The sequence below is a fragment of the Lacerta agilis genome, chromosome 1 (genome assembly GCF_009819535.1).
Source record: "Lacerta agilis isolate rLacAgi1 chromosome 1, rLacAgi1.pri, whole genome shotgun sequence".
NCBI lineage: Eukaryota > Metazoa > Chordata > Lepidosauria > Squamata > Lacertidae > Lacerta > Lacerta agilis.
The window spans coordinates 14,301,706-14,430,023 of NC_046312.1; the positions used below are offsets into that span (position 1 = coordinate 14,301,706).

The following is a 128,318-nucleotide window of genomic DNA, read 5'->3' on the forward strand; positions in this document are numbered from 1 at the left end:
GCGACCAAAGGTGGACAAACAACCTCAGAAGGAGCACCATGTGTCCCCCACCAGAGGTACTTGTCAGGAAACATCCTACTCACAAGTAGGACCTTGGGAGAGACACATGCCTGACTAGCATGTTCCCTCCCTCCCTCCTGGGTGATCGTTCGGGAGCTTCTCAAGCATTCTTCAGCCTGAATATCACCGCGACTAATGCCAGAAGACATCAGCACACTCTTATGGATCCACAGAGGTTTGCGCAGTTGCATAACAGACCACAGTAACTCAGCATGTTGGCTAATCTACTTTATTTACATATAAACACACATGGAGCACTTCAACACGGCTCCCTCTCTCTCTACCATCAGACAGCAAAGAGAAAGAACAAAGGACAATAGTCCCACTTCAGGAAACACAGTAACACAAACAGCCTGTCTACATCACTTCCCACTCTGTGGAATGAAAACACCATCATTTCTTGTCAGGAATGTTTGATGGTGTTTCCTGCTTGGCGGGGGGTTGGACTGGATGGCCCTTGTGGTCTCTTCCAACTCTATGAGTCTATGATCATGTGATAGACAACAATCCCATGGCTGCACACGGGGAATCAATCTCCCAACAGTACTATCCCATACCACCGAGAAGTACATCTAATGTGCATTAGATCTTCATGTGCTGCATGTGTCTGTGATGGATGAATGAATGATAAAGAGAGCAAGACTTTCTCTTGTGTCTCTAAAATGTCAGGGAAGAATTGACATTGCTAGCATAAACACTTGGGTAAAAATATGAAAGGGGAGAAAACTTTAAAAGAGATGCAAGGAAACAAATAGCAAAAAAAGTTAGTACCCTTTTCAGCACATATTTGACTTCACAGTTGGTCCCAGGATCTTGCTGTTAGACTGCAATCCAAAATTCACTTACTCCAAAGTAGCATTATTCACCTTAATGGAACTGCTCCTCAGGAAATGGGATTGTACGTTAGGACTATGAGAGCCCAGTTCTGAAACCGATTTGGAAGATATCTTTGAGCCTTAATTAATTGGATTTTATTCCCTGCTTGCACAATGGTAACATTCTATATAACTGCAGCCCTTTATCCAATTCTGCTCATTCCTTCTCTGAAATGCTTGTTATCTCATAATTACTAATAATAGTGCCAAATGGCACTCTCTCTTTTTCCTAATTAATGCTCTCAAAAGAAAGGAACTAGCAGAAATGGCTTCACATTGTCCTTTGGACAGTGGGTGGTTTTTCATTCTTATCCGACGGACTCAGTTGTGGCTCCTTTTCTAACCCCACATATGAGACGTCAAGGCAGAGATGGGTCAAAGAATGAGTGAATGGAGAAGGAAGAGAACCATGTGTATGTTTGTAGTCCCACCCCCCTCTCCCTGGAGGCAAAATTAGGACAGAGTCTCAGAAGCAAAATTTGTAACACTTTCCCTGATCTCTCAACGCTTTACTGATACCGCCAATTTTCTGCAAGAGTGCTTACCCTCTGCATCTCCTGGTTATATAAAATAGAGATTTCATAACAGAAATCTCTATTGCTTGGATAAACCATTTCAGTGGTACCTCGGAAGTTGAACGGAATCCGGAACGGAATCCGGAACGGAAGCTGTGGAAGTCATGTTGGATGTTTGGGTTCCAAAGAACATTCGCAAACCGGAACACTCACTTCCAGGTTTGCAGCGTTTGGGAGCCAAAACATTCGACTCACAAGGTGTTCGGGATCCAAAGTATGACTATATTTATTATTATTATTATTATTATTATTATTATTATTATTATTATACAAAATACAAAATACAAAATGAGAACACAAAATATATAATAAATCAAGAACAAACCCATAACCCTCCTCCCACAAACACATTTAAAAGGGCAAAGAATGTTATTCAGCCAAAGGCCAGGTTATAGAGAAACGTTTTCACCTGGCACTAAAGATATGTAATGAAGGCACCAGGTGTGCCTCCTTGGAAGAGAGCATTCCGCAAACAGGGAGCCACCCCAGGGGCAAGAGTCCCGAGCGCAAGTGGTTGCCTTGAGCAATCCAAGCACCTTGTCCACATCCTCAAGCCTTATGAACTGAAACTCATCCAACACAACAGGACTAGATGGTGCTCTGGACACCCCTTGAGATTCATCTGCTGTAACAATGGAATCCAGATCCCGGTTGGGGCAAGTTATTTTGTCCTTGAAATGCTTTGCAAACAAGTCACAGTGAGCTACAGTCAGCTCTGCCACCTCCTTTGGGCCAGATTGCAAGAGGTCCTGTAAAACTCTGCCAGATGGCACAATGCGGATGCAATGGAGGCAGCAAAGTATGTCTTCTTTGCTGCCTTCACCACCACTAGTTAGGTTCCATGATGTGCCCTCAGCAGTGTTTGACTGCATTCAACTGGAAAGAGAGCCTGGAAAGAAAGATGGAGGGAGGGAGGGATGAATCTCTATAGACCACTGCAACACTCCCTTCCCAACCCTAAAGTCTGCCCTGATGCTGCACCGAGTACCCAGGGGCACATCTGGGTGAGACCAACTCCACCCTGCTCACCCCCCCCCCCAGGTCTCAGAGATACAGACCACCAGATCAGCCTACTCAGCCTCCAGATGAGGGAGGTCTTACTCAGAGTTGACCTGGCATTCAGCAACAGCAGCCGCAGACCAGAGAGCCGGCTGATAGGTCAACTACAATTCCCCAAGTTGGAGGAGGGGCTGGCACAGGGCACAGCCATGTTCCTCTCAAGCCTGGAGGACAGTCAAAATGAAGAATATTCATAACACCACCCCAGTCCTTCCAGACATGGCTTTGCTGGAATACTCTTTCCCAGAACAGCTTCCATCTTCCCCACACCATAGGAGTCACTGGCAGCAGACCAAGGCAATGGTCTTTCGCATTCCTCTGTCCAGGGTCCTGAAAGGTTTTGCGTTGCCTCCCCTTGCCTGATTGTAGCTGTGCCTCACCTGAACATGGCTCCGAAGCATCCGTTACCTCTCTGCTAAGAGGTACCACAAACATAACCTGTTCTCTGCGATGCTTGGAGCCCAGCTGGGGGAGACCAGGACAAGTGCATCTGCTTTCAGCTTCTATTTCTAAAAAGCTAAAATATACAGAGGGACCATTAAGAATAATAATCGCTATTCCAGATCAAAGCAGTTTCTTATGGAGGTTGCGCCAGTTTGCCATCTAGCTAGAGGCTAAATTCACGAGGAATCAGGCTTCCACATGTGTCTCGCTAGGAAACCAAAGGCACAAATGTTGGCTTAATGAGCAGTGCTTCTCTCTGTTCCTTCTGCCAGCGCTGTGCACATGAAGACATCTTTTAAAAATAAGTAGCCACACACACACCAGTTCTTTGCAAAGGGTACAAGGATACAGAAGAATAATTACTCCTTCCAGCATGACTACTGGTTCCCAAAGAGGGTTTCACATTTGAAGCCGCAGCTACAGAGTGCATATATAGCTGGACAGCAGCCTGCGTCTATTTCTGCACAGTCATGTTGATCCCTTTTTCTTGTTGACTGTGAAAAGGATGTATAAATACAGCCAAAGTGGTGTTCTGAGAATAGGGATGGGCAGACGTGCCAATTTCAGTTCCTATTTGTCCAGTCTTAAATGTGGTCCTCCACATTTCTGCAGCAATTTACATTTTCTTTAATTAAAACAAACAAACCAAAAACCCTCAAGAAAAATCTCCAGCCTATTAGTGTGAATTTCTCCTAATAAACAGTTTTGACCGATGTACACATTTTTTTTTTTTGCAAGAAACTTCTTCTAATACTATGCACTTGTACGTTATTTTCACCGATATATTCATTTTTTTGCACCTATTCCCCTAACATATGCACTTTTGCGAATGGGCCTTTTCCGCAGTGGTCTCCTGTTTGTGAAATATTCTCTCCAGGGAGGAGCCATACTCCCCACAGAAGCATTGGTTTTAAAAATGGATTAGACAAACCTAGGGAGGACAAGGCTATCCATGGTTACTAGCTACAATGGCCATGTAGCTTCACTTTCGAAGGCAGTTTGCCTCCGAATATCAGTTGCTGGAAATTGCAAGTGAGCAGAGTGCTGTAGCACTAAGGTCCTACTTGTGGGCTTCCCATGGGCACCTGGTTGACTTCTGTGAGAACAGGATGCCACATTAGATGGGCCATCGGCGTCACCCAGCAGACATTTTGAATTGTATTCAGCAACCAGTGCAGCTGTTTAAGCAACAGGAATATATGTTATGTATGACCCAGCTTGCCGACAAAGGTCCATATAGTTAAAGCTATGGTTTTCCCAGTAGTAATGTATGGAAGTGAGAGCTGGACCATAAAGAAGACTGATCGCCGAAGAATTGATGCTTTTGAATTGTGGTGCTGGAGGAGACTCTTGAGAGTCCCATGGACTGCAAAAAGATCAAACTTATCCATCCTTAAGGAAATCAGCCCTGAGTGCTCACTGGAAGGACAGATCCTGAAGTTGAGGCTCCAGTACTTTGGCCACCTCATGAGAAGAGAAGACTCCCTAGAAAAGACTATGATGTTGGGAAAGATGGAGGGCACAAGGAGAAGGGGACGACAGAGGATGAGATGGTTGGACAGTGTTCTTGAAGCGACTAGCATGAGTTTGGCCAAACTGCAGGAGGCAGTGGAGGATAGGGGTGCCTGGCATGCTCTGGTCCATAGGGTCACGAAGAGTCGGACACGACTGAACAACTGAACAAGACAAGACATGACCCAGCTTGCTCCAGCAGCCACGCTGCAGTAATTTTGGACCAACTGAAGTTTTCAAGACATCTCCAAACTGATCCCATGCATATATCTCTTCCAGAGGAAGAGAGGGGAACCTGCCCCGTTGTATATCGGGGGGGGGGGGCTGTGTGGAGAAAGTCTCCTCCTTTAAATTCCTGGGAGTTTACCTTAGTGAGGACCTCACTTGGAAAATCAACATAACTCAGGTGGTCAGAAAGGCCCAACAGAGACTCCATTTCCTCAGGGTCTTGCGAAATAATAATGTTAAACAACAAATTGATGAGCTCCTTTTACCAGTCCATAATAGAAAGTGTCCTTTCATATTGTATCACAGTGTGGTATGCTGGCCTGACAGCCACAGACAGAAAGTCTCTACAGAGGGTGGTGAATACAGCACATGATATCATGGGCTGTCCCTTGAATCCACTAGATGACATTGCAAGGGCTCGTTGCCTTAGGCAAGCAAGAAAAATTCTCGGGATGACTCACATCCCGGCCATCACCTCTTTAATCTTCTACCCTCGGGCAGGAGATATAGAAGTATAATCAGCCTTACCAACAGGCTAAAAAATAGCTTCTATCCATGGGCTGTTAGGCTGTTGAACAGAAAATAACATAGTGAAATTGACTTGCAAGGTGGTGTGTTGTTTAATAAGAGATTGAGTGTTTGGGGGGGAGGGACGCTCGTTTAATTTCATTGTACACAGGTTGTACAATGACAATAAAGGTATCATCATCATCAACATCATCAATAGTCTAGCCTGAAAAGACAACAGCAGCAAGTCTATCGCTGTTTTTTTTAAAGTTTTTTTAAAGTTTATACATTTCATTAACTTTACAATCAATTTAACATTTCAAAATTTGACTTCCTTCCCCCTCTTTCTGCGGTTCCTTAATTATTATTTTTAATATCTTCTGCATATCCAAATTCATTTAATTTGCTCATTTAATTATCTACTTTAAATATGTACTCTTATGAAACTGCAGGTTATTACAATAATCCTGCTGATGTTTTTATCTGTTTGCAATTTATCTGTAAATATTCAATAAACCATTTCCATTCTTTTATAAAAAGTTTGTTTATCTTGCTTTCTTATTCTTCCAGTAAGTTTTGCCATTTCTGCATATTCCATAAGTTTTTGTATCCATTCTTCCTTTACTGGGACTTTTGCTTCTTTCCACTTTGGGGCAAGTAGCATTCTTGCTGCTGTAGTAGCATACATAAATAATTTTCTATATAATTTAGGTAGTTCCCAAAAGAAAAGCTTCTGGGTTGTTGTTGTTTTTCTAAAGAAAAGTTAATTTGAACACCCTTTTCAATTCATTGTATATCATTTCCCAGTATGCTTTAACCTTACTACAATACCACCACATATGATAAAAAGAATCTTCTTTCTCTTAACATTTCCAACACTTATTTGATTTAAAACAAAATAAAAAATAAAAAATTCCTTCCAGCAGCACCTTAGAGACCAACTAAGTTTGTTCTTGGTATGTGCTTTGGTGTGCATGCACACTTCTAATTTGATTTAGATTTATACATTTTTGCCAGTTTACTCGGTGTTAGATACCAACGATATATCATTTTGATATCATTTTCTCTTAACATGCTGTAACTTTTATATACATAAACAAGTCTATCACTGTTAATGAGAAGCCACAGCTGTTACACAATGCTTAGGCAGTAAAAGTTTGCTTAGTTCAGTGGTTTCAGATGGGCACCCAAGAAGGGTGAATTCTAAGAGTCTCTACCTGCTCACTCTGAGCTACAAATCTGATCTTTTCAGGGGAGTCTAGTGTTGGAAAAACGCTCTGGGGAGACAGCGAACTCCTCAAGACACCGGAGCGTCCTCCCGGTGGCCCTCTCTGGCTGGCATGTCCCTTCAGTCCAGAGCACCAGTAATCTGTGACCCTTTTCTTATGAAAAGAGCACACAGGTCTTCTAGCATCACGCAGCAAGAAGAAAGACTCATCTGTAGTTCTAAACTACTTTATTTACAGTCTATATACAGAGACTCCATAATCATGTCTGTGATCTCCGATCTCCTGCGACACGGCAGAAGCGAAACTAAATCATACAATAGCACTCTTAGTCGGAAGAGATACGAAGGTCTTCTGTTCCCATATTCTCTCTCAGACACTCATGTGATTTATACTAATCACAATAGTCCTGCTGAAGCAGCAGGGGATATATAAAATCCTAACATCCACATCAGACTGAAGAATGCTCACCTGATTGACCAAACCACACCAATAGTATCTCCATCTTGTCTGGCTTGAGCTTCAGTCCTCTGGCTGATAGCTAGCAGTAGTGCAGTGGGAAGGCTAGCCTGGACACAGTAGATAGTGAATAGTTCCTTGAACTTATTTCCCATGCATGGACTCAAGGTGGTGTATATAACAGGGGATAAGCTCCACTTTTCATGAACAGTGAAAAGGCAGGCTCTCTTGTGCGTGCAAGGCAGAGCTAGGTTGCAATAAAATTGTATGCCTTATCATAAGCCCATAGAAATTGGTGGGTTGCACTGGAAAGGAAGGCTAGCTCATAAAAGCTTCAGGAAAGAAGAATGGCTTAATTCCCAGGCAATCACAACAGCATAGCCTGGAGTGTGAGACAATGGCCAGTTTTACCATTCTGCAATGCATCTGGTGTGCAGCTAGGCATTCTCCAGAAAAACCCTTAAATCTTAGCAAATATCCACATATAAAAGCAAACATCAAGTCCCTCCATCCACTGGTGGGTTGCGAGTGCAAATCAAACACGAACCAAAAGGGAAGTTTCTGCTATGAAACTTGTGCTGTTAAAAACCACCTGAGAAGCAAATGGTAGAGTTTTCAAAAGCAACAACCTCCAGAGTCAAGCACATGGCTTGCAGAAGCCAAATCTAGTAGCTTGCTCTTCCCAATCTTCCTTGTCAACAACACTGCTTGAGCAAACTACCAACTACCAACAATCTCATAATAAATTAATAAATGGCATACCCAGTGAGGAAATGAAATGGTGAATGAAATTGCTCTTCTTTTAAATTATGACCACAGTCAGTCACCTGGGCCAGCATCCTCATTCTACCACACACAGTTAATCCCCCCCCCCCAGATAAATAGGCATGAGAAATCATTGCCACCTGTTAGGGATGGGAGGAGGAAAAAAAGCAATCCAGTTCACATTTAAAGTCAAATTTATCAAATTTGTACTTTCCGAAACAATATGGGAACCCAATCCCCACTTATCTGAATTTTGCAAGCCAACCAGTGTTTACAAAAATGCATACATCAGGTAAAAGGGCACATTGAAATGAACAAATCAGTGAAAATAACAAAAATGTATTATGGTGGGACAAATAGCTTGCAAAAAATGTGTACAAACTGCAAATGTGTTATATCAGGAGAAATTCATACCAAAATGCTGAATAAATTTTCAGGAGGATTTAAAAGAGAAAAATAAAATTCACCACCTGCTGCAGAAATGTAGAGATCAGAATGTAAGAGTGGAAAAATGAGAAACTGGGAGACCTGGAACTGACAGATCCACCCATCTCTTCTACCACCTGTTTACTATTTCTCAGTTCTTACTAGTAAGTGTATCAGCCTAAGCGGCCCTTTAATATGAGAACTGAGAGACGTAACTGATTTATTTTCTGTTTTGCCTTTACTGCTTTCATCCTGTTAACGAACACACAGGCTGGTTATTATTTCTACGCGACGCAAGCCAAACTGAACATTTGAGATGGAAGATTGCTGGGATATCTTGTCTAGGCTATTAGTACCCCACTGTCTTTGGCCACAGATCTTCTCAAGGGATGCTGCAATCAAAACACTGGTGTCAAGTGGGCTGCTTTTAATGAAACCAGGATAAAGGAGCTTGATTTTTTTTTTAAAAAAAAGCCAAGCTGCGTTTCCACTGTCTCATGGCCGCTCCTCATGTAGCTCTTTGGCATTAAATTTCCCAGTGCTGAAGTTTCAGTGTCCTAAAAGGTGAGGAATAATCATTTGGAAAGGCAGAATCAAGGGAGCAGACTATATTCTGCTTAACTTGAGAAGTGGAGCATTGGGGAGGCAATGGTTTTTTTGGGGGGGGGGGATCCCTGTTGCACAAGTATTGTGCAGGTCTTTCACTCGCAGGACTCAATTCACATTCATGTGGCTGTGCTTTATCCTCACTCCACAAATACTGTATAACACTTGCCGCTTCTAACAAGTAACAGCAAAACTTCAGGCTCCCACACAAGATGGAACACACAAATTTGCACCCAGCTCATGTTTTTATCTGCCTTAAGAGAGGAAAGAGATTGTCTCTTCCCACCACTTGGTTGGCCTGACATTAAGCCAAGCGAGCTTATGAATCAAATGCAGAGGAAGGCAGAAACCAGGGTTTCCTCCAAACCATCTGTATGGATATTTAAAGAAATGCACTCATTTATGTGTCAGTGCTGTAAGAAACCTTGGTATGGACAGTAGGGTTGCCATACGTCTGCCATTTCCCAGACATGTCCGGAACACCACGGGCGGAAGCAGTGTCTAGGCGGAAATCGCTAAAACTGTCCGGGAAAATCTGGACACATGGCAACCCATGTTGGCAGTGTCGTTTGGGGAGATTTTCCTTTAAAAAAAAACAGCTCGAAAACAATTTTATTTGCAAATTTGCCAAGAAAGCTCAACAACTTTGCTGCCTGGGTTTTCCCTGTTTGAAACATGGCAACCCTAATAGACAGAGCAGTTATGTATGCTACATAGTATTGCAGATTCAAGGAGGTCAGCCTAGATGATGTCGGTGGGTCCCTTCCAAACCTGTGATCCTGTATCTGAGAGGGTACAATGTATAAGAGAACAAGAGAACGGGCCTTTTCTGTAGTGGCTCCCTGATTTTGGAATGCTCTCCCCAGAACTTTAGGGGAGTTCGCTAAAAAAAAATCTGGGGTTTAGCCGCCCCCTAAAAAAAAAACTGGGGGCAGCTAAACTAAATTTGGGGGTGCTGGGCGGATCTTTGCACCCCGGCGGTGCATATGCTAAAGATGTCACTGGTTGTGTATATGTGTAAACAGAACCATATACCCTAAAGGCACCACAGTTTCCATTGGACTTCCTTTCAAGGAAAACGAACCACTCAGAGATTGCGATGCATGCAACAGTGATCTGTGTAGCTGCTCCCTGTGCCTGGATGTTTCTGCAAACCCAGGTTGCATCCTGGCACACACACACCCTCCACCCCCAGTGCAGGATCAGCCCAGAGTGACCTCCCAAAAAAGACTCCAAGGCCCTGGCAACAGTTGAAAGAGACATGACTTGCTTGGAGAACACCGTGACCATGACTTTGAGAGCCGCAAGCATCTACAGCCACTCCAACTGTTTTTCTTTTTTTTTCTGAACACGGAAATGTCGTTCCCTGACAGAGAGGTGTGAGGCAGCGACAGCTCAGCTCTGCTGTTCTTGACTCGAGGTGAATCACTTCACCTCACTTTATTTTACCTTTCCTGTCTATAAAAACAAAAGCAAGGCAAAAAAGATTTGAGATAATGATACAGCTTGGAGACACAAATGGGCATGAATTGTTTAAAACTACTATTATTTCCCAGGATTGACAGCCACCCACTGAGAAGGACGGCACGAACCAGCTGCCCGTTATCTCCACAGAAAGAATGTCAGCCATTCCATGGCACACATTCGATATATGTATGTGTTTGCTTGCTTTAAAAAAAAACAACAACCCCAGACATCTTTATTAAAAGTTTAAAAGTACATAAGTATGTTGTCGTTCAGTCGTTCAGTCGTGTCCGACTCTTCGTGACCCCATGGACCAGAGCACGCCAGGCACGCCTATCCTTCACTGCCTCTCGCAGTTTGGCCAAACTCATGTTAGTAGCTTCGAGAACACTGTCCAACCATCTCATCCTCTGTCGTCCCCTTCTCCTTGTGCCCTCCATCTTTCCCAACATCAGGGTCTTTTCTAGGGAGTCTTCTCTTCTCATGAGGTGGCCAAAGTACATAAGTATACATGCACAAAACATGGTGAGACATAAATAAAAGAGAGAGAAAGAAAAAGAGAAACAGCGCCAGTGTAGAAGGGAAGGAGGAGGAGGAGGAGGAGGAGTTTGGATTTGATATCCCGCTTTTCACTACCCGAAGGAGTCTCAAAGCGGCTAACATTCTCCTTTCCCTTCCTCCCCCACAACAAACACTCTATGAGGTGAGTGGGGCTGAGAGACTTCAGAGAAGTGTGACTAGCCCAAGGTCACCCAGCAGCTGCATGTGGAGGAGCAGCTGCATGTGGAGGGGGGGAGAGGGGCAACCCAAAACTGTATACTTTACAAAGTTGTTATTGTACTTCACCAGATCTTAACCTATTACAGTATTTGTAAGAATGAAGGGGCCGGTACACTGTCCCTCAGACCTTGTGGGGGGGCGGACTATATTTTGAAAAAAAAAATGAACGAATTCCTATGCCCCACAAATACCCCAGAGATGCATTTTAAATAAAAGGACACATTCTACTTGTGTAAAAACACGCTGATTCCCGGACCGTCCGGGAATTTAGAAGGCGATTGGGCCCCATCCGGCCCCCGTGCCTTAGTTTGGGGACCCCTGACCTATGCTGACAGACCCTGACTCACTCTAAAGGGTGGTGGTGGCCATTCTCAGCCCTACTTGGATTGAACCTGGGACTTTCAGCATGCAAAGCAGGTGCTCTACCACTGAGCTGAAATCATAGGAGCCAACTCCTAGGGGCCGAGTGGCCTTTGCCGCCCCCCCCCCCCAATAAAACATTTGCAAGGGCCGTTCCCCCCCCAAGTTGATGGCCATTCCAAATCTGCAACCTGTTGGGGAGTTCCTTTCCTTTTTAGTGTTCTGCTCGTCCTTGCATATTGATGAGAGAGGCTTCCTCTTCCGCTCCCTTTACCGCACCAGTCATTGCAGTATGTGCCGTCTTCACCTTTCTGAATGTAACACTTCCTGCTCTCTGTCTTGTCTTCTCTCAAGGGGAAACAATCCCTGTCATTTCAGCCTTTCATCACAGGCTGCTCCTGCTCCCTTAATCGCTTCCCCAGAGCAACTTTTGCCAGGCATATGCCAGTCGCTGCTCGGATGTTGTTGGGGAGTGAGGGCGAAATGCATGCATGAGAATGTAACTGAGCTGAATTAAAAGCACTTTGCAAAAAAACGCAGCCAAGCAGACCAGCTACTGTAACCCTGCAAGCCTTTGTAAGTGATGCCTATGCCAGATGAAAGGAGGCAGGGGCATTATGCTGATGACCTCACAAATGGAACTTGCTCAGTTAAGGTCGCATTTCAGGTCTGCTAGGTGAACCCATCCCAAGGACTCCCAACCCCCCACCCCCAACATAATGTATGATTCAGGAGCTAATGCAAAAGATTGTAGCTTCACGAGCAGAGGGAAATGGCCCTGACATATGGCAGCCATCACATTATACGCCAGGATAAATGAAGAGGGGAAATAAATATTTCATTGGTTTAGAAGAAGAAGAAGAAGAGTTTGGATTTGATATCCCGCTTTTCACTACCCGAAGGAGTCTCAAAGCGGCTAACATTCTCCTTTCCCTTCCTCCCCCACAACAAACACTCTGTGAGGTGAGTGGGGCTGAGAGACTTCAGAGAAGTGTGACTAGCCCAAGGTCACCCAGCAGCTGCATGTGGAGGAGCGGAGACACGAACCCGGTTCCCCAGATAACGAGTCTACCGCTCTTAACCACTACACCACACTGGCTCTCTCTTTTTTTAAAAAAAAAAAAAAGAGAAGGTCTTTATATTTTAGTTCAGAGTACAGATTTTAAGCTGCAGTTATACATAGTAATATATTTAGAGAATCTTGCTTAGCAGTTGAAGAATTGTATTAAGTATTCAGGCTGCAATTGAAACAATGGAAAAGCTATTATAACTGTCTGGTGTACCCATTTCCAACTTAGACAGTACTTCATGCAACATTTTATTGTAAAAATAATTTACGGTTAATTTTACAGCTGAGCTTTACAAAGTGCAAAGCAAGAACAGAGACCTGGGCTTTTAAAAGTGGTATCGTTTGTGATTGCTGTTGGGCTACCAGACAGGATTCTCAGTCTAGTTGCATATTTAATAACTGGTACAGTCACACAAGCCATTTACCAGGCCAACACTTAACAATGAAAACTTTAGCTTAGTGGTGGGGAATCATTTGGCCTAGGCAGGCCAGATCTTTAAGTGGATCCCAACTACTTACTATATGCTCCCCCTGCATGTGTCTCATGCCCCACCACCACCACCCCACACACCTCCCCAAAAAAATCTGATCCAGAGAACTGGCGGAATACCTGGAACAGATTTGTGGGGTACACAGGGAGAGGTGAGGGCAGGGATGGAAATCTTTGCATTGACGGGATGCATTAGTTCGATACCACCCTTTATCTCTCCCTCACCCGGCGCTGTGGTTTAAACCACTGAACCCAGTGGCGTTGCTAGCCTCTGCGCTGCTGGGGGCGGCGGCAGCGCAGAGGAACCCCCCTGGGGGAGGGGCACGACGCGTGCGTCGTGACGTCATCATGACGTCACGACGCACGTGGGTGCAGAAAGGGGGAATTTCCCCCTTTCCGAGGCTTTTTTTCGGCGGGGGGGGGGTTCGACTAGCGAGGAGGGCGTGACAAGCGTGACACCCTCCTCGCTAGTCGACCCCCCCCCGCCGAAAAAAAAGCGCCGGAAAGGGGAAAAAAGAAGCAGAGCCGGCGCTCTGCATTCAAGCCCCGGCTCTGCTTCCTTTCCCCGCCCCCCCCCCGTGGGTTTTTTCGGCGGGGGGGGGGGGTCGACTAGCGAGGAGGGGTCACCCCCACCCGCCGCTTGTCACCCCCACCCGCCGCTTTTCACCCTGTCACTGGGGGCGTACCGCCCCCACCGCCCCTCCCCAGCGACGCCCCTGACTGAACCTCTTGGGCTTGCTGATTGGAAGGTTGGCGGTTTGAATCTCCGTGACGGGGTGAGCTCCCGATGCTCTGTCTTAGCTCCTGCCAACCTAGCAGCTCAAAAGCATACCAGTGCAAGTAGATAAATAGGTACTGCTGCGACGGGAAGGTGAACGGCGTTTCTGTCTGCTCTGGTTTTCATCACGGTGTTCTGTTGCGCCAGAAGTGATTTAGCCATGCTGGCCACATGACCCGGAAAGCTGTCTGTGGACAAACACCGGCTCCCTTGGCCTGAAAGCAAGATGAGCGCTGCACCCCATAGTCGCCTTTGACTGGACTTAACCATCCAGGGATCCTTTACTTTTACCTTTACCATCTGGGCAGGACCACTCACAATCATCTTGAGATAGCAAGTTGGATTGTACTCCCCACATATTAGCTGATGGATTCAATTGATATTATGCAGGGATTCGGTGTGCAACAGAGGGTCCCTGACAGACTGGAAGTTCAATCCTGCTTTTTTTTGGGGGGGGGGTTAATGCTGGGGGTGGGTGGGACATGGAGCTGTTCTTTTGGCAGAGCTGGTGGAGTGAACCCTCCCCCTCTGCCGTAGACAAATAGAATGGCTACTGGTAGACGACAATGAAAAGAATAAAAACTCCTGCTGATCTTATGCAAGATCTAGAAGATGTCCCAGCCTTTTTTGCCTGGCAGCTGGACAGCAGTTCAAAAGCTGGCATGTTCCTTTGCCAGCAGAAGTTGGTCCAATAAAAGACCAGCATTATTTTTTGTTATTTCGCAGATTTGGCGCTTTCCGTTGCAGTTCGTCAATAGCGGACTCTGAAAGGCATCCTCTCTGACTCCTTTTATCCTTGCAGGTAGAATTAATGACATGGTTTGTGTTACGGCGGCAGCTGAAGGAAGCAGAGATGACTTTATCACACCCCTGAGATGATTTCCAGCTGGAACCATTGGAGGCCAAATGCATTAATTTCAGTTACTCTCTCTCTGCAATCCACTCCCAGTACAGTTTGTGATGATCACGGCTGGTACCTCTCCTTGGCAAACCTACCAGGTTCCAATATGCAGCCTGTGAACAACAGAGACTGAAGTCTATATTACGCTCCCTGCTGTCAGATGCAATAACTTAAATTTAGGAACAGAAAAAAGAGCCTTGCTGCTAGATCAGGCCAAAGGCCCATCTAGTCCAGCATCACAGTGGCCAACTGAGAAGCTCAATAGCACTCTCTCCCTCAGAACTGGCATACAGAGTGAGGCATTTTTCCTCTGACTCTAGAGGTAGAAGCTAGGTACTGTAGCTAGCAGCTATATCCTCTATAAATTTGTCTAGCCTTCTTTTAAAGCCATTCAAGTTGTGGGAGTGAATTTCATAGTTTGACCGTGTGCTTTGTGAAGAAGTTCTTTGTCCTGAACCTTTCAACATTCAGTTTCATTCGAAGGCACTGCGTTCTAATATTTTCAGTGCCTACAAAAAAAACATTTTTCTATCCAGTTGTGTATTAACAGGTGTTTTAATCTGGGGTTCTTTAGTTTATTGTTGATTTATTTATTTTTCCCCAAAAAATGTTTCAAATAGTTCTTTTTAACTACTTTTTCTTTTATTGATAATCTTATTATTTTGTTCCTTTGGTAAGCTGCTTAGAGGTTTTAGGGTTGGGTTTTTTATTTTGTTGATTGTGAAACAACAACAAAAAGCTATATAAAGTTTTTTGGGGGATAAATAGGCAATAAAAACTTCTGTCCACTCCCAAACTGTGTGAATTTCACAAGATGTCTTGTGCTTCAGTTAGTGTAGTGTTTTGGAAAGGGCAGATTTGGTAGGTTTGCCTTTAAAATACAAACTGAATCAAATTTCTCCACCAACCCTAGGCACTAGATCCCTGTAAACTAGGTTAGGCAGGGGGCCACACATTTTTTGGGGGCACCACGGTTGCTTTAGATTTTAAAAAGGAAAGAGGGAGGAGGTATGCAGGAGGCAACTAAGGCCAGCAAATCTCCTTTCCTAAAATAACAAGCATTCTGAATAAAACCCAAAACTCTCCATGGCTCTTGTGAAAGGGCTCCAAACTGATAACCTGGCAAGAGTTCAGCGATGGGTGAGGTAAAAAAAAGAGAGAGAGAATTTCAGGGTCAAAGTGTGTTTTATACTTAATGCATAGTGTGTATCTTGTTAGGAAATTCCATTCCACCTTAAGTTGCAGACATGGAACTGTTGCGTGTCACATGTCTGTTTACACACCAGCACAGATTGCTGGGAACTTCCATTTGTGTATAGCCTTTGCTTTTGCTTTTGTGACTTTCTCTGAGGAGAAGAAGGAGAGGAGACATGTTTTTCTCTGTCCTGATTTATGCTCAATAAACTGCTTGTAGATATGCTTTCACTACACATAACCAAAAAGAAAAAGAAAAAACATTTCTTCAAAATATACTCAACTCTTTTACATGAACTAGATGTTCTAACATAAACTAGGCAGTTTTCTAATCACAGATAAAGAAAAGAAAAGAAAATTCTAAACGATATTTTCTACAATATATTTTCTACAAATTTGTTACATGTTGACTTCCCAAGCTTGCTCTCCATCATTTCCACATAAAAAGGGGGGGGGGGATACACCAACCAGCTTTAACATTAAGGTTGACTATATTATATCCACTTGTATGTTACCTTAAGCTTATATGTTAACTCTTCAATTATCAAGCCTCTCCTCGCCACTTCTGTTGCGCTGCACGCTTGGCGAATATAGTGTGCCCAGGCTTTTGAAGTCTGGGTCGCTGATTTATGTCGCACCAGAGAGCGGGGATCGTCCAGCAGTTCGGCTGGAAGGGCATGATCCAGCTGGGGGCTAGCCAGCTGGCCTCCTGACTCCCTCTGGAGGTCTCTTGTTTTTCTTAAGTTAATTACAGCCATGGGGAGGGAGATGTTTACTGGGACTGCAGCATGTGCTTCCCTAGACATGACCCTGCCCCACACTGAATGCCAGCCTTCCACACAGCTATATAAGGCTGAACAAAAAGCATAAACAGTTCCCATTGGCAAATTAAGGTCAAATCTACACCATGCCTTTAAGACACGTGGCTTCCCCCCCCCAAAAAAAAATCTTTCGAGCTGCAGTTTACCCTCCAAAGTGCTACAATTCCCAGCACAAATCTACAGTTCCTAGTACAGGTGAAACTCGAAGAATTAGAATATCGTGGAAAGGTTCGTTTCTTTCAGTAATTCAACTTAAAAGTTGAAACTAATATATGAGATAGACTCATGACATGCAAAGCGAGTTATGTCAAGCCTTTATTTGTTATAATTGTGATGATTATGGCGTCCAGCTGATGAGAATCCCAAATTAACAATTTCAACTTTGGGGTTTTCATCAGCTGCATGCCATAATCGTCACAATTATAACAAACAAAGGCTTGACATATCTCGCTTTGCATGTCACGAGTCTATCTCATATATTAAACTCCAGTAGGTAATGAAAACAATTGCTTACATAAATGGACTTTTCCATGATATTCTAATTTTTCGAGTTTCACCTGTATTATTGGGAAGCAGCCACGTGCTTTCAATGTCCTTTAAATGGTGTGGATGTGACCTAAGTGTAGTATGTGGTTTAACTCTGAGCCCATCAGCTGAACACTGTATCCCAATAGATACTCAGGTACATAGGAGCCAACTTCTAGGAGCCAAGGGGGTGTGGGGTGCTCGGCGCAGGGCTCTGTGCAGCACCCAACCGTCTTCCAACTGTTGGGTGCTCCAGCGCAAGGCACAGGGGGCTCGGCATAGTGCCCAGCCTTCTGCCGACCGCGCAATGCTCTGCCACTGAGCTATGGCCCTTCCTTGATTTATCACCTGTACCTAATTCCCTTTCCATTCTTCTTTTCCCATGTCACCAGGTAGTCTGTGACTGCTTTGTACGGAAGTATTTAAAATCGGTGCTGGAGGAGACTCTTGAGAGTCCCGTGGACTGCAAGAAGATCAAACCTATCCATTCTCAAAGAAATCAGCCCTGAGTACTCACTAGAAGGACAGATCCTGAAGTTGAGGCTCCAGTACTTTGGCCACCTCATGAGAAGAGAAGAATCCCTAGAAAAGACCCTGATGTTGGGAAAGATGGAGGGCACAAGGAGAAGGGGACGACAGAGGATGAGATGGTTGGACAGTGTTCTTGAAGCTACTAACATGAGTTTGGCCAAACTGCGAGAGGCAGTGAAGGATAGGCGTGCCTGGCGTACTCTGGTCCATGGGGTCACGAAGAGTCGGACACAACTGAACGACTGAACAACAACAACAACAAATTTAAAATCGGATGTAGGCAAACATTTGGAAAGTAACTTTCGCCCTCCTCCTGCTCCCCGTCATGTCATTAGGCAATGGTGCTGCATTATTTGGACAGAACAGCAGGACTGTGAATTGCCGCACATTTCTGCTAAATATGTTTTCTTAGATGTTGTTTTGTTTATTCTCTAGCTACTTGTTAGCTTCAGCTGGTAATAGCCAGAAGCTAGTTAAAAAGAAAATCCTTCTGCTTTTTTGTTTCCAGTATGGAGAAGCTTAAGGGCACGGAGGAGTTAGAAGGCCAAACTAAATAAAATGCTACTTCTCCAAATGCAATTTGCATGAATGCTTTTTGTTATGTAAATAATAGCCTTGTGGAAACATGAACGGCCTCAGGACAGGGGGCATAGTGGAGAGGGGAAGTTTCTTTCTCTGCCTCCAAGGTCCTGACAAAATACTGACTCTCATAAGTTGCTGTTTGCTCCATTGGCACAAGAGGGAGCTTTCCTTGAAATGCAAATAGCAGCTTTTGAGGGAGAGAGGGGGGGTGTACCTTCCTCACCCCTCCCCCAGAGTCTTGAGGTTGTGCCCATGTTTCCCTGCAGCTAGGGTTGCAATTTTTTCCTCAGGTTTATTGCTTTTGTAAACTGCTTCGAGGGCAGTGCATAAATGTTATTAAATAAATTGAGTCAACAGTGTGATGCAGCAGCTAAAAAAGCCAATGCAATTCTGGGCTGCATGAATAGGAGTATAGCATCTAGATCAAGGGAAGTAATAGTACCACTGTATTCCGCTCTGGTCAGACCTCACCTGGAATACTGTGTCCAGTTCTGGGCACCACAGTTCAAGAAGGATACTGACAAGCTGGAACGTGTCCAGAGGAGGGCAACCAAAATGGTCAAAGGCCTGGAAACGATGCCTTATGAGGAACGGCTTAGGGAGCTGGGTATGTTTAGCCTGGAGAAGAGAAGGTTAAGGGGTGATATGATGTTGTTGTTGTTCAGTCGTTCAGTCGTGTCCGACTCTTCGTGACCCCATGGACCAGAGCACGCCAGGCACGCCTATCCTTCACTGCCTCCCGCAGTTTGGCCAAACTCATGTTAGTAGCTTCGAGAATACTGTCCAACCATCTCATCCTTTGTCGTCCCCTTCTCCTTGTGCCCTCCATCTTTCCCAACATCAGGGTCTTTTCCAGGGAGTCTTCTCTTCTCATGAGGTGGCCAAAGTACTGGAGCCTCAACTTCAGGATCTGTCCTTCTAGTGAGCACTCAGGGCCGATTTCCTTGAGAATGGATAGGTTTGATCTTCTTGCAGTCCATGGGACTCTCAAGAGTCTCCTCCAGCACCATAATTCAAAAGCATCAATTCTTCGGCGATCAGCCTTCTTGATGGTCCAGCTCTCACTTCCGTACATTACTACTGGGAAAACCATAGCTTTAACTATACGGACCTTTGTTGGCAAGGTGATGTCTTTGCTTTTTAAGATGCTGTCTAGGTTTGTCATTGCTTTTCTCCCAAGAAGCAGGCGTCTTCTAATTTCGTGACTGCTGTCACCATCTGCAGTGATCATGGAACCCAAGAAAGTGAAATCTCTCACTGCCTCCATTTCTTCCCCTTCTATTTGCCAGGAGGTGATGGGACCAGTGGCCATGATCTTAGTTTTTTTGATGTTGAGCTTCAGACCATATTTTGCGCTTTCCTCTTTCACCCTCATTAAAAGGTTCTTCAATTCCTCCTCACTTTCTGCCATCAAGGTTGTATCATCAGCATATCTGAGGTTGTTGATATTTTTTCCGGCAATCTTAATTCCGGTTTGGGATTCATCCAGCCCAGCCTTTCGCATGATGAATTCTGCATATAAGTTAAATAAGCAGGGAGACAATATACAGCCCTGTCGTACTCCTTTCCCAATTTTGAACCAATCAGTTGTTCCATATCCAGTTCTAACTGTAGCTTCTTGTCCCACATAGAGATTTCTCAGGAGACGGATGAGGTGATCAGGCACTCCCATTTCTTTAAGAACTTTCCATAGTTTGCTGTGGTCGACACAGTCAAATGCTTTTGCATAGTCAATGAAGCAGAAGTAGATGTTTTTCTGGAACTCTCTAGCTTTCTCCATAATCCAGCGCATGTTTGCAATTTGGTCTCTGGTTCCTCTGCCCCTTCGAAATCCAGCTTGCACTTCTGGGAGTTCTCGGTCCATGTACTGCTTAAGCCTGCCTTGTAGAATTTTAAGCATAACCTTGCTAGCGTGTGAAATGAGTGCAATTGTGCGGTAGTTAGAGCATTCTTTGGCACTGCCCTTCTTTGGGATTGGGATGTAAACTGATCTTCTCCAATCCTCTGGCCACTGCTGAGTTTTCCAAACTTGTTGGCATATTGAGTGTAGCACCTTAACAGCATCATCTTTTAGGATTTTAAATAGTTCAGCTGGAATATCATCACTTCCACTGGCCTTGTTGTTAGCAAGGCTTTCTAAGGCCCATTTGACTTCACTCTCCAGGATGTCTGGCTCAAGGTCAGCAACCACACTACCTGGGGTGTATGAGACCTCTATATCTTTCTGGTATAGTTCCTCTGTGTATTCTTGCCACCTCTTCTTGATGTCTTCTGCTTCTGTTAGGTCCTTTCCACTTTTGTCCTTAATTGTGGTAATCTTTGTACGAAATGTTCCTTTCATATCTCCAATTTTCTTGAACAGATCTCTGGTTTTTCCCATTCTGTTATTTTCCTCTATTTCTTTGCATTGTTCGTTTAGAAAGGCCCTCTTGTCTCTCCTTGCTATTCTTTGGAAATCTGCATTCAATTTCCTGTATCTTTCACTATCTCCCTCGCATTTTGCTTGCCTTCTCTCCCCCGCTATTTTTAAGGCCTCATTGGACAGCCACTTTGCTTTCTTGCATTTCTTTTTCATTGGGATGGTTTTCGTTGCTGCCTCCTGTATAATGTTACGAGCCTCCATCCACAGTTCTTCAGGCACTCTATCCACCAAATCTAAGTCCTTAAACCTGTTTTTCACTTCAACTGTGTATTCATAAGGAATTTGATTTAGATTGTATCTTACTGGCCCAGTGGTTTTTCCTACTTTCTTCAGTTTAAGCTGGAATTTTGCTATAAGAAGCTGATGATCAGAGCCACAGTCAGCTCCAGGTCTTGTTTTTGCTGAGTGTATAGAGCTTCTCCATCTTTGGCTGCAGAGAATATAATCAATCTGATTTCGATGTTGCCCATCTGGTGATGTCCATGTGTAGAGTCGTCTCTTGTGTTGTTGGAAAAGAGTGTTTGTGATGACCAGCTTGTTCTCTTGACAGAACTCTATTAGCCTTTGCCCTGCTTCATTTTGAACTCCAAGGCCAAACTTGCCAGTTGTTCCTTTTATCTCTTGACTCCCTACTTTAGCATTCCAATCCCCTATAATGAGAAGAACATCCTTCTTTGGTGTCATTTCTATAAGGTGTTGTAAGTCTTCATAGAATTGGTCAATTTCAGTTTCTTCAGCACTGGAAGTTGGTGCATAAACTTGGATTACTGTGATGTTAAAAGGACTGCCTTGGATTCGTATCGAGATCAATCTATCATTTTTGAAATTGCATCCCAGTACAGCTTTCGCCACTCTTTTGTTGACTATGAGAGCCACTCCATTTCTTTTACGGGATTCCTGCCCGCAGTAGTAGATATGATAGTCATCTGAACTGAATTCGCCCATTCCCGTCCATTTTAGTTCACTGATGCCTAGGATGTCTATGTTTATTCTTGCCATCTCATTTTTGACCACATCCAGCTTACCAAGGTTCATGGTTCTTACATTCCAGGTTCCTATGCAATACTTTTCTTTACAGCATTGGACTTTCCTTTCGCTTCCAGGCATATCCGCAACCGAGCGTCCTTTCGGCTTTGGCCCAGCCGCTTCATCAGCTCTGGATCTACTTGTACTTGTCCTCCGCTCTTCCCCAGTAGCATGTTGGACGCCTTCCGACCTGAGGGGCTCATCTTCCAGCGTCATAACTTTTATATGCCTGTTGTCTTTGTCCATGGAGTTTTCTTGGCAGGGATACTGGAGTGGGTTGCCAGTTCCTCCTCCAGGTGGATCACGTTTGGTCCAAACTCTCCACTATGACCTGTCCATCTTGGGTGGCCCTGCACGGCATAGCTCATAGCTTCCCTGAGTAATTCAAGCCCCTTCGCCACGACAAGGCAGTGATCCATGAAGGGGGGTGATATGATAGCCATGTTCAAATATATCAAAGGATGTCATATAGAGGAGGGAGAAAGGTTGTTTTCTGCTGCTCCAGAGAAGCGGACACGGGGCAATGGATTCAAACTACAAGAAAGAAGATTCCACCTAAACATTAGGAAGAACTGCCTGACAGTAAGAGCTGTCCGACAGTGGAATTTGCTGCCAAGGAATGTGGTGGAGTCTCCTTCTTTGGAGGTCTTTAAGCGGAGGCTTGACAGCCATCTGTCAGGAATGCTTTGATGGTGTTTCCTGCTTGGCAGGGGGTTGGACTGGATGGCCCTTGTGGTCTCTTCCAACTCTATGATTCTAAATAAATAAATAAATAAATAAATAAATAAATAAATAAATAAATAAATATTGCTGTTGTGCCTGTGTCCTGCTTGTGTTAGTTGATTTCCCTGTTACTCTAATCATGGTGACAAGGTCTCCACAAGACTTATCTGAAGCAGCAAATTGTACACCAAGGTCCAAACAGCTTCTACAGCAGACATACACAGATGGCATAGTGTCATCTATTTAGAGCCATCATGGCCGCTGTACTGTGCACATGGAATATACCGTAACTGCTGGTTGTGATGGATATGTGGGCTTAGCAGGACCCAGATCAAGAGCTTATAGGATTCCCACAGGCATTTAGTGCAGCTGAACAAGACAGGACATCTGCCAAGGCGGGAGCCAGGAGTCAGTCATCAATAGCTCCCAAGGTGTCAGTTTCAAAGACACATAACAGCTCAAGCAACTCTTCCCAGTAGGTCTTGCCCCCAATGAAGCAGTTGCAAGGACTTTTCTTTCCCACCACTCTCTAAGTCTCCTCCTCCCCGGGGTTCTTCCCAAGCGAACTGAGACTTCTTCGCCTGGTGTGCCTTTGCTCTGTCCTCTTCATACCTCTTCTGGGAGACCAAGGGAGAGGGGAGCTGGCCTCAGTAAGAGGGGAAGACTCCCTGGCTCCTTCAGCAGCCTGCCTCATCTCTGCCTCCTAGCCTCCCCTCCTCTCCTCTCCAGCCTCTGATTCTGGCCCGCTCTCTGCCACAAACTCTTCCCGCTCACCAAACCCTGTCACCTCTTCAGCCTCTGATGCCTCCTCATCTTGTGCCCAGTTTCCCCACGGGCACCTGGATGGCCACTGTAAGAACAGGGTGCTGGAACAGATGGACCATTGGCCTGATCCAGCACACTCCTCGGGACTTAGAATACTAAATTAGATAGGACTTTGGTCTGATCCAGCAGAGCAGATGGTGGGGAGGGGCGGCTCAAATGTTAGAATTTTCTTTTAAAAGATTGATTTATTAAAATAATCAAATCCAGACACCCTCTTCCTCCATTTTGCCATTCTCCATGTCTTTAATTTGTAAACCATCCATAGCTCTCAGATTTGGACGTAGCAGAATGTCGAAGTCAATGGCATTTTTGTATTGTCAGGAAGTCTGTTTTTCTTCCCTTTACATATAAAAGGGAAATAATATCCACATATATAGGAAGTAAATGAAAGGAAATGGGCCGGTGACAGAATGTGGTAAATTGGAAGAATGGAAGAAATAAAAAGACGACGACTCTGAGGCAAAATCGTGTTTGACAAAATGATCTATCACTTCTAAACTAGAAGCAGCAAGAGTAACAAAAAATATTCCAGTTCCTGCATGTGATAATGAAAAGCCTTCATAGAGTCTACATCATTAAGTGTGCAGTAAATCCCTGAAGATTCTGTGTTTTTGTTTTGTTTCAAGTTTAAAACACTGGGAGGCGGGGAGGGAAATGACTCTTAACTTCCTTTTCAAGAAATTCAGGCTGCAGTTATCATCTCTTTCAATCTCCTGCTCATGCAGAGAGGTAGCATCACACACATGAGAAATCATCTTAATTATTTCAACTTCATCTGCAAAGGGCATTAGGATTAATCATGCAGAGGCTGAGACACAAAGCAGGCTTCAGGTTTGAGATGAAGTATCCTAATAATGATACTACAGCTGTGTGTCAGCTTCAAGAGTGCAGCCGTGAATTTGATTCAGGAGGTATTTGTAAGATTTGAAGGTGATCCTTCATGTGGGCGTTGCCATGCTGCAGGATTCTACTCAATGTGGTGAACTGGTATGTTAATATTGAGCAAACTTGGACTGTTAAACCACAGGAAGCTGTGTGAGCAATGTCCAATTGAAGACAGTTGAATGAGAGAACAGGTCATTCTACGGTAGTGGTGGCCCTACATTTGTGGAAAACTCTCCTCTAAATAGGTCTGTCTGGTGCCTAACTTTAATATATATTTTTGTGCTGCAGGGCTTTCTACATTTCTTAACAATTTAATGTTATTTTAATGTAATTCATTGTTTGCCTGTGTTTAGTGGATGACGATTAGCTGGTTTTAGCTCGGATGCGGGTCTTCTTAATTTTTTAAACGTTAATATGAGCGTGCCAGCTCATATTTCTTTTTCTTTTCCTTCATTTTGTTGGCTTTGTTACTGTGTTTGCATTTTGATGCTTTCATCGTACACCGCCTAGAGCCCTTCGCTGCATGAAATTGATAAAATATACCAGAGAAACAAAATTATGGAAAAGACTGGGAAAACAGTGTGAAGTCACAGAGCTGGAAGCTGTCCCTCTGATTCAGAGGCATGTATGGCTCCAACGCCTGATCCTTAAGAACTCAAGAGCAGCTGTGCTGGATCAGAAAAGAAGGCCGAGCAACTTGTTTACCACAGTGGCTAACAAAATGCCCCTGGGAAGCCTAAAAGCAGGATATGAGGGCAAAAGGCTTTTTGTTTTTGCTCAGCAACTTCCGATAGTGGAAGGAGCATATAGTCATGACGACTGATAGCCACAGCCTCTATGAATTTGTCCAACTCCCAAACCATGTTCAAGGTTCACAGAAGATGAAGAGTTCCAGTTACAGGTGGGTAGCCGTGCTGGTCTGCCATAGTCGAAACAAAATAGAAAGTTCTTTCCAGTAGCACCTTAGAGACCAACTGAGTTTGTTCTTGGTATGAGCTTTCGTGTGCATGCACACTTCTTCAGATACACTGGATAAATGGACATAAATCTGTTATCAGGAATCACAAGACAGAGAAACCAGTAGGAGAACACTTCAATCTCCCAGGACATTCTATAAAAGATCTCAAAGTAGCTGTCTTAATACAAAGAAATTTCAGAAATAGACTGGAAAGAGAAGTGGCTGAATTGCAACTAATCACCAAACTTAGAACCATGGAGAAACCTGGTCTGAACAAAGACATTGGATTCTTATCTCATTATACTCAACAAAGCTATCTTTAGCCATCTCACCCCTTGCCTTTCCCTGCTAGACTAATTGCAGCCGTTAAGAGTCGTCAACAGGTTTTCCACACCTATCAGCTGATCACCCATTCCCACCACCCTCTGAGTAATACCCCTCCCCACTCCCCCACTATATTTAAGGATCTGGTGACTTCTGTTTCAGTGTATCTGAAGAAGTGTGCATGCACACGAAAGCTCATACCAAGAACAAACTCAGTTGGTCTCTAAGGTGCTACTGGAAAGAATTTTCTATTTTGTTTAGAAGATGAAGAGCAAAGGACGCCAGAACCTTATTTGGTGCAATCCCATTCTGCTGATATAAACACCAAGAAACTGTGATGCCGAAACCTGAATACTGTACCCCAATCAAGTTCATAGCAGTACATTACTTACGGTACATATCCAAGTGTCCTGGGGGGGGGGGAAGGACACCCCTGCAACCTACAGCACAGAATATACTAGCATTTTATTCCTCAACAATGACACTATCCAGCTGAACGGCTGCACTTTGTTTTAACCTAGCCAATGAAGAGTTTCACTATGTAAAAGAATCTGGTTTAAAACGTGTTAAATATTTTGGTTTTTCTAATACTTCTTTGCTGCTCCACATGAGAAAGTCCCAGCTCTTGGTATATCACAACTTTCATTGTTTCATTTCATCCTTTTGTTTCAGATTTTCATGCTTTGCCTGTTTTGCTGTCGAGTAAATGAAAAAGCTTGAAAACTGATTGAATTTCATATTGTTTCAAGACCAGCTCTACAAAATATTGAAATCTTGTATGTTTAGACTGCCTAAACCTCCCCACTACTGTATTGCTGCCGATTAAGTAAGATGCTATCCATTTCTTTGTTCAAGATATTAAACTAATGTAGTGAACTATACCTGATAGGAATTGATTGAGGAGCCAAACTTAATAGTTCTTGTTTGCTGTCACTCTCCACTCAATAATACACCAAGACTGCAATTATATGCCCACTCTCCTGGCAGTAAGCAATGCTGAACTCAATGGGGCTTACTTTTGAATAGGCATGCATAAGATTGCACTATAAATGAAATGTTGAAATCCACCATGTGTCAGACCTTGTTAGTTCTTTCAAGTTATTAAAAGGATGTCTATGTTAAGCCAAGACATAGCCTACATGCAAAAATTGATCTCAGTGAAAAGAAAATTCAAATGCTTTGTGGAAACAAATCTACACAGGATTGTATTTATCCCAGTGTTTCCCAAACGCGGATCTCCAGCTGATTTTAAACTGCAATTCCCACCATCCCTGACCATTGGTACTGCTGGCTAGGAATGATGGGAGTTGTAGTTGAAAAACAGCTGGAGACCCCAAGTTTGGGAAACACTGATCTATACACCGTTGAGTAAATTTGTGGTTCTCCAGATGTTGGGGGGGATTGCAACTCTCATAATTCCGAACCATTGGCTATAGAGATAATGGAATATGGGAGTCCAGTAACATCTTGGGGACCACAGATGGGTTTTTTTTAGGGGGGTGTTATTGGGTTGTTGTTATTTTGTTCTGCGAACCTCACTGAGACCTCTGGGTATAGGGTGGAATATAAATTGAAGAGGAAGAGGAAGAAGAAGATTTCCCATCTGTGACAGAACATGTTTCTAGGAGCCATGAAAGTGAACTGAAAATGGCTCAACGCCATATGACAAAATAAAAACACAATTCTGTTTATTTAAAAAATATCACTTCCTATTTAGGTTTATTTCTCCCCCCCCCCTTTAATACAGTTCAGCATTTCAAAGTTTTGCATTCTACACACTGTTCTCATTTATTAGCATCAAAACACAAGACATAGCAAGACCTTCAAACACAAATAAATACCAAATAACAATACAATAAACCGAAGGACAACATATAATAATGCTATTGGGAAATCAGGGCTTGTTGCTAATCATTATTAACAACCTGGGTATTGCTGAGCAATAAATTATACACTTTGAAAGTTCTTTTCCTTTAAAAAATAAACATACAAAAACCATTGGTTACCAGATTCACTTACTTGCACTGTATCCTTTATAGCTATCAATAATTAAGACAGGCAGAATATACACAGTCAAATGAGGTTGGCCTTCTTTGGTCTTTGTTTCTGGATCAGAAAACCGAACACAACCAATGTACCTTTTTTTTTTTTTTACCAAATATGAAATAAAAAGAAGTCACACAAGTTTTATACAGACTGATTTTGTACACAGTTCATGATTACTGGTGTGTTTTCAACAGACATTTCTTCTTGGAAAAGGGTGCCCATATTCCCCCCCCCAAAGCTCATTCAATAAATGGTATTTTATGGATGTTTAAAGGTTATCCTACTTGTCCTAAAGGAGAATGGGTTCATTGCCCATCTCTTCAGCACATGGGTGTCTCCAACACCCCCCTTTTAACCCTAAATCATGAGCGCGTTTGGATCACAGCTGGGGGGGGGGGAAATTGTGTATTTTCTTACAGTCATACAAAATGCAGAAGATATATATCCTAGATAGCTACATGGAAAACAATACTATGTGAATAATTCGGTGCCTCAGCACTAGCGAAAGCATTATTCTCCCGCCCCCCCCCCCCCCAATTCTACAAGTACCAAAAACTCCGCGAGCAGAAGCAGTAATGGCTGGAAAATGATTTGCTCGCAAGCAGCAGCCCAGTTCATAGCTCTGAGAGTACTCTCTCTGCAGGGAACACGGTCCTTTAAATTATGCTGATAAATGGTTTGATCTCTCTCTCTCTCTCTCTGTATAAACCAGTTTACCAAGCAATCTGCTGGCACCACTGCCTTTTGTAAGAAATTTAAAGCCCTTGCAGAACTAGCCACTGCAGTTAACAGTTTTGTTCTTCAGGACGACTTTTGAGTCCCTTACATGGTGGGTGGGATGGATGAAATCTAATCGGCAGAGTTAGGGAGGCAATCCCAATCTTAACTCCAAAAGCATTATGGGGTTCCAGTTCAAGCTGCATGCTTACAAATATTAAAAGCGTTAGCATGAATCCCCACTAATAATAATAATGAAAATTATTGAATATTGACTCTGACTGCCTGATCCTAAGCTTCGATAAACCTTGCCGATCATCGCTTGGAATATGGTCTCCCGATAGCTGGTCCCGCAAGAAGTTACACTCGGCGTAATGCCAGAAGTGCAAACAAATGTTTAGGATCAGGGCTTAAAACTGTGAAGTGGAAGACAAAAAAGCTACATAGTCTTGCCAATATGTTAGAAGGTAATTTAGGATGAAACAGATCCCTTTTGTGGTGTATCATTGCTTCAAAACAATGAAGGACGCCCCCTCATCATCGGCAGCCATTAACGTACTTATTCTTACATGTGGCACAGGTCTCAATAAAGTCTAGGGGTCGGTTCCAACGTAATATTTTGCATCTGAAGGATGGCTCCTGAATGAATCATTCTCACGGGTGCATACTTAGAAAACACTGTCGGAACGGGCCAGTAATTCTGCAAGCGGAGAATGGAATATCGAACTCCTCAGTACGCACATGTAAGTTATGAGCAAGTTCGTTGGCTATAACCAATAAGTGCGTGGATAGCATATACACATTCCTTGGGGATACATTTCAGTAGCCATGCCGCGGATGCAAGAATGTTACATTGGATCAAAAGGCAGGAAGTAATAGTAAAGCCCTCAGTATTTTTATTTTATTTTTTTGTTTAAAGTACATAATTAAAGTATTCACAGTGGAAAAGGTGACAGAACCAGAATTATTACCTCATGCACTTAAAAATATTTTGAGTTTTCCTTGTCCAATAAAGCCCTTAAAAACTTAATCCTCTAAAACAAAGAACATAAATTGCTGTATCAGAAGATTTTATAAAACCAAGACACAGGTTATCGTTTATTACTGGGCACAAATGGGAATATGTTGCACTAAGCTTCTTTTTAATCTCATGAGCTCTGAAGAGTAAAAAGGGACGCCGGAACATGGACAGCCAAGTCATCACATCACATTCAAATACATTCCCAAAGCATGACAGCCGATATGTCAGTTATAGACTTTGCAATCCGTAAAACAGGTTCCTTGTCCCCCATTCCCCCCCCCGAAAAAAACCCTTCTTTATGGGTTAGATCTCAAAAAGTGGCCTGAAAGCAGCACAAGGAAGTAAGAGCTGGTGTTCACCATATAGCACCAACACCAGCTTTTCCTCTGTGCAACATTCAATTTCTACATAAATAAGCAATTCTATATTCATTTTTTTGAGGCTTGACTGACATTTTGTAAAGCAGTGCACAGATGAAAGATGCACAAAGCACCAAGAGTTGTTATTTTAAACGGACTTGAAATCCCAGGTTCATTGGCTTGTTAATTGTTTTTGGATTTGTAACAGTGAAGAGTACTAAACACAGTTAACTGTGGAAGCTGGTAGACATTCTCACACTGCCAATTTACTTATTGTTTTGTCCCTCTATTCCATTTCGGCCTGCTGAGTTCTGCGGTCAGTTTCTAGCTTGACGAGCCCCCATGGCCCCCCCCAGAGGCTCTCAGATATGGGTGTTTCCAAGAAGCAAGCAGGCTGCTACTTCACATCAGCCAAAGCTTATCTTTTATGTTCTGCGCTTTCGTTGCCCAAAACTATTACTTACATCCATGAGCCCCTGACATATTTGCGGCAAAGGGGGGGGGAGGTAATTGAGCTACTAGAAAAGGACAAATTTCTGTGAGATTAAAGTTTCTGTCTTTTGCCTTGGGAAAAAAAACCCAAACAGAACACATGATTTGTAGCAAACCAAGGCTATGATCTATTATATTAGGGTTTTTGCGGCACCAATTTTTTTTTAAAAAAAGGTTTATTTGGTGGGCTAATTTCACAGAACCACAGTTCCCCACCCCTCAGTGGCAACTGGTTTTGAAACTCTTCTTGGATTTGGCACAAAAAACATTTCAAAAGGACAGCCCTGGCTGTGCACAGGAGCTATTTCTCCCTATCATCCCGGGGTTTTTTTTTGTACAAGGGACAAACGGAAGGAACTTCTTTATGACCAGGTCAGACTATTTTGTTTCTGTCCACCTGGCTATTGTGATTTGCGTGAGCTCCCCAGGGTCTCCAGGAGAGGCCTTTTAAATCATCAGATACCTGGTCCTTTGAGGTTGTGATGCCAGGGGTTTTATCCAGGACCTTTTGCATGTTAAACATGTGCTCTACCTCCCCAGCTACTGCCTCTCTCCCTATTAAGGGACTTTAAAGAACAGTTGGGAGCAGCTATTGGGAGTATGTGCTTAGAAGAATTCCGGCATGTGCCACATGCCTTTAGGTCCAGACCTGAAAACAAATTATCAAGTTGTTGTTGTTGTTTCTCTTCTTAAAACCTGTCCACCTCTTTATACATTTGCATAGTTTGCATAAATGAAGGCATCAAGACTACAGGAGATTGGAACTTGTGTCATCGAGGTGCAGGAATTATCTCCTGTAGTGACTGCTCTATGCCAGCCTTTGCATGCACCAGTCAGTATTTCTAAAGAGGCTGGTTTGTCAGTGAAATGCCTATTCAGCACGATGAAAAAGAGATATAAACAGGTGAGGTTTTAGAGAAAGAGAAAACCCACTCAAAGTTTTATAAGCAGGAGAAACTTCGAGCAATACAATCCCAATCATTATACCAAATCTCTATTTGGATTTCGACAAAGATTAGTATGGCAAAACATAAACATTCCACATCTTTGAGTTTCCCTTCTCCCGAGGGTGCAAGGAAACGCAGCTTTTATAAAGGAACTGAGAGTGCACCTCACTTTTAAAGTTTAAAGAGATCTATTACATTCCATCACTTGTAGAGCCATACCTCCACTTCTTTTCTTCCTATTCTACATTCTTCTCAAGAACAATGAAAGTTACAGTACAAGGCTGAAAGTCAATGCTGCATTTTAGCCGCTTGCATCTTACTCAATAATTGTGTCGTAGACAGTAGCCGAAACGAAATCAACAGAGAAGCAATGCAAATACAGCCATGCAGGAAGATCACACATTGATCTTTAGGCACCGGAACAGTTTATTCCTGTTTGGATCTGAGACTTTAAAAAGAAGAAAATAGGACACGGGGCGGACGCCATGTGGTGCAAAAATCGTTTGATGCGGCAGTCTAAAGTGCTTTGTAGAAGGCAGGAAACAAAAGCTGCTTTGAAATGTAGAATGGGGAGATAGAGAGCAGCAGCAATGGGACTGTGCTTTCTTAAGCAGTCAGTGGCCAGAACTATACTTTCAACACTGAGTTTTATATACCCCCGTGTTGCAACACAAAAAGCTAGTTATGCAACACCAGTGCAACCGTGGGGTTATCACAGAAGTGCAGAAGGGTGACACTAATCAACTAATCAATGATCTATTGGCCCTACAAGGCCATGAAGGGATAGGTGTGATTTTGGGTTGTGCTCCCTCCCGCAACTGTAGGATCCTGACATTTGAGCATATTTTGGAACCATTTTAAGACCTTTAAACTGGGGCTGGCTTTTGCAATCAGAGTGGGGTAATTGTTTGCCATATGCCTTTTTTAAAACTTGTCTTTTTTATAACACTTTTTCTTTTTTTTAACCTACCTGAGCATTTGAGATAGGCTACAAATGTAAATAATTCTGAAAACTTAAGGAAGGGGGGGATTAAGGAAAGGAAAAATAAAGACATTAACCAATAGTGCAAATCCTAATCTTATTTGAAGGCTGCATCTTCAGAGAATAAGCTTATCTTAATTTCAGGAAACTGCTCCCTCCCCAAACAACTGTCATGTGTGGCAGGCCAGCCAAATTTACTGCAGTTGTTCATCAGAAAAAGTGAGCCAATCAAGGTATATTCTATGAGAAGAAGAAGAAGAGTTTGAAGAGTTTGGATTTGATATCCCCCTTTATCACTACCCGAAGGAGTCTCAAAGCGGCTAACATTCTCCTTTCCCTTCCTCCCCCACAACAAACACTGTGTGAGGTGAGTGGGGCTGAGAGACTTCAGAGAAGTGTGACTAGCCCAAGGTCACCCAGCAGCTGCATGTGGAGGAGCGGGGACACGAACCCGGTCCCCCAGATTACGAGTCTGCCGCTCTTAACCACTACACCACACTGGCTCTCAGGTATATTCTATGTATTTACTACATCTTTAGTAAATATTGAGTACTGTGATACATAACCGTTGCTCTGTCCCAGCTCCTGCCAACCTAGCAGTTTGAAAGCACACCAGTGCAAGTAGATAAATAGGTACCGCTGTGGCGGGAAGGTAAACGGCGTTTCCGTATGCTCTGGTTTCCGTCACAGTGTTCCGTTGCGCCAGAAGCAGTTTAGTTATGCTGGCCACATGACCCGGAAAGCTGTCTGTGGACGAACACCGGCTCCCTTGGCCTGAAAGCGAGATGAGCGCCGCAACCCCATAGCGGCCTTTGACTGGACCTAACTGTCCAGGGGTCCTTTACCTTTTATATATATATAACCTACTTACAACGTGGCAGACTGCATACTTCACCTAAGATTAGTGACCGGTATCCTGAGCTGAACGTGATTTTGCCAAGAGGCACAGCCCCCAAAAGACACTTGGCTTGAAGTGGGTGACAAAGAAAGTTGTGATTTGGAAAAGGGAGTCCCGAGTTAAACCTGCACTCACGAGTCATGTCTGTTGTAAACGGCACCATGTTTGAAGGTCAAAATCCCACCCCCAACCCCTTGGTAGTCCAAGCTACCTCTTTTCTCGCAGGGTTGCGGGTGGGATTGCTTTTTAACAATGGAGAGAATCTGCACTATCAGTTATATCAGAAGCATTTGATATAATGAGGATGGCAGAAAGAAATAAAAAAAATCCACGTCACGGTGGAGGGAAAATAATTATAGCAACCAGTGTTGTATTTACTCTGATGTTCGGCCTTCTTTAAATGTAGTAACAGCTAAGTATTGGATAAAATGCCACGGTCCCAATCAGAATACGGCCCAACGAGATTTATGCTTTGGGAAGCTGGTGATTTAAACACCATAAAGCAAAAACATAGAAGTGTCAAGAACGCCAGAGAGTTGACTTGAGTTTACAAGCTGAAAATTAGACTTCTGCGGACTCAGGAAAAAGAGAGAGACTTCTACTCCATTCACATTTTCTAGGGTTTCAAAAATAAAGAGATGTTTCGAAAGGAATTCTGCACTGCATGGGGTCTGGGTTTGTCCTCTAGCAGTATCATATTCAAACAGGACATAAACTGTTCGCAGAAGTCCGCTCTCGTAAAATGCCCATGACGTAATATCAATGAGGAGGGTGAGCCCTTTGGACATTTCCACTAGGGAATCCTGTTTTCAGTAAAATTCTGTAATGCATATACAAAAGCTCAGCTGCCTACATTCATGACTATTAAAAAAGAGTACCACAAGCCAACTTAACACTTTCCTCTAAAGCAGAAGGTTATGGGTTCACACCGGCCTGCGTAAAACTGCGCCAGGTTGTCTCTCCGGCAGGAGATGTCTTCCTTTCGTGTCAGAGCTAGGATTTTAAACGCTTGCCTTTCTCACGTCAGCTTGCACCAGCAGACACAGCTAAGTTAGTACCATAAGAGAAAAATACAGTACTTTGAACCATGGAAGGCAAGAAGAGGAAGACATGTTGCTACTGTATGCTTTGGCTGCCAAGCAGTAGGCAGTACTCAAGCAGGCGCCTGGGAAAATTAAAATAAAATAAAACAACAACCCCACGGGGATCACTCGGCATGCACGGTACGTATATATTTGTTAACAGGACGAAATGGAAAAAAGCCTCTGGCAGGCACTGAGTGAAAAGGCACAGCCATAAAAGACAATGGCAAGAGCAAGGAACTTAACTACAATGACGTGAGGTTTCAACTGAGCCCTAGACATGGAACTCTGGCTATAACACCCGACCCAAGCGGGAAGGTTGAGTGGGTACAACAATTGACTGGTTAGGAAAACGGGGCCACACGATCCCTCTGCCCACGTGCACGTCGGCTCTGTCCAGGGGGAGCACTCTAGTGTTACACAGCCACCCATGCAATTAAAAAGCAGCACCCACATGGTTGGTGTAGTACAGGTCAAGGTATGCCATCAGACTTACTAGTCGCACAAGGGACTATTAAAAACAGAAGTCGGTTAAGCTCTGTGGGTTGCAATCAGCATCATTCGAAGGCTGGGAAGGATGCTTCCTAGAAAAGGCTCAGGTAGTAGTTTATAATAGCAGGGCCCTGCGGGTTTTTCCCTGCAGGGACGCATGTCGCATCTGCCAGAAAACCAACCACCCTGACTCCAGTAGTTTAATACATCCCCTTGCACATTCTGAAACCGAGCCAGTTTGAAATGATGTTAGGTCTGCTACCTAGGAGCATGGCATCATTGAGCAGCAGCTCTCCTTGGAAGCAGGGGCGCTGTCAAAAGTCCTGGCTCCATAGGAGCACCGTGCACCAAATATATATATGTATATAGCACCTGAAGAAGTAGTATTCCACAACACTGAACGGATGGAATACCTGGTTAAGTCAGAAGCGCAGCTGTTTGGCCTCTGTTTCCGTATCTTTGCAAAAAATATCGGTGTGGGTTTTTACAGACCAGTCAGCACATTATGCCTAAAGTCCAGTTAAAAAAAAAAGACCATTTCAGGAACCTGAACTTAAAATCTGAATACAAAGCTATGAGCTATAAAGCAGCACGTCACAGCTAAGGCACATGAATTGCATGCAAGCCACCGTTTTCTCCACTTAAGACACTGCTTTCTCCTAACGGATTGTCCTCTGCAAGATGCGGTTAATTCCTAAGCAGAGGATCAATTAGCAGGTTTCCTATACTGTATAGGCATTTCTCAGCACTATGCCCCTTCTCAAACACCAAAAATATGTTGCACATTTATGCTTTAGCAAAAAAATAGAATATATATATAGATATATAGATATATTTTTATAGAGCTTGGTCGGAGCGCATGAGGCAGAACTTTAAAAACATACAGGATTCCGTTTAGAACTCCAAAGTTCAACAAATGCCCTATTTTAGGGTGAAAATTATAAATCTGATAATGATGCACAGCATCCATGAGTGATTATTTTTTTCTTAATTTTGAAATAGTGTCATTAACTACGACATATATTGTTAGGTTTACATTTCTAAAGAGAAATAACAGCTGTAGTTGAATAGTTTCTTTTCATATCACAAGTGATAACCTGCATTTGATCTTTTTTTTTTCTTCCAAGAAATATCAGTCTATCAACAGTTTTAAAATAAAATGCTTTTTTTTCTGTAGCAATTAATAGAACTCTGAACAAAAATATGACTCTGATTTAGACACTTTCGAGAAGATCTGGACATTCTGTCGAGGTCTTCTGGCAAAGTAATTATTTTAAAACAGAGACCAGGAGAGGCCTTAAAAATAAACATTATACTGTTATTTCAGACAGGATTGCACTTATCGATTTTCAAAGTAATAATATCTTTTAACTGCAATGTTACTTCATAATTTCTTCTTTTTCTTCTTTTTTAACTTAACATGCTGACAGTTTCTAGCTAACCCACATGTGAACTTTTACTTTTGTTTTCTAGTTAAAAAGGAATAAAAGTTTCGTGTCTTTTCCAGCACAGGATATTTTGTCTCCCCCACCCCCCCTTCCAACTGATTTAGAGATTACCAATAAATTACGAAAAGGTTTTCTGACTGTAATCTTTTTGTCCTCGTGAGGATTAAGTGACTTGTCAGAACTCGAAGTGTTCCTATTAGTTTTAATTAGAAAATATACCATGGTTATGACTTCTGAATGGGTTGCTACATTTGCCATTTGGACCCCTATGCAAATTATGCCTCCAAACGCTTCCTTCTGTTAACACAAGGTGGTCCCCTCTGAGCTTTAAGGACCTCTTATTGAAGACAGGTAGGTATAAAAAAGAGCCCCAAATGGAGCTGTCTTCTGTTGAATCTGCCTCTCTGCTATACGTCAGGGGTCTGGTAGGTCCGATGTATCCACTATGACTTTAATAAAAATAGTATCATCTTTAATATATGTTCCGTTTTCTAGAACAGTCTGTGCAACGAAGACTGGGCAGCCAGATGCAATATTCATTTCTCCGGTGGGCTTCTTGAAACTACTGCTGTTGGGGTCTGGTTTGAAAGCATCCCCTAAATGGCGCCGGGAGGGTCCTTGATCCATCAACATAAGCGTGACTTTCTGCTTGAAGGGCCACGGAAGCAGCGCGTCGTATTCTCCCCGCATGATGACGAAGAACAAGGACAAGTGCGTCCCTTTTCCCATGCCGTCTCCATTGAGGTAAACTCTGGCACACATCTTATAGCCGAAGTACCCCGTGTAAAAAGGCTGGCTGTATAAAGACAAAGTCTTCCCCATGACTGCCTCTTGCTTCCGACGTTTATAATCTCGGATTTTCCAGATCAGTATTCCATTGTAGCTGGCCGTTTCCAAAACTTGAAAGCGGAGGTCCATGTCAGCCAATCGGATGTCGTGGACGCTCAGCATCTGATCATGCCTAGATAATTGTGATTCTAGCATACCTGGAAGGAAAAGAGAGAAAACCCAAACATTACCAAGGAAAAACATGTATTCAGGGGATTTTTTAGGTCATTTTTAAAAAACGATATTGGGCTTCTATTTCCTTGGGACCTGAAAACACAATGTGAACAATGTAATACAATGGAGAGAGAGATATATATATATATATATATATATATATATATATATATATATATATATATGGTGAGTCTTTTAAAAGAGGCCCCATGGAACATGTGTACTGTGTATCCACGGGACAGATGCATCCCAAGTGCAAAAAAAAAGAGTGTCACCGCAAAAAAATATGTAAGAAGCTCAATATGAAATGAAATCAGCAACAAAAATGCAAGGAAGGAAAGCAATACTTTGACAGCATGACCCAAAACACAGCCTTAAGACAGCAAACAAGGCACACCTCGCTGCCAGCTTCTTACTAATGCTTAGTCCACAGAGCTTTCACCGTGACATTTTGCTCTGTGAAAGTTGCAAAAAAGGAAGAAAAACCTTGCAATTTTGACTAAGCGTTAAAGAAAGGTGCACAGTAGCGTCCACAGCAGGCAGAAGTGGGTGTGGTAGGATGACTTACCTGCATTCCCAACCTGGAGGTGGCTGCTGGGAACCAAGGAAGGAAGGGCGAGGCAGCGGAGAGGTCAGCAAAGTGTGGACACGGCAGCAGGAACGGCTGATCCCCATTCCCTGCTGCACCTGCCCCAACCTCTCCACTGCCTTGCCCGTCCTGGTTACTACCAGCGACCTGGGCATTAGGAAGCCAGGTAAGCAACATTCCACCCCACTTGCCACTACTACAAGTACTTGTTTTAAAAACGTAAGAACATAAAAAAGGGGCTTGCTGGTTCAGACCGAAGGCTTACATAGCATCCTGCTCTGACAGCGGCCAACCAGATGCCTATGGGAAGCCCACAGGCAGAAGAGGAGCACAAAAGCACTTCCTTGCTCGCAATATACAGCAAATGTGGTTCAGAGGCATACCAGAGGTACTATAGCAATCAGCTCAGAGAAGGGGAAGTTATATGCTTGTTGTTGTTGTTCAGTCGTTCAGTCGTGTCCGACTCTTCGTGACCCCATGGACCAGAGCACACCAGGCACGCCTATCCTTCACTGCCTCCCGCAGTTTGGCCAAACTCATGTTAGTAGCTTCGAGAATACTGTCCAACCATCTCATCCTTTGTCGTCCCCTTCTCCTTGTGCCCTCCATCTTTCCCAACATCAGGGTCTTTTCCAGGGAGTCTTCTCTTCTCATGAGGTGGCCAAAGTACTGGAGCCTCAACTTCAGGATCTGTCCTTCTAGTGAGCACTCAGGGCCGATTTCCTTGAGAATGGATAGGTTTGATCTTCTTGCAGTCCATGGGACTCTCAAGAGTCTCCTCCAGCACCATAATTCAAAAGCATCAATTCTTCGGCGATCAGCCTTCTTGATGGTCCAGCTCTCACTTCCGTACATTACTACTGGGAAAACCATAGCTTTAACTATACGGACCTTTGTTGGCAAGGTGATGTCTTTGCTTTTTAAGATGCTGTCTAGGTTTGTCATTGCTTTTCTCCCAAGAAGCAGGCGTCTTCTAATTTCGTGACTGCTGTCACCATCTGCAGTGATCATGGAACCCAAGAAAGTGAAATCTCTCACTGCCTCCATTTCTTCCCCTTCTATTTGCCAGGAGGTGATGGGACCAGTGGCCATGATCTTAGTTTTTTTGATGTTGAGCTTCAGACCATATTTTGCGCTTTCCTCTTTCACCCTCATTAAAAGGTTCTTCAATTCCTCCTCACTTTCTGCCATCAAGGTTGTATCATCAGCATATCTGAGGTTGTTGATATTTTTTCCGGCAATCTTAATTCCGGTTTGGGATTCATCCAGCCCAGCCTTTCGCATGATGAATTCTGCATATAAGTTAAATAAGCAGGGAGACAATATACAGCCTTGTCGTACTCCTTTCCCAATTTTGAACCAATCAGTTATTCCATATCCAGTTCTAACTGTAGCTTCTTGTCCCACTTACAGATTTCTCAGGAGACGGATGAGGTGATCAGGCACTCCCATTTCTTTAAGAACTTTCCATAGTTTGCTGTGGTCGACACAGTCAAATGCTTTTGCGTAGTCAATGAAGCAGAAGTAGATGTTTTTCTGGAACTCTCTAGCTTTCTCCATAATCCAGCGCATGTTTGCAATTTGGTCTCTGGTTCCTCTGCCCCTTCGAAATCCAGCTTGCACTTCTGGGAGTTCTCGGTCCACGTACTGCTTAAGCCTGCCTTGTAGAATTTTAAGCATAACCTTGCTAGCGTGTGAAATGAGTGCAATTGTGCGGTAGTTAGAGCATTCTTTGGCACTGCCCTTCTTTGGGATTGGGATGTAAACTGATCTTCTCCAATCCTCTGGCCACTGCTGAGTTTTCCAAACTTGTTGGCATATTGAGTGTAGCACCTTAACAGCATCATCTTTTAGGATTTTAAATAGTTCAGCTGGAATATCATCACTTCCACTGGCCTTGTTGTTAGCAAGGCTTTCTAAGGCCCATTTGACTTCACTCTCCAGGATGTCTGGCTCAAGGTCAGCAACCACACTACCTGGGGTGTATGAGACCTCTATATCTTTCTGGTATAGTTCCTCTGTGTATTCTTGCCACCTCTTCTTGATGTCTTCTGCTTCTGTTAGGTCCTTTCCACTTTTGTCCTTAATTGTGGTAATCTTTGTACGAAATGTTCCTTTCATATCTCTAATTTTCTTGAACAGATCTCTGGTTTTTCCCATTCTGTTATTTTCCTCTATTTCTTTGCACTGCTCGTTTAGAAAGGCCCTCTTGTCTCTCCTTGCTATTCTTTGGAAATCTGCATTCAATTTCCTGTATCTTTCACTATCTCCCTCGCATTTTGCTTGCCTTCTCTCCCCCGCTATTTTTAAGGCCTCATTGGACAGCCACTTTGCTTTCTTGCAATTCTTTTTCATTGGGATGGTTTTCGTTGCTGCCTCCTGTATAATGTCACGAGCCTCCATCCACAGTTCTTCAGGCACTCTATCCACCAAATCTAAGTCCTTAAACCTGTTTTTCACTTCAACTGTGTATTCATAAGTAATTTGATTTAGATTGTATCTTACTGGCCCAGTGGTTTTTCCTACTTTCTTCAGTTTAAGCTGGAATTTTGCTATAAGAAGCTGATGATCAGAGCCACAGTCAGCTCCAGGTCTTGTTTTTGCTGAGTGTATAGAGCTTCTCCATCTTTGGCTGCAGAGAATATAATCAATCTGATTTCGATGTCGCCCATCTGGTGATGTCCATGTGTAGAGTCGTCTCTTGTGTTGTTGGAAAAGAGTGTTTGTGATGACCAGCTTGTTCTCCTGACAGAACTCTATTAGCCTTTGCCCTGCTTCATTTTGAACTCCAAGGCCAAACTTGCCAGTTGTTCCTTTTATCTCTTGACTCCCTACTTTAGCATTCCAATCCCCTATAATGAGAAGAACATCCTTCTTTGGTGTCATTTCTATAAGGTGTTGTAAGTCTTCATAGAATTGGTCAATTTCAGTTTCTTCAGCACTGGAAGTTGGTGCATAAACTTGGATTACTGTGATGTTAAAAGGACTGCCTTGGATTCGTATTATATGCTTAATGCCTGTATATATTCTCTGTGATCTCAACTGAGTAACAGACCTGCTCTATGGGACTCCAGAATCAATTTTCAAAATTCATGGTCTCCAGCAACATAGGTCTAAATGGCTGTGCCCCATTGTGCCTCTCCTCCCCCCCCCCATTTAAGATGGCAAGGGGGAAAGCGCCCTGTGTGCTGGTGAAACTTCCTCTGTCACCATCAGGCACAACACCCCAACCTGAGCACTCAGCAATGAATGGACTGCCTATTTACACAAGAGCCCAAGCAAGGTGCGTTAACAGATGGCTTATCCCTCATAAAAGTTATTTTTTTTCTTGCTGATTTGCATTTGAACCAAACCGTATCGGGTAAGCTGCTAAGAAAGGCCTGCGTCCTATTGCTAATTTGTGGTTTTATTATTTTGTTCACAGAATTAAGGCAACGGCCTCCTTTATTTTATCATGGTGATGCTCAGATGAAACATCCCTCTGAACTACAGATAAAAGACCGTAAGCCCTACAGTAAAAGATTATATGGGGAGACTATTAAGGATGGGGGCGGGGAGACACGATGACATTTTTGAAAACCGATTATGCTTTTGAATACTGATTATGTTTGGGAGGTACTAATGCCTGTATGAGGAGCGTCTGAAAGTTGTCATTACCATCAAATTTATCACCCACCCTTCACCAGCAGGTCACAACAACTTAAAATTCAAGATTAAAGGGAGAAGAAGAAGAAGAAGAGTTTGGATTTGATATCCCGCTTTTCACTACCCGAAGGAGTCTCAAAGCGGCTAACATTCTCCTTTCCCTTCCTCCCCCACAACAAACACTCTGTGAGGTGAGTGGGGCTGAGAGGCTTCAAAGAAGTGTGACTAGCCCAAGGTCACCCAGCAGCTGCATGTGGAGGAGGGGAGACACGAACCCGGTTCCCCAGATTACGAGTCTACCACTCTTAACCACTACACCACACTGGCTCAAGGGAGTTAAAGCGGGTTACAATCACAGGAATAAGGTGGGCCCTGGAAACACAAATTTCAGGTGTCAAAGGCAAGATATAAAGAGGACTCATAATGTTCGTTATTAAGGGGTTGGGCCACACAACAAAACTTCAAAGCCTGGTTTGCTCTGACAGCCACATGGTTTGGCAAGGGAGTCGCATAGGCTAAAGCCCTTAATTGGTACTGCAGCATAGACACAATGGGGATGAACTTCTGAGATAGCTATTAAGCAGACAGCTCTCAAGAAACTACAAGGTTTGCAGTTACTGCTTGTCTTCAGAGGGAAACATCCCCAACAGGAGTTTCCATTTCTGAATGCACCTTATTAGTTATTTTGACAGCATCTGCCAGGCAAGTTCCTTGCTGGCTTTGTGCTCAGATTTTATTTTTATTTTTTACCTGCATTCCTATTTCCTTGCCCGGCATTCTTATCAACGCTTTCCAGCTCAGTCACTCTGTTCTGGAGAGACTCGACGCTGCTTTTCATGCTGTCCGCTTCCTCCCAGTTCTGTCGGAAGGGACGGATCTCTTTGTCCAGTTCTTTCAGCTTCTCAGCTTGGCTGTCTATCACTCGCTTTGTGAAAAGAATAAATCGGTTTTAAAAAAAATATAAATATTTAAAAAGAAACCCCCGAGGGAAACAACAGACGAGGGAATACAGGAAGACTCACTATTACTGAAGGAGGATGCTGGAACTGCTATGATGCAAGCATTTTAAAGTAAATAAACGTGCATGAATCGTATTGAACGCTAGTATAGGTAAAAGGACCCCTGACTGTTAGATCCAGTCGTGGACGACTCTGGGGTTGCGGCGCTCATCTCGCTCTATAGGCCGAGGAGCCGGTGTACAGCTTCCGGGTCATGTGGCCAGAATGACTAAGCTGCTTCTGGCAAAACCAGAGCAGCGCACAGAAACGCCATTTACCTTCCTGCTGGAGCGGTACCTATTTATCTACTTGCACTGGTGTGCTTTCGAACTGCTAGGTTGGCAGGAGCTGGGACTGAGCAACGGGAGATCACCCCATCACTGGGATTCGATCCGCCAACCTTCTGATCGATAAGCCCTAGGCTCTGTGGTTTAACTCACAGCGCCACCCGCTAGTATAACCGATCCCAATAAGCCTTTGCAGCAGCAAAGTAAATGGCAACCGATGTGTTCAACTGCACTTATTCATAGGAAAGTGTATATAGGACTACGACCTGAAGTGTCAAACTTTGCTCTGCAAACAGGAAGGCAAAGAGGAGAAAAATGCTCACCATGCTCTGCTTAAGCACGGGAAGAAATCAAGAACTTACCTGCAAGTGATGTATTTTGGACTCATTACTCCGCAGCATTTCCTTCTGTCTCTCAATTTCTATTTCAAAGCTACAAATCTGATTGTGTAAAGTTTGTATACTCTTGTTCTTTTCCAAACTTTCATTCTGGAGCATGGCCACCTGGGAGGGGGGGGGAATAATCTACAATTACTCCCACCAGACGTAACGCAAAAAGAATCCGCCATCTCTCACAAACAAGGAGGAGCGTCCCAAATAAAATATATCTTCACTGTGTTTAGTGTATTTTCTAGCCCTACCTGGAAGCAGATTTCTTCTTCCTCCTCCTCCCCCCCTCTAATTCCCTCAACCCTGGATTAAAAGGGCATAACTCTTAACTTCTAAGCAAGTTTCACTTATCTATATTGGCCGTTCCCTAGGCTTTGATTTCTGGAGATAAGGAAACTGCATTATTTGAGGGCAATCCATACTGGGCATCCAAGTCCTTTACAATAGACAGGCCAGTAGAAAGACTTACAGAAGAAAACGATGACCGAAAAGAAAAACAGAAAAGAGGAATGATTAAAATTGCTTCGCCCCACTTGGTGTCTAGAAAGAAATAGGCTGTGGCTGCTTTAAGAATTGCATTTGAATGGTTCTTCAGTAAAGGACACAAGTCAAAACCAGCCTGTAATGATATCTGTGAATGAAAGATACATACTTAGGGAGCAATATGAAAGAACGGGGGTGTGCACTGCTGATATCATCTAAAAGAAATCAGCTCGTGCTTTGTTCTTGGAAAATATTTAGTGCACATACTAGACTGTGCTGGAACCACAAAGAACTATCATTTTTCAGTCACTGTGAGGATCTTTGCTCCATTCATCAATGCTTTTCTTCCCTTCAACCATCTCACACCTGGAACCCTGCCCTCTCGTCCTGGCAAAACGTGACGACTGCATTCAGCATTCATCAGCAAAACGGGGGTGGGGGGTGGGAGAGAAACAGCTCGAGAGGGTATTTATGTATCTGAAATACCACCACAGACTTCCTAGGACCACTATTTGTGATCCATCTAAAAAAAAAAAAAAAAAGTAGGGAAGGTTTCTCAGATGTTTCCAACACAATGCTACCTATCAGTAACAGTAAAAGCACACCTGTGCCAGTACAGTATTGATAAGGATGAAAGCATCCAGTTTTCTACCACAAGAGGAGGGGTCAAACTCTTTATTCTCCCTGCCCCCAAAATGAACCTGTGTATGAGCAGGAAGCAGGTGCTTTTAAGATGCAGAAATACTAGGGAGGTGTGGGATTTGACAGGCGGATTAGTTGGCCCACTGAGGTGGCATAACTCCAGGATAGTTTGTCACCCTAGGATTTCGGTCCTCAATCTGCTCTTGGCTTTCCTGTTGGTTCCTGGATCTGTGAGTGATTTGAGCATTCAGCCCAGATTCCTCTGAGACATTGCAGTTAAGTGCACTCACCATGCCAACACACATACCCAAGCCTAGGGGTTAAAAAAAGAAACAAAATCTAGAGCCAGATTTGTTAAAAGTAGTAGAGATGAGGGCATAATACACGCTGGTTTTCTTTTGACACCTGAGAAGGCAACAGACCTTTGCCATCCTCAAAAAGCTGAACAAAAAGGGGGTTTTCTTGGTAAACATCTGAAGAAAAACATCATTTTTCAGGTTCTGCTTCCGCGCCAAAACAAAGAACAAAAAACAACAACAACCCAAAACCCAAAAATCTTGTGGCTTTTCCAGTTATAGTCTAGCTATTTCGCACTGGACAAGCTGTCTAATACATTAGCGCACTAAATTCCCTGATTATTTCAGAAGGCTATTTTTAGAAACCCAACCACAAATGAGCAAACTTCTCAGCTTGTACCAGATTTGATAAAATGCTTATCGCTATTGCCTCGGGCTAAAAGAATAAAATCTCTTTCATCAGCTAATAGGTTTTATTAGAGAGGGGGCGAGGGGTTCAAAATTTGAATTTGGATCGCTAGTTGCGAGATCCTTTTTTGAAAAGAAGTTTCCGTCTTGTAAAACTGGGGAGGGGTTGCCATCCTACTTTGGGAAATTTTCTAAGTGAGGATTAATTTGGCAACTCTTCTCCAGCTGTGCGAAGACAACTTCAATAAAGCAAAATGGTAAAAGCTGTGCCAATATGAAGTACCAACTGTATAACTGCACCTGCAGATTATAGATACTACTCACGAGGTAGTGCTGGGTCTTTTGAGAGAGCCTTCTTGAGTGAAAAATGGTTGTGTGTCCCCCCCCCCAATCTTTTCTAGTATGCTACTCAGGGTATAGCTATATATGATGGCAGTTTGGTTTCAGTTTAACAGTTGTGGCTTCCTCTGAAGAATCATGGGAATTGTAGTTTGGCAAGGGCATTGAGACCTTGTTAAAAGATCTTTAGCCATGCTCACAGAACTACAGTCCCCACGGTTCCCCAGGGAAAGGAAATGGCTTCTGAAGTCTGCTGCACAGATTACAGCTCAGTAGAGGAAAAATAAGAGCAAAAAGAAAAGATTCATTGATAAGGGGACTGATGAGGGTGGCTGTTTTATTTTGTTTTTTAAATCTGTCAAACCTGCCTTTTATGTAGGCAGGATAGAAATGTCACAAATAAACAAACGAGACACGGAACAACCCTACAGAACAATCGTGCGTAATTTTATTCCAGTAAGTGCGCGTTTTCTCCTTTGATTGCTAACGATTTATAATTGTTCAACTTACTTATGCTGATTTGGAAGAAAAAATTAAGTTTTAATTTTTAACTTACTAGTCCTGCCAACCAAGCCTCTCACTCACATCTTAAACCACACATGGGGCTTTTGTTTTCTGAATACTTGATCAGTTTGCACTGAATTAGGTCAGGAGTCCCCCCCACCCAACTCCATTCCAGAGCTTTGTTTGCACCATGGCCAACCAGGTTGGGGGTTTTGTTTTTGTTTTGCTCTTGGGGGGCTTTGGAGATGGCAGCAGTAAACGTGAACTATAATTACATTAATCCCTAAGCAGAAAAATGAATCAACTTAGAGCAACACCCATGGCTATTTCAAACCTAGATCTTGGCACCCAGGAAATTCTCCATTTTATTATTTAACCAAATAACCAAAAACCAACACACACAAAGACATGTATATTAAACTATCTAGTGTGTGTGTGGGGGGGGGTTATTCGTTTTGTTCTTATTCTTGTTCTTATTATGTATTTTGTGTTTTTATCTGGTCTTTTTATGCAGTGAATCGCCCAGAGATCTACAGATGAAGGGCGGTATAGAAGAAGAAGAAGAAGAAGAAGAAGAAGAAGAAGAAGAAGAGGAGGAGGAGGAGGAGTTTGGATTTGATATCCCGCTTTATCACTACCCGAAGGAGTCTCAAAGTGGCTGATATTCTCCTTTCCCTTCCTCACCCACAACAAACACTCTGTGAGGTGAGTGGAGCTGAGAGACTTCAAAGAAGTGTGACTAGCCCAAGGTCACCCAGCAGCTGCATGTGGAGGAGTGGAGACGCGAACCTGGTTCCCCAGATTACAAGTCTACCGCTCTTAATCACTATACCACACTGGCTTTCTTATGCCAAGAAAGGGGGGAGGGGGACATTTTCTGCAACGAGAGAGAGACAGGGGTGCATTGATTCAAGTGTAGCCCTTTGTGGTACTCTCCAGATGTTGTGAGACTACAACTCCCATCATCCTTGAAGATTGAGCATGCTGGCTAGGGATGACAGGAGTGATAGTTCAACAACATCTCGAAGGCACCACATTGCCTACGCCTGCCAAGTCTACCACGCAAGACCCTTTAAAACTGAGATGCCACAGAATGGAAGTTGACACCTTGTGCCTGTAAAGTATGAGGGGTCTAGTACTGAGTTATGGCCTCTCGCTCTACGCTGAGCTGTTGGAAATGCCCATATTAAAAACATCCTTAAAATCAAGCAGCAATGCAGGTTTTAATAGCGTAGGCTTTTCTTACTTGCCTGTCTTTGTAAGGCAGCCCAAATGGGGTGTGTGTGTGTGTGTGTGATTATAATTAACCAGTTGGGAGTGAAAGACAAGTTTACCTATCTGTATTATGCCCATTCTACCAGTTAATGAAAACCTATTTGGGAGACTTCTTGTTTTTCAAACCATAAGAATAAAAATCCTGCAGCTACACAATTCATTGCTTTTGGAAACTTGAGAAGTATTTCAGCGGCCGTTGCAAACTCCCACAATGGTATCCCCGCTAGACGCATAAAACATAAAAGTAATGCAGATAAGGTGAGGAGGAGGTGTACCTTATTTTCTAGACAATTACTCCACTCTTTCAACAAGTCTACATGCTGCACTGCTGAGGTGGCTTCATGTGCTTTAACTTGCTGATTTGTTCCCTGTGACAAAGAACATGATTTAGCCAACTTCCATTTCTTAGCCAAACCTGCATTAAAATGTAGCACCAACCCACCCACCATAGGTCTGGCCCGATGATGCATTTCTCTGGCATATTATTGCAACAAACCTGCTATAATAATAATAATAATAATAATAATAATAATAATAATAATAATGACACACAACACAGAGACTGCATTTGCACATCCTGCTAAACCATAGGTTGGTGCAAGGTGCACAAGCAAGCAATGCGCCACAGGGAGCCTTGAGCTTGTGTGCGCCAGTCTTCCTTTTCCACCACCTGTGCAGCTGGGAGGAGGAGTTTGGGTGTTCTTGCTTTTCATGGCCCCGGTGTTGAAGCTAGATTGTTGTAAGGCAGCCCTTCCCCAACCTGATGCCCTCTGGAGGCTCCTGGACTACAACTCCCATCATCCTTGACCACTGGTCATACTGCCAGGGCTGATGGGCTTTGTAGTCCATCAACAACTGGAGAGTACCATGGCCGTGAGGGGCAGCTCCTTTAACCTAACCATAGGGTTGTTGTTTTTTAATCTGTCAAAACTGCCCTTTGATGTAGGCAGGATAGAAATGTCACAAATAAACAAACGAGACATGAAACAACCCTACAGAACAACCGTACAGTGGTGCCCCGCTAGACGAATGCCTCGCAAGACGAAAAACTCGCTAGACGAAGGCATTCGTCTAGCGGAAGGCTGCCCCGCAAGACGAAAAAGTCTATGGGGCTGCCTCGCAAGACGTCTTTTTTTTCGTCTAGCGAAAGCGCGGCTGTCATTGCCGCTTTGCTAGGCGAAAAACCCGCTACACGAAAATTTTCGCAGAACAAATTATTTTCGTCTAGCGGGGCACCACTGTACGTAATTTTATTTCAGTAAGTGCGCGTTTTCTCCTTTGATTGCTAACGATTTATAACTGTTCAGCCTACTTATGCTGATTTGGAAGAAAAATTTAAGTTTTAAATTTTAACTTACTAGTCCCGCCAACCAAGCCTCTCACACCAACATCTGAAGAATACCAGCTACTTTAACCTAACCATAGGGTTGTTGTTTTTTAATTAATATTTTATGAAGAGAATTTCTTTTATTAAAAAAAAATAGGGTAAGAAAAAAAGTGAGAATGAAAAAATAAAGAAAAATACTGTTACATTACCACACATTAATATACAGATGAGTATACCCTTGTTATCCTAATACACATATAACTGCCAATAACCTAATATATTCTGTGTAAACGTATTCCAAATGTCACTGTATCTATCCAAAGAAAGTCTGCGTCTATAAGCTGCCTGTCCATATGTTGCCAATCTCACGTTGTCAATCATTGATTAAGGGGAATTGTATCTCCATTCTTCCAATTCATCAGTATCAGTCTCTTGGCCATGGTTAAAGGTATTTGCAGTTTGCCTGCCATGGACAACTGTGGTTAAGTAACTGCAGAAACAAAAGCTTCTGAACTCCTCCTGGCTGCGTAAGAGGCATGGGGAGCGCATGAGCCCAAGCCTTACTGCAGCTCATCCCTGCGCACGCGCTTCACGGTAATCTGTGGCTTAGCATGATGTGCAAACACAGCCTGAATTGACCTTCCATTCAGGAATGCTGGAGCCAAAAAAAAAACCACCCTCTCCTGTGTGGCTTTAAAACTACCGTGCAAAAAGAGGTTTTTGTTTTAAAATGCATTTCAGAACCATTTGTGTAACCACCAACACACACACACACACACACACACACACACACACACACACACACACCCCTTCAAAAGGTAAAGGCTCAATCCACCAAACCTTGCCCGTGGGAAAATATATCCCTATTTATTTCATTTAAACAGTACGTTGAGGGGATGAACAAAGAGGCAGGAACCCTATTTTTCTACAGTGTTTTGTTAAGGTGAGTCCTGAATCGCTCAACTGATTCCTCTACTAACCTGTCCTTAATTGCTGGCCATATAAGCAAGAGTTCTTCCACCATAGGTCCTCAGAGGTAGAGGTGCCTCCACACAACCTGCTTATTAAGCATTAAACCAGCTTGCACGGTGGCTGTTACGGCATTGGCCGATTATGAAGCGTCCAGCCCAATTAGATTTGCACGGAGGTTGTACAACTACCCATCAATTGATTTTTCTCACAGAATCGTTGAGTTGGAAGGGACCCCAAGAGTGATCTAGTTCAGCCCCCTGGGGCTCAACTAAAGCATCCCTGACAGATGGCCATCCAACCTCTGCTTTAAAACCTACAAGGAAGGAGAGTTCACAACTTCCAGAGGGAGTCTGTTTCACTGTGGAACACCTCTTACTCTCAGAAAGGTTTTCCTGATGTTCCCATTTCTTGTAACTTGAACCCGTTGGGTGGAGTCCTACCCTCCAGAGCAGGAGAAAACACTCGTCCCACAATATCTATAGCAAGCATGTCCAACTCCCAAGAGACTGTGATCTACTCCCAGTATAAAAAAAACTGGCAGTGATCTACCCATTGTCATTGTAGGGAGGAGGAGCATGCGTGAGGTGGGTGATTTTTTTTAAGCTTTTTCCACGTAATTTGTACACGATAAGGATCCTGCGAACTACCAGGATCAGACAGGGATCTATTGGTAGATCACGATCTACTGGTTGGACATCCCTGTCATGTTTTCCCATTGCTTCCCACTTATCACAAAACTTTCTTTTTTTTGCTGTGCAAGACTGCTTTAACCCATTTAACAATGCACACCTAAATTTGGCAAAACAGCGAGCCTGGAAGGGACCTACAATTCACACCATCCCTGAACATTGGGCTAAGTTGATTGGAGATAATGAGATATGTGGTACGGTAACATCTGAGGACCCAAGGCTAAAGAAGCACTTGTAAAACCCACATCTTCCCGAAGACTCAGAACCCTAGAGCTGTGGGGGCCATTCTCTAAGGGGCACAGACCCTGGGTTGCCGGGCTCTCTCTTCCACCGTTAAGCACGGTGTGGTCTGGAGAGAGTGCTTCTCCTTCCCTCATAACACTGGAACCCAATGTCATCCAGTGTGGGTGATTGGCAGGAGATCCAGGTCAAAACAGTTTCTTCTCGCACGGCATCCTTGGGATTTGCTGCTGCGAGATGCTTACGATGCTGCTTTAACAAGGGGGATTAGACAAGTGCACAGAAGATGAGGCTGTCAAAGGCTGTGTGATACATCCTGGATCAGAAACAGCATGTTTCTGTATGGCAGCCCTAGGGAAAAGGCTGCTCCCTTCATGTCCCACTTCCCAGATGTGTCTAGCTAGCCACCATCAAAAACAGGATGCTGAACTGATAGGCCTTTGGCCTGTTCTCTCTTCAAACCTTTAAGGTTGGAAGTGAATCACAGATGTCCACAGTCTGGCTTCACTGTGTCTGGGGGACACAACAATGTAAGAACAGCTTGTCAGGGAGCAATTTTTACTTGCTCCCCAGCAAGTGGCTATTTGCAACCTGCCTTCCCAAGCAGCAGTTTAGCACAATGCAAAATAATAATAATTTTTTTAAAAATCAAACTATTAGTGATGAAGTTTACAGTGGTGCCCCGCTAGACGAAAATAATTCGTCCCGCGAAAATTTTCGTCTAGCGGGGTTTTCGTCTTGCGGAGCGGCAATGGGAGCCGCGCTCCGCAAAAACGAAAAAAAAAAGACGAAATTTTTTCGTCTTGCGAGGCAGCCCCATAGACTTTTTCGTCTAGCGGGGCAGCCTCCCGCTAGACGAATGCTTTCGTCTAGCGAGTTTTTCGTCTAGCGAAGCATTCGTCTAGCGGGGTACCACTGTATATCTTATTAGCCAACAAATACCTTTCGAATCTACGTGCTCTCTTTTATTTTACTTGCCTTTTCTACTCTATGGTTATCACGTTCCCAGGAAAAGGAAGTGTGAGGCAGAGAGAAGGAGAATGGTGGGAAAACTGTGAAAAGCAATTTTTCTGCTCTCTCCTGTGGCCAATGGGACACAGGTCTAGTTCTGCTGCTGCAAACCATTGCTCACAACCTGTTCTGAAGCCCCTGAACGTCTTCACTCATTGGCCTAAAGGGTTAATTCCACAGGAGCAGAACTTGGTGGATTGTCTACCCAGGAAACGAGAGAAAGTAAACCAACAGGATTTGATGCTTTTATATATGGAAATGCTCATTGGCTGCATTTGGATATAATGCTAAACCATGGTTTAGTGTTACAAGAACAAGTTTCAGTGAGTCCTGCCCTTCCCCTCCTCTAATGCAGGGGGGCAAGGAGTCTGGAAGCTACCACTTCTGTTCTATATTAACAGCAGCTTTAAAAAGAAAAACTTATCTAGACCACTTTTTTAAAAAGAAAAAGAATAATATGTGTTGTAGTTTAGTGTTTTTTCATTTCTAAACTCTGGTTAATTTTAAGTATGATTAAACCATAGTTAAAACCATAAACTATGGTTTGAAGTTGGTTTGTTTCCACTAACCACAGTTAAGATTATCTGCAGGTTGTCAAGGTTCAGATGACACACTAAACTATAGTAAGATAGAAAACAGACACAGAAGCTCCGGGTTCACTGAGGCTTATTCTCATAATGCTAAGCTATGATTTAGCATGACACCCAAGCCAGTCCACTGAGTGAAAAGAGAACAAGATGTTTGTGGGGTGGGGAGCAGATTGAAAGATTAAAATTTAATTCATCAACCCTAGAAATGGCAGTACTGCTTCAACAGAGTGAAATTTTCCATTTTAGACAGTTTCCAAAATGCTCTGCTTAATGCTTTTAGGTGATCAGAAAATATGTGACCCTTACAAACACACACATCAGTATGAATAACTACTACATACAATTACACAGAAAACAAATAATACGCGGAGTATGTACATCTGCTTGTTTCAGTCTCTTTAGGGGATGAGACACTGAGCAAAAAAGGTGTAAATTAACCTTTTAAACGTGCGTAAATTAAGTTGCAAGTTTAAATATTCCTGTGATTTCCAATGTACTTGTTCTGTATAATAGGTATTCCAGTAAAATATATATCTACATACGCACAGAAACACGGAACATAAAAATAGTGATTGGTGATAAGGGAACAGAAAGCAGTGCCAACAAGACAGACTATTTCTACCACTGAGAGCAACTGTGTTTGTGTGCAAAGTGTGGAATGCTTTGTTTCCCAGGTGTTAAGAACCCCTTGGAGGTTTCTTCACAGTGTAATCCTAATCAAGCCTACTCAGGAGTAAGTCATATTAAATTCAATGGAGCTTACTCCCAGGTAAGTAAAGTTAAGATTATGGTCCCAGCCCTGTTGCTCCTCACTGCTCTTATGGTCTGTCTGTGCTACAGATATATAACCCAGTTTAAAAGAATATTGAGAACCGTAGCTCTATATGGGAATTGGACACAGCTACTCACCACCCCAAAACCACCTGCAAATCTTACTATTTTCGGGAGGGGGGATACCTGTGAGTTTTTGGGGCTCACATTTGGGCTAAAGAGGGTTTAAATTTTTAAATTAAAAAAGCAATAAACTGCAGGTCTGCAGAATGTCTCTTTATATCATTGTTCCGGGACATTTCGTCAAAAGGAACAAGAAATGGGCAATTTATATTAGACTGAGCACTTCCCACTAATGTCCAACCGTCGATGGGTTTCACAGAAGAGCTAAGACAAGAGGCATGGCAGGAAAGAAAGAATCGATCTACCTGGCAAAAAGTCTCGTTTTAAAGTTCACCGCCTTCCACTTGGCGCACTCATTCTTGCTGGCTTCATTTGTGCATGCCAAGGGTTGGACAATGAACCTACTCGTTGTAGGTATGAAGAACCAGGGTCATCCTCCCCCCAGCCCAGAATCCTGCAGATGTTTGGGGGGCCACTGGCCACACTGGGTACCCCCAGCCTAGGCTGACACATTTTAAACTCCTTAAAGGCCACTCACTAAACCTCCACATATATATACCCCGTTTAAACGCGCAAAGGCAGAAGTTGCAGGACTTTCGTGGATTTTATTGGGCACAAGCAGTATTAAGGGCATTGCAGAAAATTAGTAGGTTTTGTAGAAACAACTGAAGTAATTGCAATCTGCTTTCTTGGGGGGCAAACTGTGCTTTTCGAATTCCAAATGCAATGTATCTATTATGCTAAGCAACAGAGTACTGAAACCCTGACACACTGTGGTTCCTAGAAACACGTTTACACATTTAAATTTCTATGGCAGGTAAACTGATCATCACCCAATACATAACTTCAAAATCACTCAAGCAACTGGGTGCCTTTCTCTTAGTGGATAACGAGAGACGCCAAGCCCAGGCGAGAGAGCTATCAATAAAGTATTAAAGTTTTCTTATTCTAGACTTTCAATCAAGTATATAAATCATTATATACTGACCTGAAAAATGCAGCCATAACGCTTAAAACTACAGGTGCTTGGGGCATTAATACATTCTGACAAATGTGCATTCAACTGTAACGGGAAAAAAATGTGAGTTTTTTTCTTTCTTTCTTTTTTGAACGGAAAAAATGTATGCACAATAAGGTTCATAGGTATATTGGGCACACAATGCAAGTTTGCGCGTTGTGTGGCTTGGTTCGTTTTTCGCTTGCTTTAAAAACATGTGCTCAAATATTACCTCCAGTTGTACCTGAGGGGCATACATATACACATGTAATCACGAGAACATTCCAATAAGATATACAAAAGTGACACATTTACAGTGAAACCTCTTCAGGTGACTACTGCAACCTGATTCGAAAAGGACCTCTGCACGCTTCCCGCGTAATTTTTTATTTCTGGTGAGAGACTAATTTCTCAAAGTTATCATGGTCCGCTGAGCAGCCACTCTCGACAGCAGTTTCACTGTATTAATAATGCACACACACCCTCCCTCCTGCCCTCTCCGAAACTTTTTTTTTTTAATTCGGAACGGGTTTTTTCTTCTTCCCGAAACGTGTCATGCAAAATTCCAGTGATAAGAATAAAGAACAGAATGACGGAGACTTAGAACAGATATTGCATGAAACGGACATATACATTTTCAATAGAGGAACACGGGTTTTATATTTACAGAAGCAACAGGCAGAAATAAGTGTTACTTAAAGTAGAGAAATGATCTTTCACACTCAGCATATATAAGCACCCTGGGATTTCAGCTAGTTTTGGCTTAGAGGGCAGCAGCTAAGATCAAAACAGAAGACAGCAAGAAAATGGACGAATAATAAAGGAAACAAAGATCCGTAAGTTTCCACGAAATGTTTTTGGACAGGCGTTGCTAGACTACCACTCCCATAATCCCCAACCACTGGCCATACTGCCTGGGGATGGTGGGAGCTGGAGTCCAAGAACTTCTGGAGAACCACGTTTCCTGTTCCCCACATCTGCTTTAGGACCATTCAGGGTCCTAATATTGCCTATTCCAGAGCCTAGGGCAGGGTATACCAAACGTGGGTCTCCAGCTGGTTTTGGACTGCAACTCCTATCATCCCTAGCTAGCAGGACCAGTGGTCAGGGATGATAGGAACTGGAGTCCAAAAACAGCTGGAGACCCAAGTTTGGCCTAGCATGTAGAATCTCTCCAGAGCTTCAAACCGCCTCACTCCTCGGCCCATCCTTGCAGCTAATAAGAAGGCCTGCATAGCCAGCTTTTGGTTGAAAGTGTGTAGCACTTGTGAGAGAAAAGCAGGAGAAACAAGCAGGTGATACGTGGAATGTCATTATCACAAAGCACAGAAATAATCTAGGAGTTTACTAAAGGTCTAATCCTGAAAACTCTTTATGCACCAGAAGACTTAGTGAGGGGATGGAACTGATGGATTCATTCCTCTTGCGTTTATACCCCACCGTTTTTCCATCATGGAAACCAAGCCATCACACATGTTATTCCCATTTCAGGCCATTGACCACATCCAGAGCTGGTTGCTACGGCCTTACATGCCTCCAAAACACCCCTTGGGAGTTGGTGCTGACCACAAATATTGTTCGGCCTCAAGAGGTTCAGATCACCTGATTTGGGGCATTACCTCAGGTTGCTTTATTAAATTGCAATTTTACCTTTCCAAGTTCACTACATTGTCTGCGCACAGTCTACACAGCCCAAAACAGAACAGCCCGCAGGAAGATAAATCAGCTCATATAGTCTTTGCACCAGATTCGCCTGCGGATGGAGAAGGTGGCTCCACAGCACATCGATAATGGATGGCCCTGCTCCTCTCTTTCAGAGATGACTGTGGGATTGTTCCCCACCATTTTTAGGGGGTGGGGACTGAAGCCTGCCATTTCGTAATACATTACTCATGAGAGAGCAGACATTATATGTTCTCTCTCTGCTCCCGACCTCTGCTCAGCACACACACTTTAGACTTATGACAGGCCTGCTCCCCCAGTTTGAGAAATCACCTCTGTTGGTCCAGTTGTTGTGCTAAAATATTGATGTTTATTAATATGTCCCAATATCAATACTGAGCATTCTTGGGGTGCTCCTGACTCTAGGGTCAGATTCAAATGAATCTAGCACAACAAGACTCCCCTCTCACTTGAACTCCCCCCCCAAATCAGCTCAGGAGAACCTCAGAACAGCATGCAGGGGAAGAATAGGGGAGATGGTTCCGTTCGGCAAGTGAAATGCTTGTGTTGACAGAACAATCAACTTAGTATGACGCTAAGTTAGCATTTTCTAGGGTCTTAACTTCCATGTCAGTGGACCATTATTAAACAAGCTTAAGGATGTTACATCATAAGAAAGTTAACATCATTGATCCATACAGACAGCTTAATAGTATGCCTTATCGGAGCATCACAAATACTATTTTCCCCCTATTTAATACCAATAAACTAATGTGGAACAACACATGACATTGGTCAATGTATTTCCATAAATGTGTGTGACAGTTAATGGTGTGAGGTGCATTTGTGTGCTTGTATGAAAACTTGTATGAACTGGTGGGCAGAATATGCTCCCACAGATTTTCCCCTAGGGCCTTTCCTCCCCAGAGTTTTGTTTTCAGTTTTGGACATGGTAGAGCACGGCGAGGAAAAAATGGCTGGACAGTGTTGCAGGGAAGAAGCAACAGACAACAGGCAATAGCTGCTCCACCCCTTCCACATCTTCCAGTTCAACCCTGCAATCCCATAGGATGATCATTCTTACTTTCTGCAGCTAGATGTTTATCCTAAAGACTGCGTAATTAAGTCCCTCTTAAAGCTATACTTGAAAATGATGGTTACAGGAGCTGGATCACATCTTTAAAGTTAAATTACCAGTGCATAAGTTTTGTTCCCAGTGACTAAAAAATTCCACAGGTCAAATTAAGTGTAGAAGATGTCTGTGCGTGCACAGTATCAAATGCAAAGGTCGTGACAGACGGCCGAGCCAGACCAGTCTGGTGGTGCAGTTCCCCTGAAACTCCACCAGTGCCGGAGCCTCTCTCTGATTGGCTACAGTGTCGGCTAGTCACACAAGGGGGAGGAGCAGCACTTTGGGAGGGAGAATAAAAGGAGTGGTTTGTTTTTTTTTTAATAAGAATTTATTGTCATTTTCATAACAAAACATAACCCACACCCACACCCACATATATAAATCAAATACAAACACAAATACAATTCTTCTTATTTCCTCACTTAAGAAAATCTTCTAGTTCCAAATCTTAACAATTGACTTCCCCCACCCTCTCTCCTTCAGTTTTATATCCATTATTCTACTTTAATAACATCCTTTCTCGAAAAATTTTATTCACTTAATACAATTCGAACCTTAAACCACAATCTTAATAACAATTCTTTGGGTCTTAACAAATTGCTCTTATATTAAATCTAAATTATTCTTCTTCCCTTAAACTGTTGCTAATATCAAAAAGTTTCAGCATATCCCTTTTCTTATTGAAAATTAAAATAAAGCTTACAGTCTTAACCTTCCGATTTCAGATTACCATAACAAAGCATTTATATTTTATACTTAGTAAAGTTCACCCTATCCCCCCTCTGTCTAGTGTCCTTCTCCGTCTTTCACCGGAACCGCTCCTCGGATTGTCCTTTTTTCTTATACGTCCACAGGGCCAGACCAGCCAGACACCGTCCCCAACCATCTTTGCATCGAGCATCAGGATACACTGTTCATCTCTCGGCTTCTCCCATTCAATGCTGCATTCTTCTATTTGTAAATATCTTAATTTCTTGACCATCGCTCCCGAGCTCACACCTCGGGGGCTGGATATAACATTCCTTGCCGTTCTCGAGCTGCCACCACCGAGAAACGCTCCTTTTTCCAGGGATCGCCATGCCAACTCACTCAATTTCTCAAACAACTCCTTCAACTCTTTGCCCAGACATTCTTCCATAGTGTCAAGTATCTGGAAGGTCTCCTCTGTGGGAAATATATTTTCCTTCAAACCCCCACTCAAAACCTTCAATTTCCGATTAATCAATTCCAGTTCCAGTAAAATAATCCTTTCTTCATCAGTTAGTTCAGAGTCCAAAACAATTTCAAAAACATAGCCCAGCATGGTGAGGATGGGCATAGGTATCAAATTTCAGTTTCTATTTCAATGTAACAGTACTCAGTACTTTTCCACTTCGGTTCAGAGCTTTCGCGGCCATTTTCTCTGAAACCGGGACGCAAAGACTAAAACTTTCAAAAGGAATATTTTCCATCCTCTTCCTCCCCCAAGGGAGATCTATAAAGTCTCACTCCTCAAAAAGTCTTAACAATGTATCCATTCAATAGCAACAGCATCACTATCTGTTATTTTTCTCAGTTCCGAAGGGAGACAGGCGGTCTGCCTTTGTCTGCAGCCTCCAGGGTCGTTAAGTCGTTAAGTCTTTGAACTCAGCAGTTAATCCAATTAAGTACTTACGACCCTCAGCTTCTTTTCCTTTCATCTCTCTCAGGTAGAACGTCTCGCTCACCACGGCCGGTTCTCGCCGCTTTTCCGCCCGGTTGGGGCATTTCCCCTAATGGCCCAGCTCCGCATTCCCTTCACCCCCACTCCCCCTTTACAGGGGGGGCGAGGGAAGGGCGCGTAGCTTAGCGGGCCCGCCGGGGAGCCCGAGGCACGGGACGCTCTTCCCGTGCCTCACCGGAGCCCCGCGTAGCGGTGGCAGGGCTCCAACCCCCGGGCTGGATGGGTCGCCTCACTGCCGAGGCAACCCACGACCGCCGTGATGGCGACCTCGCCGGAAGTCTAAAAGGAGTGGTTTGGGAGGGAGAGAGTTAGAGTGGGCTAAGGTTCAGGTTATGAGATAGGGCTTGATTAGAGATGTTAGACGGGGTTCAGGTTGAGAGACCGGGGTTCATTTAAGAGGGGAGTTGGGGCTGGATTTGAGAGGATGGATAGGGCTTGTTTTGAGAAGGGAGTGAGACTGAGGGAGAACTGGTCCTGAGTTCAGTTAAACATCCACACTGAGGAGACTCTCCATAACAAGAGGACAGAAACTCGCAGCTTAGATAGAGAGACCGGGTTGAGCATCTGGGAAAGGTATACAGACAGGAGTGTCCTGGTAGGGGCTGTGTCTGAACTGGGAGAGGGAGAACCTGTGGGAATTCAGGCTAGCGGCATCTCTTTCTAGCAAGGAAGGGAGAGTTCTTCTAGGTCCAGAAGGCTCCCAAACCAGTAACAAGGGGTGAGGTGATCCCCTGGGTCTGTTATGCTATTTTGAAATACCTCAAGAGTGAGATGGTTAAGTGATTGGGTCACTGGGCGAAAGTGCCCCTCGTTCATGAACCAGGGTAATAGATCTGTGAAGGAAGCTGTGTTGCAATAAAAGTATTTAACGGAACCGCCTGTCATGGCTAAGTAACAGAAACTGATTTAAGCATCTTACCAACTGATTAATAGCTACTGGAGTTTAAGAAGAGCTGTGCCTATACTAGTGTATTTAAGACCATGACATCTTTTTTGGCCCACTTCTAGTAATAAGTTAACTTCTGTTTGTTGAATACACTTTCCTTCTTTGTTTGACCAACTCCTGCCTGGGACTCTAAATCATGAAGTTTTCCTTCACGCAAGTCCCCCCACTAGACATCCCGTGGTAAATTTGCAAAACTCTGTATTATTTGATGTACAGTGAGGTGTGCACGCTATATTTAATAGCGGGCAGTTAGTGGGGTGAGTCTGCCACATTATTAATTGGTGATAAGCAGTTGGATCTGCTACAATGAGGTAGTTCTTGTTGAGGTTCTTTCTACTGCTGTTGAAAATCTGGTGCCCATGTTTCCCTTATCTTGCACCTGCAGGTCTTGTAATTAGTGTTTGAAGGTCAATGTGACCTGGCAACTGGCCAAGAAGGTCACTGTGACCTGGCTGCAAAAGTGTGGTCATCCTTGTGTATATTAAGAGGGGGCCATGAATTGCCTTCTTGCTTCACTGTGAGGAAGCTCTGCCACATTGATACTGAACTCTGTGCTGGATGTATGCTGTGAGTTGTACTTGCTTTCCATTTGAAGCCTGCACCTTCTGCTAGGGGTCTAGTGGAAGCCTGTACTTTATGAATATAATGTATTGAAGCGACCTGGTCAGTAAAGGACTGAGCTGACTGAAAAGCTGGGAGTCCGACTGAATTTCTTCCAGCACAAACTGCACGCACTTGGGGAGCTGCACATGTTTGGCGCATGCCATACGCCAACAGTCCTATTGGTTGCAAAGACTTCTGGTTGCATAAAGGAACTTCCCATCCCCAACCCCATAAATCCTATTCTCAACCATCCAGAACAGATATGGGGAGAGCGCAGAGCTGCACAGAGAGCAGGGATTTGTACCAACAGAAATCCTTGCGCTTACGGAACTGCTTTGTTGGGTACTACACAAAACATTTTAAAATCTTGTGCTTTTTGTAAAAAACAAAACCCAGCCTCAACGTTGGAGAATCATCAGCTAGATTACAGACTGCAAGACTACGTATTATGAACTCTGTTATTCAAATTATTTTAGGGTTTTTTGTGGGGGTTTTTTAAACGCCTATTAAAGCCTCTAAAACTACACTTAAATTCAGAATACTAACACCACCTAAATGTTGCAAAGGTTACACGGTGCCGAGAAGTTCTTCTCTGATACCTGCAGTAAGCATTTTGAATTTAGCTCTAACTATGACTGAAGCGATGAGAAAATAGACGGGATCAACGCCACACATTAAGGAGAGGGGGAAGTCTAGAGATTTCTTTGTAACAGTACGAAGGTTTGTTTCCTTTTTACAAAAAAAAAAAAAGCATACTGGAGCTGCTTCTTGCAAATTTCTTGCACGTTATTATTAAGAACAACATTCTAAGCCGAGTAATATATGACAGGCCATTCTTCATTCTTACATTTTCATGAATGGCAGTGCAATATGATCTCTTACCTCTTTTCTCAGGAGCGCTGAAACGCTACATTTATGAGGACATGTGACCATAACGCAAGGGCAGTCTGCATCTTCATGTTTCTAAGCGGAAGAAAGGAAAAATCACACACTGGAAAGCCCATTAATAATTTTCACAGGAGGACATTAAAGAACCAGCACATCTCTCCTTCGTAATTTACATCTCAGTACTCTGATCTTCAGAGACACATTGCGGTGTTTATGAAGTCCTTCGACACTCGTTACTGAAGTCACACTTAGGGCATCAACACACTTACTTCCTTTCTGATATAATTCACAAGGGTGCACGTTATTTTAAAACGAATTATTAAAGTAAATAAACTAAAAACCCTTGCTTCCAGCTGTAGCACACTCTTCAAACTCGGGTCGCCAAATGCTATCATCATCATCATGATGACTATTTATTAAGATTTCTTCCCTGCGACTTCTCCCCCACAAACTCCATAAAATATTAACTGCATGGATTTCAGACTATATAAGCTGCAATTCCGGTGTTACAGTTTTAAACCATTTTAATTTTCATTGTGTTGCATTCCTTAAGACACAGTTGTGATTAGGTGGCATATGAAATCTATAAATAAATAAATATCAGACATGCACATGGGGGTGGGGTGGGGGGCTGACACTGTGAATTTACAGTTCTCTGTGTTGTTAAGTTTTTATTATTAAGAGTGTACAGGCATCCTTCCTCCAGAAAATCTTATGAGTTCCAAAATGTGTTTCCTACTTGGCTATGTGTGCAGAGTTGGGCCAGCACCTCCTAGAAACTAGGAGCTGGATTATTACCTTCAAATACTGTCTGAAAATTCTCTTTAATACAGAGTTAAGAAAGCTTACTAACTTTTTTTTTTATTAAAGGACAAATACAATTTTACTTGGTTTTCTGACATTACCTTCAAACTTAGGCAAATAGGCCTCACGGTGGATTCCCTCTTGTTATCTGAGGAATCACACATTTTTATGCTTATCAAGAAGGGCTGCTAGATAACAAATTCCAAAAACTACATCCTTCACAGCCTTCTGTGTGCTCCCCCGCCTACCTGGGACTGCAACCCCATTACGGAAGGATGCCTAACTAGTATTCTGATTTGGTTACTCCTTTACACCGCAGAGCATTTATGTTGGGGCGTCTGAATGCCTTTCCGTCCGCCATGCTATCTGGAAGGTTTAGAGGTACCCCCTTCCAGAACAGACTCTGCCTCTGTGGTCAGAATGTACCTGATTCTATAGACCACATCGTTCTGGACTGCCCCCTTTTTAATACCTTTCGTGAAGATCCTTTGATGTCCTCTCTATGGCCCAGGATCCCCTCTAATAAACAACTCATAGTCCAATTTTTGCTGAGGGATGATTCTCCTGAAGTCACTAGAGCTATGGCCCAATTTTTCACCAGGATTTTTTGAAGTAAAATCTGGGGTGCTGTGGTCTGTACAATAGCGGTTACCAAAGATCCCTCCCTCCCTTCTTTCCTTCTTATACATTGTATGTTTTAGAATTTCAGTATATATAGATGGTTTTATGCTTATTGTTTTATTTATGCCAATAAAGGTGTTGTATTGTTGATATTAATTATTATTATTATTATTATTATTATTATTATTATTATTATTCTACCCTATACCCTCAGGTCTCAGGGTGGTTCACAATATAAAAGCACAATATAAAAACACAAAATACATAATAAAAACAAAAAAGCAACCCAATAATCCCTAACACATTTAAAAGGTCATTGGGTGTCAATCAACCAAACACCTGGTTAAAGAGGAAACATATTTTGCCTGGTGCCTAAAGGTGTATAATGAAGTTAAACTAACTGATTAATTAACAGGCTTCTATTACACTGTTCATCAGCGCAGATACCGGGGCAGGATACAACATAAAGCAAAGCATCTGACATATAAGAGACAATTAGACAAGTTGACAAAACGGAAAAATTAAGAACCAGAGCAAAAGTCGCCAGGCTCTGGAAAGCTATGGAAAATCAGTTTATTAGTTCTTGAGCTACAAAGGGGATTTCCAACTCTGCGAAGCATGCAGAGTCTATGAATCCTTGAGTCCTAGCTAGCAGAACAAAAGATATTTAAAGATCTCGTTTGCATAACTTTGATTCCCTTCCCTCCCCACAAAAAAACTCCCTTCTTCGTTCCGAAAGGGCAGAGAGAATTGTTTGCTTTCTTTTCATTTTCAGAATGTCACTGGAAGGCTGTCTGATATGATAAAAATATGGATGGGTTTATCTTGTGACAAATGAAGAGGCCTCCAAGCCAGCAGCTGTTAATTAAGAGCAGATCTCCTTTTGATCAGCTTAAAATGTTTCTCCAGTAAAGAGAGGAGGTGTCCTCCTGCACTGGGCACAGTGTCCCATTCATTGTGGATCAGATCAGATTAGATTCTAAGCAGAGTTCACAGACTCTATGCTACAGCACCATTTGTGGGTCCAAATGCCTCCCTCCCTACTGTTAAAAAAACACCTTTTTTAAAGTTACATGTGGGTAGCCGTGTTGGTCTGCCATCTGAAGAAGTGTGCATGCACACGAAAGCTCATACCAAGAACAAACTCAGTTGGTCTCTAAGGTGCTACTGGAAAGAATTTTCTATTTTGTTTCTTTTTTTTAAAGTTTCTGCTATACAGAAGTTGAAAAAGCAATGACAACTTTCAGCAATGAACAATTTTAGTGAAAAGCAATACTCACCTGTATCATAATCATTGGGACTTGGTTTTTACAGTATTTACACGTTGTTTCCCGATATTTACAGGTCTTCTCTACGTGGTCTGGCAAGTCTCTTCGCAGTATTTTCTCCTTACAATCAGCACGAGGGCATGGAAGCTCTTCAAACAGACAGTCATTTCTCAGGTGGGTCTGAAGCAAACATGTACCAGGTGGTCATGTACACTTTTGGGGGTTTCACATTTTCTCACTTTAGCCATTAACAGGTGAATCTTACCAAGTTAATTTAAAGAGAGACAGCACCACTCTTTCTCAAAATCAACCCTTTCCCTTGTTTCAGTTTAAGTGCAAATATAATTAACCAGCACAAAGCTGGAAAAATCTCAAGACACCTGGCTACCTACACACCTGCAGTTGCCACCCAGAAAAGCCTTAAATACGCCTTTTTGCAGAATTCGTGGTTCATACCTTTGAGGCTAACTCCTAAAACTTAACAAAGTGGCAACTAGAAAAGGTAAGGAGGTTTCCCAACTTTGTTCAAAAAAAGCAAAATATCGGTACCTGACATCTTTCGTGACCACACAAATCCTAACAGCAGAGTTCCAAACATCTTGCCTCCTCTACCCACTGTTACAAACACTTCCTTTTCGCACACATTTAAATGCCCCACCTTTCCTCCCAAGGGAGCCCAGGATGGTAAACATACAAGCGTTAAAACAATCGAAAAGTCAAAAAAGCAATTCCAATAGATGCAGATGAAAATGGAGCTTCTGCCAACTATGCTTGGATAACCAGCACCTTTTCTCACATTGCAATTAGGAGTTGGTTTACAACACCCCCTGGCAGATAGTCACTTTATTCTGGTGCTCTGGTTCTGATCCGATAGGTCACAAACAGTGACTGGAGTGTGACCTGAATGAGGGCCTGGACCAGGAGAGGAGGTGGGAGTAAGTGTTGGGAAAAGCAAGAGAAATATCAGATTGAAGGTGCTTGGTCTGCTTTTTGAGATCTCAAAATCCACCCTTAATGTTTTCAACAGGGAATGGTATTCGAGGTTTCGAAGTCTAGAGGTCATTAGCTGCTCTGCTTTCCAACACCCGTTCCCCCGTTTTGGTTAACAGGGTGGACACGTTTGCACACCACAACAAGCCTAGGTTTCTGGCACGTCATGGTTTGTTTTGGATGGACAGCACGCTTGCACATGCTGTCAAATCACCCCCTTTCTGTGCGTAAGCCAGGAAGCAAAACAAGCAGCTGCAGTTAAAAACTGGCTTCCCATCGCATCCAAACCCAGGACTGTGGTTTGCTGCTCCCTAACAGGCTGGGATCTGTAAGTCTATTGACTGACCATGGCTTGAGCCAATATCAAACCATGGCTTAAGGTTGGGTAGCAACCCTGCCTTATTAAGGAGAAATAAACAAGATGCAATGGGGAGCCATTCTTGAATGCAACTTCCTTTTTCATTTCTCCCACTTTAGTTAGTTGACCACAGAACATAGACCATGCCATTCTGTAAACTGGGGGGTGGGGTGGGGAGTAATTGCAAGATATTCCAACTACTTACAAGCAACTGTCCCAAGGTCAATTGTTCTCTGCAACCTTTATTTTCATTCCTGCAGAATATCTGAAGGGCGAGAAGCTCCCTCCGACAGCAATTATCTTTAAATATCTAGAATTAAGAGACATTTAACAGATGGTTATCACAGTGGTCCAAGTCTTCACACTATTGCAGCTCAGCTACATGATTTTAAGTGGCTCGCTAAAAGGCCAGCTTTTTAACAGCTATATAAAGAGACACAGAGATTTGCATGAAATGAGGAAAATTGTTTTCAGAACAATTTCTCGAGAACAATATCGGCTAACACCAGTTTTGGGCGCGGGTGCTGTTGATGTCACCCCGTGCCGACAGGCTATCAATCAGCACAACGAAAACATCCTGATTTCTGCATGCACAGCAAGACAACAGTGTTGCTGCGATGTCCGATGTAGCCTGGGAAAGAGCTCTTTTTATTTATTTATTTATTTATATCATGTTCTTCTTCTGTGCTATGAATACAGGTCTGAAGGTTGTCTACACTTTCAGAACACTCGTTTCTCTGCTCAAACCGTTTGCCCTTTTTTTAATTAGCAGGCGTATGAGTACAAAAAGCTAGGACACAAGCAGGTTTGCTCTTGGTTTTGCAAAGCAACGTGAATGAGGAGCCACAAAAATTTTTTAGCTGGCATCCCAATGAATCGAAGGGGAGAACATGATTGGACATTCTGAATTAAATCAGAAGATTGCTACTGAATATCCTCTGTAGGTAACCTTTCAGATCCTCAGCTGGTACAGCTTTATCCTTTAAAAAGCCCAGCCATGAAGAAGCCTCTTAGACTGAAGACACTGAACAGCCACAATGTCACAAAAATTGGGGAAGAAGGTTCTGAAGTGATCTATTAAGTTATTTGACCAACTTATTCCTCACCTAACCTTCTGCGGAGATAAAGAAGTGGCAGACCACGGACCACATCAGCCTTCCCCAATTGGCACCCTTCCAAAGGGACTATAATTCCCATCATCCCTGACCAATGGTCATTGCTGGCTGGGGCTGATGGGAGTTTATCAACATCTGCAGGGCACCAGATTGGGAAGGCTAGACTACATACACCAGTAAACTTGCTTTTATCTTGTATTTTAATCTGCGGACCGCCCTGATATTTTAGGGTGAAGGGTGGTACAATAATAAATAAATAAAATTAACTGATTTTGAATCACCCAGACAGTTTTCTAGGCTCCATGGAGCCAAGAGAACCTGAGTGAAGTCAATGAGCATTCATTCCTTCTGACCAATATGATGCCCACAGGTTTATTGTGGTATGCACAGACAAAGTGAGATCACAGGTCACTGATATGGTCACCTCTACATATCCCTCCCAACATAGGTTGGAGTTGAGGCTTAGGCTGATGACACCTGGAGAGAACCAGTGTCTACCCCGTCACAGGTGGCAGAACACACTATGCTTCTTGTTGTCCAGCGAACACCCAACTCTTTTTTCTGCAGACCACACAGACCCAAGTTTAGAACATCTGAAGATAAGGCAGATGGCCCGTGGGAAAGGATATCGGCTTTATGATGAAACGAAAGCCTACACTGGGTCATATAAATCTGCCATGAGCGACCAGGGAAGAGAGAAACGCAATAGGGGCAGTGAAGAGTGTGCATCAAAAACGCTCTGTAGCAAAAATGCAACAAGGCCAGCTCAGCTGCACTAGCAGCAAAGAACAGAGAATGAGAGAAGGGATCAGGTGGCCAAACCCACAATGGAGTGAAGAAATATGAAAACAACCACAAACAACAGTTAAGATTTGTCTTTACTAGGCACTGAAGAAGAGTAAACACAATGATTCCCACCTCCCTTCCCGCCCTTCATTCCAATAAGGAAGTAGGAGGAGTCTTCCTGGATGATGTCAACAACTGTTGACCACTGCTCCATGTGGCAAGCCATCTCTCTACAGCTTCTCTGGGAAGAAAATTTCAGACTGGCCTTTGGCTGCTCCTGGGGATGGCAAAGTTCAAGAGGGATTGCTGCCTTAGTGGATATTTGCTTGAGCAACAAGGCCTACTTGAGCTGTGGCTCACCTTGTGTTTCACCATTTTCCTGCATTATGTTGGTATTCACGCTTACGTGCCTCTATGGGCATTAATTGCCCTTGAGCAGCCACCTTCATTTCTCTGGACTGATGCCCAGTCTCACATCAATGCTACTGTTCTATCCTCCCTAAGTGTCCAACGTTTGACCCAGGTGCTTGTATTAACTTGCTTGGGTATGGTTTTGGAACATGAGGTGTGCCTTGTGCCACCTACCTCTGTTCCCACACTGGTCTTGATCACAGATCGTTGACCATAAAGCCTGAAGGACTGTTGATCTTGACACTGATTCATAGACCACCTGGTTTTAAGGATTCAGTCCTGTTGGGTTTTCAAATTACCCAATTCACACAACGATGCAACGGAGGCATAGGGCTGGTATCGATAGCAGTCCTTTCTCCTACGCAGCATGTGTTTCAAATACCACTACTGCAGTCTTGGTGGCCAGCTCCAGTCTGGATACCAGGATTACCTTTGTATGAACAGTCTCAGTATCCAGCTAAAGCTGTAGTACCTAGAGCATTTCTTGGCAGGCTCCAGTTCAAGCCCAAACAGCTGGCATCCCTTGGATCTGGAAGTCTTGGTAGCAAGAACAAACTCAGTTGGTCTCTAAGGTGCTACTGGAAAGAATTTTTGATTTTGGTACCTGGAGTGTTTCTCTAAACTGGCAGTCTTGATGTTTGGCTTGTATTCTGGTGCCTACAGTTCCTCTGCAGCAACTCATGCCTAGTGCCAGTCCCAATATCTAGCCCCTCTCTGTGTCCTGACCATAGCTGTCAACCTTTCCCTTTTTTGCGGGAAATTCCCTTATTATAGCATTGGGAAACAGCAGGGAGGGTTGACAGCTATGGTCCTGACAGGTTTGAATCCCACCTCAAGTCTCAGTTATTGGGGGTTTTAATGCAAAGTTTCTCTGCTTACATTCCAATTTCAGTACCTAGCATTTCTCAGCAATGACGGTTTCAGTGGCAAGTCACATCCTTTGCCCCTGATATCCAACTCTATTCTCAGCATCGCATGTTCTCTGTACAAAGAGTGTTCAAGCTTCAGTATCTCCTGTTTCCTCATTACTGGCTGCTCTAGGACCCGGACTCAGCCTTGGAAACTCGCATCCTCTACATTTTATGGGCTCAATGTGGGCATTTTCTTTGGTACAGGTGGCCTTGACAGTTACAATGGTGTCCCTGGGCGGGCACGAACCACCAACCTACTTCAATACCTTGTGGCCTTTGACTTGGTGCTCATTACAGAGGCAGTCCCAGCCAAAGCTCCAGTGCCCTACACTCCCTGCACTAGGCAACCCTTGGCATTAAGCGCATACGGTTGAAATGCACTCAACAACATAAGCACCACATTTTCTGGGTTCACAACTGCTTTTCCCGGAATGATCTCGGTTCCCAACAAGTTCTAGCACAAAGTGTATGCTGTAAGGTGAGAGGAACCTTAAAAGGTGGCCCTCCAAGCATCTCCACCCGGTCCTCGGGGGTCTCACCCAGGCCTCACCTGTCACCAGCCCTGCTTAGTGCCTTCCTGGAGTGCCTGGCTGAAATGTCAACAAAGCTTCTTGCTTGCCATGATGGGAGGGCAGGTATGTGTGCGTACAAAACCTCCGGCTTTTGCACAATCGTCAAGAGCTGCATGCAGCTTTGCGTCTGGCCCCACATGCCACTGGCATCTGGTCCCCAGAAGCCTGCCCATGAGCAAAGGCAGCTCTAGGGGCCAAAATTGCTCCCCACCCCTGCTGTGCAGACTTGCTCCAAAAAACCTGTAGCCTTGTAACCTGGCTTCAATCCTGGAGCGTACTGCGTATAGGAGCGTATAGGTCTGTGATCCATAGCACAACACCTAGCCTTCTGCTATGAATGCTTTATTTGCATGGCAGGCTTTCTTCTACTCCTTCTGCGGTGTCTGCATGCTCCTCAGCACCCCCCAGATTTCATCAGCAGCCCACGTCGGCACAGCCCTTTGTTAGCCTCTATCTGCATGACTGCACCTCTCTGGGACTGCAGAATGCAGCATTATTCGAGACCGCATGCTGTTGACTACCTGGCTGTATATATCGTCAAGGCTGGAGTTCCTACCTGCCTCTCATTCATTAGCATCACCCCAGTAGCAGCAGAGGGGCTTGTCTTTACGAATCATAGCAGATTACACCACGGCTATGTGTCTCCTGATCAGGGACAACGCACACCTGCACATTTTCTGCATAGGGAGCATCTAACCTTCTAGGGCTTCTGGGACATGCCCCTGCGTGTTTTCCTTCAGCAGATGCACCTGCCTAGCTGTCTTCCAAGCACCTGCCCAGCTTGAGTGTCAACACAGAGCCACTAACTGGTGCAGCAGGACCAGAAGCAGGGTTTTCATGGCAGCCTCAACCATCCCAACTTTTGACTAATGACAAATCTCCACCAGATGATCACTTCCAAGCATCACCTGCCGGCTTTCCTAGAAGACGAGTCAATACTTGTACTTGGGGGGAATATCTGCTCTTTCAACGCTGGATGCAACTTCCTCTACTTCCCTCATGGGGACTGGACAAATTCCACACTAGTAAAATGTGAAGAGACGAGTAATTCTAGTTTTTAACCGCACTGATGCTGCCATGGGGAGCTATCTGCTTCCCTGGTGAATTGACCATGACTCTCTATAAACCTGTCCACAGCTTCCCTTTCCTGCATGTATATTTAGGAAGATCCACATCCATGAGGCAGTATTCAACTGCACAAGCAGAACGATTTCCACTTGTGCAAAGGGACTTCCTCCTCTCCCCCCCCCATTCCCCCAACAACCCCCAAATCTGCTCCAGTGTTGTGGTCCAGTGTTGTGGGAACCTCCACAATAGGTTTAGGGGGTGAATGGGGTGAAGAACGTTCTGATGCACGAAGATAAATCATTGCACTGATGAAACATTTCCCACAGCGCTCTTGTCAATACAACCCACGATCCTCAACGCTGCCAGCTCCTACATTCTTTGGGTGAATTGCAGGGGTAGCCAATGTGGTGAGGTTCTCCAGAAGCTGTGCAGCTACAACTCCCATCATGCTTGGCCATCGTCTCTGCTGGCTGGGGCTGATGGTATTTGCAGTCTAACAGCATCTGGAGGGCACCACGTTAGCTACCCGTGGTGTATTGTTTGCAAACTCCCTACTGCAGAACTATCTTGTCATGCTTGCCTTGTTATAATGGAACTTGTGCGAGATAAGTACATCTCTATCCACCTGTCATGGACTGCTGGCTACACACACCTCAGCTGATTCCTCAGAGAAGAACTGCAGTTATGTGTGAATGGTGAGCAATTAAGGAGACAGTTCATCATTAGCTGCCTGCTATCAGGAGTTAGAAGATCAGCTATAAGAATCCTGCTCTACCTGCTTTCCTGGGGGTCAGGTGGGCCCTGTTTCTGGAAAGGACAACCCATACAAGAACTGCACTCATGAAAAATTCTGGAGCAAGAGAAAGAGAGCTAGAAATGCATTTACATTGCAGAAGGTAAAGGCCAATTTCTTGTTTGAGATAAGCAAAGCAACCCAGTTTAAGATGCACAATAAGGTGGTTTGTTTGTTTTGGGGTTTTTTGGGAGGGGGTGGGGAGATGGAACTATACCTTATCTTTCACTATTGTTTCTTGACATGCTGTACATTTTGGAATTGCAGAGCTAGAAAAGAAAAAACAACAACAACTGATCTTACACCCAAACTTTGTTTGCATACATGTAGCATTTTATATATGTTGACGATAAATTTAAACAGAGGCCAGTACATTTAAAAGAAAAAAGAAAAACAGGCAAAGGTTGGGACCGCACTGGTCATAGGGGTTAAATGACACACATACACGCAAAAAAGCAGACAGAATACAACCAATCAAATCAAAATGTACCTTATAAGTTGGATCCAAAACTTGCTCCTGTGTGAATGAAAGGGCAAAGGAAACACTGATCCAACAGAGACTCCCCGCTAGTGAAAGGGAGCAGGGTGGCAATTTCTACTGTTTCCTCCTTTCCACTGCAACCCCCAGCACAAGCACCTATGCTGTTCCATAAAACAGTCCCCCACGAGGTAGGTGGTGGACTCTCCTTCCTTTCCTTCCTTGGACGTTGTTAAGCAGAGGTTGGATGGCCATCTGTCATGGGTGAGATTCCTGCATTGCAGGGGGTTGGACTAGATGACTCTCGGGGTCCCTTTCAACTCCACAGTTGGGCTGAGCATCTCAGGGGGCTACAGGGAAGAAAAGGACTCAGCACTACATCCAGCACAAGGAGAGCTCTGCTCAGAAGTCTGGACCCAGCCCTGTGATGTTCAGAACACCTTTCCTTCAAGCAGAATTTTATTATTTCCCATTCCGTTTTGTTTTGCTTTGTTTTGTTTAATCTGTATGAACAGCTCAGCAAAAACACCAGGTCTGCATGCTCTTTACCAACAAGGTTAGGTCTTCCTAAGAGAGGCTGCGCCAGATTTCCTTACCCCGGTGCTTCTCAGTCAGGGATGGTGGGAGTTGTAGTCCTAAACAACTGGAGGGCACCAGGTCGGAGGAGGCTGGGTTATACTATTTACGGCTATTACGAAAGTTCATGGCATTAAATGCCTGGACAGCTCAGTTGATTAGAGCGTGGTGCTGATAGCCCCAAGGCTGCAGGTTCGATCCCCGCATGGGACAGTTGCATATTCCTGCATTGCAAGGGGTCCCCTTCCATCTCTGAAATTCTATGTTTTAAAAATGGGAAACTGTAACTTTATTAATGATGTAGCAAGCTTACTGTTCCGAGTCAACTTTTAAAAGCACAGCTATAAACAGTTTTTTAAAAAAAAAGAAAAACCCTACTTGCGCCGTAAGACCGTCTACCTGCAACCTTGAGCCAAAGCTCTTGCAAAAGAAGCATAATGCTATTGCAATGCTCCATTCACAACCATTTGTCAGCTTTGATGCAACAAGAAGATTACTTTAAGAGCATAACACTGAGTGAAAGCTTCCTTTCTTACTGGCAGCAACAATGCTGGGAGATAAGGTTGCTTCGCCGCTGATGCCCTCACGCACACTGTGTGCACACATTTCATGTGCGGAGGGGGGGGGCCTCGCTCCCGTAGAGCTCACTATGCCCCCCCTGACAGCTGGACATGCACAGTGCCAGCACAGCGATACAGTTGGGGGAAAACTTCCTCGGGACGCCTGCTGGCATCTCCCAAAGAGGTCCAACATCTCTGCTCTTCTCCAAAGCTCCAGTGCACAGTCTGTATGTGTGCCAAAGTTTCAGCCCAGATTGTCTGCTGCTCAATTTATGAGTAGAAAGCTGGCAATTCAGTTGTGCAAAATTCAGCGGCAACTGCTGTTCTGGACAGTGCCCTTGCATCACCTGTATTAGCTACTTCAATCGCAGCCCTTGATTACTCTAGTCAATTTAATCCTCATTTTTTAAATGCTGTCATGCTAACAGCAACACACTTCCTAACATCTTAGTAGGCCCACAGCAGCAGCAAAAAAGAAAGCAAGCTAATGTTCTTCTAGGCTGCATCAACAGAAGAACAGTGTCCAGATCTAGGGAATAGTCCCACTCTGTTCTGACCTGGTCAAGACCACACCTGGAATATGGTGTCCAGTTCTGAGTGCCACAATTTAAGAAGGATATTGACAAGTTGGAACGTGTGCAGAGGAGGGCTACCAAGATAACCAAGGGTCTGGAAACCAAGCCTTTATGAGGAACGGTTGAAGGAGCTGGGTATGTTTAACCTGGAGAAGAGGAGACTGAGATGAGATGTGATAGCCGGTTTCAAATATCTAAAGGGCTGTCAAATGGAAGATGGAGAAAGCTTGTTTTCTCCTGCTCCGGAGGATGGGAGGTGAACCAATGAACCAAGTTACAAGGAAGCAAATTCCAAGTAAACATCAGGAAGCACTTTCAGATGGTAAGAGCTCTTAAGACAGCAGAACGGGCTCCCTCAGAAGGTGGTGGGTTCTCCTTCATTGGAGGTTTCCAAGCAGAGGTTGGGTGGCCACCTGTCATGGATGCTTTAGTTGAGATCCCTGTGTTGCAGGGGGGTTGGACTAGATGACCCTCAGAGTCCCTTCCACCTCTATGATTTCCACTGACTCTCTCCATTTCCTTCATCTCTAATTTTACGTCCCTTTGAGATGAGGATAATGCAGGAAACTTGTGTTCTGCGTTAGAACAAATACCATTCATCTGATACTGTGCTATTGTCTCCTAGTCCTTATTGAACGCACTCAAGCATCGTGTTTGCTCTTTTAAACTACTGCTGCATACTGAGCAGTAATCTTCACTGGGCTGTCTTCAGTGGTTCTCATCTCTCTATCCTCAGATGACCCAGAGAGAGAGAGACAGAGAGTGCTAAAGGCTCCACGGCATAATCGTTATATTCTAACAAGTACACGAGAACAGAGAATGGAATCGCTTTCCACCCACAGCTCCAAACCCAATGCAGTGGCACACTCTCCATTCATTTTAACAGTTGGGAGTTGGAAATGGAAGTGGAGCCCACATAATCACTGCAAACAATGATTCTAGAAGAATTATATAGAAAGGGGTAATGGTATGCAAACAACAATGCATGAGCAGCGAAACACCACAAAGTCATTTATTCTTTGCAGCTTTCAGATTATTTGAAATTCATATTATTATTTCATTCACACACACACACACATTTTCAGAAGGCCATTTGCTTGGTACAACACAAAAACACAATTAACATTCAATCACATATCTAAACATCTTAGGGAAGCAGATGCCAACCAACTTAGCACTTTGGGTTACAAATCTCATTCTTCCCAAATTGAGAGCCAGTGTGGTGTAGTGGTTAAGAGCGGTAGACTCGTAATCTGGGGAACCAGGTTCGCGTCTCCGCTCCTCCACATGGAGCTGCTGGGTGACCTTGGGCTAGTCACACTTCTTTGAAGTCTCTCAGCCCCACTCACCTCACAGAGTGTTTGTTGTGGGGGAGGAAGGGAAAGGAGAATGTTAGCCGCTTTGAGACTCCTTCGGGTAGTGATAAAGCGGGATATCAAATCCAAACTCCTCCTCCTCCTCCTCTTCTTCTTCTTCTTCATCATCATCATCATAACAGGAACATCCCCCCCCCCACATCTTTCACTTTACCTCATCTAATTATTATTAATTTTTTGTCTCCCTCTTATTAGCTGTTAAGAGCGCGTGATGACAGCATTCTACTACGAAAATAATACACACACACACACACACACACACACACACACACACACAAATGACTTTCATCTCTAATATATCCTGCATTGCAGGGGGTCAGACTGGATGGGCCCTTGAGTTCCCTTCCAACCCTATGTTTCCATGATACATATATCCAGGAAGAAATAACAGCACTTTTTATCTGTAGGACTCAGTAATTGTTTCTGATGCCTGCATATTTACAGTGACGGATCAAGAAGCCTAAATGCTGCGCAATGAGCTTAACAGCAGTAGCGAGCAATTAACAACTGCCTGAAACAATATTACAGCCCATCATTCCAAAAGCTCAGAGCCACTAGGAAGGCCCTAGGGCTGGGTATCTTCTTCACACCCCCGTTTTCTTCTATAGCTATGTAACTGGTGATGTGGATGTTTCATATGTATCTGGCAAAATATGAAAATGTCAACTCCTTCGTTTCTCTGGACTATTTCCGAACTGGCAAATAATTTATGGTAGTGTTATCAGCATCAACTTATAAGAGATGCAGTTTAAAATTAGCTCCTCTCTCAGGTGTTTCATAACTCTTTCTTTGGGGGAAATATAATCCCATTCTTTCTGACTATCTGTCTGTCATAGAGCTACAGAATTGTAGTGTTGGAAGGGACCGTGAGAGTCATCTAGTCCAACCCCCTGCAATGCAGGATTTATTTATTTTTTGCCTAATGTGGGGCTTGAACCCACAACCCCAAGATTAAGAGTCTAATGGTCTACCGAATGACCTATCCAGTCTGTCTTTTCTCTCTCTCTCTCTCTCTCAGTAACATTTATCAAGCACTAACTATGGAGCAAAGGAGTTTTAGTTGGCCTTCACGGTCAACCAAAATGTATGGTTCTCCTAACTGGGGGGGGGGGGCAGAATCTCGTTCCTGGTGTCACATAGAGCACTACTTTCTGGAATGCCTCTGAAGTCCAGAGTGAGGTCACAGGGGAGCCCACCCGCCCATTGTGACCCAATTCAAAAAATGACTGGTGAGCTCATTTGTGGATTGCTAGGTATGAAACTAGCCCAGGTGTTTGCTCTTTACTTTATGCGTATATATTCAACATACAAAGTTACTTCACGCCTAGGACTTGACCAGGAAAGGATTTAGGTTAGGAAGCCACCACCTTGCCTTCAACATCATTTTACCCCATTGAAACAACACCAAGAAACACTAACCTTAGCAAAGCGTTCATACAGGTCTCACAATAGCGGTGCCCACATTCTGTCTGCTTTGGATTGCACAATATGAGGTGGCACTTTTCGCATTTGTATTTGTCCTCCACTGCATTCACAAATTTCTCCTTGTAGCCACCTTGTTCGGGCACGTAAATGGATGGCACTGGGCTGCGTTCAGGATTTGCCTTTTGGACCAGTTCCACTGACACCGGGGGATCTGTTTTCTTGCTTGCGTCCATGTTGCAGTTGATAAATATTACTGAAAGAAAACACATATCCACACATGCATGAAGACAAGAGTCTTGTACCCACACAACTCAGATGAAAAACAAAGGCGTACTTCATGCAAACACTTGTCTGAAGTTCACCCAACACCATGAGCATCGGAACATATTGAGTACACAGAAATATGCAAAAGCCCTTCCCTCTCCTTCCTTCGGGGAGAAAGTCCACACATGCAGATTCACTACTCAAGAGCTGCAGCAGCAAGTGGTGATTTGCATTCATGGAAAAACAGCTTCAAACAAAATTCCCATTATCTATCGCTTCAAACACAATGCTTCTCCAATGAGGCTGATCCAGCATTCAGTTGCAAACGACCAAATGAAAAGTCACCCACTTGTGTCTGTGGTGGGGATCCTGCAGCCTGCAGCCCTGATTAGGTCCATAAGACTGCTTACCTGAAGCCACAGTCACCTGCCCTACACCTGACATCAAGTATTATGTTAGGTGTGGTGCATATAAAGATGCAGCTCCCTGCCGAAAGGAAGGTTTGAAGGCAACTGCAAAGCCATTTTATTCCAAACTACGCTGGCAAAAGAAACACATCACCTGACCTCAAGGTGATGCAAAGGTATTGACAGGTGGGTGGCCAGGATGCAGCTCACCAACCAGATCCAGTCCCCACCCCACCCCAACTTACATTGAAGATGTTGGAATTCGATACAGGTGCTTAGTCTGAACGTAGTAAGAACCAATTAAGCCTGAAATATACTTATTTTATCTAAAATATCTAAAATATTTATACGCCATCCTTACAAGCAAACTCGTTCAAGGTGACTTTCACCAAAAAAAAGCCAATTAACAATACAGGCACAATAAAATATTAACAGGCCAGCAATTAATATGACTTAGGCATCAAATATCTGAACGGACAGCTCCTTCCCTACAAAGCCTCCCAGGTTGTAAGGTCAACAGAAGGGGTCTTCTGGGTAGTCACATCCCTCTGAAGTTCGGGAAGGGTGGCCATGAAGAGGGCATTCCCTGTGGCGGCCCCTGAGTTGTAGAATTCTCTTCCCATAGAGGTGTGTCTGGCATCTTCAGCTTTCGGCGAATGCTGAAGGGGCACCTCTTTGACTACCCGAGATGTGTGTGTCTTCAGGGCCCATCTTATTCCTGTGTCTGTACTGCGTTTCAACTGTATTTATAATTCTGAATTTTAAACTCCTGACATATCCCCCAGGACCTGCTGGCGATGGGCAGGTAATAATCATCAGCACCATCCCAAAACTACTAAAATATGACACACACACACACCCACCCAAAAAACCCAGCGAGGTGGAAAGCCAGCGAGGAAAGATGGGTTCTCCGACATTTTCAAAAGGCCTAGAGTGCTGGGTCTGCTGGGGCCGAATTGGCAAGATCCTCAGTGAAGCTGGCAAGACTAAAAACCACAATGAGTAGCCAATATTCTCCTTAAGCTCATTCACAGCTCCAAAGAATTAGGGCCATAACGAAGACAGCGAAGAACAATAGAAGCAGTAGGCTATCTACTCTGTAGCCTCCACTGCCACTAGCCTAGCACATTCTGTCCGAGAATATGGTGTTAGGAAACTCGAAATATAGTAGCTGTCAACATACTACTGCAGAAACATCTGACCTGGTTACCTCTTGTTTATATCTGTGCACCAGCGCTCTCTCCCTGGCCTTCCCCTCCTGTCCCAGTTCCACACTTCAGTCAACTCAGAATGCCTTGCTCTTAGATCAAGGTCGGCCAGTTCCTCAGAGGCGATGTAACAAGATCTTCTTACAACTGACAGCTAGAGGGCATAAAATTAAATTTCCTGCCATCGCATCCTTCCCAACAGTCTGCGCTGCCACCAGTATGTCTTCCCTCCTGACTCCAGCCTACTAAGCATTCCCGGAGGGTGAAGAAAAATCACATTTTGAGCCGAAAAGGGTAAAAGAACCAGCGTACATCTCCATTGCACCTCAATGGCTACAACCTTCTTGGAGCCATTTCTATTCCCTCTATTTAAGTAACAGGTAGGTAGCTGTGTTGGTCTGCCGCAGTTGAAACGAAATTTTAAAAATCCCTTCCAGTAGCACCTTAGAGACCAACTAAGTTTGTTATTGGTATGAGCTTTCATGTGCACACATGCACACGAAAGCTCATACCAATAATAAACTTAGTTGGTCTCTAAGGTGCTACTGGAAGGATTTTTTAAAAATTTTGTTCCCTCTATTTAAATTATTGTGAGCCATTCTTGACACTAGTCCCTAGACATAACTTAGCACGTCCTTGGTGTTAAGCAATGAAAAGTAGCAAACAGTTACACACTGCAATAGATCAAAGCTTATATTAAAAGCCATTATAGAATTCCCTTCCCCTCGTGCCAAATCCGAGGGTGCCAGGCCATTTTGTTTCCCAAGATGTTTAATGGTTGCTAACTTATTTTAATCAGTGCTTTGGCTATGTTAACTGCTTCCCAAAGATGCTGCTGCTCCTGACGTGAATAGCTACCTAGTCTTTTTTATCGCTTCTTTTTAATTCGTTTGCAAATTCAAAGGGAAAAGAAGAGGGAAGAGAACTTTTAAAAGAGAATGCTTGTTCAGTCAATATACACCCAAACCCATTTCTGGTAATATAAGAATTCATCAATATCCCATTCATACACAAGCTTCCCATGCTCTGCTTGGGTTGCCTTTCAATGGTTAACCTCGTTTAAGATTACTTTTTTTTCATCTGTATTTAAATCAGGACTACCCTGCCGGAGAATTAAAAGCAGATGAAACTGGGTTGTTATACAGTCCTTGGATCAAATACTACATCTGGCTCATGCAGAATCTCATGCAAAATTCATGTGGCGTTTGAAGTGTGGGTATTTCTGCAGGAAACGGGAGAAAACCCAAGCGCTGGTCACCGAAAAGGCATCTGTGATCCGCCGCATGTTCAGCTTATGTCACTCTTTGCCTGCGAGGCTCCCAATTCGGCAGTACCTGTTTTATGGTGGGGCAATTTAACCCAAGTGCACCCCCCCCCCAGACAATTGCTCATTTGAGTTGAGTCTGAGCAGAAACAGATCCGATCACAGGGCCAGATCCTTATTTCCTCAAACTCCAGCCCTGGCCAACTCTGACAAACACCCGACTGACACCTCTCAAAAGTTCAGGGGGGGGGGAGTTTACAGCAACCTCCTTCCAACATGCTCCCTGCAATTGCCCACTGGCCGATCACAACTTGAAGTCACTAGAGACAGGGAAAAGCTTATTGAAAAAGGAATGTTTTCTCCTCTGCTGAGAAAGTGGTTTGTATTTAATAGACTTCCTCCAGTGCTTGGAATACAAACTCCTTCCTCTGGAAAGGAAAAATAGGCTCTGTTTTCCTTTTCTTTCCAAAGGTTGCAGTTTGTATTCAAAGCTCTGAATGAAACACCACGAATGCAACTCGCTTCCTCCAGCCCCCCCCCCCCCCAGCTATGCTAGGGGGTTTCCAGAGGATTAGGGCAGTTTATCCCAGCTGATTTGGACGGCATTGGCTGTGCAGGTCTCTGACAATCAGCAAGGCTCTTCAAGGAGCCTTGCAAAGGGGCGTGCAGACTTTTTGGCCCAGCCTCGATTTTACCTGTTCCACACCTGACATCACATAGGGCATCAGGTGCAAGGCTTGTGGCCATGTCTCCCTGGTGGGCCAAATGGGCAGGGCCTTATTAGGCAGGCAGGCCAAAGTTAACTTACATTTCAAAGAAAATAAAATAATTTATTTCTAGTCCCTTTTATGGAAGGAGTATTATTTTTACTTTCTTGGGTTCCATGATCACTGCAGATGGTGACAGCAGTCCCGAAATTAAAGACGCCTGCTTCTTGGGAGAAAAGCAATGACAAACCTAGACAGCATCTTAAAAAGCATAGACATCACCTTGCCGACAAAGGTCCATATAGTTAAAGCTATGGTTTTCCCAGTAGTAATGTATGGAAGTGAGAGCTGGACCATAAAGAAGACTGATCGCTGAATAATGGATGCTTTTGAATTATGGTGCTGGAGGAGACTCTTGAGAGTCCCATGGACTGCAAGAAGATCAAACCTATCCATTCTGAAGGAAATGAGCCATGAGTGCTCACTGGAGAGACTGATCCTGAAGCTGAGGCTCCAATACTTTGGCCACCTCATGAGAAGAGAAGACTCCCTGGAAAAAACCCCGATGCTGGGAAAGATTGAGGGCACAAGGAGAAGGGGACAACAGAAGACGAGATGGTTGGACGGTGTTCTCGAGGCTACCAACATGAGTCTGACCAAACTGCGGGAGGCAGTGAAAGACAGGCGTGCCTGGCGTGCTCTGGTCCATGGGTTCACGAAGAGTCGGACATGACTGAACCACAAATTATTATTTATTAAATTTGTATACCGCCCAATGCACGCAGGTCTCAGGGTGGTTCACAGCATAAAACCGCAATATAGAAGCATAAAATACGTGATAGAAATAAAAACAAGAACAACCCAATAATTCCTCCATCCCCAGCACATTTTAAAAGGGCATCAGATGTCAATCAGCCAGAGGCCTGGTTCAAGAGGAACGCTTTTGCCAGGCGCCTAAAGTATAATGAAGGTGCCAGGTATGCCTTCCTGGGGAGAGCATTCCACAAATGGGGAGCCACTGCAGAAAAGGCCCATTCTCATGTTGCCACCCTCCAGACCTCTCATGCTTAAACAGCTGTTCTTAAATGAAGCTGCCCCATAATCCGCCCTGTGAATCACCTATCACATATATAGCAGGATATTAGCAGACAAGAGCATTTTGCAAAACCACACCAAAGAAAGAATTTCCGTGAAAACTGGAGAAAGCATGTATATTCAGTTTCCTCTAGTACTCCTCACTACTTCTGCCACCCCTTGGTTATGCCACATCTACTTGTCTTTAAAAACAAAACAAAACCAAAATTTCCAGAAGAACGGTAGACGGGACAAAAGCTGTCCCTCTCCTTCCCATTTTCCACTCCCAACTGCAATCTTTCAAGCTTGCCTTTTATTTAAAAAAAAATAAGTAAAGGAAATTGAGATCAGGAGGAAAGAGATCAGGAACTGTGTGCACCGTGTATGGTTTGGCCCTGAGAAGAGGTGGGCAGTTCAGCGTCTGATTTAGGGACTCATCAGAAGAGGTTGTTAAGAATTCACCTGAGCAGATGAGATCACCAAGAGAAATAAGCGTGGGCTTAACGAGTTTCTCCACTCCTGAATAAAGCTTAAATTGGGGAAGAGAAGGTGACTAGAGAAGGCGATGAAGAAATGGTTTTACAATTGGAGGAGAATTACAGAGAGCGCAGGATGTCAGGGGCAGAAAGAGGACAGTCATTCGATGTTCAATAGACACGCAGCAATCAAAAGAAGAAACAGAAAAATAGCACAGACACACACACCCACCCAAAAAAACACCCCTCCCAAATAGCAGTATTTTGTCATATGGAACTGAACAACTTGATACGAAAAGGAAAGTGGTAAAACACTGCTATTTGGAATAGTTTTTTGCTGCTATATTCTTTTATAAGTGCCTATTCACAGAGGCTAAGAACCAAATTCAGAAAGAGCAGCCAACGAGGGCTTTCTATAAGCTTTAGGCAGCTTGATTGTCAGCTGGCAAATCATGTTTCCTATCAACTTAAGACATGGCTCCTCGGGGTTCCATTTTATGAAACAGCATATATTGGCTATCGATTTCCAGAAAACAGCCAGAAAAAAATGCACCAGTAAGCTATACCTCAGCAGGAAGTAGTGCTGACACACTAAAGACTTTGACAGGAGGCAGAAAAGTAATGCACAGTGCCCAGGAGGAAGAGAACTTCACCCAGGTGCCACCCTGGATTCTTGGCTGCGATGGGAACAAAAGGGTGAGGTTGTCCACAAAATTCAGAACCGACTAAAAATATGAATAAACAATTCAGTATAATTTGAACACTACACTTACAAAAAAAATTAATCCAAAAAATGAAAAATTTACACTCATATTGGTCCGTATAGTTAAAGCTATGGTTTTCCCAGTAGTGATGTATGGAAGTGAGAGCTGGACCATAAAGAAGGCTGATTGCTGAAGAATTGATGCTTTTGAATTATGGTGCTGGAGGAGACTCTTGAGAGTCCCATGGACTGCAAGAAGATCAAACTGATTCATTCTTTAGGAAATCAGCCCTGAGTGCTCATTGGAAGGACAGATCCTGAAGATGAGGCTCCAATACTCTGGCCACCTCATGAGAAGAGAAGACTCCCTGGAAAAGACCCTGATGTTGGGAAAGATGGAGGGCACAAGGAGAAGGGGACGACAGAGGACAAGATGGTTGGACAGTGTTCTCGAAGCTACCAACATGAGTCTGACCAAACTCCAGGAGGCAGTGGAAGACAGGAGTGCCTGGCGTGCTCTGGTCCATGGGGTCACGAAGAGTCAGACACAACTAAACAACAACAACAGCAGTATTGCCCTATACCACCCATATTCTTGTTTCCCTACACAAAATATATTCATTAAATTTGTATACCACTGTTTCTCCCCAAAAGGAGCCCAACAGCTTACCTGTATAATGGCAGGCGAAAGGGACAAGGACATCTACGTTCAAACAGAGAAGAAAAGGCAACAAAAAATGAACTGCGAATCCGTTTCCCAGTTGATACCGTCAAATGTTGATTCCTGTAACTTAAGAGACAGAAGAAAACTCAATTTAAGTTCAGGTGCAAAATTGAGATTGCATTTAAAATCACAAAAACCTCTGCAGAGTAGGGATAGAAGGACCTTGTGAAATTTGGTTCTCTTAATTCCTCATTTTTCCAAGCTTAAAAATCCAGTTTCCCACATTTCCACAGCAATCGGCATTTTATTTTTTTAAAATCCCCATGAAAACTGCATACACATTTTTAACTAAGGCACATGTTTTTGCAAGCAATTTCCCCAGAGCTTCGCAGGGCAGGCGGTGCGGCGAGGAGCAAAATGTGCCCCCTACCAAATGTGCCTGGGGCCACCAACCCTCTGGCCCTCCCCACACAATGCCACTGCATAGATTTATTGATGGCAAACATCCTGGCATAACTAAGCATAACATAAAAGGACAATGTCTTGCAAAAAAACAAAACAAAAAACCCTGATACTTTTCAATCAGATGTCCAAGCGTACTTTGTACTTGGCAAGCATGAGAACAGATTTTTATTGATCACAAGCAGTGCTACTTCCAGCACAGTTACATCTAGATCAAGACTGATAGGTTTAGGTGTGTGCTTTATGAATGTCATTTAGGAAAGCAGGTCACAGGACCAATGACTCAAGTAGCATTGCAGCTTTGCATATCTGGCTCACATTATCCTTAGTGGAGCCCCATGATGAAGGCATGCCCGGGCATCCTGAAACACGACGGCAAAACTGACACCTCCTAGTTATAAAACAGAAGCAGCAGCTACACCTTACGCAGGAAGAACCGAAAGCTCAAAAGGTCTCATTTGTGAATAACATAATTCACGATCTCACCTCCCTTTCCCCCCCCCCCACATTCTGTCAGAATTGCTTTTCTGCGAGGGGAAGAATTTGAATTGTCACAAGAATTGCATCTGCCCTGCTCCATTCTAATGTATGTGAGTAAATCAGGCTAGCATCAGTATAAGCTAAACAAGCTATAGCTTAGGGCCCCCACTCTCTTGGGGCCCCCCAAAAAACTTAAAGGGAAAAAAACTGGATGTACATTTCCAAAATATAAGATAAAAAACAAATAAAATAAAACCTACGTACAGCAACCGTGTTTTGTGTTGTGTAGGCTCCTATGATGTAAGTAATGGTCCACGCCTGCTAGCCTGCTCCCTAAAATATCACTGGTTTGCTCATTTCTATATACAGGATGCCTACATTCTGCATGGGCTGGTTGCATAGATACCTATTAGGTCCATAAATTACCATATAGCATATATTCAACACAAAAAACAGAGACAATTGGTTGCTGACAAAGGACAGCTTGACCCAAGGGCCCCATTACATTCAGCAGCTTAGGGCCTCATCAAACCTAAACCTGGCCCTGGCTAGCATGCAATATTGCAAGCCTAATCAAAAGGACGTTGTAATGTTTGCAGATGCACAAACACACCTCTGCTTGCCCCAGTAAGGATCAAGCCTTTGCCAGCTTTCGACTGAAATGCATGTTTAAAAGCCTAAGCTTTCTCAACAAGTCTTATTTGAATGCTTTCAAAACAGCTTGGAGGGCGCGAACAAACCACTCTCCACTTTCCCATCCCTTCCTGCTACGAGGGCCCAGAAAACTATATTTGGGGCAGAGAAGAGATGGGTAGGGCAGGTTACAGGAAGATAGCAGCAGTGAGCACTCCCCAAAACCCTAGCCAAGTGGCTTTTCCTGCAAGGAATATGGGACCCCTGGTTCCAGAAACCCCAACAGAAATGACTTAATAGCATAGGCTATTCTAAATGACCTTTGGAGGATCCTTCCAACAAAATTTTTTTTCTAGCAGACAGTGCCAAGAGCAAAATAATACAGTAGGTTTCTGTGTGTGTTTAATGGCTACGTTTAAATCATGTTTCGGGGAGAAACCGGGCTGCCTCCCTGTACTTAAGTCCTGCAATAAGTTCCTCTAGTGCTGCAGGTACAGTGGTGACTTTCTAGTAAAGTATAAATTGCCCAGCTTGACATCCTTGCCTTCAACATTTTAGGTTATAGTTCATTCCAAGGGATGCAGTAATCTTTCTACCCGCCCCCGCCCCCCCCCCTTCCCAGCAAGATGCCTTTCAATATTTTGGCTGCAAAGAACAAAGCTTTTCGACTGAAGAGAGTATGTCCTAGCGAGCAAAACATCCGAAATGTTTCAAAGAGAACCTTGATCCCTTCCACTGTTTTAGACTAAACTTGCAGTACTGCTATTGAAAAGTGTACTTTAAAACAAATATATATATCAGTGACAGCAGCACAGTGGAGACAGTACACCTTCATTTCCACTTGCTCTGACAAGAGGTATTTATTTCACTTAACGTAGACCTGGAACGCCTTTACCATAATTTGCCTAAATGTGGCCTAGAAGCAGTAAGAGTGCCTGTGATTTATTTGGTCTCGGTAAACCCTAGACAGAATCATAGAAGGGTCATCTAGTCCAACCCCCTGCAATGCAGGAATATATGATCAGCTGCTTCTGCTGCTGAATGGAAAGCTACATTCGCATTCACTGCATGTTTCCTTTAAAAAAAAAAGGTTAAGGGAGCATACAGGTGAAACTCGAAAAATTAGAATATCATGGAAAAGTCCATTTATGTAAGCAATTGTTTTCATTAGCTACTGGAGTTTAATATATGAGATAGACTCATGACATGCAAAGTGAGATATGTCAAGCCTTTGCTTGTTATAATTGTGATGATTATGGCGTGCAGCTGATGAAAACCCCAAAGTTGAAATTGTTAATTTGGGGTTCTCATCAGCTGTACGCCATAATCATCACAATTATAACAAATAAAGGCTTGACATATCTCGCTTTGCATGTCATGAGTCTATCTCATATATTAGTTTCACCTTTTAAGTTGAATTACTGAAAGAAACGAACCTTTCCACGATATTCTAATTTTTCGAGTTTCACCTGTATATACCGACTTGATATTTCTGCCACCCAGGAACGTGTGCAGAGGAAGGCAACCAAGGGTCTGGAAACCAAGCCATATGAGGAACAGTTGAAGGGTATGTTTAGCCTAGAGAGGAGGTGACTGAGAAGAGATATGATGGCCATCTTCAAATACCTTTATGGAAGATGGAGCAGGCTTGTTTTCTCCTGCTCTTTGAGGGTAGGACTTGAGGCAATGGCTTCGTTACAAGAAAGAAGATTCCCACCAAACATTTGGGGGGAGATTACAGACAGTAAGAGCAGTTCAGCAGCGGAACAGACTGCCCACAAGAGGTGGTGGACTCTCCTTCCTTGGAGGATTTAACAGCAGAGGTTGGGTGGCCATTTGTCATGGATGCTTTAGCTGAGATTTGTGCATTGCAGGGGGTTGGACAAAATGACCCTTGGGCACCTTCCAACACTATAATTGTATGAAGCCCAACTGAGATGTATTGTTGCTCTGCGAATGCTTCTGCAGAAACGTAAGAACAGCCTGCTGGATCAGGCCAATGGCCCATCTAGTCCAACATCCTGTTCTCAAGTGAGCAGAACTTGAGCACAAGAGAATTCTCCCCTCCTGTGGTTTCCAGCAACGAGTATTCAGAAGCATTGCTGCCTCCAACTGGGAAGGTAGATTATAGCCATTGATAGCCCACTCCTCCTCCATAAATTTGTCCAATCCTCTTTTAATGTCACCCAAGTTGGTGGCCATCACTGTCTCCTGGGGAGCACATTCCATAGTATGACTATGAGGAGGTACTTTCTTTCATCTCCCCTTAGTCTTCCAATTACAGGTAGGTAGCTGTGTTGGTCTGTGTGTACCTGAAGAAGTGTGCATGCACACGAAAGCTCATACCAATAACAAACTTAGTTGGTCTCTAAGGTGCTACTGGAAGGGTTTTTTTTTATTTTGTTTAATCTTCCAATGTTCAACTTCATTGGATGTCCACGAGTTCCACTGCTATGAGGGAGAAAAACCTTTCTCTATTAATTTTCTTCATGTCATTATAAGTTTATAAACTCTTATCATGTTGCCTCTTACTTGCCTTTTCTTTAAACTAAATAGTCCCAAATGCTGCAACCTTTCTTCATCCTCTTGATTATTCTTGATGGCACTTTTCTAAACCTTTTCCAGCTCTACAATATCCTTGTTGGGGTGAGGTGGCCAGAACCTACAGTTTGTGTGCTCCACTCTCCTCTTTCATGAATCAGATAAAGAGATTGAAACGTTCTATTTTCAGTTTTAAATATACCACAGTTCCCGGTGACTTCCAAGCTCTGTGAACTGTGGTTTGTTTAAACTACGGTTTAGTGAGGACAAGGAAAGATCTAAATCCATTTTTACTGACTTTTCAATAAACATAGTTTAAACAAATGATGGTTCCCAGAGCTCAGACACCACATGCAACTGTGGTTAGTTCAGAAGTAAAGTGGAACATTTCCGTCTTATCAATGAACTCAATGGGACTTACTACTGAGTAGAGGTGTACAGGATTGTGCTGTAAACACCTTTGCATTGTAGCACACATAAACCTATGTGTCACGGGGATCAACAAAGGCCATGTATTGTAGAACAAACCCATCCATTACAGAAAATAATTCAAATGTCAATGAACAAATCTAATTGACCTTATGAAATTTGCAAAACCCGTTCCAGAAACAAAAAGAACGTCTTGTCTAGGGACACAGAGTGACAAATGTAGAAGTCTTTAAAAGACAGATACAAGAGAAGATTGTCCCCTATTACAGCGTTCTCCAAATGTGTGCCCTCAAGAACCGCAGCTCTCATCAGCTCCATCCAGCATGGCCAAAGCATCTGAAAGGCACCTTGGAAAGCTGCTCTAATACAGCTTTTCTGCCATAACTTCAAAAACTATATTTCTATAAATTACATGATTCTTTATTTCAAACCCACATTGAGGTTATTATAAAAGAGGAGAGGAGTTTCACATGGCACGTTATCGGTGGGGTGGGGTGGGGGAAAGAGACCTAATTTGCACCTATGAATGAATTATATAGTTGAATTAATTAATCAATGTATCTTGAAATCTGCATTTCACAGTATATTTCACACTTATCAACTAGCAAAATATTAATAAGAAATGGAATTTCGTATGAAGGAGTTGTCCCAGCTATTGCTCCTCTCTGTAAGCCCCTGTTCACTCTTGTCTCTCAGCTTCCATCCCTTCCAAACAATCAAGTATGGCGGTTTCTGCACCTCTTCTTAACATGAAGTGAGTTGGTTGCTAGACATGCAAATAGATTTGAGATGAAGCTGCAGAACTGCAGCACCCCAGCTATGGAATGCCCTCACCTCGAAGATATAGGTGGCAACAGCATTAGCTGACACTGGAATGTAAGCAAAGAGCTCAAGTCTTTGCAGGGGGTTAATGCAATGCAGCCAGTTGTAAACCAATAGACTGCCTGTAGTATTACTCACGGTGTTCACAACATCTGATGTTTTAACTTTTACATTGCAATGCTCTTTGTGATTGCAATCCTTTGTGTAGGTTCCATGATGCAACCCACTGTAGGATTGTGTATCAATGAACAGCGGACTAGAAATTGAAGTAATTATTAAAATTATTTGCCACTGATGGCACCAAGGTAGCTATGGCTCCTTTAAGAAGGAGAACACCACGTTCCTCTATGTAGTTTGGGGTGTGTGAGCTTTTAGAGGCTCTCTGCCAGATGGAAGGGTATTATCTATTATCTCCTACCTCTCAGTTTTCCCATGGTACCTCTTCACACATCAAAAGAAAGAAAGAAATAGTAGATTTCGTGAAGTTTTTTGTCTGCTTACTATGCATTGGTCACCTTTTAAGATGTTGTACCCAAATTTTGCAGAACTGCTCCTGAGATCAAGGAGCAGGTTTTCATCTATGAACATCATTGGACACCATTTTGAATCAAGATGGCGGACTGAACTCTTCAAAACTGCACTGATTTTTCGGTGTCTCAGAATTCCTGAGCAATGCCAGGTACAAGGCTGCTAGTAGTTCATGCGAAGAACAGCAAGGAGTGGACGGGTGGGATATTTCAAGAAAACCCAACAGAATTTCTTGAATCCACTGACACACACACCCTTCTCCTTCCTGCCCCCAACCTACACAAGCTGTGCCAGGGAACAGGGCTCTAGACATAGCAGTGGCTACACAACAAATCTCCTCTACTGAGGAAGGTCGAATTACTCTGACCATGTCATGAAGTCAGAAAACTTAAGTTTTATTTATATAAATCCTTTGCCATCTTCAGATCCAGAAGTCGCTGTTGGCAAACACTAATGGGATAATGGAATCAGTTGCCAACTGGTATTTGAAGCCAAGGAACTTTAAAATAAAACGCATTAATAGCCATTTGACATTTGATAAGTTTTTTTTATAAAAAAAGAAATAAATTAAGACATGAAGCCCTCCGTAAGCTGTTCTTGCAATATAGTTAGAATCACTGGAAGGTCCAGAGGGATTTCTACTGACAGCGATTTGTCTGTTGGTATTACAAGAAGCTGTACAAGGACGCTAAAGATATTTGGGATGCATATAAGTAGCAGCTTCTAACTGGGAAGCTGCCAGATCAAAAGGTATCCAGAGGTCACCCGCCATTTTTTATCCTGCAAGTCATTATAGCATAGCAGAGGATATGGAAATAGATGGTAATAAATGCACTGCCTCAGCAGCTACATCTATTTTAGCTGGTGATAATCAGTATTTCTTCAAATAACCAAGATTGTTATTTATTTTTTTGTATAAGCGAATAAGCAAGGAGGCTGGGTGCTAGGTTGGAGATCCAGAACTGGTTAGCCCCAGTTCCATTGATTGAAAAGTAATCCAGCTTCACTCCATTGCCTAATGATCCAACGTTATCAGGTAACCTCCTCCTCCTTTCCCTGAACCTGCTCTTCAAATCTTAAGAAACATGTGTGAAGCAATTATTCCCTCGGTAAAACGTTAACAGGCTGAATCTCGCAGAAAATCTTCAGGGCTATCTCACCCATACAAATCAGCAAATTCTGTTAACGTTTCCATAATTACTAAATGAGACAGTGTTAAAAGACAAGTTAATTGGCAAAGGAGGTGTAGCTGTCGTGAAATAAATTATATTAATATATTTCCCGTGTGGATTTCCTTGATGGAGCAAAGGTGGGCAAGCTGTGTGCACGTGTGGGTGACTAGAGGAAGAGACGCAGGACAAGAGGAGGACAAAATGTGGGAGAGGGTGAAACAGATGGTGCAATGGAAGGAGCTGGAGCAATGGGGAGAACTCCTTGGTAAGAAATCAGAGGACAGACATCTGCAAGAGAGACTTGTAAGTCCCTTGCAAGCCCACTCAGTGAGGAGATAAGGAGAGAAAAGTGTCTGGTACGCACAGACAGATAAATGGGTGGTAGTAAATTGCTCCTCAACAGATTATCCTAGATTAATTTATTATTACTATTAATTAAATTTGCATACTGCCCTATTCCCCATAGATCCCAGGGCAGTGGACAACCCAGAATGTGGCCCTCAACAGAGAAAAAAAAAGAGATTCCCCAACCCTGACATAAAGAGGTTGCTGTTTTCCCCAAAGGTTTTTGAGGGAGGAATCAGATTTCTAAATCCAAAATAAATAAAACATACTATGCTTTCAAAAACAGTTCAAGAGGCCCTCTGTACAATTCCTGCTAGAGGCACAGTCTCTACCAGAAGCTGTCGCAGTCAGAGAAGGATAACACAATCAAGAACCCTCCTTCGATACACTTTGACATTGCCTCCATTTAGACTCAAGATTAAGAGTGATCTCTCAGCACCAACACCCAAAATATGAGCTCCAGAGAGTTGGGGGACCCTCCAGAACAGGGTGTGGAGGGTTGTAGGAGAAAGGCAAGTCAGTAAAACTCACTTTTTGCCTTCCTCTTCCTGAGCACAAGGGCACCGACTGTATGGAGTACAAGCGTCCCCCCACGTACACACAATCAACTTGTGAACGGCCGTATAAATGCACAGTGCCAGGAAATAAATAATTCAATTCAAACTTGGAAATGCTGGGAGAGAGCGGGAGAGTCCTCATGGCTTGCAAGGAGAACCTCCCCGGAACCCAAAGAGGGTGTTGATGAGGGCATAGGGATCCCCAAAGAGACCAGAGATGCATTGGCACTTTGTTTAGGCTGCTCAGCCTCCCCAGCGAACAGCTGGTGTGTGGGGTTGTGCAACAGCCGCTTCTCACAGATTCTCCAGCTAGACCCAGAGCTTCAATTCTAATTGTGGATATTTTGGATACGGTATTTTTGTTTGAGATTGGCAAGACAGCACCAGGGAGGGCATCTGAAGGGTGCTCCCCACTTTACGCAATTTCACTTACACGCCTGCATAAGTGGGGGGAGGGGGACACCTGTCTATAATGCAAAGGCGCATACAAAATAAAAATCAAAAGACAGAAATCCCAGGCATTGGAAACATCTTTATTAATATGCCTAAACACAATCTTCCCATGGTACTGCTTACAAGTCATGGCTTCACATTTCCTAGCACAATTAACATAAACTGCACCCAAGTATTTTAAAGTTCAGTTTGCACCATTCACATCCATGTGGCCAATTTAAATCAGAATTCTCACCAACTCAAGTTGTGAAGCAGGTGTTTGAAAGGTACATGATGGGGAAAACCAATCAGTCATCTGACTGTAAAGTGCTGCAGATCCTGATTGTTGGCAATGCGCTGTGCACTGAGTTTTTCAGGTGTCATTGGTCACCTTCAAACCCCATTTGACACTGAGAGCCAGTGTGGTATATTGGTTAAGAGCGGTAGACTCGTAATCTGGTGAACCGGGTTTGCGTCTCCGCTCCTCCACATGCAGCTGCTGGGTGACCTTGAGCTAGTCACACTTCTTGGAAGTCTCTCAGCTCCACTCACCTCACAGAGTGTTTGTTGTGGGGGAGGAAATGAAAGGAGAATGTTAGCCGCTTTGAGACTCCTTCAGGTAGTGATAAAGAGGGATATCAAATCCAAACTCTTCTTCAAAACAAGCAACAGGTAAAATCTGGATTCGCAGTTGCTAAATCCCTCCATTTCATAGCTATAGCTCCTAGCAATAATACCCCAAATCCTAAATCAAGAGGGGCAGCACTACCTATAGCGTGAAAATGGTTTGCATTAGTTGGAATCATCTGCAGCTAAGAGAACAAATCTTACATTAATCCAATAAATGGCCTGAAAAGAAAGCATTACTGTTTTACAGTACCGTTCTGGTACAAAATATGGCGAAGTCCCATACGCTGAATGTAAGTCCAATGCACTGAAATAGACCCAGACAGATATACATGTACAGCCCCTGACATGCAGTAGCAAAACTTCACAGAAAAAAGCATATTTCTAGTTTCTTGCTTGTCAAGCGTCAAAAATTCCCCTGCACCTAACACAAGACGCTACCTTTCTGACTCATGAACTGCACACCTGCCTGCCCCTCCTTTGCAAGTGGGAAGGGGCAGGCAGAGGAGTAAAGAAATGTTACCACAGACTTGCACTTTTAACTGTCTAATACTAGCTCACACCAATTACTGCATTGCAGTCTTCCTTGATGGCTATACAATCAAGTCAGCATGGGAAAGAGCTTTAGGAACACAAGTATACAGTAAACTGCTTTCGCAGGAGCCATATAATTAAGCAGATTACCTTCAAGGCATTGCAAATTGAGTTGGGACAGAGGTTACCAAAGTAGGGTGGAATCTCCATGGCCTGGCCTCTCTCTATTCCTTCCTCCAAGCCTATTTTTGCTGCTCCAGTTACAGGTGGGTAGCCGTGTTGGTCTGCCATAGTCAAAACAAAATCGAAAATTCTTTCTAGTAGCACCTTAGAGACCAACTGAGTTTGTTCCTGGTATGAGCTTTCGTGTGCATGCACACTTCTTCAGATATCTGAAGAATATCTGGTATGTTCAGGTATCTGAAGAAGTGTGCATGCACACGAAAGCTCATACCAGGAACGAACTCAGTTGGTCTCTAAGGTGCTACTAGAAAGAATTTTCGATTTTGTTTTTGCTGCTCCAGAAAGTGTTTCATCACTGAATTGTTCATGGAATACCTATTTCGCATGAACAAAGCAGAATTTGCGAAGAGGAAGAACCAGATTTTTATCGCTACTAGCTCCAAGCAGATCCCCGCCCCCCGACTCTAACACGTTTATCTCTCGCACAAAACAGTGCTATAAGACACCCATCAGCAAGCAAAGAATTTGAAGCAGGATTCCATGCTGCTACACAGCAAAAGGTCCATTATCTGGTATTAGCCAATACAATGGTAACTTGGTTTGCAAACAGTCTGGTTTGCATACGTTTTGGATTACAAACACGTCAAACCCAGAAGTGCGTTCCCAGTTTGCAAACTTTTTTTGGATTACAACCTTTTTTTTCCTTCTTCTTCTTCTTTTTGGATTACGAACATTTAAAAAAAAAAAACTGGGAGGCCCCATTGGCGAAAGCGCGCCTTGGGTTACCACCTGTTTTGGTTTACAAACGGACCTCCAGAACTGATTATGGTTGTAAACCACGGTACCACCGTACTTTTAAAAAGGGGTAGTTGTGACAATGTTCAGCTTTGCGAATGCAGCGAGACCCACCACTGTGTTAATGAAATATGGAACATAGCAAAATGCGGGGATAACCACCTTGAGATCAGCCTGGGCTGAATGGATTTTTAAAGACGATTCCACTGAACACAGCAGAACCACCAATTCTGAATTCCACCACACTGCTTTTCCATTACTGACGCATTCATTTTGCAGTCAACTGCAGGTGAATAAGCTTGCCATAGGAAACATGGGAAGGTGCCTTATTACAAATCCAACTGCTGGCTCAGTAAAGCCTACAGCACACTGAATGGCAACAGGATTTCGGGCAGGGGATATTCCCAGTCCTACCTGGAAGATGCCATGGATTGAACTCGGGACCTTCTGCATGCAAAACAAATGTCCCACACCGAGCGGTGGCACTTCCCTTCCATATTATGTCCACATCTGCATAACAGAAACTTTGCGCACATGCTTCTTGAACCCAGAAGCGTTTTGTTCATATGCTACAATCTGAGGTGGATTATCCCTACCACAATGTGCCCGAAAATCATTTGCAAAGCAGATCATCTGAACTGCTATTGCTTTGCCAAGAAGTAGGGAGAATTTCACCACATCGGAGGCAGGCGTCCATCAGAATTCCCAGACATACAACTGTAGAGCACAAAGCTCATTACCGTTTACAGCAACTTCCACCAGAGTATGTACTATGCTGCCAACTAGTGCCCAGATCAACACAACACACTACGGTGTAGAAACTAATATGCCAGTTTCAGTTTCTCATTTTTCCAGCCCTTTAATTCAGTTTGCCACAATTCCACACCACTTTGAAGGTCCTCATGAAAATTCACCAGCATTTTATTGCATGTTCCTCCTATGCATTTTTGCAAGCAATCTAAATGTAATTTTTTTTTGTTCTTTTCACTTACACATGTGCTAATATATGCATAAAGGTAAAGGGACCCCTGGCCATTAGGTCCAGTCGTGTCCGACTCTGGGGTTGCAGCGCTCATCTCGCATTACTGGCTGAGGGAGCCGGCATACAGCTTCTGGGTCATGTGGCCAGCATGACAAAGCCGCTTCTGTCGAACCAGAGCAGCGCACAGAAACGCCATTTACCTTCCCGTCAGAGCAGTATGTATTTATCTACTTGCACTTTGACGTGCTTTCGAACTGCTAGGTGGGCAGGAGCTGGGGGTGAGCTCCTGTTGCTGGGTTCCAGCTCCTGCCGAGCAACGGGAGCTCACCCCGTTGCGGGGATTCGAACCGCTGACCTTGTGGTCAGCAAGCCCTAGGCTGTGGTTTAACCCACAGCGCCACCTGCGTCCCTCTAATACAGGGGTGGCCAACTCCCAAGAGACTGCGATCTACTCACAGAGTTAAAAACTGGCAGTGATCTACCCCCTTTTGGGGGGTTCAGGTCAAAGTTGTAGAGCTTTTTTTAGGAGGGGAAGCCCTGTTTCTTTGGGGTTCAGGTCAGAGTTGTTGAGCTTCTTTGAGGTGAGCCAATGATCTACCAGTGATCTACCATAGATGTCCAGTGATCTACCACAGATGTCCAGTGATCTACCGGTAGATCGCGATCTACCTGTTGGACGTGCCTGCTCTAATATATGCACACTTTCCCCTAATATGTGCATTCTTTGTATGTCCCTTTTGGTTGGAGGCATCACAAAATTTGAACCTATTTTATACGCTGAATTCATGCCCAATTTTATTAGGGACAGGAGATTTTGTGGTCAACTAGGGGAGACGGCTGCAAGCACATAGGTGCCTGCATGCACCACGCGGGCGCTCCTGAACTATAAGGGCAATCAAGAGAAATCCAAACAACTCCCATCATCCAGAGCCATCCTAGCCAATGGTTATGCATTATGGAACTCATAGTCCGAAAATATTTGGGAGCCCAAGACTGAGAAATACTGCTCTTGGCAAATGCTGAATACCACCTTAACAGTTTAACCCAGAGCTTTCCAAATTGTGTGTCACAACACATTAGTGTCTCAGCTGCAGTGTGTAGGTGTGTTGTGTGAATGCTCCCCGTGCTCCTCCCAGAGCCGGAGAGGGGTATGTGTTTAACCTCTGGTTTGCTAGTAAAAGCGAATTACTGTGTCGCGAAATGATGCATGTCTAAAAAGTGTGTCACCAACATGAAAAGCTCTGGTTGAACCTGTTGAAAAACTACACCAACACTTGGTTTTTACAGCCAAATAAAACTCTTTATATTAGCAGGCAAAACCTCCTCTCTAAAAATAAATATAAAAACATAAATAAATGTTTTGTCTGTGGCAAGCAAACAAAGGAAATATTATCAAAATGTCCAAAAAAGAGCCTTTGGGCACCTCCTGGCGCAACCAGATGAAAAGTGATGCATTTGCTGAATACTTGAAGCCATATAGTGCCTACAGTGATAATGGGGATGAGATCGACTCATCAGCCTGGGGCAACTATGATTCCAAAATGAGAAACTCTCAGCAAGCTTCATTCACCGGGACATAGTTAACCTCGTAGGAACATTTTTTAATTAGCAGCCAGATGGAATAGTTTACACTACAGTTCTCTCACCAATCACATATTCCACGAAGTTGCTTGACGAAGAAGAAAAAAAGGTGGTTGTTTAAATATATATACATATATGTGTGTGTATCTTTTATACAAGTATTTACTGGCCAACTTCCAGGCCCTCGCCCTCACATGGGACCATGCACAACAGAATAAGATGAAATTAGATACTTTAAAATGATAGGATCCTAGCACAGCCCCAAGTTTAAGAGAGCAGTTTTTAAGATAGGGCTAGGCTCTCCAACAGGGGTGGCTAATCTCCACACACACAACCCACCTCCCAGCCAAAAGCAAACCTTGGTAACATCTGGTTTGCTGAGTTAAGACAACTCGGTAGAGCATGAGATTCTTTATCTCAGGGTTGTGGGTTTCAGCCCCATGTTGGGCAGAAGATTCCTACATTGCATGGGTTTGGAATAGATAAAACTCTTGGTCCCTTCCAACTCTGTGATTCTATGATTCATAACAACCCAGCTCTACCTCTCTTTTAAATCAGAACCAGCGGTGAAGGTCGTGTGAGTGCTTGGAGGCAGTTGGAGGATGGACGGTGGAGAACAGATTGAAGTTCAATCCTGACAAGACAGAAGCACTGTTTTGGGGGGACAGAGGGCAGGCAGGTGTGGGGGACTCCCTGGTCCTGAATGAGGCAACTGTGCCCCTGAAGGACCGGGCACACAGCCTGGGAGTCATTTTGGACTCACAGCTGTCCATGGAGGCGCAGGTCAATTCTATGCCCAGGGCAGCAGTCTACCAGCTCCATCTGGTACACAGGCTGATACCCTACCTGCCCGCGGACTGTCTCGCAAGAGTGGTGGATGCTCTGGTTATCTCCCGCTTAGACTACTGCAGTGCACTCTACATGGGGCTACCTTTGAAGGTGACCTGGAAACTACAACTAGTCTAGAATGCGGCAGCTAGACTGGTGACTGGGAGTGGCCACCGAGACCACATAACATCAGTCTTGAAAGACCTACATTGGCTCCCAGTACATTTCCGAGCACAATTCCAAGTGTTGGTGCTGACCTTTAAAGCACTAAACAGCCTCGGCCCAGTAGGCTATACCTGAAGGAGCGTCTCCACCCCCATCGCTCAGCCCGCACAATGAGGTCCAGCTCCGAGGGCCTTCTCAGTTGTGGCGCCAGCCCTGTGGAACGCCCTCCCACCAGATGTCAAGGAAATAAACAGCTACCAGACTTTTAGAAGACATCTGAAGGCAGCCCTGTTTAGGGGAGTTTTTAATGTCTGATGTTTTATTGTATTTTAACATTTTGTTGGAAGCCACCCAGAGTGGCTAGGGAAACCCAGCCAGATGGGCATGGTATAAATAAATTATTATTATTATTATTATTATTAGCCCGGGTTCCAATGTGAACACTAGGTCAAACGATGGCTTAGCTCCTAGGAATGTGGCATCAGCAGAAAGAGGAAGGAGCAGAGCAGCCACAATTTCCCCAGCATGCTTCTTTGTTTGACCTGGTTTGCACGTAACACTAAGCCAATGCCATGCTTTACATGGAAACAGCAGGCAAAGAAGTCAGGAATTCAACATGGATTTCATCATTTGGCGGGGAGTAGCGATGTGCCATTTGTAACATCCAACTCTGCCTTTTCAGATACTTTAAAAGTTTTGTAGACTTGGAAATTCTGCCACAGCCCTAACTCCATTCTCCCTGCCTTCCTTCCCCCCCCCCAAAAAAAACAGTTTATTAATCACTTGTACAGTATTTTACAAATATATACGGTAAGTACTCCAAATACAAATAAAATACAAGATTCCAAATACAAGTAAAAATAAAGATTTTAAACATGAAACTATTATCGCATTTTGTTATCGTTTTGTTCAATTATTTGTTCAGATTCTCCTTACACTTTGGCTCTATCTCTAAACACAAATCCATATTGTTTTTATATAAAATTCTGATCATATGTACCATACAATTTGTGTAATATTCAAATATTATATACCATACATCTGAAAAAACATCATCCACAGAACTAAAAAAGAAAAAAAAGAAAGAAGAAAAAAAAATCGCCATGGCTCAGAGGTAACAATATGTGCTTGGTTCAATCCTCAACATTTCAAGGTAAGGGTGGGTTAGACCCCCTGTCTGAATCCTTGGAGGGCTGCTGCCATTCAGAAGCACTGAGCTATACGGTGGTACCTCAGGTTACAAACACCTCGGGTTACAGACTCCGCTAACCCAGAACTTTACCTCAGGATGAAAACAGAAATTGCATTGTGGCGGCGCAGCAGCAGCAGGAGGCCCCATTAGCTAAAGTGGTACCTCAGGTTAAGAATGGTTTCAGGTTAAGAACGGCCCTCCGGAACGAATTAAGTTCGTAACCAGAGGTACCACTAATAATAATAATAATAATAAATTTTATTTATACCCCACCCTCCCCAGCCAAGACCAGGCTCAGGGAGGCTAACACCAGGTATAAAAACAATTGATTAAAATACAACTTAAAAACAAGATTGAAATAAAACATTAAAATGCAGCCTCATTTCAGTAGAAACTCAAATCAAAAACTGTTTGGGGAAGAAAACGTCAAATCTTCACCAAGGCCAACTATCCAGACTGGTCCTATGTGGGCCAGGGGGGGGGGGGGAGCCAGGGAAGTCCCCAAACAGGAGTTCCATTACAGAAGGAAAAAGGAAAGAGGGGGAGAGGATCAAGTTGATTCCACAACTCTGTCTTACAGGCCCTGCGGAAAGAAATCAGATCCCGCAGGGCCCTGGTCTCACGAGACAGAGCGTTCCACCAGGCCGGAGCCAGTGTTGAAAAGGCCCTGGCCCTGGTTGAGGCTAATCTGACTTCCTTAGGGCCTGGGACCTCTAGGGTGTTGCTATTTATGGACCTTAAGGTCCTCCGCGGGGCATACCAGGAGAGGCGGTCCCATAGGTACGAGAGTCCTATACCACTATATAGACCATTCTGCTCCACAAATGTAGTAAACTGGACTTCTCACTAAATCCATGTCATTCTCTTTTCATAAGACTGCTCTCCAAGAGGAAGCACTACTGGAAGCGTAAAGTAATGCTCAACTGCTACAAAAGGAAGGTAGTTTGCCCGTGCTGAGGTTCCCCGATTCCCCTAACATAAACAAAGCATGGGCTTGAAAAGGTAGTAGGACCTTCCACCAGCACGAGAAGAGGCTATCCATTACTGCAGAGTGGCAAAGCATGATGCAAGGCCCCACTCCACATTTCCGAGTGATAAATACATTATGTACTACTGCTGGAGAACTTGGTCCTGTTTCTATTGGAAATTTAAACACTCAGGGGTTTCCTGCTGGGAGACGAACCCGCAAAGCTCATTTTAACTGCCTGCTATTAATATGCACAAGCAATAAAGCAAGCCTCGAAGGCAGACAATAAATAGAAATTTGGGCATACACTGCATCTTTCCAGAGTGTGCACCAAATATTGAGACTACATTCCCTATAAACATTTCTCTCTTCTTGACTGCTACTACCTACATGGCTCAAATCCAATGAAGGCACGGAAAAAATATTTCGCTCCAATACCAAAGCATCTACAGACAACTGACAGCGTAGTTTTGAGCTACACATCTGATTTATCACAGAATTGTAGCGTTGGAAAGCGTCCTTAGGGTCATCTAGTCCAACCCCCTGCAATGCAGTAATCTCAACTAAAGCATCCATGGCAGGCGGCCATTCAACCTCTGATTTAAAATCTCCAGTGAAGGAGAGTCCATTCTACAGTCAATTATATGGGGTTTATGCAAAAATTTACATTTAGACATGGATATCCAGAAAGCCCAAAGGTGGTGTCAACAGATGGATCTAGTAGGCAAGCAGAAACAATTCTAGTTTTGCCTCCTGATCATTGCCTGTGGCTAGCGTGGTCATCCAAACTGAGCGAAAACAGCACTTGCAGGAACGTTTAACAATCTGGGTTCTACATTTTGCCAGGACTCTGAATTGCTTACCATTTTCATTTTAATAATGGGATAAACTTTACGCAGAAAAGGTTTATTAAAAACATTGCAGTAATTAGCCATTCTGAAATATTTATTATAACACATTCTGGCCGCCTGAAACCCTGGAGAGCCACTGCCAAAAAGTGTGGGCAATACTGAGCCAGAGGTGCTAATGGGCCCAATTCAATGTACCTAAGAGATTATTTTCTTCCCTTGCAGCTATAAAAACTGAGTGTTAGTTACTTAGCAGCAGCAAGCTAGTTATTGAATATTATTTTGATATCCTTTGCTTGATCGTAGTGGAGACCTACCAAGAATGTGCATTCTAACTTGCTTGAAGGCCCTCCATCAAACCTCAACAATCGAGATATGGAGCCAACACTGAAAAGGCACTATCTGTGGGGCTCGTCCAATGGATGGGTGAGTTCGGCTCTGTCTTCATTAAAGGTGAATGTACCTCTGACCGTTAGGTCAAGTCGCGGACAACTCTGGGGTTGCATGCTCATCTTGCTCTATAGGCGGAGGGAGCCGGCGTTTGTCTGCAGACAGCTTCCAGGTCATGTGGCCAGCATGACCAAGCTGCTTCTGGCAAACCAGAGCAGTGCACGGAAACGCCGTTTACCTTCCCTCTGGAGCGGTATCTATTTATCTACTTGCACTTTGACATGCTTTCGAACTGCTAGGTGGGCAGGAGCTGGAACTGAGCAACGGGAGCTCACCCCGTCGCAGGGATTTGAACTACCGACCTTCTGATAGGCAAGCCCTAGGGCTCTGTGGTTTAGACCAGTGTTCCTCAACCTTGGGTCCCCAGATGTTTTTGGCCTACAACTCCCATCATCCATTACCACTGGTCCTGCTAGTTATGGATGATGGGAGTTGTAGGCCAAAAACATCTGGGGACCCAAGGTTGAGGAACACTGGTTTAGACCACAGCACAGCTTATTTCAGTACTTTTTATTATGAACTCTGTGAGCAGGATGCATACTGTTTTTAAAGTGCTACTGTTTTTAGCTTTATCTCTGGATTGTGGAAAAATTAAACAACTGTTTCTTTAAAACAAATTGCTTATTTTAATTGTTTTAAGTAAGGGAGGGCTTGGTGGCATATAGATATTGGATTTCATACGGAGAGAAATCAACTGTCCCATATAATAACTTGACACCACCACCATCTAGACCTCCATATACAGAAAAGGCCCAAGATTTCCCTACAATAGTTGTTTAACTTACACACTTGAGTATCTACTGAAACAATGTGAGGTTTCAGCATTCCTTTAGAGGAACATAATCCGGACTGCCAATTTGCATTGTTAATTCCATTATCGTAAAAGATACTATCTTATTCCCAATTTTTTGCAAGGAAACTCAAGGCGGCCAACAAACCATTAACACAGTGCATGTGTGTGTTTTTAATCCCCAAACTGAACCCAAGTACATAATCAAAAATAATAACATAAAACTAAGAACAAATAGAACAATTCCAGGACAGCCATCAAATCATCTCAAAATGTAAGCTGGGACAGATACAAATATCCATCTGCAAGTGTTTTTGCTTGGCAGGCGATTCCACAGGATGGACTCCACAGCAGAGAAAGGCCTAAACATGGCTGATACCAACCTAACCTCAGATGACATCAGAGAAAGCAGGCAGGAGCATATCGCTCGCCTCTTGCTGAATTGCACATCCTCTTCCGTTCCTTTTAATAGATTAAAATGGAAACCTACCAGCAAACTATTCAGTCACTTGCCCGATTTGAAGGGTCTGAAGCAGATGTGCTTCAGATGTACACAGATGGGAGCTTACAAAACACTTTGAGGAGGCTTCTTCCCAGCTCTGCATTGAGTTCATGCATTCAAGTGACTTAGCTCTTCAAAGGCTCGCCTGCGTTAAGTGTTACAGCGATTCTATCCCATTTGGATATTGGTACCTCTTGTTTCTAGATTTCCATAAACTGGTGCTTTCCTTTCTTCTTACGTGTATCTGTGTCAACCTTGAGGGACCATAAATGCTAATTGTATCTGAAAACTTCCTGCTTAATTTCCACCCCCCATCCCAACCACCAGAAACACTAATTCCTCATTAGGCATTAATTCCTAATTAGGCGCTGTTATATATTTAGGAAGGTGATGAATGTCAAGGTATAAACTCCTTCAGCTCATGCTTCAGAACACATATTTGTCCTCAGGTGCAAGTTAAGTGAATCGTCAAGAGGTTCTTCAGAACGAACAAGAAGATTTCAGTTCAGAGACTACAGTGTTCGCTGGTGCTCCAGGCTTGAAAAACACCTTCATTATCTTCTCCACGCTGTGGATCTCTCCGCAGCAAGGAATCAGGGATCAAGCTTCAAGAACCGTGCAGACTGTAATGAAGTTTGTTTGCTGTTGTAGCAAAGAGCATTAACACAAAGAATTTCTTCATCCACCACTCTAGTGTTAAAGCAACAACTGATGCAGAGCACACAACCTCTGGGACAGTGCCTTTAGGACACAGGTGGAGGAAAAATGTGGTTCTCCATGTCTTGTGGACAATTCTCATTATCCTTCGCCACTGGCCATGTCACCTTGGGCTGATGGGCAGGGTTCGAAATTAGCAAGGCGCCAGGCGCATGTGGCATCTGGCTTTTGACCACTTGAGACCAAGTGAAGATGCCTGGACGCCAGGATGGTGCCTGACACCTCCACCATCTGGAGGTGCATGCCTGGGAATCCTTGGAACTGGACTGTTTTCACAGAATTCTACCTGTTATATTTCATCTGCACAATCGGAATGAATTTCTGGAACCAAAATACTTTTTCTGAGCAGGAACAGTCGCAATTAGGAGGTCAGAATAAGCAAAAATAGACGTGGACCATCCCTGGGTCAAGGGACTTTTCTTATTTAAGTTCTCAAAGCTCTTAACTTAGCTGAAGGTGGTCATCTGAACTAGCCAGATGTTTAACTGATGTTTATTTGAAAAAAAAGACTTAAGAGCCATCTTGCCCCAAAATGGCAACCAGACATTGCATTTTGCATCTCTAACCTTAGTTTAAGGCCTAGCTGATATATCTTGAGTTTCTAGCACCATTGACGGGAGTTGGAGTCAATCTGCATCTGGACAGCCACTGGTTCCTCACCCTTGAAGCTAGTTGTTCAGAAACACACACACACCTGCAATTTACATTGGGGTGGTGGGACTCCAATTAGAGCAAATGGAAGCTTTTTTTCCTCATGCAAGCTGCAAGTGCCAGAGCTTGATTTGGACTAAGCCGGGGAGGAAGGATTAAAGCCACTCTACCTCCACCCGCCATAGTCCCAATCCAGATCAGGGACTCGCAGTGTCTGCAGTTTTCATGTCTGTTTGCTCCTCTTCTGCAATGTGATAAACAATCCAGGGAAGAAGAAGGGGGTGGGATCGAGGAAAAGAGGCCACATGGGCTGAACAAAAACTCTCTAAAAGCCACCACCTTAAAGATTTAACATATTTATTGAGAAATGCTCTTCTTGGTTCCTGCAGAAACCAGTTCTGCAAGGTTTAGGGCCGTTTTCCGATCAATTTTTTTTTGTTGTTGTTGCAAAGTTCAATGGTGAAAATGTATGTTTGAGGAACGAGCTCCCTCCCTCCCAACACCAAGTTGTCACTGGAGAGTAGAAGCAAGAGAAGCAACTGAACCACTTAATCGAAATCACAGTATGTAAGAGTTTAAGAGGCCGATAGGCAGAAGCACCCTCTGGACTGGTCATTGATCCGGTCCAATTCCAGGGCATTTAAGCACCACCACATCCTTAACTTTCTTTTTTAAAAGGGGGAAAAGAAAAACTTTGGTGGTACCTGCTGATTTGCTTACAAAAGCACAGCCTCTCTAGACTGCAGGAAAGGGTGTCTTCTTAAAAGAACCAGTTGAAGATGCTTGGCTGATCAGCTGCCCCCAATGTCGTCAAGGAAACATCATTCACAAGCACATAAGCTTTGTAAAGCTATACCCAAGTTAGGCAAATGGAAACATCTTGTGGATCAACAGGCGGCTGAACAACAGGAAGCAAACAGTAGGAAGAAGTGGGCAACTCTCACAATGGGAGGGCACACAAGCAATGAGATCCCCTCAAGGACCTGTATTAGGAGACTGTGAAAAACTCCAGGAAGACCTATCTAAACTGAGCGAACGGGCAATGAACGCATAAATAACAGCCAAAATGAGTAATGCGCACTAATACCCAAGCACCTGAGTCTGATACGATCTGAACTGGCCATAATTGCTGAGGAAAGTATCTGTACAACTGGAATGAATTTCTGGAACCAAACTTCTTTTTCTGTGCAACCAGAGAAGGAACAGTCACCATTAAGAAAGAGAGGTCACAATAGGCCAATACATATGGATCAAGGGCTTTTCTTCTTTAAGTTCTCAAAGCTCTTAACCTAGCTTCAAGGTGGTCATCTGAACTAGCCAGATGTTTAACTGAGAATCAATCACAGTCAGTCTGTTATTTGAAAACTAAGACTTTTAGAGCCTTCTAGCCCAAAAATGGCAACTAGACATTCTGTTTTGGTGAATGTAACCCTGGTTTAAGGAGCCATTTGGCACCTAGTTTATACACCTGAGTTTCTAACACTGAGAAAGAGGGATTGTATGAAGGCACATGAGGCCTACACCTTGTTGAATCTAAGCAGGCCTAGAAAGAGGTTGGGGCTCCTTTCAAGGACTTTTAAGTTTAGGAAAAATATACGTTATAATCTTTATTTTAAAATAAACAAGATTCTACCACCCCACCAAAAAGAAAAAAGCCATAAAGGTGTGTAAAGTAATGGTCAACTCGAATGACTTAAAATGGAGTTCAGACAAATTCTTGAAGGGTAAAGCTATTGATGGTCACTAGGTGTATACTATCTAAAGTATTGGGAGGTGTTATGGCTCCGTATACCAGTTTCTGGGAAGCACAAGTGGGGAAAGTGTTGTTGTGTTTGTTTCCTGTGTGTGGGTGTCCCAGTGGCATCTGGTTGGCCATGGTGAGAATGGGATGCTGGACTATTCAAGCTTTTGGTCTGATCCAACAGTTATTCTTATGAAGAACAATGGGTAAATCAAGGTTCAAAGAACCCTAAACACTCTATTATATATATTTTAAAAAAACAACCTCTGCTGAACTGGTGCCTATTAAAAGGAATAAGGGAGGAACAAGGCTGCATAAGGAGCAAGTTCAATGGACTTGGTACCAATACTGAGAAGGATTCACCACATCTCACGACCCTCCACTCTTTCAACAGAGGGGGGACCCATCCCCCTATCTTCATTAGAATCTTTGCGATTTTTCTAAATTAAGAATGGTGTACAAATGAACCTAATAAAGCAAGTACATTCCTCCGGTCCAAATTAAATTTTAAAAATATAGCCTTTTATCCTAATCTAGGTCATTAATAACTGCGGAAGGCAGTGGAAGAAAGGAGTGCCTGGCGTGCTCTGGTCCATGGGGTCACGAAGAGTCGGACACGACTAAACAACAACAACAACAAATAACCTTACTGCCATTAGGCTGGTCACATGAACAAACACAAATTTAAAAAAAGGAAATTTCCACCAATACCGCAGAGTCCAAAATCCTGACATTAAATTTAGACTGACATCTGAACCATCCACCAAGTATAGTTTGCTTGTTTCTTTCTTACCTTCCTTCCGAAATCATTTTCAGTGGTGGCTGGTGTCACACATTTCAGATGGCATGCGCAGAGTCCTCCTCTGGCTGCACTGAATAGGCCCCAAGGAGCATTTTGGACTCCATTATCACAGCTTATTGCCACCCACATCTGCCTCTGCAGAATTACTTTCAGGGAGGGAAACAAACATGAAATTGCTTTTATCTCCTTCGCCAAATGCAAAATTCAGAAGGAAGGTCATATGAGTTGAAGAGAGCACACACTTCATATACACAGAGGTTCCCAGGTTCAACCCCTGGCACCTCCTGGTTAAAAGGACCAGGTAACAGGTGATGGGGACGAAAATCTGCCCGAGATCCTGGAAAAACCACTGCCAGCCAGACAACAACAGGCTAAACTGACAAAAGTCTGATGTGGCATAAAGCAGCTTCCTACATGCAAATCTTTTTATTAAATTTATATGATCCATCTATCAATTTTAAAAATCTCTAGGCACGTTACAAAATCAAAACCACTGTATACACAAATTACAATAATGAAAACAACAGAAGTCCCGCCCCAACCGCAAGGCCTTCCCTAGTGTGGATTGAATAAAACAGCTTACAGCTCACCTTAAAGACACACCAAGAGAACATCATTTTTTTATAAATTTTATTGTTACTTATTTCAAGACCACTTTATATTTTAAAGAAATGAATCTCAAAGCTGTTTACAATATAGACATAATGTTTATTTAAAACCATGTTAAAATAACGAAGACTAAGGTTGGTTTTAAAATGAGATGGGGGGGGTGTACAGTCAGTTCCCCATCAGCAGTTACAAGAAACACAGCCCAAAGATTTACAGACTGCAAGAGAATTAAGCCCCAGTAAATAATAATGATTTATAGGATTAAGTCTTCATGATAAACGCATGGGTAGCAAGGACAGTGCCAGAACCACAGCTAGCGATTTCTCATCTTAAGACATGGGTAAGGAAACGAAGAGCTGCTAGACTCCAGATCCCATCATCCCCAGCCAGCATGGGCAACGGTCAGGGACGATGGGAGTTGTGGTCCTACTACATCTGGAAGACAACAGAGTCCTCATCCCAGACCTAGGAAACCACAGAGCCTGGTAGGTGTGATGGCTATGTTGAAAACACATAGAAAATTCCAAACCTCACACAGCTTTGAGATTCGTTCACAATACACACTTAAGGCACATAGCTTTCTACTATGTGCCCTGGGAACTGCAGTTTGGTAAGCATGCTGGGAATTGTAGCTCCCTGAGAGGTTAATCTATGATGCTTTAGGGGAAGTCATGACTGTTAAAAGTAGCATGAATATGCTCTAAATGTTTTGCGCTCATGTGGCATTGGTTGGGACTCAAATTTTGATGGCTTGTGCTAACCAAGTTCTAGGTTAGCTGCTAAGTTAAATAAAGGTGGAGTTTTTACCCAAAACAACTCACATTACTCAAAAAGGTTGGACATACGGCAAATACTTGAACTAAACTATGCCCCACTGCTACATGGACCCAAGAGAAATTCTGCCACTCTATATTGAAAGTAAATAGCCTTTCAACCCCTATTCTGGGTGCAATGAATCATTCTGAGAAGGTAGAAAGCTCTCATGCAGTAAGCTAACCAAAAATTTTCACGGCCGGACATGATCCATCAGGAAAAAAGAAGTGAGAGCAAAGTGGCTGAATTGCTTGCAACGTACTTAAGCCTCTCAACAACTGCTTCCATCGTTTTAAGCAGCACAATGATAACGGCATTGCAACTACTACCCATGTATGACCAAAGAAAGCAAGAAATCTACTAGTGAATCTCCGGCTGATTTGCAGCACCCTCCCTCCTTTTCTATCATGTCTATTAGGGAGATGTGCAATAAATCAACAAGGTTTTCCAATTATCAATTGCTGAATAACACGAACACCAAAATGGTGTTGCCATCCGCCCACCCCACAAAAAAGGCTGCTGACACAAAGAAAGCTTTTGGGGAAAACCTGGAATGGATTTTTGTATGAAAGGATTGGGAGCTGTGATCTAGTGTTGAATGGAATCCAACTGGTGCCACTGTGCTCATGTAAGCACTTTAGACCCAGTAGGTGTCTCTGCTAATGAGAAGGAAGGGGTTTGGGGTGGGAGTTTTTTTTTTTTTTTTTTGCCTATTTTCTGTTCCCTTGCAACATCCCACCACCACATTCCACTGGGTTCTGTAGGGTTCCCTGGCAATTATCTCGGGTGCAAAAACTGCTTCTCTTCCTCTTTGATTCTCAAATGTGTCTGCTAGATCAAAAGCCCTTCCATTAAGTGCCCTTAACAAAGCCAAAGGCTCAGACACCAGGAAGCTTAAAAAATATTTTAAAATACCACTTTTACATTATTTTTTAAAGAAGACTCTATAGATAGCAATGCAGGCCTTCAGCGAGCCTTACATGAGGCACGCCCCAAGGGAGATTATATTTTAATGTCTCCTGGATTTTATGGCAGAACTCTGAAATATGCAACTCTATTAAATTCATGAAGCCAGAAAGTTTCAGCTGTTGCTCCACAAAGGATGTATTGCCACACAACGGAAGCCTTCTCTTTCGCCTTCAGCATCTGTCAAACTTTTCCCTTCATCTAATTTCTCTCTCCACTCACCGAGATAGTCTCTGTCCTTTGAAAATCTCTCTACACTGGCTCCCTCTTCCCTAGTGGATTAAGTTTAAAGTTTCTTTTATTTTGCTTTAGTGCTTTTGTAGTATCAGCTGTTAGCGTTTTCTTCTTCCTCATTTTGGCATTATTCTCACTTCATCATATGATAAGGATGCCTTAAGAGCAGAGGTGTGTGGAGTTTGTGGCTGATGCCTTTCTCAACGAAGGGGTCTCCAAGCTGTTGCTGGACTATAACTCCCATCATCCCTAGCTAGCAGGACCAGTGGTCAGGGATGATGGGTGTTGTAGTCTGACAACATCTGGGCTGCTCTATGTGTTGCCCAGTGCCTGCTCCCATCACCACAAGTCAGGGTTCATGGAATCATAGAGTTGGAAGGACCACAAAGATCATCTAGCCAAACTCCCTGCAATGCAGGAATCTTTTGCCCAACACAGGGCTTGAACTCACAACCCTGAGATTAATCGTCTCATGGTGGGAGGGGGGCAAAGTAACATATGGAAGACTTCAGAATTCCTATTCCCTGCCTTATATCATTGCTACACCCAGCTCAGTGTTTCCATCTCCAACAACATTTCCCCAGGGTCTTGGACATGGATCCTTCCCAGTCTCACTGCCTGACCTTTTACTTCTTTCCACTCCATCACCACAGGTACTAATAAACCATAGTCCATTAAAACAAGACCAGACCAAGGAAGCATCCAGCATCACTAGCATTCGGTGTGACTTGAGGATCATTAATTTGAATGCAATATAGGTCTGCAATGCATGCAGCCAGGCAGGAAATTGTGTGCAAAATTCCAGGGGTTCCAGGCATTTAACCTGGGGTTCACATTTCCCTTTGGAAATGAGGCACAGCAGAGACTGGGGTGGTTTATTTACACATATATACAACTGAGCCTACAACGGAGCGGTTCACAGCATCAACACCCCAAGGGGGTCTTGTTTCTTCCATAGCATCTGCCTTGGATTCAAACAGAAATCAACCATCGTGCTCTGAGCCTCACTCCAGCTTACCGCCTTTACCAGCCTGCAACCTTTTTTTGTCCTCTAGAGCACATCACAGTCAACTCCAAACTCTGCCTTTGTCTTCTAACAGCTGGAGGAGGTGCCCCCACCCATTTGCCCTCTGGCACAGAGCCCTCTCACCTTGGCTTTCCTAATGGCTCGGCACCTTTGTTTTGTTCTTCTAATGACCCATCACCCCAGGCGATTACCTCCTCAGGAAACTGACCTAGCTTACATTTTAACATTTGCTGAATCCAGGAGTGTGTGCCACCCAGAAACCCTTAACAGGGGGGAGTCTGAAACACATAGCAGAGGGGAGTGGGGCACCCACAAACTCACAACAATATATATCTGCCTGTGTCTGTAGAGAGGAAAGTACTGGTATCTCCTTTATGATACTCACAATGGCACACAATCAATGGTGCTTCAGGATCAACATATAATGATAATAACTAACAAACCCTGATTGCCCAGATTTTATCCCAAGCAACCATTGAGCAGGCACATTGGAACCTGTCTCATATCGCCTAGTATAGGAACCCTAACTTAGACTCTTTCTGAAAGCAAGTGTTTCTTGGGAAGGTATAATGACACAACACTAAGAACTTCAATGCTTCCTTTGCCACCACATATTCAGAGTTAGACCATGGATTCAAGTAAGGCAGGAAACATGGAGGGGTTTTTTTTGGGGGGGGGTAGTATTCAAATATGGGTTTTCTCAATTTTGAGTGGTATTACCATTTTACTGGTTAATGCCATTGTTAACCACAGAACGAAGACTTATAACTGGTGGGTGATTTGAGTCTCTTGTTGTTCCTGGCTGAAGGTCTGGTTTTCAAAGTGATAATAAGTTTGTGTATTGGAACATTGGTGTCTTTCTGAAGATCTTGAAGGAAAGTGTTCCTTATGTGTAAGGTAAACTTACCATGACACTAGAAAGACGGATGACTACCTCTCACCATCATCAGAATTGGGTATAAACCATATTTAATAGAGTAACACGGAAAAATAGTTTCAACAAGATCAATGTCTGCTGGTGTTTTGAATGTTATTAATCCAGACACATTAATTTCAGAGACTGGCTTCTTTCATCAAATCTTATTCAAATTAGAACTGTTGCATCTGAGCAGCCTGTACGATGACGACAGCAGTCAGTGGGAGTTCCAAGTGACAGAGCCAAGATCAGGAGCCTGTAGCCCTGCAGTTCTTGTGGGAGCACAGCTCCCCTAATCCCTAACCACTAGTCATGCTGGCTGGAGCTGATGAGAGTTAGAGACCCAAAACACCCAGAGAACCACAGGTTTCTCACTGCTGTCAGCACTGGCAATCTAGAAAAGTAGGCAAGCTTTACTTCACAATGTATTCATTAATTCCATTTGAAACAGCTGTTTCAAGTATAGCATGAAAACTAGTGTGGTACAACAGCTAGTTTTGAGCTTGAAAAAATGAAACCCGTGTTGAAATTCCTACTCCACGAAACCTTGAACAAGTTACTGTCTATGTCTCTCTTTTTCCCTCCAACCACAGTGGTGAGTCGCTGATCTAAGTTTCTTGGAGGAACAGCTGATACAAAAATCTAAATAAATAAATAAAAAGAAATGTCACTTGGAGCTACCAGTGGCTTCCAGGCACAGCAGCGGCAGTGTCAAATCAACCTGTGTTCATTCATTCTCTCCCCAACCTCAATCTTAAGGGTTGATCTCCCAGCCAAATTCCACTTCCTCCAAGAAGGCTCTGGGATGAGTAGTTAACTCTGCAGTATGGAGATAAATCAGCTGACTGCAAGCATATGCAAAGAGTGCTGAGGTAGTTCTGCTTCTTCTTATAGGGGAAGCCCCCTGGAGGATATTGGTGGTCATCTTCAAGAACTTCCTTGGAGAGGGTGGGACCTGCAGGCTTTCTTCCTCCATCACAGTTTTAAAAGTGCATGAAAGGACACAGGGCGAGATTGGTAGGTTTGGTGACAGAAAGCAAGACCATCTCAATAGTGGTTTGTAGGCTGGTTAGTTCCTTCCTAAGTGAGATTCAGGGCACTTCCTCACTAGTGTGTTATATGGGCAACATTTATTAAAAAAAAGAAAAAAAAACTTGTATCGGGGGGGGGTTCGGAACAAATTATGGTTAACTGATTGTTCCTACTTTCTTTAACCCTAGCTTCAAATACATCGGGGTGAGGGAGTTCAAAATTAACACAAATTAACTCTCCGTTTTTAAAGGTTGTACAGGGATCTAAAATTATGCTCTTGAATAAATGGTAGGTTTCTGCGTTTTAGGGTTTGTTTTCAAAAACGAATCCACAAGGACCCAATGAAAGTTTCGTGTTGGCAATTCTCTCAAGCCTGCCATGCGGCATTACAAAAAGTCTCTTTCAATACGTGCCATACTTTCCGCTAGTGGGGTGGAGCTATGAACTCAAGGTACAGTCATGGTTGTACCCTAAACACTGATTGTTTTTGCTGCAGCAACATTTAAAGTTTTGTTTGAGGAAAGACAGCAACACTTCTGTGCTTTACTACTAAATCCAGCCATATGGAGTGAAGTCTGCAGGAATATCCAGAAGTAGCTCTGAGCATCCTTAGGAGATTCTGTTTAAAGCAAGAAGGACCACTCCGAAATTCTACACACAATATAAACTGTTAGCTAGAACGGCTCTGTCAAACAAGGTTGATACTACTACTACCTTCTACAATCCCAAGAGGCATAAAACAGTATATCCCAGAAGAAAAGGCACTGGCGTGAAATTATTACTGAAACAATACAGTAATACCATTTATTTGAATGAACACAAAACCACACACCTTAAAAGGCTACCAATCAATTTACCATGATGGGAGTAAAATTGGATATAACTATTCTAAAGGGGGGGATGAAGTACTTTAGGGTTTTCAGTAATGAAGAAATTTAAATTTAAAAAAAAATCTAAACCACTTGGCTGCGGAAGGAAACTTTGTACCCATTTTACAGGTTCATTTCAGAGATCCACAGCTCCCATCAACCACTGCTACCCAATGGACTAGTTCAAGTTTATTTCACCACCACTGGAGAAGGGCACACTCTGGCACTTGTTAAATGCCCACATCTGTAAAATTCCAGCTGATTGCACAGATCAGGACTGCATGCGTTGTTTTGTTCATTACCATTACCTTTTTATTTTATACACGCACAGGTCCTATGCATATTTTATGCCCACATGTGGGTGTCTACTGCGCCTGGAGGTGGAACAGGTGTGCGCGTTGGGAAAGGCAGAAAGCCACAGTCTTGCTTGCATGCCACAGAGGGCTTCTGCTTGTGGGGAAGTCCATGCAGACTGGCCCAATGGCTACAGCCAAGGGCAGTGAGGACAACAATCTCACTTTCCACTGGCTAAGAAATTGACTAGGCTAAAAGAAGCCTGTTGAAAATCGTGTGGAGAGTGCCACTGAGTCAAGACACTGAGTCACGAAAGGTCATGTCAAAACATTTCAGAAGGCAATTTGCTAGCAGCAGACTTTGCAACTCTCGTTTTGTTGTTGTTGTCTGCTGCTTATGTAGACTTGTGTTGATTTTAAGAACAGCTGGGATCCAAGCCTACATTATTATTATTTAAAGAAACCCACAAAGGGAAAACAAAACTTAAGAGCACATTGTACTATTTAATTCCAGCGTGAATCCGCTCCACTGCATCATCCCCTTTCCTTTATCCAACAGCCTCTTTTCCATCTCTCCTCTTCTGTATATATTGTGATGTAAAAGTCACTTGAGGGCACGGAAATAATTTGCACGCATTCAGGCATTCTGAAATGCATCCTCGGCATAGAACCCATTTCCTTTAACATATCCCTGCCGGTTTTGGAATTTTCATTGATGCTGTACTCCACAAATTCGTCCCTGGTCATTGAAGGATACGTCTCTCAATGGCTACTACTCACAATGGGTATATACTCCCTCCAGATCAGAGGAAGCATGCATCTGAATGCCAGTTGCTGGGAAACAACAGCGGAAGAGAATTACCGTCTCCATGTCCTGCTTGCGAGCTTCCCAGAAGCATCTGCTTGTCTTGACCACTTGTGTGCTGCACTGGATAGGCCTTTGACTGGATCCAGCCCAGTTCTTAGGTGTCTTACTACATGCTGACAAATACTACAGAATTCCTTGCTTTTAACCCCGTGGTGTGTTCCATACCCACTGATGACTAGATGCAATAACATACACATTAATTCAACTGAAACGTCTTGTGTACGGCAATCACAAATTGTGTGCCTATTTCACTTCCAGAATGTCTGTGTCCAGCTGTCACAGAAGATCAGCCTTCCTTACTGCTGTATTCCAGGAAAGCTATGGATGTCAGTATCCTTCCTCACCCACATGCTGGACTGGCTGCTTTGCCACCATACACAGAACATGTTAAGTGTTCGGTGCTACTGAACCAAAAAGCACTTCACCAACATACTATGCAACAACAATGAACACAGCCTGCATTTAGAAGCAGGTGCAAAAATCCTAACTACAAAGATAACTTTAGCTGCCTAACCTCAAGTAAGATCACTGTTTCCATTATTAACCAGTATTCTCAGGGGCTTCCCAACGAGACCAAGAAACCACACGTTCAGACATGAAAGTGATTTTGCCTCAAATGCTTAATGCCTTTCCTATAAACACTTTAAACTAAATGCACGCATGCTATATTCACAAGCATCTTAATCCAGAAAATGTAACTTTGAAAAACTGCCTTATTTTAAGAGCAAAATATATGCCGATTCAAAACCATAAGCTGGACCTCAGTGATTAAACAAGATTGTGGGGTGGGGAGGGAGGAAGACACATGTAGATGGAAATTGTACTCATAGGTTGCAATTCAGCTATCGTACACCCCCAGTAACTACTTGAAATAAGCATTTTGCACTAAACAGCCAGGGTCAGAATCCATGTTGAAAGCCATTCATAGTACCGCAATTCAACAGCATATGCTAGAATAGAAGCTACACCCATTTATGGACCGTACTTTAGGATTACATTACCACTGGTGCAATCCTAGCCTCAAAGACGTCAATAGAAATTCAGCCACCGAGGTCAGTGACAGGCAAAATAGAGCCCAAATGCATCCCTTGAAAGTAGTAACGCGTAATGTTTTTTTCTGTAAACTCATTGATCACAATGCACAACGTTCAGCCGTCGCCAAGAGACTGACAACTCTTCTTCCCTCCTCACTCTTACACACACACACAAATACGCAAGCATTCAATATCCTAAAAAGAAAAACCTGATGATGCGTTGCGGGTTCTTCCCATTCTGCTACCGGGAAATGGTAAGAGCAAAGAGGCTTAACTACAGCTGGAAGCAAGGGCTCCTGCAGCTGGCAGCCCATACAAATCCTCTATCAGCAATACCCTGGTACAACACTATGGAGACATGACCAGAATGCTAAGCAAACTACGATTTTCCAAGTTTAATCATACCTCCAAGCATTATCTAAATATACATGTCTGTGACTGATCAGTTACTGGCTTTTCTTTCCTGCCTTACTGGGTGGGGGGGTGGGGGGGTTAGGAAACAAAAACATAGCAGTTACTGCTTTTAACAAAAGATTCGTCTGCAGAGGAATGACTCAGGATAAAACTTTTAAAAAACCCCATTCCCTTTTGTTACACTACAACATGACGTAATCATACACAAGTTAACATTCCCCACATGTTAAAACCATGCACATCTAAAAAGCACCTTGGTTCATAACGTGTAAAGGCCATAATAGATACCTTTCTTTATGCGTCCTTTACAGAAGAGCTCCTTTTTCCGCACTGGCTACAAGGCTATTCCTACGAAAGAGCACACAGACACACACACAAGGGTTTTTTTTCCCCCAACAGATGAGAATGCACGCACCCATATTACAGATAATTTATCCTGTATCTTGTCCTAGAGCTCTCCCTCCACTTATAACCGCAATGTTCCCTTACCCTGCATGGCTGCTACCACTGATTGAAATTCAACATGCAACCTACTGCAAGCATCAGTGCAGTCACCATGAAGCAACCAAGCCAAAAAATAAAAAGGTTTAGCCTGTGGGAACATGCAAAGTTGATACAACAGTAGTTTGCCACAAGTGAATTAAAACAACCCCCCACCCCAATAAAAGGTTTGCAAGACAAGACACTTCCCCTTTAAATACCTACGGCCCGCCCACACGGACCGCATATGGAGGGAGTCAGAAATTAAGAGAGCATTCTGCATTCAAACAGCACATCAAATGCATGCAGGGACACCTTTAAGGCACAGCAATGGGAGAGGAAGGGGGGGGGGTCGAAGCATGCTTCCTTCACCAGCAACCCACATAAACCATTCTGAATTTATTTATTTTTAAAAAAGACTTACTGGTCTGATCCACTTTCCAACACCGAGACGTTAAGGTTTTTTTTCGGCCTTCCAAAATAGTCTCTCTCTCTCTCTCTCTCTCTCAAAGAGCAATAATGCACACACAGGCGCGCGCGCACCCGTCTCCAAAGCAAGCACCAGGGCAGACTGAAGCGGCGGGGGTGGGGTGGGGGGCGAGCAGCAATAGCAGCAAACAGCTGGAAGGATGAACTTGGGTCTGGAGATCTGAGCAAAGCCAGCAGCTCAGGAGCGAGCATTTGCTCCTGGCGTCGAGAGCAAGAGCAGCAGCAGCAGCAGCAGCAGCGAGCGAATGGAATCTACCTCTGAGCCCCAGAAGCCTTTTCCCCGGCAGTCAAAGCATGGAGACCGAATGGGACTGAGCAACAGAAGCAACCGGGTCCCTGCATAGACCCCGGGCATAGACCCCTTCTTCGTGGGCAGCTGCCTCGAGTGGAATGGGGAGGGGGGCGTCAGAGAGGGAGAGCAAAGCAACAGCCGCGAAGCGGGAGGGGGCGGGCAAGCGGGCGTTCTCTCGCGCGCCCTCAGGCAGCCCCGACGGCTCCTCGCGCGCTCCTGTCCGCCGCGGCGCAGCCGAGCCCGCCGACCTTCCTCGGCTCTGCCCCGGGCAGCCCCTCGCAGCTCCAGCCCAGGAGCCGAGGCGGCGCCACCATGAAGGCTGCCCGGCCACCCAGCCGCCCCTGTCCTCCTCCTCCTCCCTCACGCCCCCTTCCCTTTTCCTCGCGGAGGCTCCGGAAAGGATCTCCGGCATTCACCTCTTTCCCCTCACAGCCTGCTCGCAAATGCAGCAGCGGCAGGAGCAGCCAGCAGACAAGAGGCGCCCCCCGCCCGCCTCACACACACACAAACACAAACCCCTGCGCGCGCGCGCGCGCACACACACACACACACACACACAGCCTCCTCAGCCGGAGGGGACCCCGCTCGCCTCCTCTCCCCGGATTCTGCCTGCGCCTCGAGGGGCGCAACAGCCCGGCTGTCCTACCTGCTTCCTTCTCTCCTCTCCCTGCCCGAGGAAGGGAAGGGAAGGAGTGGGGGGACGGAGGAGAAAAGAGCCGTGTCGCTACCAGCGCCGCCGCCGCCGCCTTCTGCTCCCGCGAGCGCTCCTGCTGCAGAAGCAGCAGCCCCGCCAAACGCAGCAGCAGCAGCCGCCGCCTCGCTCCGGCTGCCTGGAAAGTCCCTGGTGCGCTGCCCCGGCTCTCTTTCTCTCCCTCACCCCGCCCCGCACTTCCTCTCCCGCCCTCCCGAAGCCCAGGCTGGAAATCCCCGGCACGCCGCGTTCCCTTCCTCTCGCCCTGCCCGGCTTCTCGCTACGGCGCAAGCACAAGCGCGAGAAAGCAGGCGCGGCAGCAGCTCGCCGTCGCAAGCCAGGCGGGAGGGACTCCGGCGGGCGTGCCCGCCCCTTTTCTGGGCGGCCGGCGCAGCGGACTGGCTGCCTGCCCTGCCAAGCAAAGAGAGAAGCAGCGGGGGGGGGGCGGAGTGGGTGGGAGGGGCGAGCCGCTCTTCCCGGAGGGATTTCATTCAATCCGTCTCGCACGATCCGGCCCTCCTTTCTCTTGCAGCAAGCGCGGGGAGGCACCGGGAGAGGGTGCCCCCCACCCAGGCACCAGTAGGCCAGGAATGGCTTCAGGGGCTGCGCTTTTTCCTCTCTTGCGCACACACACACAACCCCGCCGGGATTTATAAGGTGTGCCTGCAAGCCTGGTGCTGTGGAAGCCGATGGCGAAAGTGGCATCTCTGAGCATGTGCTGAGCGCTCCGCCCTCCTTGCACTGGGGACCGGTTCCTTGCAGGCCTGGTGGTTTCTAGCGCTACCCAGTCGTTGCTCTTCCACGTTGGTCTTCCGGTCCTTAAGGTAAACGGGGAACTGCTTTCCGCAATTTGGGAGGTATTTTTTTGTGTGTGCATTGTGCTGCATTCCATTCGCACTAGTGGGTGTGACCCACTAGGCAAGGAGGCGAAGAAGGGACAATTCTGAGCATGCTCCTTTTTAAAAAACAACAACAACAACACACGTACATATAACAAAACCACAATTCTCCAATTTGGACTAAAGTGCTTTTTAATTTACTAAGCCCCGTTGCACACTGCGGAACCTGTTCTGAACAAGCAGACATAGGTAAACGATTAAATAGGCATAAACATGCCTGTGAGTTTGAGTTGTTCAATTGTTCCAAAGTGAAAAGGCATGATTAGTTTTGGGGTGATGCACACATGATTCATAACAGGCACCCACTTAACTGCCCCTTCATTCTCACCCAGAAAGGGCATGCCTCTTCTATGACGACACTTGGCATTTGCAGTTTGTATCGAAAATGGTTTTCCACCAGTTACTAATCTAGCCCAGCCATCGCCAACCGGGGGCCCTCCAGATGTTTAAGACCACCACAGCCATGGTGATGGAAGTTGTGGTCCAAAGCAACTGGCAGAGACACCAGGTTGGCAAAGGCTGGGCTAGCCAGTGTATCATCGCTACTTATTTTCCAATCGAGTTGTGTGGAAGCAGGGCAGTTGTTACTCAATGGCACACAATATGTTTCAGAACTGAGCACTGAAATTTGGGTTCTGGGTCTCAGGTGGTGTAGTCAGCCTAAGCAGTGACCCAAAATGCCACACTTATGGCTGGGCTGAAATCGCACTCACACAGGATCCCCATCCCACCCCCAAATATTATCCTCTTGCAAAAACTGGGCCAATCTGCTGCTGCTTTCAGGACAATGGAGGAATTTCTCTTGATTGCCCTCTCCCGCCAGAGAAGAAAGGGTGAGTTAAGATCTACATCAGGGACAAGGGAGGAATAAATATCTGACTAGGACCTGCGAATCCACCCCTCAGGTGATAGCCTGAGGCGGTCACTTCACCTTGCCTCATGGATGTGCCGGCCCAAACTTTGGGGACAACAGCATTCTGGAAACTTGGGCCAACAAGAAGCTGAGGCAAGAGTCTTGTGCCCTCTGCAACTAACTTTTTTTTTTAAGGGTTAAAGTGAAGGGGCACAGAAAACCCTTGGCCACCATGTGATATTAAATGCAGTAAGCAACAGTCCCCTTCTGAAAACTTTGAAGAAATTCCTTTCTGTACTCCCAACCCGTTTTCTGTAGAGAGTTTTGTTTAGTTCCCCCCACCCACCCACCCAACAAATGGTTGAAAAATACATTTTTGCCGCAGTTCACTACATGACAGTGACGGCAGAGGCTACTGATTAAGAACACGTTCGTTCGCAACGTCTCTAATATTTTTCTTACGACGTGTAACTTTGTGATCGGTTGGGTTGCAAAAGTACAACAAGCTTATACACATTGTAGGGCTTGCATCCCACACATCTCTGTGTTGTGTTGTGTAGGATGCTCTGCCAGTAGTGTGTGGTACCATCCAGAGATGCAGGTGAAAGGTAAGCAAGGAGGCAGAGACCAAGCCTGTGAATGCATTATTATTATTATTATTATTATTACCATTTATTTATCAGCTGTCTTCTATCTAAACCACCCTCTCAAAGCAATTAACACACAAGGTGATTAGAAAGAGTGAAAAACACAGGAGCAACAGATGCATTTAAAATATGACTAAAACCCTAACGAGTGGACCCACATAAAGACCCGTTCATCCAACGGGGGAGGCTGTCAGAATGAAAATGCCCTGAATTATTTCCAGAAAACGCTGCTGGTGGTTGCCTGTCAAATCTTGACAGGAATGCTGTTTCACAAAACGGGGGGTCGCCACATTAAAAGCCCCGCACTGAATTACTGCGGAACGCACTTCTGAGATCTTTGGCTGTTGCAGGAGAATCTCTCCCTCAGACCGCAGCAATCTACTGGGTATATAAGGGGGGAAAGGCGGTCTCTCAAGAAACCTGTCCCTGAGCTATACGGGGCATCATATTATAGGGCCAACATCTTGAACCTGTCCTGGCTTCAGATTGGTAGCTGGTGCAAATCCTGAAAGCAAGCTGTCATCTGCTGGTGATAGTTTGCCCCCAGAGGCAGCCAAGCCGCCACGTTTTGCACCAGAGGTATCCTGTAGGGTTTTTTGTGAAATACGTGGTTTGATGTGTTCCCCCCGACACACACACACCAGCTAGCTTTGGTCCAAACCGTAGCCTTATTCAATCCAAATTTGGACTGAATCATTTGCAAATTTGTGCAAATTTGCAACGCCAACTTTCTCTTCCATGGCAGGGGGCGCACGTCCTACGTTTCCTCTGTGCACATGCACAGATCATAGAATCATAGCATTGCAGAGTTGGAAGGCACCCCCGGGGGGGGGCATCTAGTCCAAGCCCCTGCAATGCAGGAATCTCAACTACAGCATCCATGACAGATGACCATCCAACCTCTGCTTAAAAACCTCCAAGGAAGGAGAGTCCACCACCTCCCAAGGGATGAAAGCAATGCTTAAATTTAAATACTTTCCAACAGCTTGGGTAGTAGTAATAATAATAATAATAATTTATTTATACCCCGCCCTTCTGGCTGGGTTTCCCCAGCCACTCTGGGCGGCTTCCAACAGAACACTAAAATGCAATAATCTATTAAACATGAAAAACATGAAAATAAAGGTGGCATCATGGAGGACGAGGCTATCAGTGCCTAGCATTAACAGTCGGAGGCTGCAATGCTTCTGAATACCAGTTGCTGGAATCCACAGGATCTGGGAAGAGTGCTCTTACACTTGAGTCCTGCTGGCAGCTGTCCTGCAAGCAATCTGGTCAGCCACTGTGGGAAAAGGATGCTGGACTTATGGATCTGATCCATCAGGCTTTTAGGTTCTAGCCCAGGGGTTGACAAAGTTTTTGTGGCTTGGGCCGGTTCGCGGTCCCGCAGACTCCGCGGTGGGCCAGAGTGTGCACGCATGTGCAAGCGCTATTTCCGGCGTGGAGGAGGCGTGCACAGCTTCCCATTGGCTGCAGGAGTTTCCTGCAGCCAATGAGAAGCCGGCCAGCATCGCAGAAGGCGGTCCCTGCTCTGCTCCGCGCCGGTTTTGCGCGGCACACGGGAGCCGACCAAGCAGGCAGTGGGGGTCCATGGGCCAGTTAAAACAACTTGCATGGTTTGCTTGTGGCCCATGGGTCTTAGGTTGCTGACCTCTGTTCTAGCCCATAATACAAAGCTCTGGTTTCCTAGCTCTAAGTACCTCTAGGCTTAGCTTTTCACAAGTTTGCTCAAGAAAGGAGATGAGGTGGGTGGAGGGATGGGTGTAACCAGCCGGGCAAATCGCAGTGGACAAATATATCTCCACCTCCTCTCCACTCACTAGGCAAGGGACAACATGGAAACATGGCCAGGTGTACAGCAACACACAAAACTGAACTGAAACGCAGTGAGGGGGGCAGCTTGCTAGTCCTACTGCAGAACAAGACTTCTGCACTTGAGAACATAGGCAGTTTCCACTGCTAGTCAGTGTAGAAAATACTGAGCTAGGTAGACCAATGGTCTGACTTCAGACCAGCTTCCTAGGTACCTATAATGGTAGTTGGATTTCGTTTGGTGCTCGGCTTAGTGTCCCCGTTTGAGTGGCTGTTGCCTTGAGGCCAATGCTGAGCTCCCATCTCTGGTTCGCATTCCTCGTGCCACCCCCTGCCATGAAAACCAATGCATGCACAATCACTATGGGACTGTTAAATTGCGGGCTCAGCTGGACTTAATGGCTAGCAAATTCGCTGGTGACTGTAAGCGTAATATGTAGAATTATTGTGCATTTGAAAAATAAATGAAGTGCATGTTTCTATTTAGAAAAAAATGAATTGAGGGAGACCTCGGCCTTGTTCTCTTTGTTTTGGTTCATGCTATTTCAGCCTGCAGGAGAGGTCTCATGTACACCTTCTCCCATATGAAGAAGCTCCAAAACCATACAATTCTTCGCCTACAGAAATATAGAAGTCAAGGGGGGATATTCTGGCCAAAACTTCTTCTGTACTCATATGCAGGGCCACTCAATCATAAGACCACTCAATCATCTGCAATTTGAAAAGTATAGTGCGGAAACAGGATCGTCATCACTTTATCTGGTGTTTACAAGGACTCCAGTATCTCTGTAAAAGGAGGAACATGGGGTAAGGTAAAGGTAAAGAAGGCTAAGAAAGAACAGCATTCTCCAATGTGGTGCCCTCTAGATGTTTTGGACTACAACTTCCAACCACCTTGACCATTGGTCATGATGCCTGGGGCTGATGGGAGTTGGAGTCCAAAACATCTGAATGGCACCAGGTTGGGGAATGATGACAGAAAATGTTTGGCACGGCTGGTTCTGTGCAGAATGAGGCAGAGGCATGCATCGCTTTGCAGCGTGTGTGGGGCGTCATCAGAGGTTGGCAAATGTATTCCACGAGGCAAGAGGCCCTTTGGGATTTTCAACGTCATGTGCCGAGTTGTACGCAATCGCTGGAGATGCAGACAAGAAGAGGAAGAAGAAGCATCCCCAAATGAAAGCTAAAATGAAAACGAGAGTCATTACCGCACTGAAAAAAGTAAGCCTTTGGCCATTGCTGGGAAGTATTGATACCATGATCTAATCAGGGTTCAAAGTTACTCATTAGCAACCCAGGGGGTCATGTGGTGTGTGTGTGTGTGTGTAACTGAAACGAATCAAGTATATGAAGAGAAAGAATTATAGTAGACCAATTAAAAAAAATTGATTTGACTAACAGGTCCACTGGTTTTAATAGGCTTACTCTGAGTAGTTACATAGTTGGACACAGTGCCATAACTAACCACAATTGCTCCTGGTATGCATCTTTTTTTTCCCCCAGTAAATAAATACTTTATTGAATTTTGATTTTTTACATCCGCCAATATCTCAAACATTTTGTACATATTTTCCATTTATACATATTTTGCAAGTTAAGTTCCACTGTATAAATTAATAAAGTAAAATATACATCCTCTCCCATATGTATTTCCTTTTTCGTTGTCTCTTTTTTCTTACTTCGTCTTGCACCCAATAATAAAAAAGAAGTACTACCAATGATGAAAAGCATGAAAATATGTAACTACACATATTATATTTTTAATAACCTTTAACAATAACATGCTAAAGGGAAAAAGAAAAAAAAGGGGGGAAAGGAAAAGGGAGGGAGGAAAGGGGGGAAAAAACCAGAAAAAAAGGGAAGAGGGGGGGAAAGGATGTGGGAGAGGGGGAGGAGGGGAGAGGACAAAAAAGGTGGGAGGGGAAGGAAGGGGGGAAAGGGTAGAATAATAAAATGATAAAGTAAAATAACAAAAAATGGGGGGGGGAGAAAAGAAAAAAAAAGAAGAAAAAGGGGAAAAAAACATACAAATATTAATCTCTTTTGTTAGACTTCCCATCTTTTCCCTATGAACAGTCATTTTCTCATTATGAATGTGCTCAACACTGCTCTGTTATCTTTTACCTCCATTCCAAAACATTTCAATTTCTACATTTAGCCATATCCTATGTTACATTCCCATTAAGACTCCAGAGTCACTCAAAGGCCGCCATAGACTTTATACCGTTGTTGATGCTTTGTAGATACCTTCTATATTTCTCCCATTTTATCACAAAAGCTTGTCTGTTGTGTCCTCTTAAGGAGTTGGTCAGCTGGGCCATCTCAGCGTATTCCTGTAATTTAATTTGCCACTCTTTTATGTCTGGCGCGTTCTCTCCCTTCCAATTCTGCGCTATCAATATGCGCTGGTATGCATCATAGAGTGTGCCTCTCCCCATATCACTATTTCTAGAAATCAGTGCTATTTTTCTAGAAAAAGAGGTGCCGGAACTCACCATGAACACCTCCCAGGTTCTCTTAGAATGGCAACGGCACACACCTGACAAACTGTAACATAGGTTGATGGCTCAATTGCTAGAGGATGATGAGATTCTTAATCTCAGGGTCGTTGGCTGAGCCCCACATTTAAGCTAGGAAAGGGTTTGCTGGAAGCATTTTTTTCTGCAAATATTCTGGAAAACCAGTGGTTTAATACAACCCATAATTTTTATTTAACAATAAACCAAATGATTAGTTTCAGTTACAACCTTTAATCTTTATCACTGGCTTTGCTTTATTCCCTGGCCCACTCAGTTGCTACTCAGTTCCTTCTTTGGCGATCAGTCCGTAAGTAACTCTGGAGGCCAATTCTGGATCCACACATCCTTCCACAGTGGGGACACAGGTTTCCAGGTGGGAGTTGATCACGGAGAGGGTTTGCCAAGCGTGCCTTCCTCTTGGCTCATTTCTCCTTTTCACCTTGAGTTTGTGCTTCTTCAAAGTCCACGACACCTTTGGTAAAGGCTGTTCTCCAGTTGGAGCTCTCGCAGGCCATTGTTTGCCAGTTATCACTGCTTATACTACATTTATTTTTAGATCTGCCTTGAGAGCGACTTTAAACTTCATTTGTTGTCCACCAGCATTTCACTTTCCATTCTTAAGTTGCGAATAGAGTAGTTGCTTTGGAAGACGATAATCGGGGATCCGAACAGCATGAATCCAAACCCTGATTAGATCACTAAATTAAGAAGTGAAACAATCTCACCCTACAGTCGAAGGTCAAAAAGCTGTTGAAGAAAAGACACTTGGTGGCTGCTGAACCCAGATCTTATATAGGCTTTCAAAACTCCACCAACAAGCAAATACCTTTTGTCTCAAATGCTAGGTAACATGTATAGTACATAACTGTCTTTTGCCTAATAAATATTATCCACTGGCCATGTCATATTTATGTGTGTGTGTGTGTGCGCGCGCGCGTGGTTGGGTGCTATTGAGGGTTATTCATTTGTTTTCTTAGCAGTGTGGTGATAAACCCATAAAAAAGGAAATGCCCATTGCCCGTTGCTGGAAACTGCAGGAAAGAAGAATGCACTAATGCCTGAATCTGTCTTGTGAGTTTTCTACGAGCGTCTGGTCAGCCACAGTGAGAACAGGATGCTGGGCTCGATGGGTTATTGGCGTGATGCAGGAGGCTCTTCTTTATGTCCTTATAGAGCAGTTCTGTTGATGATAATGAATTTGGCTGCTGGGCTGTGGCAGAGAGACGACAGAAGATAGCTCAGATCACTGGTGAACATTGGGGAGCAGAGGAAGAGCCATTAACCCCCAGCAGAGCAAGGACACTTCCTGGAGGGAAAACATTGGGTTGCTGGGGACTTTTAAAAGTTATTTCATGACAGTCAAATAGAGCAGAGCTGAGAATAAGCTCACTTGGCTCAGCTAAAGGCCAGGGATAGGTCAACTGCAAGCTAGAGTTCTCTGCATAGAAATGAGCATAATACTGGACTACTTCAGCCAAGAGGAATGTGCAAAATTATATCAGGCTTCGTTGCCTACACTAATTTATTTGTTTTTTTAAAAAAAATTGTTGTGCCAACCCTTGCTAAACGAAACTCACTGGGAAGAGAGAGGTGTCTAGATGGACATGGTGCCAGTTTCTAATACAGTGATATGCAAAAGTGAAATGGCATATTGGCAGATATCAGTAGTTAAGGAGAGGAAATGTCATTGCTTGTATAATATTGTATTGTTAGCGGGACAGAGTCTCAAGCAAAGTTGGGCTCTCCCAAGCCCACATTCCCAGCATGTTCACATTCCTGTCTCAGCGACATCTATGCTGGCTTGGTCATGTCCACAGGATGGAAGATGGCAGGATCCCCAAGAACGTGCTCCACGGGAAGCTGGCATCAGGCACCAAAGATGTCTGCAAACATGAAGGTTGGCAACATCAAGCCAGCTATGTGGGAATCCCTTGCAGACGATCACAGTACCTGGAGACAGACAGGTTGTGTATCCACAGTAGTGACCAGTAGAGAGGAATGACCGCTGGGAGGAGCCCAGAGAGAAGAAACGCCCTGTTGCATCTGCAGCAGCACAACCGGACGCCTTCATCTGCCCCAGCTGCAACAATACATGTCTCTCCCGTAACAGTCTCTACAGCCACAGCAGGCACTGTTAACCCTCCAACAGTTTGACTTAACTCCCAAAGGTGCACTCTTCCATTATCTCCGAAGACAGATGGCTGCTGACAATAGTGAACAAATGAGAGATTCCCCTATAGATTTTTTTTTTAGGTACTCTCTACAGTACAGCGGTACCTCGGGTTGCGGACATGATCCGTTCCGGGGTGCCATTCGCACCCCAAAAAGTCCACACCCCGAGCCGCGATATCGCGCTTCTGCGCATGGTGAAACCCAGAAGTAAACACTTCCGGGTTTGCCACGTTCGCAACCCGCAAAAACGCAACCCGCAGCAGACGAAACCAAAGGTATGACTGTATATTGCGCTTGTGGGAGTAAAGCCTCTAACAGTGGTTGGCTGAGTGGAGCAGAATATTCCTCGGAGAACTCATTTGCAGACCAGCTTCTGTGAGGGAAGAGGAAATTGTCGATTTGGCTGGGATTGAAAACTCAGCTAATGGATGAGAGAGAGCCTGATAGAAGGATAGGTGGCTTGGGGGAAAGGGCAAGCAACTTGGGGGAAAAAAACATCACAGCAATGAAGGTCAGGGGAGATAGACAGGAATGCTAGGAAGTCTGGCAAGTACCGGTAGTTAAAAGGAAGCAGTTACTAGACCTATCGTCTACTAACAGGGGAATTCTGGCTTCTATTGTTGAAGAAGTATCATGACATAATAAGGCAGAGGGAAGCAGCTGGGGGCTGAAAAACAGTGGAAGAGAGCCTGAGTTGCAAATGCTTATTTAAGAACAGGAGAAGAGTCCAGCTGGATGAGGCCAGTGGCCCATGCAGTCCAGCACCCTGTTCTCACTGTGGCCAACCAGATACTTAAGGGGAAGCCCACAAGCAAGAGCTGACCACAAAGAGACCTCTCCCACGTGATCCCTAGCAGCTGATGTTCAGATGCCCTAGTGCATTGAAGGCTGAAGGTAGAACTTGGCCTGAGAATTAGTACCCTTTGATGATATTATCCTCCGTGAATTTGTCCCAAGTTGATGGCTATCACTTCATCTTGGGGGAGCAAATTCCATAGTTTGAATAATATCTTCTGTGTCAACAAACAGGCTAGTTCCTTGGCTTCTTGTTTCACAGTAATCTAGTCCTTCTTGTCCCTTGACTTCTGGGTTGTGTGGCATTGCTTGAAAAAAGTCAATATATTCATGTACTGTATATTGATTCCCTCACCCCACCCACCAGAAAGCTTCTCCATATCACCACCACCATGGCGATAAGAGATTTGATTTCAGCAAGGAGCATGATGTGTCTGTGAAACCTGCATGTGCAGACACATGGTGCCTCCCTCTATTTATTTATTTCATAAAATTTATATACACCACTTGAGCATGAAGCTCATGCTATTATAATGATTTTAAGCTATGCTCGATTGGCAGTCGGCCCTCCTTGATCGAGAACCCAGTACTGGGACACCAGTTATTTGCAGCAGACAGGTAACTGGGTGGGATGGAAATGGGGGGAAAGGAGGCAGAGAAGATGGGTAAGTGGAGAAGGACCGGACCTCGTCATGCTCTTCGTTGCGAATGTGGCAGGAAATGAAATGTTCACTGCAGTATCTATAGCTAGAAAACAACTTCATGCCTTATGTTTTTGTATGGCTTTTCCTAGCTCCAGTCAATCTCAGTGCCAATTGTGGGGCACCCACAGTGGGCGTGTTTGAGCACCCAGCACAGCTCCATCATTTCCAAAGCTAGCCAGACATTTGATGGAAAGATGCCCAATTTCTGGCCACCACCAGCGAGACCTTTAAAAACATATTATGGTGTTTCAGTATCCTATAGCAAATTTCAGAACCACAGTTTTAGTATGAGACATCATCCCCATCGAGCCTTTCGGAAGTGGCAGAAGAAGAAAACGGTTCTTATCAGATCAGAAATGTGTTACAATCATGTTCACGCCTTGTGTTTTGCCTGTCGTTTGTTTTTTATCTCTTTCAACATTAAGCTGGCCTGCAACCTTAGGCTGCATTCAAACTCCACAGTTTGTTGTGTGCTCACTGAGTTTCCATTGCCGGTTTTTAATCCGTGTTCACATGCTGGATAAACTACATTATCCTGTAGTTTGTTGTAAGATGCTACTGTTTGATGTACGGTGGTACCTCAGGTTACATACGCTTCAGGTTACATACTCCGCTAACCCAGAAATAACGCTTCAGGTTAAGAACTTTGCTTCAGGATAAGAACAGAAATCATGCTCTGGCGGTGCAGCGGCAGCGGGAGGCCTCATTAGCTAAAGTGCTTCGGGTTAAGAACAGTTTCAGGTTAAGAACGGACCTCCGGAACAATTAAGTACTTAACCAGAGGCACTACTGTATTGCTTCTCAAAACAGCCTCACTCAATTGGAGTCCTTAAGCCTCCTGTCTTTGGCCAAGTGTGAACACCTTTGCCTAGGCGCAACCCAGTCAGGTGGATGACATATAAATAAATCAATAAATTATTATTATTATTATTATTATTATTATTATTATTACTATCATTATTATTACTATTATTAAATTTGTATACCGCCCTATACAAATGCAGGTCTCAGGGCAGTTCTCAACATAAAATCACAAAATGAAAACACAAAATCAATAATAATAATAATAATAATAATAATAATAATAATAATAATAAATACCAATAATCCCCCCTTCCCAACACATTTTAAAAGGGCATTGGATTTAAACAAAGGCCTGGTTAATGAGGAACGTTTTTGCCTGTGCCTAAAAATATATAATGAAGGCACCAGGAGAACTTCCCTGGGGAGATCATTCCACAGACGGGAAGCCACCGCAGAGAAGGCCCAATCTTGTATTGCCAATCTCCAGACCTCTCGTGGAGGAGGCAAACAAAGGAGGGCCTCAGAAGATGATCTCAGGGTCTGGGTAGGTTCATATGGAGAGAGACAGTCCTTGAGGTATTATGGTCCTGAGCCATTTAACGCTTTATGTCAAAAAGAACGCTTTAAATTGGGTCCCATATTATAGGGTAAAGATATCCCTGTAGGAAACAACTTCTCTGTATGGCATAGCTGTCAACTTTCCCTTTTTTTGCGGGAAATTCCCTTATTCCAGCGCTGTTTCCCAATGCAAAAAAAAAAGGAAAGTTGACAGCTCTGCTGTACGGCGGTAATGTGAACACAGCCCTACAGTGAAAAACAGGATATAAATACCACCCCCCTAAAATACATGCATGAACAAAACATAATATGAACCATGAAGCAGCCCTGGTGCTTTCCAAAGGACAGGGGTGGGTGTGTAAATAATCTTAGCCAACCTGGTCCAAGTTTGGATGGGGAACAATATGAATTACAAAATGAGCTCTCATTATTCAAACTCACACCCAGCTGTATTTTAGGCCTTCTAAATCAGCAAAAGCTAAATTATTGCACTGACATCTCCGGGCCGGCAGCCAAAGGAAACTTTCAAAAACGAAAGTTCAGCTGATGCCCAGACAAATAATAATCTGGTTAGGGTTAAATCCATTCTGTTTCAAGCAAGCAAACAAACAGAAAAAAAATGTGGGAAATGTTCCATGCAGACATGCCTGAAGTCAGGCATTCAAGCAGACACAGCATCAAAAAATATACACTTAAGGTGGCAACAAAACCATCACACATCACCATGCAAACCAACAAGCAAGTAAATAGAGTGCAGTGACGGTGACAGAGGAGAGAGAGAGAGAGAGAGAGATGTGTTGATGTTTCTTTCCTATACCTGCATCCAGAAAACAAGGAAGTCTGTTGAGTTTGTTGTCTTCGGCTATCACCAGTGACACAAGATCTCCAATTAAATACAGTGGTACCTTGAGTTACAAACGCCTC

General features: G+C 43.9%; 1 protein-coding gene across 3 annotated transcripts; it reads right to left on the reverse strand.

Moving 5' to 3' along the window:
* Window positions 1–35,172: 35,172 nt before the first annotated feature.
* Window positions 35,173–115,611, reverse strand: TRAF3 (TNF receptor associated factor 3). Of its 3 annotated transcripts, none has more exons than XM_033139276.1 (12): window positions 115,587–115,611; window positions 81,855–81,974; window positions 75,076–75,334; window positions 70,309–70,360; window positions 64,641–64,745; window positions 63,100–63,267; window positions 60,389–60,469; window positions 53,453–53,527; window positions 47,017–47,109; window positions 42,768–42,908; window positions 41,871–42,045; window positions 35,173–36,870 (listed from the first exon to the last, which is right to left on the reverse strand). In XM_033139276.1, exons 3-12 carry the CDS (start codon window positions 75,312–75,314, stop codon window positions 36,299–36,301), a joined length of 1,701 nt encoding a protein of 566 aa, XP_032995167.1. In that variant the 5' UTR covers window positions 75,315–75,334; window positions 81,855–81,974; window positions 115,587–115,611; the 3' UTR covers window positions 35,173–36,298. The 3 variants fall into 3 exon arrangements, with proteins under 3 accessions (XP_032995167.1, XP_032995176.1, XP_032995160.1); XM_033139285.1 differs by lacking the exons at window positions 53,453–53,527; window positions 115,587–115,611 and adding exons at window positions 113,968–114,027; window positions 114,584–114,657; XM_033139269.1 differs by lacking the exon at window positions 115,587–115,611 and adding an exon at window positions 114,584–114,606.
* Between the last annotated feature and the right edge of the window lie 12,707 nt (window positions 115,612–128,318).

What these genes read in the sequence shown, in the direction of transcription:
- TRAF3 (XM_033139276.1), bottom strand. Translation starts at nt 75,314, where the DNA reads ATGGACGCAAGCAAGAAAACAGATCCCCCGGTGTCAGTGGAACTGGTC. An exon ending in CCAAAATACATCACTTGCAG is followed by an intron (nt 42,046 to 42,767) that starts GTAAGTTCTTGA and finishes CTTTTCACAAAG; the next exon opens with CGAGTGATAGACAGCCAAGC. An exon ending in GCAAGGAAATAGGAATGCAG is followed by an intron (nt 36,871 to 41,870) that starts GTAAAAAATAAA and finishes TTTTCCTTCCAG; the next exon opens with GTATGCTAGAATCACAATTA.